The following is a 144,179-nucleotide window of genomic DNA, read 5'->3' on the forward strand; positions in this document are numbered from 1 at the left end:
AGTGTACTGTACTTATATAATATTTTTTGAAAAGTCAATTTGTGTTACAAGTAAGCCTATTCTAAACTCATACGAAAGAAAAAATGACAAAAATTGTCTGGACCATGTACAAAGTGATCTGTTTTTATAATTGAGCATGATGTATACAACTTCTCTCTTAAATCTAACTCGACTGGCAATATTTTTTTTCTTCTAATGCATGATGATAAAATGCAGATTCGGACAAATTAAGACTATAGCACAAATTACAAACTGTGTGGCTTCTCGTGCGCCATCGGGCTTACCGTCATTCCTTAGACGATTTTAACCCTGGATTTTAACATGTTTTAAATGCTTTATAAGTGCATGAAACAAAACAAACATATAAAAAATCAAAACTCAACTGTCATGTTATGATATTTCTCCAACATTTTCTTGAACCATCAGTGTGTAATATCAGCTAATATATTGTGTTAAAATGAAATATACGTACCGCATGAGTGTGCTCATACAGAATGCAAAAAACTGTCATCCCTTTCCAAACTCAAAAGAGATTTCTTTTTGCCAAAATAAGAAAAAATCAATCAAGTTTAGTTATTCAAGTCCATAACAATAACAAGAATAACATGGAAAGAAACATCCGATGTTCATATCCGAAGATACGCTTTAGAGATAAATGAATGATTATTCTTTCTGAAACCATTAATTGATTTCACTTATTAAAAAATTGTAAAAATATGATCATATTACCACTGGTGGGATGAAACACCCTATCAACAAAAGTTGTTTTTCGTCGGGGTCCTTTTAAGTCATGTGTTAAAAAATATCATATACATAAACATTTCATTATTTTTCATCTTGAACCTCCACCCATCTGTTTAAAAGTCCTGGAAAAGAATGTTTTTATTTAATAACAATATACACAAATTGCGAGGGAAACAAACTGATTGATGGCATACTATAATCATCACTATAATCATCATTATCAAACTTTTCATTTTTTCATCATCATTATTATAAATTTTCTACCCTAAATTATTGGGGGGATGATAATACAGGCCATCCCCCCCCCCCACTTGAAATATTGGGGGGATAAAAGGATATATCCCCCCATCCCCCCCCCCCCCCCCCGTGATCGACACCCATGGCTGAGATGATGCTATTGTTGTAGTTGACGTTCAAAATTGCACATAACAATTATAACCCAGCCAAAAGACCCACCCCCCCAAAAAAAAAAAAAAGACGAAGAATAAGAAAGAAAGAAAGAAAGAAAGAAAAAAGAAAAGAAAGAAAGACTGCCAACTGCCAAAGAACATCATCTCTATCTCTTTGTATAAACCGCACATGCAGCATCGGTACGTTGCTTAGCTTTGCGGATTGCGCGCGCTCGATATCATAAGTGAAAGAAGAAAACATGGCGGGTACGTGGAGAATGGAGAAAAGTAGTGGGTTCATACAAATGTGGTTTACACTGTTCCTTGGAGTTCTACAAGTTATTCCAACATATATTGATACCGCCAAAGCACAAACAGAAGGTAATATTAATGTATATGTTGTAATTTTCAAATGATTGTTGTTTTTAGAGCATTTTTTCCAGACCCAAGTTGTCGATTGCATGCATCGTTTGATCGGTATCATAACACACGGTCAAATGCCGTTGGTGAGCATGTTCTGCGAGAGACGTGTTCTGTGTGCCCGATCTCAGATTTAAACCAATTTTTCTTCGAAGAATTCCCCCCAAGAATGCCATTTTATACGTTTATGTCGTAAAATATAATGTAAAGTATTTTGTTTTACGTTCCCGCTGTGTCTGTTTAGAAGTAATTCCTACTGTCGATGAGTTTTATTAACCAAAACATTGCCATACCAACGTTCAGGAAGTCGCTGGCCATGGCATGAATGGCCTGCTTCACACGTCGCTTTGTGGGTGTAAATGCATTGAATAGACCACGCGATAGAAACGGAATGTTTTGTTGTTGTAGGTATTGTGTACATGTATGTAGATGTAGCACATGGCCATGATCACGATGTACTGAATGGCATAACCCTCATACATTTAACTTGTAACTGTATAGATCTATTTGTATTTTGCATCATGATATTTATTCTACAATTCAAGTATAAAGACAATCTAATGTGAAATTGTGAATTCCAAGTCTTCATGACATTTTCTGTCAGGACTAACAAAAAAAGTTAGGGAGTAGGGTCTAAAAGTAAAACTTAAATTAGAATTAGATCTAGATCGATGTGTAAAAGTATTCTATTAGTAGAGGTATCTAGATCTAACTTGCTTGTTGTTGGGAATGTTGGGAATTGGTTTTTATTAAGATTTCTCTAAATTTATCTTGATACTGTAGACTCTTATACGCTCATGACTGTCATGGAGTTTTGACCTTGAGTCCTAACGTTTAGTTGGCTCTAAAAAAAAATTAATGATTTATTAGGGTCCATCAATATTTTTTTTATAAAAAGGCTGTATGAAAAGGTAGATGTTGTAATTTTTCTTTGTTGGGTCAGGTTTATAATTTACTTTATAATTAGATCAATCTAATAATGTATTTCCTTAATATCTCAAAATTTCAGATAGATGCAATATACTCACCTTTCTTATAAAAAAATGCTATGACTTTACTTTGTTTATTGTGTAGATTGCATTGTTCATGTTACATGTGTATAAATTTATATAATTTGTTGTCTTTATTATGTATTTGCACTAAGCTTAATTTGCACGCCATGTAAACAATAAGAATTTCCTTTATAAATGGACAATGAATAAATACTTATACTTACAACCTATACTAATTTTTAATTTTAGAAATTTGTTTGTATTTCTTTATTTTGTCTGAGTAGGCATACAGACAAGAAATCTAGAATTTAATCTCTAAATATACTTTGGAAGTTGTATATTGTTAAAAATAATTGAGATTAATTTTAATGAAGAGATGAAATTATAAGAAGTCTTGTCTTGTCTTTCCGTTGATCAATACCCACAATCAAATTATTGATTATTAATATTATGGCAAAGTTGAAAAAAGTTGATTTGACCTTGTCTGCGATATCCTACTGTACTGTTGACACATTGGATTTTTTTTTGTGCCTATTAAGAAAAAAAAATTGCTTTTGTAATTCACTTGTCACCAAAGTCAGAACACATGCAGTCACGCACAGCAATGTACAGTACATGTAGGGTATAGTCCTTATATCGCATCACAATTATTTGCTCCACATAATATACAAAGTCTTTTGAGTAGCAGATTTTTACACATAGGACTGTTCAGCACTTTATAGTTGAAAGCTTTTTTTTCTCAAAAATAATACAATTTAGGAAGCAAAATTTATTTCTGCACAAAGTAGCATTCCTAGAAGTATGAGAGACAATAAAAGATCTAAGCTAAATTTTACCAAGTTATTTGAATTGGAGGAACCAAGAACTAGAATGAAAAATAAACTTGTAGAATGTTGTATGACGATCATTTTATAATGCAGCTTTATTATGTAAGCTCTACAGTGTATGTAGACCACACTTGTTTAACTATAACCCTGTGCAGACCACGCCACACAGAAACGTTAGCCTAACAGAGTGCTAATCAGGCCCAGTCACATCTTTCGCATTGTGAAGTAAGAACATTAATTTCAATGTGTAAGTGATGCATTGTTTAACATTAGGCATCGCTGCTACATGTACAATACCGGTTGTAACAGGGCCTCTGTTATCACATTGTTAAAGCTTACTCTAACAACGTTTCTGTGCTGTCAGCACTGGAAAATACACAATGTGCATCTATTTGTATTGAGAAACATATTTCTTTCAATTTAAGTTTAAAGGTGATCTTCATGTATGACATGTAAATTATTCCTTTTATTGATTCACAGCATTTGTTCAATCAGACATCAGTGAACTCCGACAGCTAGTAGAAGAAGTTGCATTGAAGGTTAGTACACAACTACACCATCTTTTTAATAATTATTATTACATTAGTTGGTGGGCTACATTTAGTGATTGGGATTTCCATATCTTTTCTGTTAATATAATAATGATTCAATCGATGATAGAGGATGTTCAATTGATGTTGGTGATGATATAATATCATAATGATAGGTGGTGATGATTATCAGTTGATGATGATGATGATGGTGTAGTATGATACATGTAGTACTAATGTAACTAATAAAGTAATAGTAATTCAATAATAAGCAGTGTCATTTACTTGAATATCCCTTAGATATATTGTTGGATCACCTTTATAAAGATACATGTATGCAGTATCGTTCTTTATTTTGTTAAAGTTTGCAAAATTATCAGTATATTTTCAGCTTGATATTCTTATCTACCTGTTGCCAACAATCAATTTTCTTATTAAAAGACAAGATGACCAAACCTACTCCAGAAATTGTAGGACATGAGTACCCTTGTGTGCAAGTTTATTTCAGTGCATCCTTGTCCCGCAAGCGTACATTTCAATTATAAACTAAGTGATTGACTTTTGGCATGGCTTCATGTGCGTATGTGCTGGTAGCTATTAGAATAGAAAGAATTTATGTGGTTGTATTCTGGTATGTCGATAGTCTCTTCAGACGAAAAGTGAATATACATGTAAGCCAATGATTTGCATGCAGATTAATTCACAGGTCTTTTTTTTTTCTAGATATCTCTATGAAAGTGAATTTTCAAAGATGTGACAATGGTAAATTATATAATTGGTGGCCTTGGGTAAACTTTGTAAACAATAGGCCTACAATCCATTCAAGTTACAACTACAATACATGCAGGTATATTTTTCCCCCTAAAAACATCTGTTTCAAGGTAACATCACAATGTCTCAAATTGACAATGACCATTTTCCCTTTCCATAATATTCTCAGAAATTACCAGTAGTGTTAAAATCCCAGATTTTTTTTAGAACTACATGTAGGCCTACATTTGCTATGGGAAGAGTGATATGACTTGTCTTCCAAGAAGAGAGGGGTCATGAAGTTAGATTTTAAATCAGAGATTAAATATAATTTTGTCTTTTGACTGGGGGGGGGGGGATATTTAAATTCTGGCATTCAACCAAGTCTCAATTTTAATGCATAAAGCGGTAGAACTGTCATTTGCTCTTTTTGGAAAGCCTATGATCAATTGCCCCAGCGAAGGTCAAAATTAAATAGTAATTTTTAAATCACATACACTGTACATGGGAAACCATAAGTGGAATGTTTGGTGATCTCAGAATACATAGCGCTATCCTATGCAGGGGTGACTTTGAAGAATTTATTTCATCACTTTCCTGCTAATCTTGTTTTTATTCCAAATGTTCTTATAAGTTGACCTGTGCAGAAGTTAAGTAAAAAATATACAGGCCTACATCATATCTTTTGTCATAGACTTTGAAATAGACAGCTTTTGATACTGTAGAAACTTAGCTGCATACTGAGTGACATGGATGAAGTCTGTAATACAATTATCCATCCTGAAAACATCACAAGTACCTTTCATCTTATCTTTGTTTGCTTTTGTAATCTTCTCCAACATCTTGTTTGCTCTGCCAGAGTATTTCATTGATGTCAACAATGCCCCTTTAATGAGGTACAAGTTACATAATCATTTCCCCCAGGTAGTGTAGCTATTGGAGGAGATGGTGGGATTATTTTAAACCTCATTTGCATATAACAGTAATATTGCCATTGGCATTCATGTTAATGTTTAATGCATAAAGCCCAAACTTGAATATGCTTTCACTAATCACAGTCACCTCTCTGATTTCCAACCTATGATAGACAAATTAGGGACATTATGAAGAATTATCCTCCAAATAACCCCTTTTAGAATATAATTGGCAGAAAGAAAAAAAAATCAGAATGTTATGAAATACTTGTACATGTATGTAATGTGAAATTTTGAGTCTTCCATGTTACTGTTGCAAAATGAATTCATGCCCATGTACATATAACCAAACCTCTTTAGTTTCCTTTTATAACTTTTACAAAATATTTGATATTGCTTTTACACAATAATAAATTTCATATAAAATTAAATCAATCATATGTACCTGCAATTTCTCTGATAGTTGTGTCTTCGATGTTACACCAGATTCTTTCTTCCATAGTCCAGTTTCATTGATGAGAGGGTTTCGATATTTGGTATTATGAATACAGAAATAAGTTCTTGAATTGGTTGAATTTGGTGTTTTTACAATTTTCTGTCATGTATCCTTTTATTTCAATAGTTTACCACTGTTACATTAGGTGGTTTCAATCCTCCTTGATCACAAGAATCCCTGTTAAATTACAAGATTACACATTACTGCCAAAATTACCTAGTATTTTCTGATCTGGGTAAATTTCCTGATCAGAAAATACCGGTAACTGATGAATTTCGAGGCGGTCTGAAACCTCTTAGTGCGTATAAGATGTGGTTGATTTCCGGTGTACATGATGCATTTGATTCATTGAAAATGACAGGTTAATGGATACCTACCATATCTTTGGGGCAAAAAATGCAAAAAATGAGTTTGCAAAGAGGTTATTTCCAATGAAACAGGTTTATGATTAGGATTGGTAGATGAAATGCATGAAAATAATTATTCTGATATCATTTTTAGTCTCAAATTTTTAAGAAATTCTCATGGCCTGAAATTTGTAACTATTTACAATGTGTATAACCGGTACTACCATCCGTCATTCATAACCTCAAATAATCATTTGTAGTTTGAAAATATATTATCCAGACAGATTTCAGAAGCTGTACTGTATTGCATCTTATCTTTGGGAGAAATCTTAAGTGATTTTTGCAATGTGATACATATACGTATATCCTCAGATATTTCAGCTTCTGTATTTCCTTCAATCAGGATGAACAATTTGATATGCTTTTATTAAATTTCAAATCTGTCTACAATCAGATCATTTAAAACCTTTGTCATATATATACATTATTATTCAATGTTGGAGATTAGAAGCCAAGATACAGATGGGAGGTTATATGGGAGAGTTAGTTATCACAATTTGAGAGAATGAAGTCAGTTCAGGCAGAGGACATGGGTAAATGCAAGAAAAAAAAGACAAATGAAATCAGGGAATAATTAATATTTTAGGGCCCTCCTCATGTATGTAGCCCACCTCTTCAAATTGATAGTTTACATTGAATTTTATGGGGAATTCAGGGGACTCGTTTTTTTCTAGTGTTCATCATTGATATGGATATGATTATATAACAAGCATTGTAAATGGAAAATAGATAAGAATTGGAGATGAGTACTATTAATGCAAACGGTAGGGTTATTCTGTTATAACTTCATTGTTATGTGTAGCAGGGAATAATTTTCCAGGTATCGCATCGCAATTTGCTCCACATTTTTGAAAGACTGCTATGCCTAAAGTCTTTTGTATAGCATATTTTTACATACATGTAGGACCTTACATTAGTTGAGAGCTTTTCTCTCATGACCAAATATGCTATTCAAATTTGTAAAGCAAAATTATTCCCTGTGTAGGCAATGCACATGCATATTAAATTGGTTTTGGCTATCATGAGGGAATACAGTGAGTGCTCAATGATGCAAGCATACTATCCCCATGGAGATGAATAATGTCAATTGATTATGTTCAGGCTTAGTATAATCAGCCACCTTGTTGAAAGCACATCAGAAGTGAAAATGCCACTTGTCTTTTCATAACTCATGTCTTGTGAGGAAGAAAAAAAAAACACCTTGCTGTATTAGTACTGAGTTTTGCAGTTATTTTTTTAATTTTTATGTGAGTAGTCAAGACTTTGAAGGCCTACATGCATGTATTGTGGATCATGAACCTTGAGTAAAATGAAGGGTACAACGGATCCTTCTACTCTGTACCTACTTGCATACCTGTTATCCTTCAGTGTAACTAAATTTCAAGTTTCAATACACTTCATGGTAATAATACCCCCACCCCCATACACACAAATCAACCTTGTTCACTTTTCTTTTGACTGTGTTTATTAACCGTATCAAGTTATTGTCATGTCCTAACAATGCACATTTGCATTCCAAAAGGAAAACTATTGGATACAAGGAAAAACTCAATGGCTTTGTTATGGTTTGGGTGATTAGTCTCAAGAACAGACTTTTCTGTGTGAATAGAAGTATAGAATAGAATAGTAGTAGCACTCAACCAAAAAATTATTTGTTTATAAAACGGTTTTATGATTAAGACAGTCTACATAATAGCTTTAATCCTCTCTTCTTTGTCTATTTTCCTATTAATACCTTGGTCACATTTGCTCTACGGCGGCCATACGGCGAGTCAAAAACAGCCGTTTTAACATTTTTTGTTCCAACTATATATAGGTGGTTTGCATTAGAATTAATAAAACGGCTGTTTTCGACTCGCCGTACGGCCGCCGTAGAGCAAATGTGACCAAGGTATTAGCGCATAGAGATGCCTATGGGTAGTCATATGCGCTATACAAGCAATATCGTATTATTATTATCAACCAGGTTTCAAATCCTGTATGGAATGGCCAGATTTTCTTCACACCCATTGTGACTTTACTTTGTCCCACGGATGAGGAATTTAATTTATTATATTCACTAAATAAATTGTTGAAAATCTCATTAATTACATACTTTCATTTGTTTCCCCTTCTCACTATTTTTTTTCTGTTACACAGAGTGATCTGACAAGTCAAACATTTACAATAGGCGAAAATGGGTAAGTATTTCATCTAAAAAAATCTTTTAAAAATCAAGTCATTCCACAAGAATTATTTCCTGAAAAAAGAAGAATTAAAGGGTGAGAACAAGAATGCATGTACTAAGATGTAGGCTTTTATTTTGATGCTGATATTATCCATACTATAACTTAAAGCACATCTTGAAATTATTACCTAATTGTGATAAGTGCTGCACTGATAAGAAAAATGGTGTGGACTGTTTTGGTAACAGTGAATGCAACTTTTATTGATGTGTCCACATTTAATCTTATTTGAACAGGGAATAATTTTCCTGGTATCGCATTGCAATTTGCTTCACATTTTTGAAAGATTGCTATGCATATTAAAGTCTTTTGTATAGCATATTTTTACATAGGACTGTACATTACTTAGTTGAGAGCTTTTCTCTTATGACCAAAAATGCTATTCAAATTTGTAAAGCAAAATTATTCCCTGTTGAATGCGGATAATTTTAGGATAATTTAATAAAAAGTGTATGACATGTACAACCTGTGTAAAAGAAGATTATCACCCTGACAAGATGTTGTCCTTCCACTCTCTAATGAGTTGTGGAAGCCATTTAAAGAATAATGTACAGACTGTAAATGCTGTGGTGAAAAATTATGTATTGAATAAGATAATTGAGATCTTTCTCCATTTCATACAGATCTAATGTACATGTACCACTATAACTTTGTCATTATGGTACTTGTAACTAATAAAAAGGCCTACATGTAGTAACTACCATGGTAACAGGGCTCTGCAGCCAATCACAGTCAATGTTTCCATGGTAGTTACAATTATGTTAATTGAAATAGGTCCCTGATAAGAAAGCTCATCCAATGATATGGTCTCTCTCTACCACACATCGTAAAACCTCCACCATCAATGAAAAAGTTTGAATAACTGACGCGAGGATTGCCAAAAGACAAAATAGAGTAAACCTTACAATACTGCTTGATGCGAGTTATTATTTTGTTGATGGATTTCCTCAAAACTAGGTGATGTTTTTTAAAGAATTTGGATTATGAGGGGGATTTCCCCAAACATACCCCAGGACATTCCTTGTATAGTCATGGTTCACTTTGTAACAATACACACAGATTAGGATTTACCAAACAATGTAATGCACTGAATATCATGTATTTTTACATCATGATTGACCCCCTTAACTTCCTTCCACTTACATGTAGGAAGTTGATTTCAAATGATCATTTTAGTTTTATTGTGATACAAGAAAATAAACATCTGAACTATGCCACTTTTGTAAATGTCAGAGATATCAATGCCCTGTACATGTATATGTACAAGTCTTTAAAAAAAAACATTCATTTATATTAAATGGGTATGAAAAGGAGCCCCTATAGATGTCATTTTATATTGTACACATTATGAATCGAAAGAGCAGTAATAGCAAGGACATAAAAAGTTGCAAAATTTTTGTAACTTGAGACATGATGTCTGCAGTTCATTTGAGTATTTACTTTTCTTTGCTATAGAAATCACAATCTTTCATTATCATCACAGATGTTAATCAGGCTAAAAAGCGATTGCATCTGCTTCTGAACGAAACCAAAACTGAGGAAAGTATAAAGCAATTGCTGCTTGGTCTGGTTAAGGCACTTACCCTTGAGTTCTACATAACTCTTTAATTTTTGTCTCGCCCACCAGAGGTGAAGGCGAGACTTAGCGATCCAAATGTCGTCCGTCCGTCACAAACCTAATGACACATAACTCCACAACCGTAAGTCACTTTTCAACCAAACTTGGATGGTAGATGGACTTGGGGGACCTGCATGTTATACTGCAGTCGAAGGTCACATGGTAAGTTCAAAGGTCATTTTCAGGTCAACGTTAAAGTTTACATGCAAGACTCTTATGACACCTAACTCCGCAACCGTAAGTCACTTTTCAACCGAACTTGGATGGTAGATGGACTTGGGGGACCTGCATATTATGCTGCAGTCGGAGGTCACATGGTTAGGTCAAAGGTCATTTTCAGGTCAACGTTAAAGTTTACATGCAAGACTCTTATGACACCTAACTCCGCAATCGTAAGTCACTTTTCAACCAAACTTGGATGGAAGATGGACTTGGGGGACGTGCATGTTATGCTGCAGTCAGAGGTCACATGGTTAGGTCAAAGGTCATTTTCAGGTCAACGTTAAAGTTTACATGCAAGACTCTTATGACACCTAACTCCGCAACCGTAAGTCACTTTTTAACCGAACTTGGATGGTAGATGGACTTGGGGGACCTGCATGTTATGCTGCAGTCGAAGGTCACATGGTAAGGTCAAAGGTCATTTTCAGGTCAACATTAAAGTTTTTACGTGCAAGGCTCTTATGACAAGTGTTATTCCATCCCAGTCATTTCAAAATGAAGTTTTGATACAATTCTGTTTCGTGCCCTCGCAAATCACGATATTTCTGGTTATTTTCATAAGTGGGCGAGACACAAAATCGCTTTTGCCTTGTCCTTTTCATGTACATATGACAAGCCTACATGTACTTGTACTAGAGGCACTTGATGCATTGTAAGCGATTATCACTAGGATTTTCTCTGTTGGCAGTTTCATGTACTGTTAAAGTAACATTTTGTATATCCTACATTATGTCAGCATGTCTAAACTTAGCTGTTTGGAATCAACTTTTTTAAGTGTAGATGATTATAAAGAAGGAAGTCCCATTATGAAAGTTAGTTCCCACGCTGTACTTGTCCTGCAATCATTATGTTCCTTTTCATCTTGGAAATTATGTTAAATGTTAATAACTTCCTGAAACACAGATATACACTACCATATTAGGGAATCGTAGTAAGTTGTCCTAGATACTGGGCTCATTTCATTTTTTAAAAGGAGGAAGGTTATTAATATAAGAAATATGTCAACTGACCAAAATTTTCAAAGTTTTGCCTACATATTTTTTTCCTGGCAAATGGTGCAGTAGAACATTGTCCATAAAATAGTATTGAACATTTTGCGAGCAGAGGACTCAGAAAAAACAAACAAATAAAACACAAATGACCGAGTGACCTATTTTCTTTAGGGCTCTCTGTTATGGTAAACAATTTTATTAGGCCTAACTCTAGAATAGATGATAAACTCTTTTGAAAAGAACTGAAATTGCAATATGAGAGATTAAACTTTAAGCTTTATATTTAACTGGTATTTGCATCCCTGCATTCATTCTAATGTGCCATCACTCATATTAATTAATTTTCTTGATCCACAAAAAGATAATAGCTTTAATATCATGATTACCGAGGTTACTTTCCTTTTAAAAGGGCACCCAGTAATTGTATAAATACATTTCAAGTACACTGAAAGACAATCCACAGATTCAGGCTTGTTAGAAAGGCCATGTATGTAACAGTATTGCTGCAGGTTTTATGATGTCTGAATTAGACTTATTCTAAAGACGGTAGTTGTCAATGACTTTTATGGATTATTTGAACACAAGTCTCTAACAACGTTGAAAAATCGCTCTTGCAACTGCCTAAAACTGCCAAGTATCGAGCGACTCCTAACATGAAAATCGCTCCCGAATTTAGGATTTTCAGCGGGGATTTCTGGTGAGGAACAGCCAGTGCCTGAGTTTATACATGTATTGGTGCTAATGCAGTTTCACACCCGCCTGTGTTGCGGTGATGATTGACTGAGCAGTGCTGCGTTCAATGACTGCTGGCGTAGGCATCACTTTAGCTTGTGAAATAAGTTGAAATGTTGATGTAAGCTGTCTGGCTGCAATGCATTCAATATTTCATAAAATAATTTTCAAGTGAGTTTTTATCAAATAAGAAATTAGAAATTATGGAAAGGATTCCTCGAAGTACAAATTCTGTTCAAATGTGATAAAATTCATCCTATTCAATTTGATGGACAAAATTTTATAAGTTAAAACATCCAGTTGATTTTAAACACGAGATACAAACAACAAACATGAAAAACAGTAAAGTAAATAATCATTTTACAATGAAGAAAAACAAATGAATTTGTTAACAAGCAGGACAAACTGCGATTCGAAATCATGCGCTGAATCATGAAAAAAAGAATGGCTCTCGAAAACTAAAAATGGCTCTGGTAAAATGAAAAACAAAATATTTTCAAAATGGCTCCCTAAAAATAAAAAATAATTTCAACACAGTCTCTAATATGCTCAAGCAATGTCACCGCATTCAATTGATTTGAGGATCATTTTACAAAAGAAAAAAACCGGTGGACTATAAAACTTTCAATGAAACCCTCTAACCAATTGGTTTGCTACTTTGCTTGATTATAATTTCAGTTATATATAACCCATGCATTCAACTGTAGTACTTGTGTAGGCCTAAGTATTTGTTAACATGGGTAGTGTGTTGAATATCAAAAGGGGTTTTACCGTGATGCCTACTGCTTCCTCAGTCTGTTCATCTATAGATGCATTTCATCGGTAGTCACACTAAATTGACCATGAGCAAAGCGAAGGAAACAAGCAGAGCGAGGGAGGTTCGTTTGATGCCAAGATAAAAGGGGGTTGGTTGTCAAGGCATCCATTCTAAATGGATGCAGATGAGATGGTGTCATCCTATTATCATATCATCATCATATCAACCTATGGGCTAATTCAGTCCAGTCTACAGGCACTTAGGATGTGATAATTCCAGATGATAATAGAGAGATGTCACTCCAGATGAGAAGAAGGAAGGGATGAGGGTTAATTCTGCCTAGCAGGATCTTTAAAGGTGGTTAGGTCTCCAAGTTCTAAAAATTTAAAGGCAGAATTAATTCAAATACGTAAAGCTATTTTAAAAGTATACATAGACATGTAACCTGTGAAAGTTGCTATATAAAATCTGTTCTTTTATGAATATACTACACATAAAGACTATCAATAGTGACACAGTGTAGGAGGTAATTGCAATTGTAATTATTATTATTTTTTACTGTATATTGTTTTTAACTGGTCAGTAGAACAAGATGACAACAAAACTAAACAGTAGGCCTATATTTTCTACCCAGGTTGTGTCGATGCCTTTTGTCAAGTACTGGTTCTCCGCCCCTCGAATGGGTCTGATACAATATTTGTAAACTCATAAAGTCAGACATGTCATACACCTCCCATTTAAACAACCAAACATGTAGGATAACCCATTAAAACTGATAACATTAAACTAAATGAAAAATATATGTTAATTTTATAGTGATAACTGTGTCATTTTATATCTTTAACAAACTATTTCTTTATAGTATTCTGATGATAAAAACCCCACAATGTTGCTGATGTAATTTCTTTAACATTTGTTGTATTTCTTACAAATTAATCCAGGGTGATTGATACACTGCTCAGACATGCAACTGATACACGTAGACTACATGTACATATAGGACGTGCATTCTGAGCCCCATACAATCAAGCATGTACTGTACTATGCATTACTCTGACATGTCTATTGATTATTAGCAGTAGTGACTGGGGTTATCTTGGGAACAAAATGACATCACAGACCTAATGTCAGAACATAACACACATGTACACAGCTGCCATAACTGACCTATCAAGCAAGGTGTCAATGGGTGGGGATAGGTATGATCCATCATTAGCAATGTAGGGTTGGGAGAGAAAAAAAGAATATTTCAATTTTCATATAAGCCTAGATGGGAGTTATTCCCCAAGTGATTTTCATATTGAGGTGAGGGGGGGGGATTCTTTAATGATAAAAATAACATGAAGAATGATGACGTTTATTATAATATCCATATTGGATAGAAGTTATCTATGATTATTGATAATCCTATATGCAGTTTGACGATATATAAGGGCAATATTTATTAGGGGGTACCCCTTATACCCTTGTCCCACTTATTTTTCCTCATTTATATATAGTTGTAGTGATAGTTACATTTACACTGAAGTGTAAAAATGATAAAACTAACACCAAATTTATCTACACAGTGTGTAAAACATGCATGTAGGCCTAAGTTGATTAGTTTTGAAATTAACGAATAGTAATATGCCTGTATTGTATCCCACCATTTAATAGTGCATATATATAGGCCTAGGCTATAGAATGTACAATAGAGAAACCAGAGAACAAGATAGATAGGCTTTTAAAACTAATCTTCTTGACACGTCATGAAACTGAAATAAGGAACAGATAGCCAAGAGGTAAAATGGGACATTTACAATGCTTCAAGTCCTTGCAACAAGGTTTGAAGTCAATGGCTTTATTGCATGTGCCAAGTTCAGGAACTACTGGTTATATTTCTCTCTTCATGATATCAGAAAAGAGTTGGAAAACATTGACAGTACATGTACCTATAAAGAAATTGATGCATGTACAGTAGAGCCTTTGATTTTTTTCCCTAGGAATTACTTGGTGTTACAAACTGTGGGTAAATACAGATAAAAATGCAGAAAACCAGTGGTTACCACATTACAGTGCCATAAGTTTGAAGAAAAAAAATGTACATTTTTAGTTTGCAGTCATAATTGTTGATTTACAGTCATAATTGTTGATTTACAATGGAGAATGAAATCATAAAGGCCCCCTTCTGCTCCTGAATGCAAAATATGAAATTCAGAATTTTCATCTATTTTTTCTTTCCAATTTGACTCATCAGTAATATTGTAAATATTCGCCCCAAAGCAATGAATAAGTTTTCAAATAGAAAATCACATTTGGGCCTTTTCACTACAATTACATGTACTGTATGCCCCAGATGTACATGTAGGGAGGAAAATTCTATTTTCATGGTCCAGTACTACCAGTTCATGTCGACCCTACATGTACATTCATATTTCAGTGTCCATGCATACAGCATAATCAGGACTGTAAGATCATGCATTTTTCAACTTCTATAAAGTTAGAATATGGTACATGTATGTAGATATGTATGAATATTTCATACTCCTCCTGATAACAAAAGGGATTATAATAGATGAAAGTGATAACCTCATATCAATCTACCAATGATGACAACATGCAGCTATCCTCACTGTTGAATACCCGATTCCATACACCTGGCATTTACCTTCTCCAAATCTTATAAACTACATGACATAGGCTATGTTGCAGGTCCGTCCCTTATTTCATTTTCTGTGCATTCAAACACAATCTGTTCCTTGAAAATAATTGCTCGAAGCCGAGGGATCAATGATACCTATGCTATGTCTTTAAAGGAATAATCTATGAGCTATTATTAACCTCGGACAGCATCATTTATTTTGCGTAGGGTCTTGGTTCATGAGACTAGAGTAGTTGACACCAGACATACCAAAAGATATTGAATGTCCTGGGGTCAAATGCCTATAGAGAGCATGGGGTGTAATCATAACCGCCAAACTCTGTGATGTCATGTATCATATTTTTCAACGTCCAAGACATGTAAATAAGAAGTCACTGTGGGGGATGAAATGTGTAGTACACATAGACAAGACTGGTTTAAAAAGTATTTAAACACTGTCATGTAATCTTTCAAGATATTGGTAATTGATTATTGATTGTCTATTGAGATGCATAATTGGTATAAGTGTGCAATATACTGGTAGGCTAATAATTAAAAAAGAGACACACTTGATAAACATTGTATAGAATCATACCTCATTATAATCATTTGGAGAATAACACAATTTGAATTGTCATGCGTACATACATGTATATGTTAAATAACCCAAACATCCCCCGAAAAATGCCCCAAGCAAATGAAAAGTAATATAGATACTGTGGGGGAGTGATTGAAGGTTCCAGCATGTCAGTAATTGTAGCAATAATGCTTAATTCTTCTAATTTCTTGACCATAATTACATTATCTGTCTGACATCACATGTGTTCAGCTGAATTTCTTTCTTTAGAAAATTGTTAAAAAAACAAACACACACAGAATAATGCACACATAAAAACAACAATATTTTGCTGAATATCACCAAAGAAAATATATTAAAATTTTCATGAATTTTGTAACTTAAAGGAGAATGAAACCCTTGAAACCAGCTGAATCCATATCAAAGAGAAAAATCAAAGAAACATATTGTTGAAAGTTTGAGGAATTTCGAATGAATAATAAGAAAGTTATGAGCATTTGAATATTGAGATCACTAATGCCATGTAGATCCTCCCATTGGCAATGCGACCAAGATCTGTGATGTCACACACGTACAACTCCCTCATTACTTTAGTACTTATTTCACTTATATTCTCACTTTTATAGAGTCTATCACAAGGCGAGGTGTTCTCTTTTAATATGAGAGGACAAGTACAGAGGTTTAACAACATTATATCATTGATGAATCGTTTGTCATATGATTAGAAATGAGCAAAAAGAGATGTTTTGGGGTATATTTTCAGTGTTCAAAAGGGTAGAGTTGTTCATCTGTGACATCATAGATCTTGGTCGCATTGCCAATGGGAGGATCTCCATAGCATTAGTGATCTTGAAATTCAAATGCTCATAACTCTTCTATTGCTAGTCCTATTTTACTCAAACTTTTGTTGATCTTATTCTTTGATTTTTCTGCTTTCACAAAAGCTAACTTGCTCCAAGAGTTTCATTCTCCTTTAAAGAATTGAGATTGGGGAATCGGTTGAACTGTGTCAAGATTGGAATGTTAAATGATAATCCAGCAAAAGTAATCACTTTTTTAAAACCTTTTGACTTATAGTGTATGGGCAGTGGGGGTATTCTCTTCATGGGATAGTAGAGAAATACAATACATGTCTATTTTGTCAATATAGTGCCTTCATAGAGAAGTAAAACATCTATACACCTTGTCAATTTACAGTGTAGGCCTATAGAGAAATAAAATGTGTGTGTACATGTATATGGACCTTTTCAGTTTATTCTAGAAAATCGTTTAACCTATAGTCTTCATTATTGTAATGGTTACAACAAAATTTTAATTTGTACTTTAATTACTATTGATTTGATTATTCAATTCAATTCAATGTTTTATTCAATTCCAATAAAAATCAATACAGAGTATAGAATACAGTAATAACAAATACAATGTGCAATAATAAGGCAAGAAAATATAAGGTACATGTAAAACAAGTATTAAACAGATACAAATGACAATAGAGAGATACAATATTGGAATTAGGTGGTCATAAAAACCTATCAAGGTTTGTCGAGATAACCACCCTTACATAAAAAATAAAATAAGCCAAATTGAAATTACAAATTTGATAAAATGCTCATTTATGCAAATTTATGCCCATTGACCAGACCATATGTCAAAAGTGATAATAAGCCAATGTGACAATTGAAATATAAAGATGAAATGTGGAATAATTTTTATATTTGTATGATGTGAAATAAATGTCAGAATATCAGCCCTGGTTTGAATAGGGAATCAATTTTTCAAGGCTAATTGATAAGTAATATTATTAATCGAATTGGTATCTTCACAACGCATATTCTAATGTGTGAATTGGGATAATAAAATGAAAATGTGAGGGTACCAACTTATTGAAATTTAACGTACCTATACTGGTACTTTTGTCGTTCATGTACGTTATTAAACGTAATACATGTATTAGCTAATGAGCTAATGAGAGTTATAGTGCAGATGAACTGTGGAGGATGGTTTGTATCACCATGGCAACAGAGCTGGGGTCTGCTAATTAGCCAATAAAATGGAATGGGTGTTAGAGAATGAATTGAGAGCTGGGGTTATTATTGAAGATACATCATGGGTGTGTATTGGCACTGAGATGATGCCATTTGTAGTTGACTTTAAAACATGTCAATGTTTGCAATACAGTATGTGCCTTTAACATGGAAATCCTAGAGGCCTAGACCTTCTATACCTGTTGCATGCGAAGATATTCCTCTTTTGTGGAAATATAGATCAATTGGTTATTTTTCGTTAATGTGCATGTATTTAGCCAGACATTTGATAAGCTAAGAAAAGGACTAGAATAATCTTTTGGCTAGGCCTATACAGTGAGTCCAAAGAATGACAGATGGCTTGTGGAATTTTTCAAAATGACCAGTCCAAAGGTTGTTTAATTATTACTCAACAAAGTGATAATGGTTGGACATTTCCATTCAATTGGAAATACTGAGTTATTTATATACATAGGCCTACTCATATACACACACACAAAACATTGTAAGAGAAAGGAAAAGTAAATAAAGTCTGATCATGTTGGAGATTCCAATTCATTTGGGTCTTTTCATATGAAAATGAAATCTGATCTAGTTTTGAAATATCAGTATGAGCACTTATGATGATGCTCTCAAATATTACTTAAAATAGTCACTTCATGACTTTAAGTGAACAGGAAGGAGATACATGTACTATTATATTTAAAAAGGATTCTTAAACATTTTATCAAGAGATTTCCATTTAACTTTGTATCAATATATTTTTGCAAGAATTGACCTATTGGCCCATATTCTGAAGTCTTGTTTAAGTAAGACCATTGTCCAAATCTGATACAATTATGGGAAGCCAACAAATGTCAAAATTAATTTTGTATGCTTCTTTTGTTGACTGGTGTTCTTTTAATAGTCCATAATTCTTTTATGGTGAAGTAAAAATACTTTATTCACCTTTTCCCAGATATTCATAAAGATATGTGTATCAAATGAATGGAATCACATAAATGACCCTGTGGTCTATTAAACCAGAGCCCAGAATTTCGGCAGTTTGGTTCAAACCATGGTCGTGTAAATTGGTGACTGCTTTAATACACATGTAACAGTGCATCTATATATCCAAGTAATGTTGTATTACCTGCGACCGTTTATTTTTAATGAGAGGTTTCTTATCTTAATTTGAAGTTTACAAATGATTTTCTTCAAACATTAGTTCAAAGAGTGCTAATATATTCAAACTTCCCAGATACTGACTACTCCCTCAAAATGGGTGACATTTAGTGTATTTACAGATTCACTTTTGAAAATTGATTATTATTCTACATGTACATGTATTTTTTTTTCATTACAGAGCCAGCAAAAATCAGCATATGGGAATTCAATGGAATTCAGCGCTTCGATTTGAACCGGCAATGTTAGATTTTGGTGAACAGTAAGTACCAGTATATACTCAAATAAATTTTGATTTTATTCCAATAATTGTATGTCTCAAATTATGCTAAAATCTTCACTTATACGATTTTTAAAACACTCAAAGACACTTTTTGTAATGAATGTATAAAGTAAAGATAACGGCCTGTTAAAACTATGTTTGAATATTCTGTGATAGTTAAATTTGCATTAATTTTGCAGCTAAACAACTGGAATAATTACTTCCTAATGTACTTGCATACAAAGTGAAAAAAAAAAACAGACTCCATAAAAAATATCTGTGTATTTCCTGACTTGAAGCCAAATTATATTCATAATTAAATATATGGGCGTATACATGTACAGTAGTGTGATATAATTACCCATTCTCTGACAATATAAGAGATTGAACATCTCTTCCTTCATATGAGGATATTGATAATGAAACTTTAATTGACTGCATGCTACCCTGGGTACTGCATCCCTGGGAACTTGGGAGATAAACCATAACTGAGCTCTATGGTTAATCATATTTTATTTTTTTCTACATTTCCGGTTCACAATTTCACAAGAATTTAAAGAAAACAACTTCAGATGTTGTCAGACTCTGTTAAGGGTTGTATTTCATCCAGTAGTTATATCAAATCCTGTCTGAGGTTATGTTACATGTCTATGTCTATCATATTTTTATGATCAGCGTAATTCATTTGGATAAAGAGACAAGATTGAAATGTGATGCATTCGGGCCTACTTTGTACAGTTTTGGTTTGTTTGTATTTGTACATTTATATGGAAATACATGCATAATGCTGAAAATCACAAAGTGGAAAAACTGTTTTTAATAGACTTGCCTTACTGAGAAAAATTATATGAAGAGGAAGTTTCGTGGTTGATATTGTTAATAATGAAAGTGTATTTGAGTTACTATGGTACCTGTATCGCTTTTATACCAATATCCTATGAATAAACCATCATCAGCTCACATAGTGGTCTCATCAGTGCATTAAAGGTAGCCTCGCTACATACTGTACTTCATGTCTGGGGTAGAGTCAGAATGTAGACCTGTATAAAGCCAAAGTGTGAGCCGAACATTGATAATTGCAACGTGTACATGCATATTGTATCCCCTACCAATGAATGGTGCATTTCATTCCAAGGTAAACTCACCATTGTATTACGAAATGCTTACAGTATTATTGCAATGTTGACGGCCACTTATACACAATCATGATATTGTAGATTTCACCTTGATATGGCAATTTTTTTTAATTGCCAGGCATACATGCACTAAATACCAAACAATCTAATACCACTCCTTTTTTGAGTGTCATTAAAGGACAAGTCCACCCCAACAAAAAATTGATTTGAATAAAAAGAGAAAAATCCAACAAGCATAACACTGAAAATTTTATCAAAATCGGATGTAAAATAAGACAGATATGACATTTTAAAGTTTCCCTTAATTTCACAAACATTTATATGCACATGCGAATGAGGAGACTGATGACGTCATCCACTCACTATTTCTTTTGTATTTTATTATATGAAATATGAAATATTCTAATTTTCTCATTGTCAAGTGAAACAGTGATTAATTCCTCCCTGAACATGTGGAATTAGCATTGTTTAATACTATATGATTCAGTCAAGTCGGTCCCTATGGTCAAATCAGTAAAAAATGAAATATTGTATAATTCAAACAATAAAAAACAGAAGAAATAGTGAGTGATGGACATCATCTACTGACTCATTTGCATGTCACCGAGTTGTGCATATCACTGTTTTGTGAAAAATAAACGAAACTTTAAAATGCCACAACTTTCTTATTTTAAATCCGACTTTGATGACATTTTCAGTGTTATGCTAGTTTGATTTTTCTCTATTTATTCAAATCAACATTTTGCTGGGGCGGACTTGACCTTTAAAATTGATGCTATAGTTACACTGTTGAAAGAACAAAAGCTATAATTACATTATTACCAAGGACATACCATCAGCCGGTTTGGAGTTGTTTTCATTGGTGTGAATGGCATATAATTATGTTGTTACTGTGCTCAGGAATCGTATGCACTTCTGTAAATGCTCTTCTGTGGTCCCATCCACACTTCATATTTAAATAAGACATTACAAATTAAAAAGAACATTTGATTTTCAAAATTATACAAACGAAACCTAATATAGAAAACTATTCAAATACTAGTACAGTTCTTATGTGGTTCATTTGTGTGGGTGTGCATTGTATATAGGATACTACTTGAACTCTGGTAATTGCTCTCCAGTATAACAGGCAATCGAGGGATAATGAGCTCTTTACCAATTTTGTTCCCGTTGAATACTGCCCATAATTTATGGTGGAGATAGACCATTGAGGGATAAAGAGAGAAATTATGAGATAAAGTCCATTTTGAAACTATAATTACATGTATACTTTGATAGTATTGTGTTGTGTATGTAGGTTTTCTTTCAAATTATCAGTTTTGCAGATACATGTATCAACCAAGGGTGTTTTAGCTTTATGCAATCCAATGTAGCACTGATTCTTTTCAAGACATATCAGCTATAGACTTATGATATTAAGACACATTCCACAGTACTTGTCTTCCTCAACATGTACTGTACATGTATGCTTATTTGGTATTTAAAAAAATACTATTAAAACTAGTTAACTTTAGAACAAGGAAGCTTCACCAGAAATTGGCAGACTCTGTATCTTGTTTATAAGTGGGTTTCATCAGGAAAGTACTTGGCCCGTGAAAAAGACAGAAAAACCAGTTTCGATGATTGAATATAAAATGAAAGCAGGCGTACTTGGTGATTTTTACAAGAAGTCTGCCTTCCTGCCACCTTCTGTCATACATGTAGTGAGCTCTTTGAGTGTTAATTGATCGCCAAATTAGTTTTAAAACATAAATGAGAAAAACAATTAAAAAATAGTTATTAAGAAAACAGGGCCTACTGCATTCCATGAGAAAAAAATGTTTTCTTGATTGAAGAATGTTGCTGTTGTCCCCCTTCTTGTACCAAGTTTGTATGTCTGTCCTTTATGTTCATCTTCCATGATTAAACAATAAAAATGTAATTACATGTACACTGTACATGTATGTGTACATGTACATGTAGATTTTCTGATGTTTTTGCCAGGACTATTATATCTTCACCCTTTAATTGGAAAGTCTCTTTTGAACCTGTGAATGTGTTATCTTTGTGGGTTGATACATGAGTCAAACGAAAACATGAAAGAAGAGATGAATATTGACAGACCAAACATGCAGTCATGTATGACTAGTCATCTTTTGACTAGAGGAGACTGAATAAACAATGAGGAAATCCCAGGAAATGTCTAGTAAGAACCGAAGAAGAGCTCTAAATGGCTTTGATAGCGCTTCTGTATATGGGTGTGGAAGGGAGGAACTACAAGTACATGTTTTTGTGAATTACTGACACTGATAACTTCAGAAAATGGAAACTTAATTATCAATATTGTGACCATTTAAATATTGTATAGATAATAACAGCATTTTAAATGTATGGATACATATGTATAAAAAACATGATCAGGGAGCTTTTCACAGTAACGAATAGTGATTTTCACTGACTATTTATTGTTGCTTGCATCTGATTTGATGAGAGCAAGCTACATGTAGTCAGTGAAAAGAACTAATGTATACTTTTCTTGAAAAGCTGCCCTGATGTCAACATCCTCTTTTAAAATTTGTATCTTGTATTAAAGAAGAACAAACACAGAAAATAACTAAACTATTCAAACTACCCAAAAGAATGATATTTTACTGTCTGTATGAGCTAATATTGTGATGATATTCATTAACGATTCATATTCTTCATATTAATGAGTTCAGCACATGCATTGCAGTATTGAAAGTGGTTATTTTGAATAAGAGATGCTTGATTCGCAAATGTTCATAATGAAAACCACATCTAAGATTTCAACTATATTTAATATGATCTTCCTGATAATAATTGATGTATATTTTTCTTTTGTTCTTTTATTTTTCAGTGCGGTGGGCATGCCAGAAATAAGAACAGTTAGGGTATTTAACCCACATCATGAAAACATGTTGCGAATGCTTTCCATCTCAGGAACAACACCACACTTTCATTGTTCATTTTTTCAAGAAAAGGTAAGAACAAAGGTTTTGATATCTTAAGTCAAAACTAAACTCATTACCCCAGCTATGCTAGGCTACTGATTCCTGTGCTCACCAGGATTACTTCCTGCTGGTAATCATTTACCTCACCTGGGTTGAGTGTAGCACATAGTGGATCATTTTCTTGCTGTAGGGAATCACGCCATGGCCGGGATTCGAACCCACAACCCTCTTGTGAAGTCCAGAGACAAGAACGTCCACTGGGCCACAACACTCCACAATGAATGTCTATGGCTATCACATACACCTTTCTGTAGAGAGTTCAAGGGAAGCATTTTACGGAACAAATGGTGATTTTCACCGAATATTGTTATAAGCTACCAAAATCCCTGTCTCTGATTGGCTCAGAGCAAAATTGTCAGTGAAAAAATCAGTGTGTCATGAAACACTGCTCAGATGTATGCAAGGACACTTTCCCTGTTTCGTTTGTGTACATCTACATGTATATGATAGATAATTTATCATAATTTCTTTCTTGACTTGGTAGAGGGGGGTGGGGGGGGGGGGAACTAGTCGTAAGTTTACTTTGTCAAAGAGGCTTTAAGACGGTTTGATTTTGAATTGGGGAAAGGTCATAGTTCTTCTGTTGTCTACAAGTCTGAGCTATGATCTGATATGGCTTGTTGCTCTCTTGAATCTAAAAAACACAACATAGCATGATGTCTTGGACACTGTCCTGGATAACTTCCTTATTCTTAGGGTAGGTGCTTCATAGTGATGTAATTTGACCTGGTTGAAGGCTGAGTCTATTCATATCTTATGATCGGGTGAAAACTTCCTAAATGCATTTTCTTGTTTGACTCATGAATGCATCTTAGCTTGACGAGAATGAGAAGTGATACATAGTTAATTCAACCTAGCAGGACTATGCGTGTTGTTTAATTTATGCTATGCTATCTAGGTCTGGGACCATGCCAAGTTACCACTTGATAAACAGACCAGAAAGGTAGTGTTTACATGTAGTTGTAGGATCTCTGTCTAATTTCAGATGCATGTCGCTTGCTATCTGTAATAGGTTGAGGAAGTAGATTTTAATCCGGAAGTTGGCTTCTCTTCCCTTGATTCTCAACCCCCCCCCCTCCGCAGCCATGAACCTGTAAATGATCTTAAGTAGAAGTACATGTATACAGAGGTCGAGAAGAGATGTTTCCTTTTCGAGTCATGTCAAACTCAAATAGGAAATGGGAAACTTGCTGATCATGCAATGCAAATAAACATTCGTAATACTAGTGAATTATGTCCAATAAATTGGAACTTTGAAATTTCTAGGTCCTTTTAATAACACAAAGATTTTCAATCAGTAGCTTAATTGCAATGGCAAATAAGGATCGTTTTTGCATGCGAGTTTTGTTCGAAACACTGACAAGAAACAAAACCATGAATATTATGATTCATCCAGTAGAGTTATTACTGATTACTGACTAGGAACCATTCAGGAGTGTTCTTTCATGGCAAAGCTTTTGTAACAGGGCCGTGGCACAAATTGAACCCCAGACTTTTATAGTCAGGTGCCTTTTATAATGGACCACTTAGCCATGACACTGACACCTTCATCTTCAGTTGGTCACTGATGAGATGGGTTTATTGATTCATATCAAGTTAAGAAAACGTAGTACGTATTGCATGGACTTACATGTACAACAAGACTCTCATCTCTCATTGCTCTTTGTATCATGTGGCTAAAGTTCACTGGAATTCTTTGATAATGTGTTTTTTTATTTCTGTGTCAATATGTCTGTCAAAGTACCTGATCTACATCACCATGCATGGCTGTGCAAAGTCCAGTTCTATAAAAAGATTTTGATTGTTTTATTGTGCAATATAAAGAAAATTTTATTACACTATCTACAAATGTATTTTAAAATTATAAATCATTTGAATCAGCATAAAGCTTGTTTAAGAAACATGATAAACCAAAATTTGATAAAGTTTCATTTTCAAGTGTTTGAGCCACAACACTTCTTATTGATCTCTTGAATTTCTTGAATATTTAATGATCATAGATAACATGCCGAGTGCATTAGAAACATCTGTTATTGGACAGATAATACTTAGTCCTTCATATGTGACCATGTTTGATAATTCTCAATGTTATCAATTGTTGACCTACATGAATAAGCTTAACTACATCTCAAGGTAACAAAGGATGAATCGTTTTCATGATCAGTTCCCTTTTATCTATTTACAAGAGGGGCAGAGGACGAAAATGTTTAAAATCTGAATGGGATTTTACAGTGTGTCTCAGAAAAAAGGAAACTGTTTTAAAATGTTTAAGATCTGAATGGGATTTTATAGTGTGTCTCAGAAAAAGGGAAACTGGGAATTTGGTTATTTTTTTAGCATAGGCAAATGATATATTTTAATTACAGATTACAGTGTATGTTGTCATCAACATTCTTTTTTTCTTCTTTATAGAAGACACATGTACCTAGAAAAAGGAAAAGCTCACTCAGATGACTAAGAACAGATTAAAATTACATTGTCAAAATCAGGTTGTACAGACAAATTGATCAAGATTTGTTTAGGACAGGGCAAACATGCACAAGAAAGGGATGGCTCATCAGTATTTTATTTTTATTTATTTTATTTTCCTCTCTAAAGAGATGATGTTCTGTGCATATCGTTTTTGACAGGCCACAGTTATGTCTTAATTTTTATTGCATTCACCAAGAATAGGGTTGGAAATCAAAGGAAAGAATTCAGTCTCACAGAATATTAATTGGTATTTGATTTGTAATAAAAAATGTTTGATGATTTTGTTAACTATCTCTGAAAATGGGTTTCATTTTTTCTTGGACGCAATGTATATTGATGTTTGAAAACAATCTACTAGTGTTATGGAAGTGCATTTATCCATAAATAAATAAGCTACCAATCTTGGCGGTAGTACATGTAGATCAGCTCAGAGCCAGGGAAGATCGTATGCATATTTCATTAGTGCAGGCAGTTGCGCGTAATATCAGAATGGTATTGAACACCCATTAAATCAGGAGAATTAGCCTGCAATGCCATGAGGGATTGCTTCGTGCAGAGCTCTGCCTATAAAGCAGACTAGAGGGAAAAGAAACTAATAATCTGATTGTTATGTATGATTCATACTAGAGCTCTCCCCTCTTGTTTGTTGTGTGACTACAATTCATAGAGTAGACTTTGTACATTATTGAGAACTATTCGTGCAAATCAAAATATATCTGAATTTGTTTTTTGTTGGTGTGTGTGTGTGTGTGTAACTGTGCATACATGGGGGTGTGTGTCTACAGAGTGTGGGCAAACGTGGGGCAGTGTGTTTTGTTTGCGTGAGCGTGAAAACCGCTTGCTCTATGTTGAAACCACTGTGTGTGTTTACATGTATTATCTATTGTTTGGTGGTATGGAGGAAATTTGGATGGTTTCAGCAATTTTGACAAGGGTATTGTAATGAAGAAACGTTCTCAAAATCCTATAAATCATGGAAATACATGTAGGTTAGCAATAATAAAATATATGATGCAATGGGCCCTTTTATAGCTTTCAATATAATTGACATTTTGCGATTGATTGGTACATTGTATAGTGTATGGAGGTCTGTAAAGGGTATTTTGCTTTCTTCTGGTCTTCAACTTTTCCCCTTTTGGAAATCTTTTCTCAACCAGTCACTTCTGTATCAAATCCATTGTGACACAGGCTTTGTGTTTACTCTAGTCCTTAGTTACACGTTTCTCTTTTAAAGTCATAACCTTGATACTAAGTAGTTTGTCTTCCTAAAAAGGAAGAATGGTTGTTTAGATAATGTGAGTTGATTTGAATTGAATTGTATTGACTGGATGTCAATGGATATATACAGTCTTTGATTCAGAGAAGAGGAGGAAAAGGTGGATATGGTTTGCAGAATCCGTCCAGGATAAATTAGCTTCCACTTCCTCTTCCTTTTCATCCTATTTGCTTTTAATTTCTGTGAATAGTAAATAAATGATAGTTAACCTTTTCTTAGAAAAAGTATTCCAGATCTCCTGCGTGGTTATATATATTTATATTTTTACTATTTTGATGGTATGGTGGAATGATAATTATTAAGATGTGATTTAATGTAGAAAATTAAACATGAGATTTTATCATGGAAATAAATGGGATATAAAATATAAAAGTGATTTACCAAATCAACAATCTGATCAGTGTGCTGATGAAAGAAGCATCCCCCCAAGTACAAAGTTTTAGCTGTTTGTGGTAAACAGAGTGTAAGATGTTTTTCTTTATGGGACAGTTTAAGTCGAGTTGATTATAGTACATGTATGTAGTCATGCCTCATTTCTCAACTCATATTAACATTGACTCAGCATGACTAATGCCTTGCATGGGAAAAATATATGTGACAAAACTGCACATATTGTACATGTTATTAAGATACATGTACTTGTACATACATGTATCTACTCTTTGTTGTAATAGGGAGAGTCCAGATGTTCAATGATGATTATACCTACATCGTTTATAAATGAAAGCTACATGTACTTATATTGTATCATGATCTCTGACACCGTTCTCACTACCTTTCTAAAACTAGTTTAGTGGAAACTAGTTAACGCGTAATGAGAACGGTCAAAGCGGTCTTGGAAGCGAACTTCCAAATCGGTTCAGAAACCACCTCGTGATGTAGTTTTGAAGATGGCTTTGCCTTGTTAAACTGGATTTAGCGTGAGGATACAACCGTTCTTCGGTATTAAAGCGATCTTTGCACTGGGTGTCATTTCGCGCGAAACATGTGACCCCCACTGAGAGCGTTCCCATAGGTTTCCTGAACCGATTTTCCAGTATTAGTTTTAGAAAGTGTAATGAGAACGGTATCTGTCTCTCTCCTTGTTTTTATGATGAAGATACTCTACATGTAGATGTAGACACACATGTGAGCAGGTGGAATGTTTCTTTCTTGAATTACATGTATATTTGATGTTTAGTAGGTCATTTCAGTGTGAGTTCATGGAGACTGATTATTATGATTTCAAGAATACTATTAAAAGCTGTTGTTGGTTTTCTTTGAATTGTACAGCAGCCACACATACAAACACATAAACAATGCATCCATTTTCTTCACAAGTAATATGGACGGTCCTGTGAAATCTCAAATTAAACCATAGTCATTGTTCTTATGTCTTTTTCTTAGGTTTTACCACCAGATGGGAATACTACGTTTGATGTAGTCTTTTTAGCCAGATTGCCTGGAAATGTAGAAAACACAATTTTTATTCGCACAAGTGCTGGTACAACACCGTATCAGGTGAGAAAAGAAAGAAAAATACAGTAAACTATCTCTTTTTTATCATAAAAAGATTCCTAGATAAGATTAGGTCCTCAAAAGATTGAAATATGGAAGAACTGTCTCAGAGTGATTAAAGAAAGTTGATTAATGCTCATAAGAATTTGTCTTTAATACATGCTATTTCAAGAATTGAATTGGTACAACATTTTAAGAATGCTTGTTGTTTTCAATGAAGAGATAGAGTAGATGACTGTTAGATAGTTTCAAATATGCAAAGACATCTTTTTGAAAGCCATTGTTCATGGAATATGTATTTTTAAAACCATTCATTTTTTCCTGGGTGTTTGGCGAAGATGAAGATTGAAATATAGAGGAAACTGTCCCATAGTAATTGTTTATGGTTGATTAATGCTCCTAAGAAGCTACATGTATTACATGAGGTGTTGAATTGCTATAACAGTTGAACAGTGTGAATAAGAGAAGACGTCAGTTTGTTCTATCTATTTTTGAAATCAATCATTAAATAACTATTTTAAAACCTTCATTGTCTTAGGTGTTTGGCACAGGTGTACCCAATCCATATCGATTGCGTCCGTTCTTGGGCGCAAGAGTCCCTCTCAACAGCAGCTTTTCACCTTTAATAAAAATGCACAACCCTTTTAGCTCAGGTCTCATGGTAAGTAATTGATGTTTTTTATGTTTTGGTTAATGCTGGGAATACTTTTGCTAACCAAATTTTATTAGTACTTTGGTTGTAAAGAGAAAATATTTTTTTTGTAAAGCCCTATGTAAAATTTTCTAGACAAAGACTTTGTTGCAGTATGCAAAAATTGTGAAGCAAATCATGATGCAATACAAGGAAAATTATTCCCTGAAATCCATAACAGTATTGGTCATTTTAACTTTATGACTGTGTATGTCCTCAAACTGGTCTGGTGCGGATGATTGCAAATCAAATAAAATGTGCTATAACGGTGAAGTTATTGTTGTTTACATTCATTCTGCCAAACAGACAGGGTCTGATATTAAATTTTTGTTCAATTTCAAATTTGATGTGCTTTGGACATAATATTTAGTGAAGTTAGAATTGATATAACATTGGAAGGCATTTTATTTCATCCATTTAGAATAATCTTTTCTCCCTAACAAATTATTTCCTTGATTACATATAAGGAAATGTTACAAAATATGTCCGTATTGTTTATTAAAGTTTTAAATGAAGTATATCTGTTTTGGATCACTTTTTTCACAGGTTACGGAAATGTACAGTAGCGGAGGAGACTTGCATCTTGAGTTACCATCAGGTTCACAGGAAGCACCCAGAAATCAGTGGGTAGGTTATCCAGGATAGTAGTTCTTTTATCAAGGGTAGTGGGTAAGTCATTTCATCCAGGGTAGTGGGTAAGTCCATAGATCCAGTGTAGTGAGTAAGTCCTTAGATCCAGGGTAGTGAGTAAGTCTTTAGATCCAGGGTAGTAGGTAAGTCCTTAGATCCAGTGTAGTGAGTAAGTCTTTAGATCCAGGATAGTGAGTAAGTCTTTAGATCAAGGATAGTGAGTAAGTCTTTAGATCCAGGGTAGTAGGTAAGTCCTTAGATCCAGGGTAGCGGGTAAGTCCTTAGATCCAGGGTCGTGGGTAAGTCCTTAGATCCAGGGTAGTGGGTAAGTCCTTAAATCCAGGGCAGCAGGTAAGTCCTTAGATCCAGGGTAGCGGGTAAGTCCTTAGATCCAGGATAGTGGGCTAGTCCTTAGATCCAGGGTAGTAGGTAAGTCCTTAGATCCAGGGTAGTGGGTAAGTCCTTAGATCCAGGGTAGTGGGTAAGTCCTTAGATCCAGGGTAGTAGGTAAGTCCTTAGATCCAGGGTAGTAGGTAAGTCCATAGATCCAGGGGAGTGAGTAAGTCCTTAGATCCAGGGTAGTGGGTAAGTCCATAGATCCAGGGTAGTGGATAAGTCCTTAGATCCAGGGTAGTAGTAGGTAAGTCCATAGATCCAGGATAGTGGGTAAGTCCTTAGATCCAGGAGAGTGGGTACATGTAGGTCCATAGATCCAGGGTAGTGGGTAAGTATGATCCAAGGTAGTGGGTAATCCCTTTCATCCATGGTAGTGGGTAAATTCTTCATCTAGGGTTGCAGATAAGTCCTTAGATCCAGTTAAGCTTCCGGTTGTCAAGAATAACTTTTGTTTAAAACATAGTTATGTGGTCTATTGGTACAGATCTAACTTTTTTTACTGAAATAAAGGTATATTAATGAAATCATACTATATCTTTTTTCCAATAGTTCTTCAACATAAGTGATTGCTGGTATCTAATGCTCTGATTTTATTCTTTTGCAGGAGATAGCACCATACCAGACAAAGTCTGTGATGAGGGCTAGTTTTGTGGGTCGGACCGAAAACAACCATACGGCATTCATCCGTATCAGGACCAACCGTACAACACATAAACAAGGCCCTCTAGAGGCAGAAGAGGGAGAGTTTCTCATGCTACCTGTAGAAGTTGAAGTTTCATCAGGTAAGGAAATACATAAAATGTCTTTGTAAGCCCTATTGATCAAATGATTAGTGAATAGTCGTCGTCCTTCATGATCAAGGAAATTTGAACTCAGATGAATTTTATTTGTTGAGGTGGGCTTATCATTCATGATAAAAAAAAATTCCCTGATATAATTTCTTGATTAGTGAACATAAATTGAAGTGAAAGTAGTGCTCTAGACCTTCATTTTTAGGAGCGCGATCGCACCAGCGCTCCTACGACGCTTCTACAAAAAAATAAGAACAAAATATCCCGCTCCTTAAAGGACAAGTCTACCCCAACAAAAAGTTTATTTGAATAAAAAGAGAAAAAAAATCCAACAAGCATAACACTGAAAATTTCATCTAAATCGGATGTAAAATGAAAAAGATATGTCATTTTAAAGTTTCGCTTCATTTCATAAAACAGTTACATGCACATACTGGCTGGTATGCAAATGACGAGACCGATGACGTCATCCACTCACTATTTCCTTTGTATTTTATTATATGAAATATGAAATATTCTAATTTTCTCATTGTCAAGTGAAACGACGATGATTCCTCCCAGAACATGTGGAATCAGCATTGTTTAATACTATATGGTTCAGTCAAGAAGGTCCTTATTGTTAAAGTTGTAACAAAAAATGATTATATAATTCAAACAATAAAAAAACAAAAGAAATAGTGAGTGATGGACATCATCGACTGACTCATTTGCATGTCACTGAGTTGTGCATATCACTGTTTTGTGAAAAATAAGCGAAAATTCAAAATGTCATAACTTTCTGATTTTACACCTGATTTTGATGAAATTTTCAGCAATATGCTGGTTTCATTTTCTCTATTTATTCAAATCAACATTTTCCTGGGGTGGACTTGACCTTTAAAAAAAAAACCTTCACCATAGGTTGCTGAAATTTCTTATTTTGAAGAAAAATTAAGAATATTCACCTCTTTCCTGACTCTGATTTATGATGTTAAACTCGGTAAATATTGCAGTCCAAGTGACCAAGTGTAAAATGATCAATAACGATCAAAACGATTGTTTTCAATTAATGTTGCAACACCATGAAAGTCTACATGTGGGACTACAATATTTACCAATTGTAATATCAATCAGAGTCAAGAAAGAGCTGAATATTCTTCATTTTTTCGGTAGTTTCCAACTAACTCAAAATAATTTCAAGGAATTATGGAAAATAGTTGCCTATTTCATGAATATAAAGATGTAAAATGTGAAATTTCAGCAACTTTTGGTTTTTTTTAATTTTTTTAAAGGAACGCGATATTTTGTTATTTTTTTGTAGTTTCCAACTAAATCAAAATAATTTCAAGGAATTATGGAAAATAGATGGCCATTTCATGGATTTAAAGATGTAAAATGTGAAATGTTAGCAATTTAAAAGGAGCGCGGTATTTTGTAAAAGTAATGACTCAATTGAGCTCCTCGGAAAAATAAGGAGAGCGATTTATTGAACTCCACGAAATTATAAACATGAAGGACTGGTGCTCCCCATAGTCCGTTTACTTTGGCTTGATTTTCTTAAGATAAGCTGGAGATTAAATCTCACTGCTTTGCCAACAGTGCTCTGAGAAATGGCACCTACACATTTTGAGAGATAAAGTAATCTTGAAAATGTTTTAAAATGTGCTATTCTATATTGAGAGTGCCGTTTGTTCTCACCACAGCTTCACCTTTACAGAAATAGTTGGCACACAATGGTGGCTGGCCTTTGATTTTTGCGAAAGTGTTAATTGCCATTCTTTAATGTTCAATTTTGTTGAGTCTTGTTACAATGGCAGGAAACTTAATGGTAAATGTACCAAAGTAGTAACTATTCATGCATCATTGCTCCGGTTTCTTGACTAGCTTTATGACGATCTGTTATTGCCATAATTTAATATGGCTTCTTTCATTTACTTCAAGCCTCCATTTAATTACACTGAAAAAAAAATTAATGAAAAAATTACTACAGTTGAACAATGGTTAATGGAAATACATGTATGTTCCAAGTTTATATTCATATCTCTGCCATGCATACGTACAAATATATGTAACTTTATTTTTCTATTTCATTATATTTTCATCAATAGTTTTAAGTTGATAGAATTCATTGAAAATTCAATGAAAAACGAACATCTATTCAAGAAAAAATAGAGAGGATACAGCAAGAAGGACAAATATAAAATGTCAGCTGAAGTGGAAACCTTCAGAAGTTACCTAGTATTGAAGCTGTTATACAAAATAAAACATTTGAAAAGAAAATAACTCTAAGCCTTACTGTCAGTGATCAAGAGTTTCATTGAGCAAATATTATTAGGCCTGACTTGAAACGGATATTTCAATATTCGGATACCCGACACTGAAAACCGGACGGCGGACGGGTATCCGAAATTTTACCCTGAAATATAAAAAATAATATCCATTTGCACAATATTTGAGTTATATTTGAGTTTTGAACCTATCCAATGATGGCGAGAGTCAGCGTGCGCTAATTAAAATATTTCTGAAAACCATGAAATTACGAGAAGCTGAATATTTTTGGTTGAATCTGTTTTGCAATCGGATTTGACTAATGTGAGTTAGCGTGAGGCTACGGCTACAAATATAGATCGTATGGCTGTAAGCTATTAGTAAATGACTATTATTTGAGATATACAAGTCGGGCCTAGTTATGATCCCATTTCATGGATGCGAGAGTATGTGTGTTTATTTTTTAGTTCCGATCGAATGAAATAAGATGCAATGAATTTGACCAAGGCGAATGTAAGGGCGAGTCTACTATTACTAAAAGTCTAAAACCAGACAGGCCTACATCATTCAGCTCACGCACGTGCTGTCCTGTCTGGACGTGTCTGGAGTGAATCGTCCGATATAAATTTGGTCACATTACACTCGCTACACCTTCAAATGGGATCGTACTTGGAATATTTTCATTTTTATGTCGGGTTTCTCCCCATTCCCCAAATTATAGCCAAGCTTCTCATTTCTCAACTTCTGAAACATAATCACACTTCTAACAAAGATTCAAGACAAGATTTAATCACAGTAACAGTAACTAATCACTTACATTCATCACCAGTAAGTTTGACTGCAAAACACGTCGATTCACAACCGACCACATACTTGGCGGGCGCATATCATAAACCTTTCTGGCACGATACCGCCTTTTAAGTATTGTTGTTTACGTGATGGATATCAAAATTTATAGTGGATATGCCATTTAAACTGAAATAAAGGAAAATGGGTGTTTTGTAATTTATATATTAAATATTCATGAAAGAGATTTTCAATTGACAATTATCATTCTTTCATAATTCTCATCATCATTCATCGCTATCATCTTCACCAATCTTGATAATCATTTAAAATCATTTTCACTAGCCATCACTCATCATCATCGTCATTCATTTCAGTTTCACTCTCATTATCATTCATCACAAAGTCCGCCATTATCATAATCACCAGTAAATCAGTATCATAATAATTGACAGTACACATTAAAACAGAAGTCGAAATGAAATTGTGTTGGTGAGCTGAACAGATGCCTCGATTAACAGGCATGTTTAAATTTATTTCTAGGTCAACTTGCCAGTCAAGGATATTTTGATAGGAGGGAAATACGTTCTCAAGTTTTCCTCCACACTTTTAACTTAAAAATAACGCTGTTTAAATGTTTAATCTACTTTAATGATTTAATCCCTTCATTCTAACAACTATCGTTTAAAGTTTGATATACGATGAGTTACGCATTTGAAATCATCAAAACATAAGACGGGAAAGAAAAACAATCTTAAGCGACACCATAGTAAAATCGCCATCGTTGTCAGAACGGAACTTTACTCCATTCACGGACGGTCATGCTCCAAAACTGATATAAGGTCATGTTTCAAAACTGATATAAAAACGATGGTTTTCGGCGGGAATATATTACCGAAGAAGATTAATTGATATTGGTGATTATATTGGGGACTAAAACTTACAAATTTTGTTGGTGAGTCTTACTAAATTTATTGAGTTTTTGTGACAGGAAAGTGGTGAATCAGTGTCCACGGATACCCGAACCCGAAAAATGAAAACCGTTATCCGTCCACACGGGCGGAAACAGTTCGGATATCCGTTTGGTGGCAGCACTAAATATTATCCTCTAAAATCTCCTATTTTCCCCAGCCAAATATGTTTTCACCATTGTTTCTTAAGTCTACTACTCGGTTTAGTTGTACATTTTGCCAGGGAATGCTACAGGTATACTGCCGTGACACAAGGAAGCAACTCTGTGAAATGAATTTCGTAAAAAGTGAGGAAAATGTGACTTTGTTTTATGTGAAAATATTACATCACACATTATATTAAAGAGTTACTTGCTTTTGAAATGTTTATATTAAAAAAATAAGAATAATACTGCTTTCATATAGCGCTTAATACATTGGAATGACGTCACTAAGCGCTTTACAGATATATTATTAGGTGTTATGTGACTCCATTTAATAGCATGGTGTAGAACATACAGAAAATATCCCAAATAAAAGAAAAAAGTTGGTTTTGAAATGAATGAGAGTTGCTTCCTTTTGTCACTGGAGGGTAGTATAGGATGTATGTATTAGTGCTATCATATCCATTGCCATGCCTACATACCAGGGGAATAGAAAACATGTGCTTCATATTTATGTATGTTTTTAATGATCAAGCCTTTTTATCAGCACCATCAAGCTAGAATACTGGAGCCAATATTCTATCTTCATGCTGGAGTATCTGTATACAGATGAAAGACAACTTCAAATTAAAAAAAGAAAGAAAGGTGTCCAACCCTGGGTTTGATGATGTTTTTCTTTAGTTTTTTTTTTCCTGTCCAAAATTAAAGAGAAAATATTGATTCTGTTTCTGCTATAAATCATTTTTCTAAAAACCCATAATTATGCACAAGCACATAGTGAAGGGAATATATGGATAATAGACTCTCTCCAAGATTGTACATTTATTTCCTTATTATTTTTGTTGTGCATTTACATGTATATGTAGGTCTGTGTAGTCATATGATATGTAGTGAAACTAATGAATAATTTCTTCAGACCAGGAGGGTGTTTCATAAAGCTGTTCGTAAGATACGAATGACTTTAATAATGACTGGTGAGCCTTTCTTATGGGCTAAATAATCACCAATTAACATTTAATGGTGAATGTTATTCTTTTACCACAAGAAAGGATCACCAGTCGTTTCTCAAGTCACTCTTAAACTTACAAACAGCTTTATGAAATAGCCCCCTGGATAAACTTTATTTTCAGGGATTTAATCTGAGTGTACAGTACCTTAGTCAGGTACATTGCATACTGTCATCCTGACTAAGCATTGAAGAGGGCTGTTCTTCATGGTACCTGGGAGATTGTAAAGTAATAGGAGAAGTTTGCTTATGTCATGGTATCCCAGCCATTGATACGTCTGTATAAACATGGACCAACGCTGGTAACACCTGACAAAGCGAAGAGACAGAAGCTTGCTTGGTTTACAACCAGATGTGTTTTACCAGGGTCTAGTAATCACAATGCATAGTAATCGATCTTATGGCTGATTTTTACAATTGATTGAATTGATTTTTATGTGTTGACAATCATGCTTATGAAGTGTACAATCAATTGATATGATTTGTGTATTTTCCAGGGTGTCTCTTTTTCATTACCCACAGTGTGTGGTCTACTGTTTATTACAGACATTATTACTTATTTTGTTGTATTTTAATGGGGGAGGGTGTTGGAAACACAAGGCCGTGCGATATTGATTGGAATTTTAGTGTAAAAGAGAATTGTTTTCAACTTCATTTCTAACATTAAAGAGCAATAATGAAAGGGTATATGAAGAAGTATGTTGTCTTTTCTAGAAATTCAGTAAGAAAACTTGCAAACTTAGGTGAATGATAGTGTTCATAATGCACAGTCACTTCCATATTAATGGTGCATTGATCACGAAGAAATAGTCTCTATTTTAATTTCCTATTTGTTGGCCCAGAAATGACCTTTGGTGATACAAAACAAAATCAAAATATCAACTTGTCTAATTGAAGAGAGCATTGATGAGGACATTGGCTGGTACTTAATGAAATTCATTCTTCAGCTTTAGACAGCCCGAGGCCCTGGGTTATAAGCAGTATCGATGCCTGAAGATGTTATTATACCATACATGCTGCTACTATAGCAACCACTGAAATCAAATATGAAGCTTTTATTAAAATATGAGCAATGAAGAGACCAATAGAAATTGCCTTGCAAATAAGAAGACACAAGAACATGCAATGTAGAGTACATACTGTACATACTGATTTGATTTAAATGTGTTCCATGTTATATGTGTTCTGAATAGAACTAACACTGAATAGAATTAACAATTTTTGAGGAGTGCAATTGCGCTCCTCAAAAATTAGGGTCTGGGTTTTTAGAATATTCCCTGTTAATCATGTTTTATATCATCTTCATGAATATTTGATTATTGTTTAATGAAAATGTAAAAAATCCCATCTGTCCCACTTAAACTTGATATAGAAGATCTTTCAAAGTAAAAGATAAACAAAAGAATAATTGAAATTAATTAAAATTTTTCCAGGAATGATCAAATAAGAAAGGTGCTAGACTTTGAAGTAGATGAAGTACAATTATAAGAGCTCTGTTAATCATTTATCAATACATTTTGCTAGGATGTAGAATACTTTGTCATAGAAAGAATGATTAAGTCTTAATAGACACTTTTCTTGGATTGTGTAGTACCATTATGAGAGCTCTATTAATCATTTATCAATACATATTTCTAGGATGTGGAATGCATTTTCATAGAAAGAATGAATTTAATTAAGTCTTAAAAGACACTTTTCTAGGATTGTTTAGTAGCTGTTTGATGAATCGTGAAGTATATATCAGTATACTATAGGGTTGTGAAGCGGGTCATGCTAATTTCCATCTGTTTCCTTTACTATTTCCACATGTTTTTGTGTTTCTCTGGGTGTTAATCCGAGATAACATTGTTTATATTTTTCAGTTCCTGGTATTTATTCTTCTCTGGAAATGATGGACTTTGGAACTCTACGCACCCAAGATGAACCGAAAACCATTCCCCTCTATTTACTAAATACGGGTCCAAAAGTCGTGCATATATCTGTAAGTTACTGATTAATTATTTCCACGACATGAATAAACCCCAAACCAATCCCATCTTTAGACTTCCTGTAGGTCCAAACTTTATGTATGCATTGATAAGCGACATTTTCATCAAACCAAATTTTTGTGATATAAACTGATAACATTCTTCTTCGAGATAGTAATACATTGTAATACAAACATTAATCATTGTTTTGTTATCATTGATGAATCGCTGTGTTCATGATTGTGGTATTTCATTTTATTTAGAATACTATCCCAACCCTCCTGCATATTACATTTGAATATTTTTATGTAGAAGAGCAGTGGATGATATTCTTTATCATTATCTAGCTTATGTTTTCACCTAGGATATTCTTTGTTTTGCACCACATATGAAATAATTAGAAAAAATTATAAAGTATTCAGCTCTCATATAGAGCTTAATTAACAATACTGAAATCATGGTTGATGTGAAATTAGAGTTAATTAGAAACTATAGTCATATATGAATTCTATTCAGGATAGAACATTTGATTATGGAAACTGTTTTTTATGTTCTTCTCTGATCTATCTTAATAATCTGCAATCTTTTTCTGACTGTCTGTTAGAAGGCCAACAAGAATGGTTGGATTCACCTGAGCAAACTCATGGCAATCACCCTTACCCTCCCTCTGCTTTGTACAATGCAGTGCAGCATCCATCCTACTCTCTTGCATCTTCCATGTCTCCTTTGGCTGTCCACCCCCCCCCCCCCTCCTCGCAATACCCACCTTGACACAAAAACTCTTCTTAAAAACTTGCCTGTAAGGATGTCATCCTAAAAATACAATAATCATAAACGTCCCTTAACTGGTTCCAATCTTTCTTTTTTTTTCCTGTATATTTTCCTTTTAGTCTGTATCGTTAGTTAGAGCAAACCAGGCTATTTCAATAGATTTCAGTCCATTGGGGTTGCGGCCATCAGACACACACATCAGGGTTGCCAATGTGACCTTTCACCCTAGAAGAGCCAATCATACGAGACTGTGGTCAGGAAAGATTATTATCAAGACAAAGGAAAAAGGCTTTAAACTTCTGATTCCATATCAAGCACATGTACTGCAAGGGTGAGTAAGAGTTGATGAATAATACCAGAAATGGAGTCCAGACCGCTTGAGAAATCCTCCCAACTTTGTACAGGTGTCTCGATAAGGCCATGGCCGTGAAATGTATCCCTGAGCCTGTTTTTCACTCCATCCCTGAACAATATAATTTTAAGTTTCATGTTTGAGTATCAGTACAGTGGAATGAAAATATAATTAGGAATGATTTTACATGGGTATTTGGAAGGCCTTTCCGTAGACAAAACAATTATCTTTTTTTATTTCAAACATATTGATTGTAAGCCATTTAATTTCTAAAATTCATTATTGAATTGAATTGTTTATGTTTAGATTCATATAGGATTGGTAACTGTATCATCTGTCATTTTCTTTTGGTGAAATTCCATTAATCTGTATGTGATGGGATGAATTTATGTGGTATTTGTAAACCAACACTTCATTGTAAAAGCTCCATACGTATGTACATTTAGTCTTATTTAGAAGTATCATGGAATGCTTATAATGATTATTAAAATGTGTTCTTGTTCGTTATTTTCTTTTCTTTTTGTCTTTCAGGATTCTTAGATACAGTAGGAACAACACCTTGTTTTATCTGTCAGATCCACCTCCAAAAGATACAGCAGAGAGAAACTTATCACTCACAAATCTATTCAACTTCTCAATAGTTCTACATAGTATGAAACTAGTGGATGATGCTAAAGAGGTTTTTAGTGTGAGTATAATGACCCAATGACACTTTTTAAATTTTTTTTTACCAATCGGCTTCCCCGTCCTTCCTCTGAAAATTGGTATTTGTAATATTCCATATATTGATTTATTAAATATTTCAGAATATGATAGATGTGTCCTGGAATTGAATGAAGTTTCTTGAAGTACACAAAGTTTTTGGATGTAGTCAAGAAATAAAAGAAACATCAAACTTAATTCATAGAAATGGATTTAGAGATATTTGAATTTTCCAATATAGATTTGCTTTGGTCTCGCAAATGTGTAAGACTTCTTAGCAGGATTTAATTTTTTATTATTTATTTATTTTATTATTATTATTTTTTGCTTGGGGGGGGGGGGGGCATTTCAGGGCAAAATTTCTTAGAGGTTTTTGCCATTGGTTGCACTTTAACAAAAAAGTTCCCAGTGACTAATTATACAATTGAAGTCAAACATGCATGCACATGTTCTAAAGGAGATTGGACTTATTAAAATAACTACTTTATTTTTTGTTCATAGGTGATGAATGTCAGTTTACCAGTATCCATAACACCGCAAGAAACCTATAGTGATTTGGTGTTACGCTTCAATCCAGCAAACGCATCTCAACCTGTGTCTGCTACACTGAAACTTAACACCAATGCTTCAGTGTTTACGGTTCCTATCTATGCTTATACAGGCAAGTTAAAAGTAAGTCCACTTTATTTATTTTTTTGCATTTTACACCTGATATCATCAATTGTTTAGTTTTAATAAAAGTCAAGTAGTCTCAGTTTACTCAATGTTTTTATAAAGAGATCAAATATTTCTTGATTTGCATGAACATCAGTATTGATTCATTCTATGTATCACTCTAATCTTGTAAAGTAATGCTTTTGTTCGAAATGTCATTTCAACCGTTCGAAGAGTCTTCTTATAGCATTACTCATCATTTTCTTTTAAAAAGATAATAATGAGAAGTACACCTTTCTTAGAGCTTTAGTCTATCATTAAATATCCAGTGCCCCAAGGCTTTTGATAAAGTAGGATTTCAATATGTGTACATACTTCTTGAAACAATTTTGTTTGTTCCATATTTCTCTTTTATAGTGGACATGAAGTACTTATGTTTGGTTGATTTTTAATTTAGAATTTTAATGATTTTAACATGTAAGTAATTCTTGATACTTTTGTTTTTCTTATAATAAGAAAAGGAATTATATTGTCTCCTTAATTATCCACTGTCTCAAGTAGTATGGATTTACTCTTGTCAATTTAAGAAGGTTATCTACTAATGAGTCATTTTGCATTGCTAGCTAGTATCAATGCATTGCAAGGGGGAATGGAATGTACCTACTCCTTTTAGTAGTATTTCAGGAGTGAGAAAAAGATCAGTTTTATTTTTGTAAAATTCCAAACATGCATCTCCAACTGTTTTTGATGAGGATAATGTTCAGAAATTAGTATTCTGAAATGTACATTACTAATTTTTCATGTATATTTCTCATTCTTTTGTTTTACTGAACAGTTTGCTGTAAGCTCTGATAAGGACAAGGTTGACTTTGGGACGATGAGTGTAACAGATACAAGGACGACAACAATAGAAGTAGTCAACAATAATCCAGTAGAGGTAAGATAAATATTGACTTGGTATTTATTCACTAATCTTGCATTTGATGAAGTTTGATATTTCATACTCAGAGCGAGGTCAAGGAATGTGTAAATCGGTTGTCTCTTGCATTACAAATTGAATGATGATAGCCATTATTTTTTATCACTTTGTGCAGTTTAAATTGCATTAAAATGTATATTTATGTTTCTGATCACTGAATTTCTTGCTTGCTAAAATTTATCAAAGTAAAATGACAGTGACAGCTGTGTGATTATGCTACACATTACTGAACATTTCATATCACTCTTACTTCCTTTATGAAAAGTAAAGATTTGTTATCTTAATCAATGTAAATTTGCAGTAATTGAATTATGAAAGTTGATTCTTAAAATTGCATTGATTTATAAATATCTTGTACATATTGTTCCATTACAGGTTCCATTAGAGATGTTTTCCTGTACGTTAGAGAAGTGTTTTATGTTACTGAGGAGTATTGAAAGATTAGATGATAGCAACATGGATGGAAGTGAAGATACAGTCATACCCTCACCCAAAGCTGTAAGTCAATTCTTTAATATAATTACTAATGAATAATGTAGGTCCTTCATGCTTTGTCGCCTTGCTCTAAAGCCAACAGGTTATATAGTTGGTGAAATAAGTCAATTCCATGACAACCCTTTTAGTTGTTTGATCCTTCATTTTCTTCATTTTTACTTTACTTCACAATGCTGCTGAAGCCTTGATAATCTGAGAGCTTTGCAACCTTTCATATGAACTAGAAAACAGACAAACCATTTCAAGAAGGTCTACATATAGGGAGTTGGATGTATGTATGAAACTGCCTTATAGCATTCGATAAAATCTGGAATAACACAGTAGTTGAAATCATGTTATATTGCACTTGATTTGGCTCAAGGGAATAGTTAATGTGGCCCAAACTAACAGTCCATGTGACATGTTCTTCGCTGTGTGAAATTGACAACTTTGAACTCTTCAGATCATCCCTCAAAACTCACTTATTTCAGCAGATGAGTAGTAATTTACTTAATTAGATGTGCCTGTGCCCATGAATGTTTTTAAAATTATGAATGCTGTTCAATATGAATGTTGTAAATCATCATTATAATAAGATAGTAAAATGGATTTAAACAAGTTTTTGACTGTTGCTGGTAATAAGAAAGCATTAAACTTGTCACCTCCATAATTTGACATCAGAATATTTGTTGTATCTTTCAGGTTGTTATTCCAGCATGTCATGTAGCAAACTTTGTTGTGACGGTGACTGCACCATTGACTGAAGGTCAGTTTGTTGGTGAGGTCATCTTCAAGACGGCGTATGAAGAGAAAAGAATCATGGCCACCTTGAAGACTGTTGAAGGATACCTTAGCGTACGACCAGATTACATCACTATGAAACCATCATTCCCGGTAAATACATCATTTTGTTTAATATGTATATTGCTTCCAATACTGAATTCAGGAGAGCATTTCATCAACATCTGTTATTTGACAAGATGTCAAGTCTGATAAAATTCCCTTAAATTTGAATGGCCAAAAAGCACCGTTACTATGGCAGCTGTCCGATAATTTGTTTAAAAATCTAATCTGACAAGTCCTTTCATGAGTAGCTCCCCGTAAACTTAAAAAAATCTTTTTTCATACATATAGATTATTATTTATTTTGCATGATCAGCTTTATGATCACATAAAGAACAAATAAAAGTCATAGGATAAAGAGAGCCACATGGATGACAGGAAAGGAACTCCAACCCGATGGTCTTCCTTTTCATTGAGAGATGTATTTGTGAGTTAAAGTCTTTAATGTGCCATCAGTTACATGAAGTGACACCTATCCTGTTTGACTGCATGAAATAGAAACAATCTTCTCCTTTTTCTTATTTCTCCAGGGTTACACTCAGTCTCAGAGTATCACAGTATCTAATAGCTTCAGTCACAGGCTTAGAATAGAGAGTATAGCACCAGACCCTCCGGATGATAGGTTCTACTACAAGCCACCTGTCAAAGTAGCCAGCGTTGAAGTAGATGCACACAAGAAACAAAAGGTATGTTGTTTTTCATGGTGATCTAATATTTGATCTTGTAACAGTTGCTCATGACTATAACATTTTAGAAGACACATTAGAATTCACAGCAAATGTCTTTTTTCATAACAATATTCTATTTCTTCTTGTGTACTTTTCATATGTAACAATTCTATGACAAGCGATGTATATATTCTCATTTAAAGATATTCTGGAGTAGTATCCCCCGAAATGAGAATTCTGTTCAGTGCTATTCACACTATTACTAAATTAGTTAAAATGTTAAATGCAGGAATAATGTTGTTCAAGGATATGTATCTCTTGATACATTTCATTGAAAGACATGAATTAAATCTAAGTAATTGTGGAAGAAATGCAGTGACTTAAGCTTTTATAAGTTTCATGGTTGATGTAAATCTTTTTTTTTTACAGATTGGGAGAATAGTATTTGATTCTAGGAAGCAGTGTGCTACAGACTGTTATGTAGGATTACCACCAAACTCACAACGTAAGTTATTTAACAGAGGGATGGCGTGTCTGTACTCTCAATTTATTTATAAATCTTTATTGGGCCTATAAGGATAATTTCTATGGGCAATAAAAAGACCCTTTACCTCATGAAGAAGAATGGTATGAAAACTGTTTTAGTTTTGTAGTAATATCCAATGGGGGTGGTGTTCTCATAAATTAAATTAACACAATAAGAATTTTAGTCCACCCTGTATTATTGAGTGCTTGGTTTACCTGCCCTATTCAATATTCATGACAAAGATTATGATCTACCTCAAATTCTATTGAAATTTAGTTTATACTGATCTCTCATTTCATTGTGAAAGTACCGTCTTGATGCCTATCTGAGCAGGATGTAATGACTAATGCTTTGCAAATAAGTTTTTTGGGGGGTGGGGGTAGAGAAATTTGCAAGAAAATGATAGAAAAGATTGAAGAATATAATTCAAATATAGTACTCAAATTAAAGAGGTTGATGTGTTTGATTGTGTGATACTAAATTTGTCACAGTAGACGCATGCACTTTTCAAGTATTACAGCTTTTATGATTTTGAAGGGAGGTAATGAATAGTCCCTCTGATTGTCTTTGTTGTTTTTTCCCCACAGAATCTGAGATGTGGTTATCATCGCTTGCTTTACCTGAAGAAACTCAGGACATCGACAAGCTTTCTTACAACTATCTACGTAATAAATGGTACAAGATGGTAGAATCAGGGCAAACTAGGTCAGTAAACATGCTGTGAGTTTGCAGCTCAAAATGTATTTTATATGTATGGTAGACCTTTGAATGTCTTTGTTAAAGTTGTAACCTTTTATGTTCATAACTGTTAATTCATGCTTTTGAAAAGAAACAAAAATACAAATTTTGAATTCAATATTACGTTTTTCTGAAATAATTATATATGGCATGGAACAAAATTTCTAAGCAGAATGATTTTAGAATGTGTGTAGTCAATGTTTACATTACAAAAAAAAAAGACTGAGAATAGAAAGTTATGATCATTTGATCTAAAAGCAAAGAACAAACCAGTATTGTCTTTAATATATTAGAAATAAAAATCAGTTCATGTTTATGCGGAGCTCACAAACTAATCACTATTTACAAATGCAGTAATGTTTTTTTTATTGAACACATTTGAGTTAAGTTCTTTTTATTTTCCAATACTTTGCATTGTCTTGAATATAATGTTAATCTTTCATTACAGTGTAAACACCACAATGTATCTGAATAGCAACTTAGTGAAGCAGATACCTATTACAGTACAAGCAGAATTAGAGTGGCCAACGCTAGCAGATAAACAAGAAGCTAGGTTTCCTCTCACCTACATTGGCAATACTTCGGTAAGTTCACCTTTGCCATCTAAGAAAAATTCAAGTTGTATTTTCATTTTTTGTTGTTGCTATTTTATTACTGGTGGAAATTTTTGTTTTGGATTTTAAAGATTTTATGCTGATAATAGATTTATCCTGTCATTTTGTTTTCTAAATTTTTGTAATCTATACTAGTAAATCCTGGATATTGCAGTAGTTTCATTAATACTTTCAAATATTACTTAATCATATTACTTAATAGATGCAGAACTGTGATGCGTGAAGTAATATTGTTGTGTGGTAATGTGAATGTGCAGTAAACACCAATCTGACAGGAGTATTTAGTCCTTGAAATGCTTGTGTTTTATGATAAGAGCCTGGTTAAAGCTATGGTTATGGATATTAGCACATTGGGTACACTACAGAATGAAAAGAACTGCTTAAAGATTGATTTTATAGGTAATGACACAATCATAGAATCAGATCCGATTATTATACACAGGCCAGAAAAGTGACATTCGTGTAGTGTCCCTGAGAAAGTAAGGATAATTGCATGTTTTGCTGAATTAACTAGTATTGTTATTTTACCTTAATGTTTGGTTGTAATTTTTATTTTTACTGCAGTCATCATTCAAATAGGTATTCAAAATTCTGGTAAATGAAATCATATAATTATTCAGTTAGTCCGTAGCACCCTCACAATAAGGGTACAATTGCATACATGTAATCAAGATGAATTATAAGAACCAACTATTTGAAATCAGAAATGCACATCGAAAAATGTGTTAATATTTTTCATCTGACTCACACTCTGTAGCTACCAAACAAGAGTCTGTAGATGTACCAATTACTCTGATGCATCTCGGCTCCAATCCAGATGCTCACAACATGCTAGGAATTACTTCCTGTCAGATTGGATGTGGGATGGGCAGAGTTCAAAGGTCAGATCCTGGTTTTACAAACTATTCCTGTATAGATGTATTGATATTCTCATTTTATTGTTTGTTTCATAGATTGCTGAGGTTACCTTGTTGAATCCTACAGACAGACTGGTAGTAGCTCAATTACTTCCCATCTCAGCTTATCAAGACCCTGGAGGAGCATTAGATCTACTTACAGAAAGGTGATAACATTATCTAGTCGATGAAAATATTACCTTTTACCAAGAAGTGGGATTGACTGTGACTTGATTTTGACAGAAAGCACAATCAAATTGTATATGGAGTTACAAATTGTAAATTCTTACAGAGGTCCAGAATCGTCATCATCTGAATATAAGTTTTGAAATTGCTTTAAATTTTAAGAATTTGATTCAGAGAGAGGACCAAATTGTTCATCATCAGCAGGCCTGCTGTGGTTCGTGTGACGTCACTGATTCTTGGTGTTTTAGTAATTGTCTAGAACTGGACGGGCGATAGCACTCTGCTATCTCTATATTTTTACTCATAAAGAAATTTAGGATATAAATTCACAAGAAATTGCCTAGTTTAGTGTAAATTGTGCCTTTACAATTTAAAAATCGAGTTGCGGTCAATTGCACAGCGTAGGACAAGCTTAACTTGGCTCTCTAATCAGTGGAATAATAGATGTACCTTGTATTGACAACTAATTCAACTGACTCCCAATACGTTTTTTATGCTTGTTTGGTCGTACACTGTCTGGGTTTATGCTGTTTGGAATTAATACCTTTTTTTTTCTGTGAAATGGTCCTAAGTGAACAAAAATAAAAAATACTGAAATAAAATTTCATCTTGATTAGATCAAGTTCTTGATAACTGCATCCCATCCATTTAGGTACACATATGAAAATGATTTGCAATCCTAATTTGATATAATCTTTGTTTTAATTATGAATATTAATGATGTTTATTGTTATCTTGTTTGATTGATGTCGGCAGTGAGCAAATGGATCCAGAGTTCATAGAAATAGATGATCCTGGAGTGTTCTTTTTAGCTGATGTTAAAGATAAGGTAAGATCAATATCACTCCCATCTATCATACAGTCAACCTATCTGTAAAAACCATACAAGGAGACATAAATAAATTAGAGATGTCACTCTTCATGAGAAAGCTTAAATTCAATCCTTGGTAGTTTGATTTCAGGAAGCAGAAAAACAGATGCCATTTTAGGTGGTTTTTAATTTCTCTTATCAGTTAACATGCGTTTCTGAGGATGGCCTTTGTAGACAGTTGATCGCTATATAGTGGGGTGTCGTGGTCTAGTGGTAAGGACTCTCATCTTTCAATCTGAAGGATGTGGGTTCAATTCCAAGACATGGCGTGTTTTCCTTCAGCAAGAAATTTACCCACATTGTGCTGCACTCAACCCAGGTGAGGTAAATTGGTACCGGCAGGAAGTAATTCCTCAAAAAGCTGTGCGCACTGGACGTTTATTTCCAATTCGTCTAATGCCATTTCGTCCCATTGCCAACTCGTCTACTACCATTTGGTCTATCATCAGTTCGTCTACTCGCCACATGGTCTACTTTCATTTAGTCTAATGCCATTCCGTCTTATAACCAGTTGGTCCAATAGCCATTTAGTCCATATACCATTTGGTCTAATTAAACTAAAGTGTTAATTGTGCAAAATGAATGAAAAGAAATGGGTATTAGACCAACTGGTTATTAGACGAGATGGTGATTAGACGAAATGATGATTAGATCAAATGGTTATTGGACCAAATGGTTGAAGGATGGCATTATGAATAAATGAAGGTAGACCATGTGAGTGGACGAGTTGGCAGTGCAGGAATTGGCAATTTACCGCACCGGAATCAGTAGACTAGCTTAGCCAGGGTAATATAGGAGCCCCTTGAGCACCTAGCAAGGTCGATACGTGCGCTATACAAATCCTATATTATTTTCTTTTACTCATAGACAGGTTCCTTTAGGGCATGTTTCAATTGATAGGATTTTATGGAATAAAATCTGTAAAAGACATCTTTATAGATTGGCGGTCTCCATAGACAGGTTTTCACGACATGTGTGCATGCTCTGTAATGAATAATTTTATTCTCTATGAAAACATTTTGAGGGTGTCATGTTGCATTTAGGTACAAAGGTCGAAAATGGTCTTCATATTTTTTGTGCTATTTAATGTAAAAAAGGGTTCAGAGGAATGCTGTTTGTAGTATAATTATCTGATACCAGTTTATGGTAGAAAGACAGGAATTTTTTTCCCAAAGAATCTTTGTTCTTGGCCATAAAAATACTGCACTTCTCACCTTCTGTTTATTACAGGTGAATGACCCTTATGGTACTTTGCTATGATAGCTATTTTGTTGAATTTGTGTGGAGCGTTGTGGCCCAGTGGATAAGTCTTCTGACTTTGAAACAGAGGGTCGTGAGTTCGAATCCCGGCCATGGCTTAATTTCCTTCAGCAAGAAATTTATCCACATTGTGCTGCACTCGACCCAGGTGAGGTGAATGGGTACCCAGCAGGATTAATTCCTTGAATGCATGAGCGCTGAAAGGCAGCTCGAGCTAAAGCCGGGGTAATAATAATAATAACAACGCGCCTCGGAATAGAATATTTCTAGATAGATGGCGCTATATAAATGCCTATTATTATTATTATTATTATTGAATTATTCATTGATTTATCAATGTGAATGAATTTTTTCATCTTTTCTTTTGATTTTGTAGTCATCACCGGGAAAATGCCTGAAATCTCATCGTGAATCAGTAGAGAATATGATAGGAGTAAAGACAAGCAATGATGCTCTCCTTGTTGGTATCAAACCGAGACAGAATGTTACAGTTCAACTTGGGTTTAGACCAACAGATACAAGAGAAAGATATTCACTCATCTTAATCAGGTAGGCAATAATGCTTTTCTTGGTCTCATTTTTATAATAGTATGTGCGTGCTATTAATTTTGTATGATTTGGTTGTATTTGATACATAATTGGTATGGTTGACAGTAAGCCTACCAAGGACTATGGTAGAACAAGGCATATTCTTTAGATGGTATTCATTGATACCTTGTTAGAGGACTTTCATATTTCTATGTGTCTTACAATAAGAAATAAATGAATATTTGATAAAAACTTCTGTATGTTCCTATAAGAGAGGTTTTTTTTAATGAGATCTTCATTCAGAATGAAGCTAAAAAGTATTCTCACTGTATTTATAATGCCAATTAACAACATCTGTTCTGAATTAATGTTTCTTTTGTTTTATCAGGAACAACCTGACAGTGTTAGATGCAGTGGTAGTACAAGGTCAAGGAGGGTCAGGAGAGCTTAGACTCAATAACAAACGACCTGGTGTCAACAGCAATCTACTCTTTGAACTTAAAAGTAGCCATCTCGTCGACTGCAATAGTAAGTATTCTTGTCCATCATCATCCGACCTCTGATATGCTGTATATTGAGAATTATAAAATGGCGATTTGGATTCTTATCAAATGATTGGCTGAAATCTATCATTTGACCAATTATTTATTTTAGCTAACAAGAAGATATGCTAGTGACTGGTACTTATGACATGTTCTATTGACCAGTCTTGGTGTTGAGATGATATGGTTTATTAATATCAAGGACCCACATCACTATCATATACAACATATCATTTGGCATGGGCGTTAGAGTAATTACCTGTACTCGTTACCTGTGAAACTAGTTCTCATGCTTTGCTTTATCTTGGAGCTCGGGCAATATCTGTCTTGAAACAATACATATTTTATGTACTTGTACATTTCTGAACAGAATCAATTAATAATGAAATAATATGAAATGTAGTCAACCATGCTTTTTAAAACCAGGTTCATTCAGAGCAATGGAGCATAAGCATTGAGTAGCACTATATATATCAATCATTTTCCTTGATACTAATTCTTTCATTTTATCTTTCAGAAACATCACCCAAAGCAAGGAGTCCACCCAACTTCACAGTGAAGAGAACATTTAACATGAAGAACACTGGACAGTTACCATTATCCATAGATACCTTCCTCATCAACGGTAGACTGTGTGAGGGATATGGGTTCAGAGTGTTACAATGTAGACCGGTAGAGATACTACCAAATGAAACAAGGCGATTGGATATAGCGTAAGTCATCTCATTTTCATATTTCATTGATAAAAGACGATGGGACTAGAAAAGTTCCGGTAAATGCTGAGGGGGTGATTCGAAAGGCCATGTAAGAAACATGGATAGCATTAAACAGAAAATAGATATATGGAGGAAAAAACAAAGAAGAGGCTGTGTAATTTGTGGAAGGGTTGGGGAGGGTAAAAATTTCAAATATTGTTGGGTTTGTATTTCTCACTTCCTCACTACCAATTGTGTTTGTTATTTGCTATCTTCAATTTTTTTACCATCAAACATTGTACTATTTGTTTCCTTCATTTTTCACTAGAGTATAAACATGATTTTTTTTTTTTCATTTGTACAATGAATAATTTTCCTCTTCAATACAGAGTGTGCATGTTCAACATTCATTCATCCTCATCGTTTTTACCCCACAGGTTCACTCCTGACTTCACTCTAAACCGAGTGACCCGCGAGCTAGAGGTGGTGGCCTTCACTGGTGAGACGCTATCCTTCACACTCATAGCCACTCTACCACCAAACATGTTAGCTCCATGCACAGCTGCCTTACCACGACCTCATTGGGAAATCCCCCTCCATCTCTTATCAGTGTGTCTAATGGCTCTTCTATTCCTGGTCATAGTAGCAGTGTCCTATCTTGAGATGGTTAGGTACCTGGAACCTAGCGTGACCACCAAAGCTAAACTCTCCGAGGCTGATCAAGATGAGATTGATTCTATTAAACCGTTTGATCTGAGGAATATTGCAGGATTGAAACCTCTCCCGCGGGATAGAGGAGGGTCTGTTGGTTTGCAAGGAAATGGTGGTGGAGGAGGAGGTGGAGGGGGTGCAAATACAACAGCAACAAACAAAACAAAATCAAGGTGAGAGATTGGTGTGTTTGGGTTTAAAAAAAGGAAGAAAACGTGAATAGTCATTTAGTGTTATCATGGATATTTTATAAACAAATGCACTACAAGAATCCTGTATACCTACATGACATGATGCTATTTCATGCAAGGCTCTGTCAAGCTTTCAGATTTCAAGAATAACCTTAGTTTGCATTGAGGATTAAATTAGAATAGTTGAAGTTATATTAAATTTATCAAATGATATTTTGCATGAAGTAACCATTGAATTAAGATATATCCATGGCTTGGCGGCATATCTGTTGTGTAAATTTTCATCTTATTTCATGACTTTACCAGGTTCTTGATATTGTTTCACACAAATAGATTCCAGGTTGTTCTCCTTATTATCAAATTTTGTTATTTGAAAATTTATGTGTTTAAGAAGAAAACGGCTAATACTGAATATCCTAATTGTGATTTTGTTCTATTTACAGAGCAACGAGTCTACTGTCTTCGTTAGGTGAAAAACTGAACATATTTTCCGGGAGCAGATCGGGATCAAAGTCTCGTTCTGCTTCTAATTCGGTAGCCAACAATACACGGCAGGCAGAGAGTCGGGGCTCTATTGACCGGGAAAAAATCCAAGTCAACAATTTAAGCAGTACTACGGCCTCGTCGGCTCCAAAAGTTATAAACAGAGCGTCCTCTGGTCAACCAGCATACTCGCTGCAAGATCGCAAGGGTTCTCGGAGCAAGAGAGGTATCCTACCTGATTATGAAAATAACTTAGAATCAGCGTCAGGAGGTAAAAATAGTGATTATAGCAATGGTAGAGTCTTATCTAGCGAAATGATAGATGAGAATCACGTGAACCATGCAGGAGATTACGAATCATCTTACCAACTACATAACTCAAGAATGAGAGGGAAGGTTGGAGGAAGAGGTGATGATACGGAAAGACAAGATGTTAAAGACGACGATATTTCATCAACGACAACAGAAGAATCTAATGCAGAGTCAGAATATTCAGAAAGAAGCAGCAAACAAGTGAGTAACATTAATTTGCTTGTTATCGATGTACAGATGGGCAATTCCTTAAATTATGTACATCCACACACCTATATGTAGGACCTTTCTGAAGTGGTATGTCTCTGTTTTCTAGTTTAGCAATATATGAAAAATGTTATGATGCTCTTGAATCATTGCTGGAGAAATTCGTGAAGTGAAGTAAGAAATGGAAAATAAATGGTGGTCCATCATACAAAATAGTATATTATTTTATGGAGTTGCCCAGACAACAACTGTATCAATAAAAATATAATGGGTGAATGGTAGACCATCTAATCCTAAGTCTTTGTGTAGCTTTTAGAAAAGAGCAGTAAAGTAGAGCAAGTTTTAGTGAAAATTCATTTTAATGACATGTTGAAAGCTATCTTGTAGTAAAGCTGTACATATATTTACCCATTTTCATTTTCAATTATCATGTAGTTTTGGCAATTACTAATTTTCTATCGACCCAAATACTTAGCAAAAGAAATATAATTCATATTTCATTCTCACATCATCTTCCAAATCTTTCAAAATTGTTTTTGGTGTATCTCTGATTACAGTATGTAGATGACGATGCTAGCCTTAGTGAATCAGGAGTGTCTAATATCCCTGCTGACGATCTTGAGGCTGAAGGTCAACGTTTAGCTGCTCAAAGATTCAAGAACGTCAAATCAAAGGGGAAAACCCGCAAGGGATCTTCTAAGGGCAACTCCAAATCAAATTTTCATGGGGATGTCTGCCGACCAAGGTAAGTTGAGTATATTGACCATCGAAATAGCCAGGCATTTTTATTTACATGCTTTCTACCCACAAAAGTGGTTGCCTGAGGCATTTTTTCCTTGTCCTTTGTGTTTTCCATTCTTGCAATGATTTGAAGACTTGAAAGAACATCATTAAACTTGGTTCAAGTATCCATGTAGTAGGGACAATGACAATAGCAGGTCAGTTCTTATATAGCACATATCACATAATGTAATTATGTCACTAAGCGCTTTTGAAAATACAGAAAAGTACATGTGACTGAGTTCACTTTGGAGAATCTGATTGATCTGATTAAGGTGGGGGTATTGAGGCCAAAGGTCTTGGAGGTTATCATGTACTTGAACATTTATTTTGTTCTTGTGATAGTTACAAATTGTTTGATGGATTAGAGTTTAACTTTGGCTTATGTATGCATATTAGAGTGACAGTGATCTGATCAGATTTATGAGTCACAAGTCATAGCAATGATTATGCATTGTCTTAATAACTTATAGATTTATTCTAGTCATATAAGTAGGAGGCTTGGCAATGGGTAATTCTGACTAAACTGTACACTTCATACTGAACCAATGGATCAAGAAATGCAATGAAAATTGAATCTTATAAATGTTGAGCTTTTGATGTTCTCATTAATGAGAGAGTTGTCAGCTACAATTTCACAACTTTGTTAAGTGTACCGTGCTTGCCAGGAATAAGTTTAAGAAGATTGACAGAAGGATCTTCTTTATTAATTTCTGCTCGATTGATTAATTATCTCATGTTTGAAAATCTTGCAATATGAATGTACACTGTTCGATGAGGATTTGAGCATGATACCTGATTGAAGTTTATACATGAATTATAATGTTTCTTGTCATGTCATATTTCAGCACACTTGAACTACCTTACACAACAGCTTTGGAGGCAGGGCGTCGGCAAGATAACTTTGACAAAGAGCCAACCTCGCCGCACTCCATTGCAGCAAAGGTCGCAGCCAAAGCAACCAAGAAAACTATTAAGGTTCCAAAGAGTAAGTGGTTTCTTGGGTTTCTATGAAATTCAGTTTTAAGGAGAGTATCATTTAATGAGAATTTCATTGAATACCAGTAGTGCAGCTGTATTTTAATACACTCTACCTAGTGATATTGTGACAGCTTGTCAGCTTGGTCTGGCAGAAGGCAAGCAGAGGCTTTAAAAAACTTGCGAGCCTCCTATAAACGTTCGAAGACAAGACAGATCGGCTTTGAAAATATTTCAAGGGCACTTTATTCTGTCGTTTTCAAGCTTTCTGGCTGAAGGCACAGGAGTTTCATGTTTTCCGGCAGGTTTGGAAACAGTGTTACTGTGTCTCTATTAGACATTTATATGTGCATATTATTTATTGATACCAATCCGAGTGTATTTGTATGTTTTATATCTACAGGATGTTGACACTTACATTTGAATATATGTGGAAGGAAAATGGTCTTATGTTGGAAAATTCTTCTCTGTAAAACAAGCACTAAATGTGCATTAGTGAGAGTTCTTTTTTCATTGTACGTAGGAGAGCATAATTGATGAAATTATTTATCTTGATCTTTCTTTGATTGGTGACTGCAGCCTCCAAGCCAATGGACAGTGACGCAACGAGTACTACAAGCAGCGAGCCTGACAAAGACTCACCCTTACCTCTGTGGGATCAAGCTAAACCTATCCCATCAGGTCCTGATCATCAACGCCCAACAGCCCAGACGCAGCAACCGATCGGGTCATCATCACGTCCTAACTCTGCTGGTGCTGGTCTGATTGCTAGACCTACCAGCTACAGCAGTGCAGTGTCTGGTGCAGCTCAGGGTGAAGGATCTAAGGGAAGTAAGGGTAGCAGCAAGTCTAAACTCACCAAGCAACTATCAGCACCAGAGGAGAAGTCTGCTTTCAGTACTGTCAATGATAAGAAGAATACTCATCCAGGTAAGCCTAGCTCTTATATATAAATAAATATATGAATGGCCCAAGTCCAAGACTGTTCATTTGTTGTATACCAATGCTTGACATGTATTTGAAATATAAAAATTGATATTTCAACAGCAATTAGCATTCTACCAGCTGTATAAAGTGAGTTAAAGGCAAAAACATTAAAAAACACACACACACATTTAGAGCAAAGTTGATATGCTAATTTGCATAAATAAATTAATTGAAAAATATAAACAATTCATTTTTTTTTTAATATACAGTCTTGTAGTTTACATCTGGCTCTGCACATACAAATTATATGCAATCAGTGGCCGAGATCTGAAGGGAGGTTAAATGACCCCCTCCCTCCAGAATATTCTGCTCTGAAATAGCCCAGTTAAAATAGGGACGTTTTCTTATATTCATACAACATGCAAGACAAATCACAGGTATATGGGATTTACAAGTCTTCTGCTTGCTAAAAGTTGATGCAATTATTCAGGTCACTGCCATTCAGCCAGATAGATGAGGACAGTTTTCAGAAAGAACATTTCAAATTTTGATCTTGAAAGGAGGGGGTATGGATGTGGTGTGACATTATGTTTCAGTGTAAATCTCTGTATGTCATCTAGAAACTTATAAAATTTCACACCATGTATTAGCAATCTGTTAGCAATCAAATCCAAGATTAAATGAAGTAATAATGTCCTGAGAGTCATGTGTATTTAAAACAAGATTCAATAGGTTCTAATTATAATGCGCGATCATACTAAACATTAATACTCTACAGGAACCATCGGAACGAAACAGAGTAAGAGCAGCAAGCCACGTTCTGCTGGAGCCACTGTCAAACAACCACCATCATGGTCACAGACTGGACAGGTAGAAGCAAGTGGTAGCAGTTCGGACACCAGTTCATCAGCTGGCCCTGCAAGGTAAATACTGCTTTATCCTTTGGCCATGAGAATAGGATGATTACTGTGAAAGATTCATTGGAATCACATTATTTAGTGGTTAACATGTTGGAGACTGAGCATGCACATGTTGTATTTTACAAGTCTTGTTTATCATTTATCAATTACCTTAGTAACAGTAATCTCAGCCAATCAAAATCAAGAGAAGTTGTCAGATTTGACATATCAGATGAAAATGTTGATAAAACACTCCCCAGGTTTCTATGGAAAACATGAGTTATAGCAAAGTCATTCAGTCGCCAACAGGTTTGTAGACAGAACATTTCATGCAAGATAAATTCTTGTTGGATTTATGAATCTCCATCAATTCTGGAGGACTTAAATCATCTTCTACAAAGAATGTCAGTGTGTTGCCCCGATATAAAACAACTTGATCTTATCACTTTAGTCCTGTGCTCTTTCCATCTGCGATGTAGATGGCTTGATAAGTGATCCTGAGCTGTATTAACTTCTCTGATTTCTTATAAAGAATTTTATTATGTATATGATTTACTTGACTTGTGGGGAAAACTGGGGGGGGGGGGGGGGGTGTTGATTTGTTACAGACAATGTTTTAGTGAAAAAAATCATAGTTTTAAAAGAAAATGCCATTTCAGCTTGAACAACAACTATGACTATTAATTGAGATGTTTGAAAGTAATACCATGTGTTTCATTATCTCTATTTTCTCCATTCTAGTCCAAGTTTTTTTGGCTCTTCTGCTAACAAACTTGACCAGGGCTCAGGACTTGGTAAGAAGAACAAGAAGATACCGACCTCATCTCAGTTCAACTTTGTAGGAGGTGAGACCATTCATCCTTTGTAATTATTAAAACTGCTATATTCTGTAAGAGTGATATTAATTCATTGTATTGTATCTTGCATTTATATTTGGCTTTCGGGTGTTATTCTCCTTTTTATACTCATTTACAATTAGTTAAAAAATACTCCTGTCATATCACTATCAGTTTAATATGTATGTAATTTCTTGGGGAAATTCTCCCATTGTCAAAAATTTAGGTTAATGTGTTGCATGGATATCATGTAGAAATAAATTAGAAACAATTAGGTCTTTCTTGAAGGGAGTGATGCAGCAGTGCATATCTGAAAATTTCAAAGTAGATTTTCCAGTGCTTTGAAAACAAAAGTAGAATTGATGAAAAGATTGTAATGATGTTGAATATATTTGTGATATATTTTTAGATGCATTGGGTGCAGCATCCATGTGGGATAACCCAACACCATCTCCTCTAAGTGCACCACCTGGACTACCACCACCTACATCAGGTCAAGGTATTCTTCTGTTTCCAAGCCCATTTCTCACATCTTCCATTCTATTATTACATGTGTTCTAATGATAACTGCTCCCATTGAAAACACTGCTCATTAACCCAACCTTACCATGAAGCTGACACTATCATAAAAGGGGTGCTACAGGTTTTTTTTTCATGGATTTGAACATATAAAGTTAATCGGGACAAGTGGATCAAAATATGATAAGGAATAACAAAGTTATGATATTTTAAATTTCTGCATTATTTTGGTGAGACAATTCTATGCTTGACGTTATGACTATGCAATAAGCAAGCTGATAGTGACATTTCCTCACTTATCCTTTTTAGATATACAAACAAAAGATGAAATTGATGTTTTTTACTATGTTGTTAACATCGTATTTTCTGATGCTTTAATTTGTTTAGGATCAGGAGGTTTAGGTGACTGGTTGGGTTTTGGTGTAAGTCGTGCTCCTACTTCTAGTAGCATGTGGGAATCTAGTCCATCAACATCCAACACAGCCACCTGGTCTACCAATACATCTTCACCAGGATTCTCTCAACAGGTATGTACACAAAATATTGCTTTGGGATCAGGATATTCATCTGTTTGTCTTGGTGTGAGTTTGATGCCTCCACCAACCAGAGGCATTATGTTTTCCGATCAATCGTCCATTTATCCCCTTTTCTTTGTGCAAAAAAACTATCCATTTGATCTACTACAACTTGGTTCAAGCATGCATACAGGAGTGACAATATTCTGATATGTTTTTTTTTTTTTTTGGGGGGGGGGCATCATGGTCAAAGGTCCTAGAGGTCATTATATAGATATTATATAAATACAAATATCTTGTTCTCATAACCAAATAACTTTTGGAGGGATCAACTTTAAACCTGATTCATGTATGCATATTGGCGGGACTATGATATTACATTTTAGGGTCACAAGGTCATGGTCGTTAACAGTTAAGAGAGTTCAATAATTAAATAAATGATCTTTATTGTAATTGCATAGAAGTTCTAACAATCAATTCATTTCTCACTCTCTCCATCAATATCTAAATTATTTCTTTCTCTTGTTGTGTCTTCATCACTTTTCTCTCATTGTCATATGCTCTTGTTCATCTTCCTCTATATTTCTCATCTCTTCTTATCCCCCTCCATCTCCTATCTATCTGTCCTCTCAGAACTTCTACCAGTCTCCTGGGTTGTGGTCTAGTCCAAGCCCGTTGGGTGGAGGAGAGAATACCTGGTCTGGAGGGAGTACAAGTCTCTTTGATAACTCTATCTGGAGTAGCTCATCGGACAATAACAGCTCCCTGCTTGATACTAGTGGTCCACACAACGCAACTGACCCTGAGGTAAGTGACCTTCCATTGGGTGGACTTACATTAGTCAGAGTTCTGTGTGATGTAAAGTGATGTGAATTCTTTTCATTTACCAAGACATGTTCAAATAGACTTTGAATCAAGAAACTGGGAATACTAGTAAAAGGGTAGCGGGTAGGCCTGGGAGTAAACATCGATTGATCGAATGGCTTGCCGCCGATCGCTAATCGCTTAGCAAAATTTACACTGTTCAAAAGTTCGGCAGACCCCGATTAGCCACTTTGGATAACTCGAATACTCAAGTTATAGTAACAAAAAGACAAGATGAAAATGTCAACAATTGCTTTTAACTACTTGATACAGATTTTAAAATGATGTTACCGATGTAATTTGTCCAAAATAAACAATGATTGTATCACATTCACTGTTGAACACCAACCTGAAAGAGGTCCGAAAATTTTAATCCCACCCGGCCTTGCATGCCCTCAATACACAATGTATGTTGTATGCATAGGTGTATATAACTCTATGGTTGCATGTCTGTGTGCTTAAAAAACAGAAAGTACACACACGCACACACAACTACATGTAGCTGACTTGAGCCGATATGTGATTGGACAATCGATGGCCAATGAAACTTTTGGGAGACAAAGAAGAAGCCACATAAAGTCGTGACTTCAGAAACAAATTGACCCCTCCCAATCTCTGTGTGTGGGTGTGTGTGTATGTGAGAGAGAAAGATAGGGTGGAAACAAGAATTCTTTTCATGTTTCAAAACAATGCAATCTCCTTTTAGCCCCAGCCCCTCCCCCAGTCACACAATCAAAACAACATTCCAACACTCGCCATCACCTAATTATAGACATGTAAATGTAGCTAGTCTCCCAAAATAGACCCAGTTATAGGTTCAAATGAAAAAAAAATTGTAATTTTGCGAGGTACTTCAAATGGAAAATATTTTTAACATCATGGGCAGTGCCACAGGTGGGGGTTGGGGCATGGTGTGGGCAATGGATGAAATTTTTCAATAAGTAAAAGGTACCACGTGCGTGTCTGTCTCAAAGAATACTTCATGAATTAGTTGTTTACAGAGACTTAAATTGGACCTAAGACTGTAGGCTGATTCATTCATATGCACTTGGAGGGATGCATAATACAAGCATTGATTTAGGAAAGATTTTTCATTGGAACAATAAAATGATAGTTTTTATCTCATTCCATATAGTTTCTTTTGAAATAGAAATCAAAGAGAAGGGGCTTACTTTCATTTATAAGGAACATATAATACTCCACCCTAGATGTTATTGAAACCCTGTTTGGGAGGTCTTCATAATTAGGTCAACTATTGGCTTAGAAGACAATCTTCGCGACGAACAATCGAATGATTCGATTGTTTTTTCAGGAAATAACCGAATGGTAAAATTGACATTCGTTCCAGGCCTAGTGGGGGTAGGAAGTAATTCCTTGAATACTCAAGTGCTGATCAGAGTAACCTTGCTAAAGCTGGTGTAATAGTATGCAGCCCTGAGAAATATTGTATAAAACACTTTATGAATGTTGCATATTATTTCAACTCACTTGTCATTTTTCTTCTCATTTCAAAGCTAAATTATAGTGGTTTTAAAAAAAAATCACTGCAGTTACTAAAATAATCTGTGGGATTAATGACAACTGGCATTCCTGAACAGTGTGGTGTAATACTTCAAGAAAACCACTTAATAATAAATGTTTATAAATGCAGTTAAACAATCAGATTGTATGAACATATTGTGAAAATTTACTGAGAATGTAACAATTAAAATTATGTTTTGTTTTATCTTCTGTCCAGGCAACTCCACGAGCTTTTGACCCATTTCGCAGCAGCATCTGGGGTCCTTCCCATGGTAGCGGAGGTCCCAACCCCTGGGCTAACCCAGATATGGATAACAACAAATAGAGAGAAAGAAATCATTCAACCATCGTTTCATCATAGACAAGCATTTCTCTCATCTCAACTTGTGTTTTCACCCCCCCCCCCCCCCCCCCCGCACAAAAAATTGTGAAGCAAGTACATCTCATAGTGTTTTAAATTATTGTACAGAGTTAGATGATTTATCTTTTTAATCTTATTTATTTGTAGTGAGGAGGTAAGGTGGTTGGATGGGGTTAACATGGGCCCTCTTTCATTAAACTTATCAATGATAAGTGCTCAAAACATGCTCCTAGCCAATGAAAGAGCACAATTTGAGTAGCTTTTAACATGTAATTGATTGTAAGTTTTATGAAACAGGACTCTTGTTTTTGATCATTGATTCTATGCTACCATTCGCGATTAACACAAAGTAAAGAATGGCTTTGATATACATGATAATTTTAAACTTGGGCAAGATATATAATACCGAATTACGGTACTAGTATTAGATAATGTAAAAAAATGGCGGTGACAGCAGTTTGTGAAGTAAATTTGTAATGAAAACTCAGTACTCTGATAACTGGTTTTAATCACTTTATCACTTTTTCAATTGATGCATAACATTGTATACATGGTAAATGACAACGTACAGATCAAGCATCCTAATTTTACACTCGAGAATTGGCGATATGATTCTAATAAATGAATTAAGGAATAACAAAATAGCAAGAACAACATGAATAATTCAGTGTTAATATATTTATTAACCCTAAAAGAGCCAGGGGCAGATCGAATCCCCCCCCCCACAGTTTTGACAAAAATAGGCATGTACATCAACCTTTTTGACAGTTACCTTGAAAACCTTTAAAATCAGACATTCATTCATATAGAAATTGCATAGTTTTATAGTTATAGTCCAATGTTGCATACCTTCAGAAATTCATGCCTGAGAATTTGGTTTTAAAGCATTAAGGACTGAGAGCTGTTGTAATGAAACAGTGTTCACTCTTTGTACGGCAAAGATATCATGTGAAACATCAGGACCCCCACCCCCCTTGGCTTATTAGGGTTGAATATAAATATATACACATAATAAGAATTTAATTCAAACATCCAATATGAGTAAATAGTACATACAACTTTGCAAATAAAAAATTACCGCTGTAACCAAAAAACAACTTTATAAGTATAAACATGAATCTTTTAGATATGGATGGAAAGGAATATTAATGCATAATTGGAACAATGATTATCTGGAGAGGAAGTGAACACCAATATTTGAGTTATTTGTGCTAACAAATCTTACTGTTTATTTAATATGCCAATATGTGGACTATAAGGAAATAGAAGAGACTAATTCGTAAGTTATATATATTGCTTTTTGTAAAATGCAAGATTATTAATTGGAAACATGCAGTACCTATGTGTGTTTTAAGTTCTGTTATGCTAGATAATTATAAGCACTATTCAGTGTTTAACGTACAAGTCTTTTCTTCGATGTATTTATTGGATTTCATCTGACTGGAATCATACCAAACTATATTTCAGATTATTTTCCATTTCTTTGAAGTATTCCAAGTAAATTTCCATGACAATGATTACTAATGGAGATCCTTTTCAATCTAAATTAGATTGTCATATTCACATATATCTTTATATTGAAAGACATTTGATTATTTAAAAAGTGCAGTTGTTTATACTATCCCTATTGTGCTATGGCGAAAGATCAAGTATTATTTTTTTCTATTTTAAAGATGAAACCTGAATGGATAAGAAGAAAATACGGACAATTTCGAGAAATTTCACAATTTAGTGATACACATGTGTAATTAATTAGCATTATAAATGCTTCTGTTTGTTTGATATTATTATCAAGGACTTGTTTTATTGTAGTCCCTTTTTATTTGCATACAATATTTACAAAAGGCATGAGAATATTTTCCCAAGCATACATGGTAATATAATATGAAAATAAATTTGTTCTTGGATGCACTTAAATAGGGACACAAATGCAGACTTTTTGTACCCAAGAAGCTTAATTAAAGCACCCCGAGTCTTTTTGTTTGTTGTTGGTTATTATTGTTGCGTAGAATATATAATATCCCAAGTTTACACAATTTTCAAAAATATGCTTCTTTTTTTTTAGTTTAGTTTAAATTGCATTGCCCAAGGCAAAATATTACGCTGTGATGAAATGTTTAATATTTCAAAGAAATCCATTTATTTTTCAGTGATCCTCTTATTTATATTTTTGTTTTTTGTAAAAGAAGGTTTGGAAATAAGAGAATATACATATGCTGTGACCAGAATGGATTTATCAAATGATGATCAACATCTAAAAGGCTGATAAACTTAAGTTTCATTTTATTTTATTCAGTATTTATTTGCATATCCCCTAATTATGCTGTCATGGGTTATTGATGTATAGTTCAAACAGATATCAACCTTAAACATATTTAGATGGTAGATGTTTAAGATTTGAAGAAAACTTTGTTTAAACATGGTGTAAGAGCTTATTGGACATGACAATAAGTAATAACGTTTGACTGGTGCAATTCTGAGGATAAGAAAGCCTTTGTTAAACAAGCGACTAATTATGGTCAAAAGGCTTGTTATATTTGGTCCATATTTGTATGTACTTGCTGAAATTTTTATTTTTTATTTAAATTTGATAACTGTTATTACTTGCTTTGAGATGTATTTGCTTCCTGCACTGTTCCATAATGCTTGTTCTATGATGACCGAGGTTGAAGATGATGAGGGTGAAGCAATTTTCATGTGATGTTATTGCTTTTAGAAGGTTTTTGAGTTATGGCCATGATGTACCCAAAATCTAGCCTGTGTTTAGTGTTTGTTTGTATACTAAGGAGCATTAATCGGCTTAAAGAAGCATGAGGGAGAATCATCAAGAGAAGTGTGTATTAACCTAATCCATCTCTATGAGACGGATGTAGACGTAGCCAAAATTGATATGACAGATAATGTTTGTGACATCGGATGGAGAAGAATGACACTTTTTTGTAATTTTAGCACTTGAAGTAGTTTGGATTCTCTAAACGAAAGACTTTTAATCTTCCTGCTCTAAAAGTTTCCTCTATAAAGTAAGGTTCGTAATCGTGTATATGACAAATGAGGAAGCGGGGTATTTTTTGCTGTGTATTTAAAAAGTCAAAAGTTGGTGGACTCTGCCTCTATTTTCATGCTGACTCTGAGCAGTTCCCCCCATGAATGAATGGGAGAGGGAATCTCTTAACTCTGCAGTCTTGAATTTGAATACTTGATGTAAAAAGAACATCATCCTATTCATCTATTCGGGAAGGTTTCAAATATTGTATCCTATGCAAACTAGCTTTGCCAAGTCAAAGTAATCACTTCAAATACGTTCAACATCAGGTGGAAAAAAAAAACGATTGAAATGATTATAAAGAATCTTTTGCTGTCAACGAAAAGAAAAAGAAGCTATGTGAGGTATCTAAGTACCTGGTTGGTGGGCTTACGACTTGTGAAGGTTATTTCAAAGTCGTTTCCCATGAGTGAGTTTTTAAGCATCTCTGTTATTGAAAAACGAGATCTCTTTCTATCTTTATCTCTCGTTCAATAAAACTACAAACTTATAAAAAATAGGCTGTTTGTTTCTAATATATTTAGTACATTGAAGAAAAAAATGTATGTAAACAAAATAGAAATTTACCCAGCAACCAATTTATGTAGATCTTTATGACTTAGTAATATTAGCTAAGAAAATTAAGAGAAAATGTATATTTGGGAGAAAGAAAGGAAAATTTGAAGAAACAGAGGTTAGAGAAGGGAGATAAGAGATTATCAAAATGAGATGAGACAAGAGAGTGGAGGAAGGGGGTTAGTTGAAGAGTGATGGGTGATAAAGGGAGGAAAGTGGAAGGGGGAGAGAGATGAAGAGGCGGAGGTGGAAAGAGTATGATGGTGGGGAGTGAGACTTTGAGAAACGAAGAGGTAGAGAAAAAAGGAAGCGGGAGAGAAAGAAGGTGAGATAGACAAAGAGGGATGGGGGAGAATAGGGACAGAAAGGGAGGGTAGAGGAAGAGATGGAAGTGGATAGAGTAAGATGATGGAGAGGGGAGACTGAGAAACGAAGATGAAGAGAGGTAGAGAATGAAAGGAAGTGGGAGAGAGAGAGAAGGTGAGATAGACGAAGAGGGGTGGGGGAGAGAATAGGGACAGAGAGAGGAAGAGATGGAAGTGGATAGAGTAAGATGATGGAGAGGGGAGACTGAGAAACGAAGATGAAGAGAGGTAGAGAAAGAAAGGAAGTGGGAGAGAGAGAGAAGGTGAGATAGACAAAGAGGGATGGGGGAGAATAGGGACAGAAAGGGAGGGTAGAGGAAGAGATGGAAGTGGATAGAGTAAGATGATGGAGAGGGGAGACTGAGAAACGAAGATGAAGAGAGGTAGAGAATGAAAGGAAGCGGGAGAGAGAGAAGGTGAGATAGACAAAGAGGGATGGGGGGAGAATAGGGACAAAAAGGGAGGGTAGAGGAAGAAATGGAAGTGGATAGAGTAAGATGATGGAGAGGGGAGACTGAGAAACGAAGATGAAGAGAGGTAGAGAAAGAAAGGAAGTGGGAGAGAGAGAGAAGGTGAGATAGACGAAGAGGGGTGGGGGAGAGAATAGGGACAGAGAGAGGAAGAGATGGACGTGGATAGAGTAAGATGATGGAGAGGGGAGACTGAGAAACGAAGATGAAGAGAGGTAGAGAAAAAAGGAAGCGGGAGAGAGAGAAGGTGAGATAGACAAAGAGGGATGGGGGGAGAATAGGGACAAAAAGGGAGGGTAGAGGAAGAGATGGAAGTGGATAGAGTAAGATGATGGAGAGGGGAGACTGAGAAACGAAGATGAAGAGAGAGAGAGAGAAAGAAAGAAAGTGAGAGAGAGAGAGAAGGTGAGATAGACGAAGAGGGGTGGGGGAGAATAGGGACAGAAAGGGAGGACAGAGAGAGGAAGAGATGGAAGTGGATAGAGTAAGATGATGGAGAGGGGAGACTGAGAAACGAAGATGAAGAGAGGTAGAGAAAGAAAGGAAGTGGGAGAGAGAGAGAAGGTGAGATAGACAAAGAGGGGTGGGGGAGAATAGGGACAGAAAGGGAGGACAGAGAGAGGAAGAGATGGAAGTGGATAGAGTAAGATGATGGAGAGGTGAGACTGAGAAACGAAGATGAAGAGAGAGAGAGAGAAAGAAAGGAAGTGAGAGAGAGAGAGAAGGTGAGATAGACGAAGAGGGGTGGGGGAGAATAGGGACAGAAAGGGAGGACAGAGAGAGGAAGAGATGGAAGTGGATAGAGTAAGATGATGGAGAGGGGAGACTGAGAAACGAAGATGAAGAGAGAGAGAGAAAGAAAGGAAGTGGGAGAGAGAGAGAAGGTGAGATAGACAAAGAGGGGTAGGGGAGAATAGGGACAGAAAGGGAGGTGAGAGGTAGGCAGTGGGCTGAATGAGGGATTAGCTAGAGGGCGGGTTTGAGGAGATATAGAAACGGTGTGGAAAAAACAGAGGTAGAGAGAGACAGACGGGTATGGAAGAGGTAGGGAGGTAGTCGATTGGAGAGAAGATGAAAGAGAGGAACAGAAAAGTTCAAGTTTATTTATTAAAAAACATCACATCATAATAAAAATAGATATACATACAACGTAAATGAGTACATAAACATTCATCAATTAGATTATAGCATAGACGAATTGGTTTTAGGACCCCTTTAAAAGCAAAGCTTGTGAAGTAGGGCCCTGGAATACTTATGATTATTAATAGAAAACATAGGATATACTAAATCTACAAGATACAAAAGGAGAGAAAAAATATATAATAAGGTTAAGATGCAAAAAATAGAATGGAAAACTATTACAAACACACATCTATACACACAAACACAACCACATCCACTCACATATGCACATACTAAATGAGTAGGTCATCAACTTAAATGCAAATACATCAACTAAAAATAGATATTGAAGGAAAATAATCATAATCTGTCAAGATAGCAAGTTTTGGATAATCTTTTGAACATGAAAAGAGTTTTACTATTATCAACAGGTAAATTGTTCCACTCTTTAATACAGGATATATGAAAGGAGGTTAGAGTGACATTTGTTCTCGCAAATGGCTGACGAATAAGATCCTTTTGACGTGTGTTATAATTATGTATTTGTGAATTCTGAAGAAATATTTTGTAAGGTACATTCTTGAGGCATGAATTGAACGACACAAGTTCACTTAGTGGTAGCATTTTCAGACGAAGAAATAACGGAGTACTTGGATGTCTATAATTATAATTTGTTATAAGTCGTATTGCCCTTTTCTGAAATACTCTCAGTTTATCAAGATAAGACTTGAAAGTGTTTCCCCAAGCAACATTACAACATGTCAAATAAGGTAGAACAATACTTTTATATTGTTATCAGTATCATTTCAGGTAAAATTGATTTTAACCTATGAATAACTTCACCTACACTGCGAGACACCACCAAGAGCATTAGGCCAAAAAAGGCTTAAGAAAGGAAATTTCTTGTAACAAGCTGATTTTTTCAGGATAGGTCAAGAAAAATGACTAGAATAACATACTAAAAGTCCTCATAAATCCTCCGCGGGGTTTTCCGTAATCCAAGATAGCGTCCAAAATGGCCGCCATTCACAGAAAATGGACATAACTCACTCATTATTCACACTAAACATCAAATTTCGGTGCATATTTCATGGTTTAAAGGCGTAAAAGATCTTATGATACAGGTTAGAGTGAAAATAAGCAGACTAGGGTACCTAAAAATCCAAGATGGCGTCCAAAATGGCTGCTTAAGTCTAAAATCCACTATTAATCTATTACTTACTTTAATGTCTTTAATTTTTGTTTTTATTCAATGGTTTAAATGGTCAAGTAATAAATTGTGACAAGTTCAAAGGCCAGTCAGTGGTCAAGTATGTCTGAAAATCCAGGAAGGCTTCCAAAAATTGAGTCTAAAATGGCTGTTTTTACTTACAATTGGACATAGTTCATTTGATATCTGCCTGATATATATGATTTTGGTGTCTAAACCATGGTTTGAAAGGTCAAATCATTCATTTGGATGAGTTAAAAGGACATTCAGTGGTCAGGTATGTCCAAAAATCCAAGATGGCTTCCAAAAATGGAGTCTAAATTTACCGATGTTACTGAAAAATTGACAAACTTCATTAAAAAATCCACCTGAGAGATATAATTGTGTTGTCTAAACAATGGTATAAAATGTCGAATAATATTAGCACAAGTAAAAGGGACAGTCAGAGGTTCAGTTTGTCCAAAATTTGAAGACGGCTTCTAAAAATGGAGTCTAAATTGGCCGCAGTTACATACGAATTGACAAAGTTCATTTAGTATCTGCATGGGAGATAAGATTTTGGTGTCTAAACCATGGTTTATAGCAGGGGTTCTCAAACTACGGCCCACGGGCCGGATCCGGCCCGCGGAGCTTCTCAATCCGGCCCGCGAGACGATGCTGTTTTTTTTTATCACTTTTAAGTCACAATATGAAACATAGCTCAATAATTATGATTACATTGTGTATCAATGTAGACCTAACCGTAATAAAAGTAATGGCAGCCAAATTAATTTGACTTTTAAACAAAGTTCAGTAGAGTCTTTTCTGTCTGTTCGATTGACTTTCTTATTAGATGACCAGCGCTGTTCTCACCATGTTTGGATCTACATACAGGTGTGAAAATGCATATTCCACAATGAACATTTTAAAGAACTAACTCACACCGAAGTACCTTGACAGGGGCCGCGGAACGGTTTTCAAAGTGGGGGGGGGGGGGGGGGGGTTGGCCATGCAAAAAATCACAATCATAATATGGTAATTTTTACGTTTTTGTACATGGTTATGGAAAAAAGTGGGGGGGGGGGGCCTCGCTTCCGCGGCCCCTGCTTGACCAGTGAACATTTGCACCAGTGCCTTCGTCTGGCAACTTGTTGCTGACAGACAGTGTCACTTTTCCCATTGAGAGTGACTAGGATATGACACCCTTATTAGAGTCTACAACAGACATTTTAGACTCCATTTTTGGAAGCCATCTTGGATTTTTGGACATACTTGACCACTAAACGCCCTTGTAACTTGTCCCAATTTATTACTTGACCATTAAAACCATTAAATAGAAACAAAATTAAAGACATTTCGGTAAGTATAATAGATGAATAGTGGATTTTTAGGATTTGGCAACCATTTTGGTCGCCATCTTGGATTTTTAGGTACATTGGTCTGCTTATTTTCACTCTAACATATATCACTAGATCTGTTTACCCTTTAAACCATGAAATATGCACCGAAATTTGATGTCTAGTGTGAATAATGAGTGAGTTATGCCCATTTTCTGTGAATGGCGGCCATTTTGGACGCCATCTTGGATTACGGAAAACACCCACTGAGGATTTATGAGGACTTTTAGTATGTTATTTTGGACACATTCCAGGACCTATCCTGAAAAAATCAGCTTGTTACCAGAAATTTCCATGATAAACCTAATGCTCTTCATGCTCTTGGCCCATTTGTTCAGACAGCATCTAGATGATTTTTTTCCAGGATAGGTGCTCATTGATATATAACCCAAGAAACAAAATATTTGCACTTGGTTCAACATCATGACCCCCTATATGAAGACAAGTTATACGCCCTGGAAGCTTTTTACCCGTTGAGCGGAAAATTGTGCACTTTTTGAATATTCAACAATAGCTTATTGCAACAAAACCATGAATACAGCTTCTTAATTTCTTCATTTGGAACCAGTAACAAATTTTCTACTGACTTATCAGATAGCATCAGACTGGCATCATCAGCAAACAGAGAGTATGAGAATAATGTTGATGAATGTATTATATCGTTTATATAGATTAGAAACAACAGGGGACCAAGAACAGAACCCTGAGGTACACCATACTGAATCGTAGCATGTTTGGATCTAGATATATCTATCATAACAAATTGTGTCCTATCACACATATAGCTTCGGGATCATGACAATGCTCCACCACGAATTCCATAATGTTCAAGTTTCTTGAGAAGGATATCATGGTCAATGGTATCAAATGACTTTGACAGATCTAAAAATATTCCCAGACAATATTTGTTTTCATCAATAGCCTTATGATATTACTCAATAATTTTTTTTTTAAAGAGGAAGGGAGAGAGAGGGAGTTAATATGATAATCAGCAAAACGTCCACAACTAACTAGAAAAAATACATAGCAATTGTTAATATTTCCTATAAAATTTCCTTTATGCATCGATATATTGGATGTATTTTAGACCATGATCGTTGTCCATGTCAGCGCTCGGTAGCGCATATTTGATAGGCTTGAGGAGGCATTGACATCCCAGCCTGACCTTGAAGACTAGGGATAGGTTCATCTGATGGAAGCTTGAATTCAAACTGCTGGAAAAGATTGGTGAACAAAAGAAATGCCTCCATTCTAGCCAGCTGAATACCCAGACATTCACGACGACCTGTTAAACGGAGAAATCGAGGAAAAACACAAAAAAACAAACAAATAAGTGAGTGAAAGGGCAGTAAGGGGGGAAGGGGTCACACTTGGATTGTATGGTATGCATGAAAATCTATTTGTGAAAAGCATTCTAGCAAGTTGGCATGGGTATCACTATACACTCGTTGACTAACTTCTGAATAAAACTATAATTCAACCTTCATGCCATGCATGAACCGTACTACACGTAGTATCAAAAGCAAAAGGCAAAATAACTGTCAGTAAAAAATATATTTCAGTTTGATACATATGGTTACTCATGCATGACTGTACGAATCAATCCCATTTTCTCACCGAAGTTAATAAATGACTGTGAAAATATAAATAGTTATTCTTAAATAATGAAAATAGTAATGATTATAATAACAATATCTCAAATTTACTCAGGGTAGCCACTTCAGATATGAGCTGTTCTTTCAAAGGGCACAGCGTATATGTTATTATTATCCATTCTATAATATGCCTGAAATGACACACCTATTTCATTAAAATATATATAAAGTTGTGCTCAAAAGTAAGTGAATCCAACCATAAAATGCACTCCTTCATGCTGAATGTTGAATGTAGACAGTAACACTACAATGTTCGGCAAGCCCAGAGCTGCACACTCTATTGAATGTAATATTTTATAATATAACTTCACAATTAAATATCTAAATTTTCTTGTGGGGTTCACTAACTTTTGAGCAACACTGTACATTGACAGATACTTGACCTACCCAATCCAAATAGCATAAATGCCTCATTCTGTTTCATTTTTTGGTCTTCTGAAGTTAGGAATCGATCTGGGTTGAAAACATGAGGGTCAGACCATACTTTAGGATCATGATGAACAGCCCATATGTTCGCGACGATGAAGGTACCCTTGGGATAAGAGAACCCTTCAAATGTAAAATTAGTAGGAGCCAAACGAAATATGACAGGAAAAACCGGCCTGATACGCATCACTTCCATCAAGGTAGCATCACAGTACGGTAGATATTGACGATCCTCTGTTGTGGGTTGTCGACCACGCCCTACAACTCTATCCAACTCCATTTGCACCTAGTATGAAATAATAAAGGTAAACATCAGCTGCTCTTGAGCAGTACTTAAGTCGGAAATGTCATTACCAATTCATGTATAATCATGTATTTTTGAGTTGTATACACGTCACACTTGATTTGATCTAATTTGGGTTGATCATGTTAATAATTATTTTAGCATCACACTTTATATTTTATTTCTCTTTACCTCTTTTATTCAAACCAAGCCATTGTTGGGATATCAAGTAAAATAGGCCTACGTTCTTACCTTTCTTTGCACTTCTGGGTGTGAAGCTAAGTAGAGAATGGCCCATGAAGTAACAAGTGATGTGGTTTCTGTGCCGGCAGCAAACAAGTCAAACACAATTCTCCAGAACTCTTCCAACGTGTATTCCTTGGAGATATCATCAGCTAAGAATGCGTCGACATAGTCACGGATGTTATCTTCCTGAAATGTATCTCGATGCATGTTGAGCTGGGACATAATGAATTCTCTCGCCGTGGAATAGGCATCGCGATATTTCTTATACCATGGAGTATGAATGAGGAACTCAAAGACCACAACAGGATCAGCTTCAGAGATACTGAAGACATCTTCCATTGCTTGTAACACCCCAAGGTATTGCGCATCGTCGTATTCATATCGCCTACCAAAGACTAGTTGGGAAATAACGTTTGCTGTTGCTTTGCTCAATGTTGACGTGAGATCTGTTGGTTTACCTCGAAGACTCTTGATTTCCTCAGCAAGGTAACGAGCTTCCAGGTTGATCTGAGGCACTAAGCTCTTCTTACCAAAGCCAACGGATCGAAGGGCATGTAGAGAGAATCTACGTTGATCTTCCCAAGGTTTGCCATTACTCCAAACAACAGAAGCTGTAAGAAAAAAAAGAATAAGAAGAACTATTGACAAAAACAAAAAACAAAAGCAATGTCAGATGAAGAAGTAGGCATTGTTACAACCGATAATGTCGCAATTGCGTTAGATGATTTTGGCATAATGTCACAGTCAACGCATTATGTCGTAGCTTACATTACTAATGCATAACGTCGAAGGTCTTAACGTATGATGTCGCATCGGTACTTTATTCAGGAATCGAGTTGCAGATAAGATATAAGATATGTTTTCACTCAGTAATTTGTTCAAGCTCTGTCATCTGAACGTTTTTAAAGTGTGTTTGGTGGGACAGGCGCGAATGCAGAGGGGGGGGGGGGGCAGTATTGGATTCATTATGATGAAGAGTGGTAACTTAAAAAAAGTAACATTTTATCGTTGTTCATTAAATTTCAAGAAAGAAATTATATTTCGTATTGTAACCCGGAATACACCGTATGAACAATAATTTTAAAGCGACAGGTCCAATACAAACTCCCGTGGGGGAAAGGGGAGCACGTGATAAATTTATAACATGTTAGTACGTAGCGGGAGTGGGCAGAATCAATGCCCCCCCCGGAAAAAAAGGTTGAAACCTTCCTTTCTGACTGAAGAGTTTCACAAACGTCACTAAAATGTGCAGGAAATCATTAAATATCACTTAAGATTCGTTTTTCACATCCCCTCCTCACAGAAAAAAAAGAAAAATCTGTGTATGTATTTCTTTAAAAAATAAATAACCGGGCATTACAATGTTTTACATGCATTGACAACCTGTTTTCGTTTCTCTTCTAAATAACGAGAGCCCCCGAACAGTGGCGGCACCAGGATTTAAAAACTGGTGGGTGGCAAAGGAAAAGGGATAGAGGGGGACTAAAATTTATTTTGCATGTTTAAAAAAATGAAGTGTGAAGCGCCACTAGGGCGCTGGATCCAACTTTTGGGTCCCTGCTGGAGTCCAGGGTCAGAGCACGCATGTACTTGTTTCTAATACAGTATATAAAGCGGGATAGGGGGTGGGGCGCAAAATGCTTTGATTCATGTTTCCCCAATCGGCCACTTTATAGAGGGAGCAGTCCCAACTAAAGACTGAAGTTTCAAGTGCATTCAATTAGCTCTATTCTTACAAACAAGATAGGCTATCTCACATTGCCTAAATAGATAATGAGAGCGCGAAGCGCGAGCTCAACCTTTTGGATATTTGATGCATTTAGACCAAGCAATGAACGTTCTGAGCAGTTTTTGGCAATATAAGATATACAAGCGTGAATCGCGCGCTAAATTTTTATTATATTGATGGCACCAAGCCAGCAATAAAGCAATATTGACAGGCATCCTGAGCGGGCAATAAATTGTGTCCGTGGATAAACAATTGGAATCTTATTGACCGACCATTTGATCACAGCATATAAGCAAGCAATAATGTATTAAAGTTGCCCTGCTCAGATGTCTGATACGGTTAATAATACGAAATATGATTTATTTATTAAAATGTCATGTACAGCAGTGAAATGTAATTAAATTTGTATTTAATTTTCAGCTAGATGACTTTACTCTCCTGCAAAATAAGTCGAATTGCATGTATAGCGATATACACAGATGAATGGTGGTATGTGTGTACTTGCGTTTTACTAGTCCACACATTACAATTTTTCAAAGTCCACCCCCCCCCCCTTCTCCTGACAATGAATTCGATACTGACACTCCCCTGCCTCCGCACCTGCCCCGCCAAACACGCTCTTTAAAACGTTCAGATGACAGAGCTTGTACAAATTAATCAGTGAAAACATATTTTATGTCCTATATTTAACTCGAGTCCTGAAGCGAATACCGCTGCAACATTTTGCGTTAAGACATGCGACGTTATGCGTTAGTAGAAAAGCTACATTGTGCGTTGACTGTGACATTGTGCGTTGGACGCTCTTGGCATTATGGCGAGTTTTCGCAAACCTCGGGGACGCGACATTAGGGTCCGGTAACAAAAAAGTTAACGATTAATCATAGACGGGGTAATAATAATAGCAGGGCCCGCTGGGAGAACAGTTTTCGGAACTGAAGCGGCTTCCCTGGGTAAATATACCTGTATTATTATTATTATTATTATAGACTCGATTTTTAAGATTGATTGTACATTATAGTCAATAGAATCGAACGTAGAAAACTGTTCTACAATCATTGCTAAGCTTTGTATTACAGGCCCTATAGATCTGCTTTTCGTGTGCAAAATTCTTTCATGCGATACCAGCATGCCATTCCAAATTGTTAAAATCCCGCTAGCGGTGGGGCTGTACTATCATGACTATCATGACTCCAGCTGGCTGGAGTCATGCGAAACGTAGATTATGACATTGGTTTTCAAACAAATCGAGTACATATTGAGTGAGAAAAAACTTACTGAATTCAGACTTAGATATAAATCATTACAGTCCATCGAATCGATGTTGCATCTAATGTGGATTATTGGTGGATCTATTGCAATTGATTCCATGGGTCAGATCACCTCTTCAGCTAAACCATTTTGCATGCATTGATATTTACACAGCATATGCAATAGGCCTATCCGTCTGAAAACCAACCGAATTTGCAGTATTTTTTTCTTTTGCTTGCTCCTCCTAAACAAACGATATTGGGTTTCGAAAAGCACCCTAAACAAGATTATGAAAATGAATCCCTTAACAAGTATTGGCTTGTGAAACCCTACAAGTATTGGAAATATATCCCCCTTTTCAGTATTTTAGACATCGGTTTTGACACCCTTATAACGTTACATATAGGCCTATACGTAACGTACTTGCCCACTCTTTCCCTTTTTACGCGTGGTCGCGCCTGGTATCCACTCGTCAATGGAAGTGGGCCCCCCGGACGGCATCTCGAGCTCTGGGATGAACCAAATGTGGCTCTGGAAAGTCGTCCTAAATCAGATATATCGCTGTTACCATAGTAGCAACCAGAATTTTGCACAGGAAACGTGTGAGGGTGTGTGTGCGTGTATACATATATATTCAAAACAAAAAAATATATATATGTATGGACCATAGATATGTATGTATAAACCATTCATATATGTATGTTTATATACAATATATATATATATATATATATATATATATATATATATATATATATATATACATATATATACATATATATACATATATGAATGTTTTTTTTGTTTCAAAATTGAAAAAAAAAGCCTTACCGTTCTTATTAGTTTCGGGAATACCCCATTTAACATATCCAGGTACGTAACGATGAGAGAAGAATTCTGGCGATTTTAGCAGTGCCCGTCTGATGGTGTCTTTGTCATTCAATATAACGACAAGAATATGACCCCTTCGTAAGCAGAATGTTGGACCGTACTTCTTAGACAACTCCATATAAGCTTCGTGGATTAGGCTTGAGCCGAACTGGTATCCTATGATTGGCAAAGACCATGGTCCCGGAGGAAGGTTTCTAGGACGTCTTACAAACCAGATGACAACTAGGAACATCAAAGCTCCAAGCAAGGCAGAGGATACTGATAGTGATAACCCAAACATGGTGTTTGTTGTATATATGAAACAAGCGGTGCATTAGCTTTCCTACTTAGGAGAAACTTCGAAAACGAGGCGGGGTTTCTTTACTCTATGTAGACCGACCTCGTAAACAACATACAGACAACACCTGTTTGCGCGCTCTTGATACACCCACCTTGTGAGGGATATTCCAACTGAACTCCTAAGCCCAAACCGAACTTGAATGTGATCACTGAATGAAGAAATCTGACAATGAATGATCCCAGATAATACTGGCATAAAGCCTTGAAATATGACCTGACCTAACAAACAAGTCTGGAAACATTGATTTTGACTTGCCCCCAACAGAGAGTTCAACACTAGGCAAAATATTTCCTTTTTATGAGGGGGGGGGGGGGGGGGGGGCTGGAAGTGCAAGGGGTCTGTGAAAGCTGCAGAAAGGGGAGTCAGAAAGGAATTAAAGGACAAAAATATTGTTTAGTGGATAATCTCGTTAGGAAGTATAATAATGAATCAGAAGTACAACCGGTTGAACCTGTTTCACAAATCTCTTTTTTAACCAGACGAATAATTAGGGGTGGATCCAAATTTTTTTGGGTCTATATCTTTAGAATTGTTTTATATAGAACAGAGAGAAAGGGGAAATAAGAGAGAGAGAGTGGGGGGGGGCGGTAGGCTGTCGAACTCCGCTCATGCGGTGTGGACTTTGGCCATCACGTGATCAAAATGAAATCATATTGAATGGATTACTATGTTTCGAGGTAGATATATTGCAATTATATTACGTACAGATTTGAGGCTTCAATAATGTTTGTATTTTTCTTCGTATGTGTAGAATAATAAGTGATTGTAACACAAATTTACATCATTATGTTTTTAATTCGGATTGAATAAAGCATTTGCCCCCCCCCCCCCCGTTTGAAGGTGTTCAAATTTGAGCATTGCATTATATTACGATCATGACAACTATGACATGAAACAAAAGAAATGGCATTGGAAAATCAAGGGTTTCATAATGTATCTTAATGATGGATAAAAAAGAGCAAAATTTTGAAATTACCTTATTTCAATCAACACTTTTTCGGGTGAGATCACAAACTGAAATATAAGAATAACTTGGTGATATATTTCTATTTATCCATGAGTTGACAATGAAGAAATAAATTATGCATTCCTAAAACGGAGACATACGATATTCATGTTTGATCTTAAGTATAGAAGTTTTTTATGCGATTTTGTATCTTTCCTTTAAGCTATGCAGTAAATGAATATTATCATAAGGTAAAATAGTTGCAAGTTACGTAATTCAAACGTCTTTAAGAAAACAAAATAATATACTTCACACTATCTTTTTTTAATCTCTGTCTCAAACACACTCTCACACCCACCCACCCCCCACACATACACACACCCTCACCCACTCTTTCATATAGCTAAAGTTCAAATTAACAGATTCTTGGTAATTCTGTGATAAATACGAGTCTATTGAATTCTCTAGAAAGGTTTTCTAAATATAGATGACATCCTCCCGATGAACCCCCATTTCGTTTAATGCATGGAGTGATATAGTGTGTATGTTTGAACGTAATGAATGGTTGACAATGTTCAGACAGTGAGTTTGTCAGAATATTTGGATTGACAGTAATGGCTAAACGAACGGTCGCCAAATTAGAGAAACGGAAGCGAAAAACACTTTGAAATCAGAGAGATGTTAATTAAATTTATATACATGTACATTTAATTCGGTGATGTGGTACAAGAACAAATTAGGTAATAATTTCGCTCGCTTGCTCTCATCGTAACCATATAACTGAGTGTTTCTATCAGGTAATGGATGGCATGACTACAACCATGGACCTTCTACATTCATGCTATTGCTATAACATTGACTAGTAGAATGATATTAAGCCCCTGACCTCCAAACTACAGCCCCAAGAATCAGTTAGATGACCATTAGAAACACTTAGACATGTTAGATAAGCCTCCGAGTAGAATGATTGTTATATTTTGCTGTATTCACGATCTTTAAATACATGTCGGTATTTCTGAAACTAAATTTATCCTCAATTCCTATAGGAGTGGTGTTTGTGTTTTATATACCTATAAATACATGTATACAATATTTCATTTTTGATAGATTTGACAATAAGGACCAACTTGACTGAATCATATAGTATTTAACAATGCTCATTCCACATGTTCAGGGAGGAATTAATCGTTGTTTCACCTGACGATGACGAGAAAAATTGAATAATTCATATTTCATTCGATAAAATACAAAAGAAATAGTGAGTGGATGACGTCATCAGTCTCCTCATTTACATACCCACCAGGATGTGCATATAACTGTTTTGTGAAATTAAGCAAAAATTCAAAATGTCATAACTTTCTTATTTTACATCCGATTTTGATGAAATTTTCAGTGTTATGCTTGTTGGATTTTTCTCTTTTTTATCCAAATCAACTTTTTGTTGGGGTGGACTTGTCCTTTAAAAAAGGTCTCCTTTCTCAGCTGGCATGTTCGGTGTGATATCCGAAACGCACCAGGGGCTTATTGCGTCCTAACCAGATAAGATACATTTTTACTTTTTTTGTTTTTTGTTTTGTTTTTTAAGAGTGTGAAGAGCGATATAGTTAAGGGTGCTGTAAAATTAACAATTTATTTTGAGAGTGTCAATTAAACCCACCCATATACTAACAACATGAATAAATGATATAATTTCTTAGTTGTTGAACAACTTATTGAGTGGAATTCTGAATGAAGTGGTAAAACGAATGACTACACAATAGGCGTAAAAGGGGGTATCATTGTTTAGATTTAGTATTTGAGGTGAGGGAGAGGTATATCTATTTTATTTTTAATTCAAACTTTGTCAAGTGTAGAAAAGAACCTAGCTGGCGATCAATTATTTCAACTAAACCAAGTAAGCAAGCAATCGAAATATACTGAACTGGCCCCAGCACTTGTACTCACAAATAATTCAACATTTATCTAGCTCTTAAGTAATACAAATGTTATAATGCTTCGGGGTGACCATCTTTTCTAGAGCCACCTGAAGTTCACTGCGAATTCAGTCAGTCAGTAGTAACAATCTTGACATCCCCTGCATCAGGTTCGGAATGACAATAACGTAGGCTATCCACTAAGGGGTTATTTACAAAGCATCAACATTTAATAAATGACGAAGTAATGTGACACCTTTACGCCTCGGCTTCTCTCTCTTTTGCCTTCCATCGAGATTATGAATGTTCAAGCATGGACCTACTAGCATGGTTCAAGTGACAGTTATTTGCCATTCGTTTTTATTCCTCGGAGGAACGATGTTGTTCGTAAACACCTTCAAATTATCAAAGTGCCTCCCTAAACCGAGATGATACATAAGGAAAACTCATCGACCAAACATGTATAAAACATTTGTACGTGTCCTCATTATGCTTACCGAAGGATGAGAGATGACTTTTTAAATAAAACATTAAATCATATCGTCCATGTTTGCTTTCTAGATTCCAATGGATATGTCTCTATGGATCTATATTAGCTAAAATTGTTATATTTCAAGGCGATATATGCAGATGTTCAAAATAATTTGGACGAGCTTTGGTAAAGATCTAGCATATTGTCCAAATAAAGCTAATCGACTAAGGGCCTTTTCACACGTGAAACTTGAATCATCATTGTAATATTGATTGCAATTTGTTTTTAGAATCATCGGACCTTCACACGCTCGCTCGAAAAATGTGATTTGAATTCGAATTCCCGAGCGAAGGCGGTATGTGTCCTTGGTGACTTGTCAATCAAAGCACTGCTTCGCAAAAAGACGCAAATACAAACTACGATCATGACAAAATTATTATCTACGGAAGTGCATGAAAGGTAACATAAGCTCCGCCCCCCCCCCCAAAAAAAAAACCCGATGTTTTGTAGTTCAAGCCTTCTACACGCAAAATTCGTACCGTAATTTGAGTGAAACTTAACTGGAATTCACCTCCGGAGTAGAATTTGAATTCGTGATTGTGATTAGCGTTCGTGATTCTAATCATGTTCTAGTTTGGTTTAACACGTGCTAAAAACTCGTCATTGGCCTTATTTTTCACTAAAATCTTCACTCGAATTCCGATTTTTTTTTTACCGTGTGAAAGGGCAGAATATGAGCTAGCAACGAAAACAACAATGCTTAATCAAGCAAACTGGATTTATATATTATAGTATCACGAAATTCGATTCATTTAGATTACCCGCATAAATTCAATGTCTTCTACTTCAAGCAATTTTACAATCTATCATTTATATTTATTTTTATCAATATTATTTGAAGAATGCAAACTCTGGATTGGGTATTTATCAGTAAACTGACATAAAGCCAATGGTTTCATCATGCTCATGGATACGTGTGCTTAATTAAATTTATTTTCATAATTGCAATACTCTATGGATGAAAACAAAATTTGTCATATTGACATACAGAAAGGAAGGCGTAGAGATTCATACCTCCCCCAAAATTTATAATACTAATAATTAAAATAAAATGTAGAAAAGGTAAAGAAATGAAAAGGGAAGGGGAAAGATATGATGCCGTTTTAAAAATATATCAAAATCTATCACTCAATTCGATTTACATTTTGAAAAATTAAAACTTTTTCCTCACTTTGCTTTTTAGGGACTTTCAAGATATTTTTGACACGCTCGTTTTCTCTCCCCTTTATTTTTTGCTCATTAGGCCAATGCATGTCCCGTGAATTAAATAAACTAAATATAGTTATATTTCTACTATAATTATTTGGTTCATTGTTCATGTTGTTTTTAGTATCAGACATAGCCTGCATACGTCAATGTTCCGTCTTACGAAGAATTTCTTATATTCAAATCAAACCTAAACTGAGATTGATCGAAATGGGAATTTGAAATCGATCGCAATTTGAGTGTGTCAATCACAACCTCTTGTACGACGGAGCCCATATTTTGCAGCTAACTTACTACCCCCGGAGTGTTTTTCATATGCTGTTCATTAGTTATGTAGGACTTTACGCACGACTGGCGATCTTTCCCGGGGGCTAATCCACGTCAATTAAAATTTAAATGAATACCAATGGAAATTTCATTTACCGCATGAAAGTGTCCTCTGTCGTGTGTAGAGTTTGTCGTAACTTACCTCGGCCTACAGCTTTATGAAACGACTCCCTGGTGTAGCTCTGTACGCGAATGGCCCATTGCAGTGATTAGGTTGCATGGAATATACGACAGATCGAAGTTGATTGGTGGTGAGTAGTTAAAAGCTTCCATCGAGTTTAATGGAGCAAAGGTTGATGAGTTTGTGAAGGTCCAACTTCCAACTCTATGATGTTAATGGTATTAGCAATAGACCAACCATAGGACTGCCAAGCTATATTTATCTGAAACCTGAGAATGCTTCTACGTTTACTTTCAACAATCAGGTAGCATATATCGCTAGCCTATGCCATCTTTATTCATTGACTAATTTTGTGCCTGTTTTCATCATTAAATATAAGAGAGGATCAGCAGGCTTCCGAACGAAACGTGAGCAGAATTCACACTAGGTCGGCCTCAAACGTGCTTGGTCAAAAGGGCCCTGGGACGAATTTTGAATAAGGGGTGCTAGTTAAAGAAAACAATTTAAAAAAAAATGGTTTTCGCTCCAAAATGAACGCGATTTACTAAGTCAGACAAAAAAATTGAAAAGCAAAAAAAAAATAAGGTTTTCGCTACAAAATTAACATCATTTTCATCGAATCCTATACATTTAAGCATGCAATCTGATTTCCAGGGGCGGTGCTGATTAAGGTGTTTAATATACGCAGAACCTCAAGCAAAAATCTTATTGAGTGCTTCAGCAACCCCTAATCCCCGTCCCCCCAACATCCCCACTTCCCATGGCCATGTTGGTCGAGTATATTAAATATTGATGTTACTTTGCCATCTGACCTCCAGGAACATATTATACCTCACTTACTCATTACTAAGAATAATATAGACCTCGATATTCATGATATTTCATCCATCTTTTCACATTTCTCTTGCGTTTTTATGACCAATCAGGTGAACAAATTAAACACCATATTACACTCCAGGGAATCCAACATGTAAAGGTGATTCTTCTAATGAGAGGGTACTATATTAATAGCAAAAATCCAATCAAACGTGCACTCAGGATTCAGTTATTAAACTCATTTTGGTCACAACACCTGTATCAGCGAGATCATTTTCACCCTCTCACATAAAAATACAATTATTTTCCAACTGTTCTATTGAGATTGCATTTACATCTATCGCATGTGATGTTTTCAAGTTATAGGCTATGTATATTTGTCCGCAAAACTAAAAAAAAAATGACATTTTTATTAGGATACACAAGGGATTTCGAATGAAGAAATGGACTGAACGTCAGAGCGTCATTTACATTGTCGACTGGGCTATAATGCAGAATATCAACTTTTCAACGTCATGAGCGAAATATTGCTATTAATGTTTTGCGACCTTTTACAGAAAAAATCGAGATGATGAATGCTGTCATATTAATTACAAGCAATTACACTTTTACGGATTCAATGGGTCAATAAATTTAACAAACTAACTGCAATATTCGGTAGTGATTGAAGTTATGATTGAACATGTCATTATAACAATAAGGGTAATATTATATAGCGTGAAAAGTGGCTATTCTGCTTTCGTTCTTGTCTCTTTATTATTTACAGGCAGCTAAGTATTTGCGTCATCACGTTAAATTAATATCTCTGAGTAGAATCGTGTTCATCCTTTCATCTTAGCGGATAATATTTGCTAGGTTGGTACATGACAATAAAGGGATATGGTTGAAGATGAACTGGTCAAGCAAAAAAAAAAGCGAAACTGAGAAAAAAAAGCAATGATGGAGGAAAGAAAAAAATATAAGAAGATTGTGGAGGGGAAATGTCATCGAAATTGTCATTTATTATATTTGTATACTTATATACAATAACGTAACGTTAATACAATAAATATAAATTGTATCAATCGATCTCTCTAGTAGCTAACCGTATAATTAGTTAATTTTGGCAAGTCAATCGGTGTGATTCTCAAGTATAGTGAATCCAACCTCAGATCACTGCAACTAATGGCAGCTATAACCGGGGATGGGGGGTGGGCTTTCAAACAAAAATAAAAGCACGTTCAGTGGGTTATAATACATAGTACATTATTTTTGTTATCTTTTGATAAACTTAAACTGCATCGAAACCCAATTTGTCTATAATGTCAAATATTGTTGAAATATTTTGATCATAATCCCAAACTTTGGCTTTTTTATCCGGTTGAGTGAAGGAATTGGTCTAGATAAAGAGAGAGGTAACCTGTTCTCTTTTTAAAGGGCAAGTCTACTCCAAGTAAAAGTTGATTTGAATAAAAAGAGAAAAATCACTGCTGTTGGAGATAAACTTCATTATAATTCATTGGAGAGCTTGGATAGTGTTGATTTATTACAAGTATCCATGGAAATCCATCAGTCAGGATGCGAGTACGCCTTACAATTGAAAAATAAACTTAATTATAATTTATTGGAGAGCTTGGATAGTGTTGATTTATTACAAGTATCCATGGAAATCCATCAGTCAGGATGCGAGTACGCCTTACAATTGCAACAACAACAAAAAAAAAATGTGCTAAAACTCCAGCGCATGCAGTCGATGTTCTGAGAGGACCACATCAATAACCATTTCACACCAGTATAAAATTCACGGTACGGATTCAACAACCATTGCTGTTACACATTCTGTTTCTTATTTCAATAGTCTTTAGTGTTTCAGTTCCGTTTGGTTTATTTTTTCATATCTCATATCGTCCATCAAAAGACATTAAAATCACTAATGGGCAATTTCATAAAATATGTATTTACGACCCCCTATGCGTGGGACCTTCATGAAATTTTCTGTCTTTGATTTCTTGTTCTTTTGACAGTCTGTAATGTTTCAAAGGACCATGACTTGGTCAGTTTATGAAGTGAAGTAATACTTGAGAAAAACGGGGGTCGGACGTACAAAAAAGGTTGATAATTTTCTGGACTTGCCCTAATGATAAAATACAATACGTCACAATATTTCATTATAAATAAGACAAAGATTTTAAATTGAAGGTTCAGATTAGAGACAGATATATCAATAATATGAGGATATGAAGGGTAAACTATTAAAAAGCAGAGCTTGTAATTTAGGTTCCCTATTGATAAAATTAGAAGTAATTGTCAACTTGTTTTAATATCAATATGTTACAAGGAAAAAAATAATTGACGAAATAGAAAGAGATAAAGTAGAAAAGAAAAAAAAAAGAAGATGGACTGACATTGGTTAAGAGGAACATTAGGGAGCCGAGGAATTGTCATTAAGATATTTGTTTAAAATATAACTTTTCAATTTACGTTTAAAAGTATATATATAACTGGAATTAGCAGATCATTCCAAATAATGGACATGTGACAATAATTGTATTATGTGGAAAAGCTGTACGAGTACGTGAAAGATGATAATAATTACTTTGATGAGTAGGGTAGCTGTGAATCTCGTCATTCCTTCTTTATAAGGAAGATACAGTGGTGGGTAATTCATTTCTTCAGAAATGAAACATAAATAGTCCAAGGTTAAATGCATATGTTATGTACAAAGTCCGTGGTATATTTTAACATCAGAGGGTGTGTTACTACCAGAACACTGACTGGTATAACACCCTTTTCTTAAAATGTATCACCCATGATACAGAGTGTAGACTGGATCTATATATATATATATATATATATATATATATTCTTATCTCTAATGTTGTCAACGATTTTTTATAGTTTACCTCCAAGTTTGAGGGTATTTGATAAAATTGAATCCTGAATTTTAAAAAAAAATCCCCTCTCTGCTTTGTGATTCGGGGTAATGATACTATAATAATATATTTTATATAAGCCTGTTCAATTTTCCCAAAATGTTCAATTTGATTAGGATGGTGAAAATAGTGGCTCTGTGACAGAGCACTCGCCTCATAAACAGGGGTGGGGGGCACTGTGGGTTCAATCCCTGTCCAATAAATTTCTTTCAGTGAATTGGAAAATGAATGGATTACTTTATAAATTATTATATTTGTTCGTGAAGTACTTATTTATTGGTACCTGGATGTATTATTCATGAAGTTATTATGATTCATCATTTATGAAGTTATGAAATTCATGAAGTCAGTTTATGTTTGTATCTACTGGAAGAAGCAATAAAAGAATACTTTAAAAGCAAAAAATACCAAATCGATTAAAAATCAAACATTCTACCTTTCTTACCAGCCATTCGGATTATTAAGGGGATAATGCCGAAGGATGATTATTAGGTGAAGTGGCTATATACCCTGGTTGAAAACAGGTTGTCATCAATATGAAGAATATAATTGATTAAACGGGGGGCGTTATAGAGCCATTTGATGGTTATAGATGAAGAGCCCCTACTGCGTGGGGTCCGGGGCAAAGCCCCGGTAGCTTTTTGCATAAAATTTAGCAAGCTTATAGCACAATGTTGCATGCAGTCCATCTTTCTTCCCGCTCTTTATTTTCAATCCTCGGCAGCCCGGTCGTGTTATTATTATTTTTTTCTTGTTCCTTTTCTTTGTTTTCTAATTTAGCTTTTGAGTTATTCCATTCTACCTTCGTTTCCCGCTATTGTTTGCTATTTTGTCATCTTTTAATTTATTTCCCATCATGCTATTGCATTACACAAGCCTATTTCGGAATGATTTGTTCTTTGTCAAATGTTCTCCTTTCGTACCTTTTCCCGCTTTTTTTCCTTTTCCATTAAAAAAATCTTCGTTTTCTTTTCACTTTTCCCTTTCCATTTCCTCCTTTCCTTTTCCCCTTTCCTCCCCCTTTCCCTTTCTTTCTCCCTCCTTTTTTTTTCTTTTTCCCGTTTTTTTTATTTTCCCGGTGAAATCCGCCAGGGGGAAACAGCTTGCCACCCTGCCCCCCCTGTTACGCCACTGATAAATGCATGTTATTTGTAAAAGAAATATATGCGATTCATATTTTTCGTACGGCAGATGTGATGAATGTATGGAATTACGGTTTTCAGCCGAGGCACTTCATAAAGACTTATATACGACCTAAATGGCACTTGCTTCTTCTAGGACTTAGAATACAATTGGATCCCGAGTAATTAGGTCTTGGAGAATGATATCGTACTGATCAATCACTTAAGAATTCGTATTGGATATATTTGTATGATGTTTTCGTCCTTATTCATAATGATACGACTATAATGAAAGAAATATGATAGCTATTTCGGTGTTTTCCTCGGATTCATCAGATTCTGTCACAATTACAAGAATCCAGAGCAAGAGAGAGTGGGGAAGAGAGGATGACAGAGAAAGAGAGAGAGAGAGCGGGTGAATAGGGGAGGGAAGGCTAGGGGAGGGAGGGGCAGAGAGGGGCCGAGATGGGAGCGAGGGTATATACTGTAGGCAAATTTGATTCAAAATGTATTAAATCTACGACCCCACATGGGATAAGGAAATACATGTATATTAATAATACTAATAATAGGCATTTATATAGCGCCATCTATCTAGAAATATTCTATTCCGAGGCGCGTTATTATCATTATTATTACCCCGGCTTTAGATCGAGCTGCCTTTCAGCGCTCATGCATTCAAGGAATTAATCCTGCCGGGTACCCATTCACCTCACCTGGGTTGAGTGCAGCACAATGTGGATATTTCTTGCTGAAGGAAATTACGCCATGGCTGGGATTCGAACCCACGACCCTCTGTTTCAAAGTCAGAAGACTTATCCACTGTCTATTACACAGTATAACCGTTGTAATATAATTGGAAGATACTATGTGTGCGTGCATGTGAGTTACTCGAAGGCGAATACACCCCCCCCAAAAAAAAAAAAAAAAATCCTGTTTATAGTATAGAGCGAAATATCTCGAACATGCATTTTTCACGATTAATAAGGATCCCTCCCTGAGAGGAGTCTTTGTTTCTGGAATTCTGAGAAAATTATTTTGAACCACGTAGTCAGTGGCGTAACTGCGGGGGCATGGGGGTACGCGCTTCGCGCTCGCAATATTTGATTAAGGAGATACGTATTATGTTTCTGATTACAAAAAGTGCTTCATGTGTTTAGGTGTAATTCTAAAAAAAATTCAGCAAGCGCTTGGCGCTCGCATTAGATGACTTTGATGAGATATGTATGCTCTTCATGAATTTCTTGAAAATAGTCCTTAAACATGTTAAAATGCCCGTTAGGGGTCAATATATACAAAAATGTCAGGTCGCGCTTCGCGCTCGCATTTTTGTTCAGTGAGACAGGTACGTATCATGATAACAAATGTTGCTTATAATGCCTCTTTTTTAGGTCTGAATATAAAAAAAATTCAGCTCGCGCTTCGCGGTCGCGTTATTTGAAGAATGAGATACATATCCGTATATTGGCACCGACATTAAAATGTCTCTATTGAGTGTGCTTTGCGCGCCCACTAAATGACTCAAAACTTTTGCCGGTGCCCCCCCCCCCCCCCATGCCGTGACCCACGGTAATACATTGAGTATACTATCGTATATTATAATGGTTCTATTTATTTATTTATTTATTTCAATATATTTAACCAGGGTAGCCCACTCAGCAATAAACTGGTCTCCCGTGGGGCCCTGGAATACATGATAAAAACAAGTATAAAAACATTTAAATACATATGAAATATACACAGAAATATTCTAAATAACTTAACTCATATCATAACAGAAAACAGAGTAGCAAGCATACGGCATCCTTAAAAACATGATACTAATTAACAAATTACATACAAAGCAATACATATAGATAAAATAAATTAGATAGACATAGAAAAGTTGATTTCAAATTAAAAGGCAATAATAAAATTTAAAATTTAAAAAGATGCACTTTCAGTTTCTGTTTAAAGATTGAAAGAGATTTTGACTGTTTCAAATTAAATGGCAAGTTGTTCCAAAGTAAAATCGCTGAGTAAGATAAAGAGTGTTTAAACATTTCGGTATGAGTTTTTGGTGATCAAATTATCTTTTGCTGCATATCTAGAGTTAAAAAAATGAGAATCACTTGCAAAAGTAAACACATTACGATAGAATTCCGATGACAGACCATTGATACATCTATACATAAAAACACACTTGAAATAGGTAACGCGATCGTTGAAGGGGAGCCATTGGAATTCACGAAACATTTCTTTTGAGGGGGTATAAAAATTACATTTTAGGATTAATCTAACCGCTCTTTTTTTAGTTTGATTATACGATCTGTGTGCATATTGAACGCAACCCCCAGATTTCACAGCAATAATCGAGGTATGATTGGACTAAACATAGGTATAGAGTCTTGAGGGTATTTTGGTCAACATAAGGCCTAACCCTTCTTAGCATACCTAGGCTGGCATACACCTTTTTACATACATTATCAACTTGGTATGACCAAGATAGGTGTTGATCAATTATGACTCCAAGACATTTTATCGTTGTACACCGTTCTATAACATCTCCATTAAATTTGATAATTACATTTTCCATAGAAATATTAGATAGCTTTTGGGGTGTCCCTATTAACATAAACTTTGTTTTATCCGTGTTAAGTTTTAGTTTATTTACGTTTAACCATTCTTTTAAGGAACTCATATCATCTTAAAGCTTATATTGAATATCTTGTGCAGACGTACTGTGAACATATAATGTGGTGTCGTCTGCGTACATGGTAATACTACAATATTTCAGGGTATGAACCAAATCGTCGATGTATATTAAGAAAAGGAGCGGCCCAAGGACTGACCATTGTGGTACTCCTAGCGAAACAGATTGCTCATCTGAGAGAGTGCCTCGAACAACTACTCTTTGGGTTCTATCATTGAGATAAGAATTAAACCACGTAATAACTTTGTCTGAACATCCTATACGACGTAATTTGACTAACATTACCTGAGTGTCGACAGTGTCAAACGCACGTTTTAGATCAACGTAAATCGCACCTATTGTTTCCCCAATGTCAATGAAGCGTAACCATTGGTCTGTAAGCGACCCCAGTGCTGCAGAGGTCGAATGACCGGGTCTAAAACCGAACTGTGATTTACTTAAGATATCATGTGTGGTCAAAAAGGAATATAATTGTTTGTGAACAACCTTTTCTATCAGTTTACTTACAACAGGCATAATTGCAATTGGTCTGGAATTGCATATCAAATTAATTTCCCCTTTCTTAAACAATGGACAAATTTTAGAACTTTTCCATTCATCTGGATAAACTCCCTCGTTAAATGACATATTTATCAATTTTGTTATTCGAGGGATTATTTCTGTTTTAGCATTTTTTAGTTGTGAACTACTAATGTCATCAACGCCAGTTGATTTATTGGTGTCTAATTTCGATAAAAGATCAGCTATGATATCTTCTTTAACTCTTCAAAATCAAATTCATAAAGAGGAACATGCTTTCTTACATTATCTGTTTCATTGCATTCGAGTGTGAAAAGACTTTCTTTCTGGAGTTCAGGATATCTTACAGATTCAACGAAATAATCATTGAATGCGTTACTTATGATTTTGTCATCACGGCAGAAAACATTTTCTATTTCAAAAATATTAGGAATAAGTAAATGTTTTTGTGGTAATAAGACCTTTAGATATTTCTACATTTGTTTAACATTGTTGGCAGATTCACGAATTTTAGAAGTGAAATAATTTCTTTTAGATGTTTACATCATTACGCAGTTTTTTGTAATTCTTCCAAATACACAAAGTCTGGCTTTCATCGTGATCTTTTGAATTTTTTCCCTTTAAAAAATTTTGATGCACCGAATCCCGATTTCTCATTAACTTTCTTATATCTGGCGTTATCCATGGGAGAGTCTCTTCACGTACTCGTAAATATTTTAGTGTTGCTATTTCCTCAATGGTTGAAACAAAAATGTCTTTCCATTTATTCCAATACATGTTGACGTCAGAGATAACTTCAAGATCAGACCAGGGTGAATCCCGGACTTTCTGAAGAAAATCATCAGATCCCAATTGTTCGTTAGAACGAAATTTGATTACCCTATTAGAATGTGTTTTGTTTTGATTACACCTTCGAATAGCATACACGAGATAATGATAATTCACACTTCCCCTTCCAGTCTTAACTTAAGGTAAGGTGAATAATTGTATTGCGCTGGTTATACCACTTTTCCGACGAATAATAAGGATTTATTTCTTTGTGAAAATAAAGTGTGAAATCCATATCAGGCCAATGTCATTTTTCAAATTTTGCACGAGGACAACAATGTGTAAAAGGGTGTGGGGGCGAATATCAACATGCATAAGCGCTTGATATCAATTAAAAATACTTATAAAACTGATAAATCATTTTGAATATCTTTATTTCTACTTTCACAACAAACACCAATCGAACCAAAGGAGTACAGCACTATTAATTCACGTTCCATGTATAACTTTCATTACAAAAATTGGATAGTGGTCGTAATGGACACCATTTAGCGCCATTTTGAATACGTTTCCATGTTTACCCATATTTGTACAAACCAGTAAAAATGGGCATTTAACGAGCACATAATTTTGGACTTGATAATTAAATATTTGAATGGAAATTAAAGAATTGAATTGAATTAAATAAGTATACACTTGCTTAATCACCCCCATTTCCCATTTTCAGAGAGGAATTAACTAATTTAAGACTATGAAAAAACTCCGACCCTTTTTCGACCCTTTCTAAGTTCGGGAAGAAGCTCCATAACACACACATTTGACGACAAAAATTGGTCAAAGGAACCAATATGAATTAGCTATGATATCGTGACATATAGCTGAGAATGAAATAAGTATATTAGTCTAGGATAGAAGGGGTCGAACCTTGTTTTTTTATATATACAATGTTTTTTTATGGTTTCTTGTCAATTCGAGGGTGCTGATTCCGAATCTGAATGATGCCACTCGTGTAACCTTGAGCATTTTCTGCAAATTGGCAAAATCCAATATGGCCGCCAAAATATTCAAATTACCCATGAAAATCATAAATTTGTCCACACATTGGCTATAAAGTACATGCAATTGTGCTGCCGGAGTGAAATAATATCTAAAAAAATGATTTTTGTCAAAATATTTATTTTCTTGATATCAAAATGGCCGCCATCATAGACCCCTGTACAATATGAATGGGGAAAATTAATTTTTACAAAATTGAGCACTGAAATGCAAGTAATTATGATCTATGAGTGAAGCAATGTCTGAAAACATGATTGCTAACGATATATATCATTTGTTATGTCAGTTATGTGATAAACCCTGTATTTTGATATTCAAAATGGCCTCCAAAAGCCCTAACACTATTATGTACAATGTGAATGGTGACACAAAAAAAACACAAGAGAGCACTAAAATGCATTTTGTTAAGATAAACGAGTGGAATACTGACTAAAAACATTATTGTAAACGAAATTTATTATTTAACATGCCATGTATGTGATAAACCCTGTATTTTGATATTCAAAATGGCCTCCAAAAGCCCTAACACTATTATGTACAATGTGAATGGTGACACAAAAAAATCACAAGAGTGAGCACTAAAATGCATTTTGTTAAGATAAACGAGTGGAATACTGACTAAAAACATTATTGTAAACGAAATTTATTATTTAACATGTCATGTATGTGATAAACCCTGTATTTTGATATTCAAAATGGCCTCCAAAAGCCCTAACACTATTATGTACAATGTGAATGGTGACACAAAAAATCACAAGAGTGAGCACTAAAATGCATTTTGTTAAGATAAACGAGTGGAATACTGACTAAAAACATTATTGTAAACGAAATTTATTATTTAACATGCCATGTATGTGATAAACCCTGTATTTTGATATTTAATATGGCCGCCAAAGGCCCTAAAATTATGATCTACGATGTGAGAGAGGACAAAAACAATCACAAGGTGAGCACTAAAACGAATTTTTTGTGGTAAATTAGTGGAATACTGTCTCCAAATATAATTTGCAACGAAATATATTATTCGGGTTTCATATTTGTGTTAAATATTGTATTTTGACTTTCAAAATGGCCGCCAAAAGACATTGACTGTATTATGTACAATCGATATGGGAAACCAATTTTCACAGGAGTCAGCACCATAACATGCATATAATTGTGATTTAAGAGTAAAATATTGTCTGAAAACATAATTTATAACAAGATATATCATTCATTCTGCCAGGTAGGTGATAAATAATGTATTTTGAAAGTCAAAATGGCCGCTACAGGCCCTAACGGTAGGCCTATTATGTACTTTGTGAATGGGAACATATAATTTTAACATAATTTGGCTTTGCTTGACTAAATGATGTTGCATGTATGAGTGAAATATCGTCTGAAAATATGATTTCTAACCAAATAGATAATTTCTTATGTTATTTAGGTGATAAATGCTACATTTAAATTTCAAAATGGCTGCAATATGTTTCTTTGTGGAAATTATCTTTCCCCATTCAAATTTTACATATTAAGATAAGGGACTATGGCGGCCATTTTTCATTTTTAAAAGGCAGCATTCATCACCTTTATGACACAAGCTATGATATATTTCGTTAGAAAACATTGGGTTTAGACAATACTTAACACTTACATCAAAATTAAGCCATTTTCATAGTAAAAATTTTGTCAAAATTATCTGTCCCCAGTTACAATGTACATACTACTTTGGGCTATGGCAGCAATTTTGAATTTAAAAGTAATCCTTTATTACCTTCTCAACCATTATGTGATGTATTTAGTCAGAAATCATGTTCAAGACCAAATTTTACCTATACATCAAATAGTTACGTGCGTTTTTGGTTCTCATTCTGGTGATTATTAGTTTCCCTATACGCATGTTACAGAATTTGTAGGGGCTTGTGCGGCCGTTTTGAAAGTCAAAATACAGTATTTATCACCTACATGGGAGAGGAAATGTTATATTTAATTTAAAAAATCACGTTTTCAAACAACATTTTCCTTATACAACAGAATTATATGGATTTCATAGTCACGAGAATCCTAATTCTTTCAAAAGTATTTATCCCCATTTACATTGTAGATAATACTGTAAGGGCCCATAGGGGCCGTTTTGAATTTTACAATACAGCATTTATCTCATGCATGAAAAAGGAAATGATATGTTTCGCCAGAAAACATGTTTTTAGACAATATTTGACTCGTAGATTACAATTACATTCATTTTATTGTTTTTACTCTTGTGAAAATTAGTTTCTTCATTCGCTTTGTTCATAATACAGATAGGGCCTATGGCAGCTATTTTGAATGTCAACATGCAACATAATTACCGAAATTGCAAGGGAAATGATATGTTTCGTTAGAAATCCTTGTTGTCAGACAGTGTTACACCAATATTTCGCAGTTATTGCCATTTTAAAGTCAAACAAATTCAAAGGTTGTGAAAATTATTTGTCCCCTTTTATATATTGTACACAGTATAAGGAGTCTATGACAGCCATTTTGAATATCATAATACAGTATTTATCACATTAGATAGTATACAAATGACATAGTTTTGTTAATAGTCATGTTTTCAGACAGTAGTCCACTCGCAGGTCACAATCACATGCAATAATAGTGCTCTCGTTTGAAAAAAATATTTTCCCCATTCATATTCTACATAATAAAGTATACAGGGGTTATGGCGGCCATTTTGAATATCAATAAAATAAATATTTTGTCAAATATCGCTTTTCCAATTGGTATTTCACTTCTGCACAACAACTACATGCATTTTATAGCTAATGTGTTGGCAAGTTTATGATTTTCATGGGCAATTTGCATATTTTGGCGGCCATTTTGGATTTTGCCAATTTGCGGAAAATGCTCAAGGATACAAGAGTGGCATCATTCAGATTCGGAATCAGCACCCTCGAATTGACAAGAAACCATAAAAAAACATTGTATATCTAAAAAAACAAGGTTCGACCCCTTGTCTATGGGGCCTATCCTGGACTATATGTATCCTTCTTGTATCCCGGTACGTATCTCGATAGCAAATGTATTCACAAAATATTCTTCTTTATTAGAAATCAAAGTTATCATTCAACAAATAGATGCTACAATGCCCAAACTAGACATTCCTTATTCCTGAGGTCTGGTCTATGTATTCTCTTGGGATTTTTTTTCCAAAGGAATGTATAACTTAGACTAATTGCAAGCCAACTCTAAGTCAACGAAATACTGTTTTTTTTTTACAATGGGAGCTCTTCTTTTTTCAACAACGGGCTTCGGCATGCTCAGTGGTTCTTTCATTGCTCCTGTATTGTAATGATATACGTCGAGCGCTTGAGATCACCCACGATCTTGGTTTATGATGGATAATATCTTTGAACGACTGGCGAAATTCAGGATTAGAAATAGAATAGACACAAGGGTTCATACTTGAATTAATATATCCTAACCATGTTAATACTTCATCTCTCTTCGAGGAAAAAGAAACACACTGTCGAAATGAACATATAAAAAGGTTAAGGAAGAATGGTGTCCAGCAGACCAAGAACAGACCAATGATGGTACCGAGCATGAGGGCGGCTTTGTGATGAGAATGATGCTGATTGTTGACCCGAAAATCGGTTGATTTTGCGTTGTTCTCATCACCCGATTTACCTTCTGCTAAAAAACCTTGACGCAGGTTCTTGTTGCGGGTTTGAATAAGATGATATATCCTCGCGTAAACGAAGAGAAGAATCCAACTTGGGATGAAGAAATCGACGAGTGTTGTAATAATGATGTAGGTTTGATTGAAAGCATTATCACAGAAGATGGATCCTGAGAGATGCCATCCCGCAGCACTCTCCAATCCGTCACCGTACGCATCTGTAGCATTCGAGGCATCCTCAACAGATTCTTCACCGTGGAATAGACCTAAGAATATTGGTAGGAATGCAGAAAGAGATTTGATGATCCAGACCATGATACTGATCAACAGAGCTCGTTTGTTGGTCATCCATCGCTTGTATTTGAACGGTTCCTTGATATGAAAGTATCTATCAACACTAATCATACAGAGGTGGATCACAGATGTCGAACAAAATGTGACGTCGAAAGATATCCATGCCTTGCAAAAGACGGGAGTGAAGATATCCTTGTGGACAAAGTTAGTGGAGAGGGAGAAAGGCATGACTAGAACGGCAACCAACAGATCAGCTACTGCTAATGACGCTACAAATACATTACTCGGTTTACGTAATACAGGATCCAATCCAACAGATAAACATACTAATAGATTCCCGGCAATGGATGCGACGATGATGACCATGAGTACGACATCGATGATCACCACAATGTATCTACTAGTAGCACTTTCCTCATCCGAATTAACTTTAAGCTGTGATGGTACGGTCACATCCATTATCAAACACAATGCTTTGTTAGCAAACAGAGAAATACAGTCTCAGAAATATTCTTATGGTTTAATACATAATGAAATATAATTTCCCTTAAATATCAGTCTGAAGCAAATAATGTACAGAGAAGAGCGTAGTGCGATATTCAACTTCCCTCCATACCAGTCATTATCAACCTCACCGTGAAAAGAATACCACTTGCTTAGTTTCATCCAATTTATCACCTTCTGGAATACATCAATAGCGAATATGATCCGAGTAGTAGGGTCATAGAGTCACCAATCAAAGAGCATATCGAAACCCGTAATATATACCTGATACGGTAAGTATAGAATATATATTCCGGCCAATATTTCTCCAAGTTGACGATATCGAGCTATCACCTTTGATGCACCCACGCCGATCACATAGTGTGTACGCGCGTCCCGAGTGCCATCATCAGTCTACCTTTATGCGAAGGCTTTCACCAGCACTGTTATATGGGATGCTCGTAATGAACATGGGAGTGATGCAGACTATATAGTGGACTGAGGAACCCGCCCAATTTTCACTTGATTGGCTGGGAGATCCGATAACTCAATGTTGGAGAGGTTTTATCTTCTGTTATTTATATAATGTTATTGCATTGCCCGAAAAATACGAGCGGTATATATAGAAATGAAATGAAACGGTAAAATGAAAATACCAAATGGGGCAGACGATGAATATCGACTTTACTCATTAACGATTGCTTGCGAATCGCAGTCATACGATCTTGTAGAAAAAATATATGGCGTTGAATTTTATAGCTATACTATAATGATAATATTCTTTAAAAATGTCCTGGGAAAAAAGTTATATTTTGAGAAAGAAAGGTAGATAGAAGGTGAATCTTCGAAGTATTATGCAAATAGTTCATCTTAGCACAAATTTAGTCTCATAGTATGCAAAAGATCACGTATATCCAATTAGATATGATATTGAGACAAAAGAATATGATTTAGTTTCTTGACAGAACATATGTACAGGCTACACGTATCGTTATAAAAAATAAATTAGCTTTTATATAAATATTTCATGTAATAATTATCTAAAATTTTGACTTATTTCATTGCAGTAGATTTGTCGTAAATAATAGAAATATTAAATCGAAAAATGTAGATCGACGTTTTCGATGACATCCAATCACTTTAAATATGTATATCTGGTCTTAGTTACGAGATACACCTGATTGAACTCCAATACAAACAATCATTATTCATCATACTTTTCATTGCATGAAGATTGCATATGATTATTCTTTTGTACCAACTGTTATTTTTTAAGTTTTTCTCTTTAATAAATAATAACTTGTGTAGAATCATTCAATCGCGAGAAGTTTGGGAATGTAAAATGAAAATCTTGGTACTAATGACACTCTGATCATGTTAATGGGGAAAATGAGGTCTGTCACTTATTATTCCTTTTAAAACCAAAATAACATTATACACACGACTCACATAAAGCAAACATCTTCTTTGATAACATTAATGACCGTGCAATTTATCATACCCGACAAACATAGTGTTGCTCACATGCATGTTTGGGGAACGAGAATGATAATTAATTGATGACTCCCTAAAGCATGTAAAGAGAAAAACATGCATGTAATTTTCGATATTTAGATACCATAATTCAATTCATTTAGTTTGATCAATGTCAACTGGAAGGGTTTGATTAAAATTGGTTTGTTTGCAGAATGTTACATGGCGCATTTTATATTCTGTTTGCATGCATGCTTATTAGTTTCACCTGTCAGAAAAATGAGAGTAAACGTTTCAGACGGAAATGAAAGTGCCTCTTTTAGTTGCAACTTAGTCGAATGTCATTTGCCGAGTTTAACCACTCTCATATTTGCAAAGGAAAAGTTGCCATCTCAAAATTATCCATTCCTTACTGTGAAATTAATATTAGGTAAGCGCATTGTCTTCCTAATGGTATTAATGTTGGACAAAGAAATTAAAACGTGGAAATCATTTATGATGAGCCATCACGTCGCTGAATCCATCAGTTGATTGCAGACTACCTAATATACAGTGCGTATCAAAAAAAAAGTTTGCACTTTGATAAAGCCCTGGGAATTATACAATATACTACATGTGGGTAATTTTTTCACATATAATCTTTGGTTTGGGTCTCTTCTATCCAATGAAAGTAAAAGTTTTGACAAAATGTTACACTTGAGTGAGCACTGTCCATTTTTGTAAAGCTCGCAGAAATCTGTTTGCGCAGAAATGCTCGTTTTCACACTGTGTCAAGGGGAAAGGGCGAAATCAAACTTACCCTGCGAAACATTTCTCATACCCCTTGCTATTTTTGTCAATTGAAATGAAACGGATACCTTTAAGTATCGTGTAATAATTTTGACACCAAATTGAAATTTCAACACTTAGTAAGCACAACCTTTACCCTTTTTGTGCCAGCTGGATCTGAGGACATAACTGAATATGAACAAAAGTTTATCTCCAGCATTTTTTTCACTAAGTTTTTTATCATTTAAAGGGGGTTTATATTTCATTTTTCATTTAATACTTGCTTTTCCACACTTTTCCCAAGCTTGACAATGATTAACAAATGAAAATCAAGCCTAAGCCATTTTATGTAAAACAAATATCGTCACGATGGCCTCGGTGTGTGGGGGAGTGGGGTGGGGCGCAATGCACTCTTCAAGTGTTTTTGGCAAGGAAACAAGTTTAAAAAGGTAAAAGATATCTTCAAATCAATTTTACTAGCTAAATTCTACATGTTCTTCATGATTAAGGTCTACTTTTATTCGCATCACTATTTCAAAGTTCTGCGCAAATCATTTTTCACTAACTTTTCAAAAGTAAGTGGTGCTCATTCAAGCGGAAATATTTTTCGACATTTATATCGTCATTAATTTTGCTGAAATGGATCTGTAATTTTACAGGATTTTTTCTAAGTGTAAACTTTTTTTGATACGCACTGTATAGCGTTAACCAGCATGTTATTTTCAGCCACAAATATTTAATGATCCATATTAAGTTTCAAATGTATAATTTAGATAAATATATATATTGTGTTACATGTTTCTTTATACATTTCAATTGTTATAAATGTATTTATGATGGATTTTGTATACTGTTTTGTTGGAAATGAGAAAAAATAAAACTGAAACTGAAACTGAAAACCTATTTGCTTGATCATGTACTTGGAGAGATGGATGTTTAAGAACAGTATATTTAACCCTAACAAAATATATTTTTATCTTTCGTGTTTATTCATTACACAAATGTTCATATCAAATAGTCAACCTAATCAGTGAAGATTTGTTTTTGTTTCCTTCAAAACAAACACGAATATTAAATTGAAAAAAAAGTGACTGTTGATTTTTAATAAAAGAGATAAAAGAAATGTACAACAAGTTTATAAATGCACAGATTTTAGCATGAACATCAATAAATTGAAAAAGATTAACGTTTCAAAGTCATTGAAAATATTAAACATGTATGAAAAGAGATAAAACATTGTAAAATATGTCCGAAATGAGGAGAAAGAACGTTTGTTCCACTAAATTCCAGATGTATGTATTGCAATTTTGCTATACCCCTGCTAAATTGATTGATATTTTCTATGAATCGGAGGCGTTTGGGTGATTTGTTTCAGTGTTAGCCCAAAGGGCCTCTAACCGAAAGTCATTTTCTGGTACAGAAACTCATGCAAGCCTCTGACACCCTGATTGTGATTCGTGTTGTTCGAGCGGACAGTTCTTCTATATGAATGAATTCATCATCTAGTATACCTGGTGGTACTAATTTATTGGACCTAATGCATAAAAAGGCAATTGTCTTTTCTATCCTTCAGCTAGCGCTTGGCAATCTCTACATCACGGCGCATGCATCCCCCAATTGTTATCATAGTGATCAGGTGATCGTGTCATCTCTGCCATTAAACCCGCTCTCTAGAACAAACTCGTAACATATATTCATATGAAAGACTTAAAACACTGCTACCTCTGTAGACACACACTTCTTAGTTTACTTTTTTCAATTAGTCTTTACTGTGAATAGAATTTTCGCTGTTACACACCATTAGTAATCACCCGCATTGCGTGCTATTTTCTTTCACCTAATTATTATATATCATGCAAAGCTTGTCAGGCGGAATTGAACCAAGGAAGCCGGAGGGGGGGGGGGGGGTTAAACATCATTAACTCATAATTATTGAGATTATTATACACATGTTAAATATTCACAGTTCCTCAAGCTATTTTACTTGTTCGATGCGCTCTCTTGTATTATTACAGAAATGTTGTTTTCGGGATCAAACAAGTGGACACTAATCTGACCCCTTCTTTCCCCCACTGATTCGCACTTCTCTTTTCTTCAGTCGAGGGATATCAAGTCAGGATACAGTATTCCTTATATTTATGACCATGTGAAGTCAGCTATAAGTTAAGTTGCATTCTTCACGTCTTGTTTTTGTTTTTTTAATGGGAGCTCCTGCGCTAAGCGCATAGAGCAGTAAAAATTCATTCCTGTATAATGGCCAACTTGAATACTTTCCCCGATGAAATACCTTCATCATAAAAGAGTGGTATTTGATAAAAAGTCAATTTAAGTTGTTTTAAAATTCCAAATAATTTTGAGGGTAGTTCTAAGCATCGGCGCTTTGCGCTGACGAGGAATATTCCATGCTCCTACGTCTCATGCCACATAGCGTAGCAAGGGGACACGAGAAGTGCGTTAAATGCGTGACTCAAAAGTAATTTCTCTTGGTATATACCAACCCACACCCCTGCCATGACCCATGATGCGTCACTGGTTTATATATATATATATATATATATATATATATATATATATATATATATATATATGTATATATATATATGCACTTTCATGATTGTGGTTGCGTCATTAGCTAGTGTTTATGACATAACAATGATGTCCTCACTTACTCAATGATATTTACAGCCTGCGCGCGCCTCAAGTATGCTTTCATTTTGATGGTGATGCTTTTTTATGCTGTAACTCAATATCGATTACAAGATTGCAGCTCGGGTTTTAGCGATGTGTTTACAGAACATTTTATCATCAATTATTTCAACTGATCAATGTGAATTTATTAAAGGTAGATCGGCATCCGAAAATGTTAGATGTTAAAAATAGGGAAATTTAACTTAGAAAGAAGCAAGTTTGATTTTACAGATGATCCTGTTAAGTATTTAGGAATATTTGTGGGAAAAATGAAGAGCATATACGAAAGCTAAATTGGGAAGGGAAAATCGAAAAGGTCAATAACATATCAAAAACATGGAAAATGAGATAGCTTACATGTTATGGCAAAATAATTATCATAAAATGTTTTATTGTGCCTCAAATCGATTACGTTAGTACGGATATTCCAATGCCAGACTATATATGCAAGGGTTTACATAAGATAATATATTGCTTTTTATGGAATTCAAAGCGTGAGAAAGTTAAACGTAATATTTGTGTCATACCGATAGTTGAAGGTGGTCTTGGTATGATCGATCTATACACAACAAAAAAAGTAAGTCCCCCCTAAATCAAAATGCTGTAACACTTGAACGGAATGATTTTTAGATGTAATATTTTGTAGGTGGTTTTCTACATTCATTACGCAACTCCTGGAAAAGAAACTGGAGTGATCGGTTGAGTCATGCATGAGTAATCAAAGATTGAATTAAAGATGACCATTTTTGGAAGTCACAAGAGTCGTTTTTCAGATTGTGTAAATACGAAGTTTGGCGAAAGGATGTTTTTGGTGAATTTTATGGTGCTAATGCTATTTTTATTATCCATCATTTAGACACTCCACACAAAATGATGAAAACGTATTTTCATGGTTGAGTGAGCACAATTTTTTTGTGACGTATCATCATAGGGGTTTATGGTAGTATCCTCTATAACTTAAAAAAAGCACGTTAAAATTGGAGAATGTCAGTGGTTCCCCTCCTCCAATTGCTCGGCCCCTTCCCCATTTCCAAATTGTGGATTCACCTCTCATTAGTCCATAAATTCAACTGATCCTTAATTGTTAGGAAAAGAATGCATTATGCAATATAAAGAGCATTCATTCCTAAGTTTTCAAGTATGCTCGCACAACCATGAAAGTGTATAAAATTCGGAAAGTGTCTGGTGAAAAAAAATGATGGATGATAAAAACAACAGCAATTAATTCACATTTGAAACTCAATTTGCCCCCTCTATTCACTTTATAGCCCCTCAAAATGAGTCTGTGACATTGAAAAATGCCACCCCCCCCCCCTTTGATGCGTGCTCACTCATCCATAAATAAACAAATCGATTTCATTTTTGCACAGAATTCTGCCCATCGGTTGATCAACATTTAATGACATTGCTAAAGACAGTTTTGAAAAAAAAGTTTGACCATTTTGAATAAGGGTTTACTTATTCTTAAACATATGCACCAGTAGTGTACACAATGTCTATGGGAGAGGAAGTCAAACTTTTAACAAAAGTGAAAAAAGGGTTTGTTTCACGGACGTTTTTGTTACTTCTGTTATCAGTTTTTTCATAAAATTTCGCACATGGCTTCAGAGTGACACTATCCAAACGGTGCGCACACCAAAATAATCATTCGATACGGCACAAAGTGGGGCCAAGGCCTTGAACTTTCTTATTTGCGTAATTTTCGAATATTCTGTGCTCACTGAAGCATTAGACATCGGGATTTTCATAAAAATCAAATCAAATGAACTATGCAAGGTTTGTGATAGATATCCATAGTTAGCAATTGCATTTTTCCACATATTCATTAAAGCGTGAATGTTTAATTAAACGCCTTTGAATCATTGAAGCATGTTAATTGGTCATGAATATAACGAAAAAAGTTGGTAAGATAATTTCAGTTCCCAAAATGAAACACTACTTTGCCTATGATATTTGAAAATCGTATTTTTTATTTTCATTGAATGTTCATTGAACCGTAAAATGATGAATTCTATTGAAGATACTTTTCCCAAAAATAAATGTCATCATATTCGATCATTTTATCAACAGAAATGTGTAAAAAAATCAAATTATAGCAAATTTTGACTTGTGTTTATTCAACCGTGAAATTTATCCAAAAAGTTGTATCGTCTTTTAGAAAGCAGCTTTCACAAGCCTTCTGTCGATTTTTCATGATGAGAATATGGAATTCGTTCCAACAAAATCATGGAATCAAAGTCATGATATTGGGCTTGTGACTTTTAAAAAGTGACAATTTTGCCTTCTGACGGTGCTCACTGAAGCATGACATAAAATACGTCCGTAACATTCACTCAAATGATTATAAAATTACCTACACGCTCATGTAAAAATAAATATATTCAAAACCCCTAGTGGTTCATAAATTAGGGATGTTTGTTTAAGGGGGGACTTACTTTTTTTGTTGTGTATATATTCGAAATCAAAATCACTTATATTGTCTTGGATAAATTCATTTTTTAATCATTATATGATACAGTCTGGAAAACACTTTTCTCGTTTTGGTTAAGTTACATAGGAGAAATTCCTATTATTTTCGAATAAATTGTCATCCAAAACACATGCTAAATCTTTGTCGAAAAAGTGGTTTAGCAATGTTTTATATTGAATTTCTATATACATGGGCTCAATTACGTTATCTAGATGAGCAGAATGTTGAAAACGTATATCGTGAAATATTATGAAATTACAATAAATGGACAACCTTAACATTTTCAGGAATGGAAAAAAGCTGGTATTTTATATGTTAAACAAATTGTATATAAAGTTGAATGGAAAGATATATCATTATCTTTATGTTGATAATTAAGTATTTAGTTTTAGGTTTTTTAAATTAAAAAAAAAACATTTCCTGCTCATTTGTTTGAAAAAATAAGTACGATGAAAGGAGAGCAAAATGACTCTCCAGAACGAGAAGAAATCGATACATCTGTTGATGAACGTATTAATATAACTTGTGCCAGAGCGAAAAAAATATATTTGTATTTTTTACAAAACAAGAAGGTTGATTTTTATATTTTGGACATCAGGAGAAAACAGCTAAAATCGCCAGAAAATTTAGTTTGGAAAGATGTCCTTCATTTTAAATTCAAAAAGATAAAAGATAACAGAATCAAGCAATTCAATTTTAGACTGTTACATAAAATATTACCTTCTAAAGACAATTTGTACAAGTGGAAAGTTGTAAATACAAATCAATGCGAAATCTGTAATGAAATCGAGACCATTGGTCTTTTTTCTGTTTTTTGCAAAAAGATTAAAGTTTATTGGAAAATTGTATCGAGGATGATTTATTTTATTTTCAAAAGAAGAAATGGTGATAACTATGAAAACATTGTTAATTGGATATAAAATAGACAACCCAAAATGTAATCTTATTAATTTGACGATCAATGTTGCACAGTTTGTAGTTTATAATCATTATGTAAAATGCAACCTTCAAAATCCAAATCATAGCAATAAAAGAGTGATCACGGAATATGTTTCATATTTGAAGTTTTATTTAAATCATTACGGATCTAAACAATTTTGTGTATTAGAGGTCAAAAAAAATTATTGTTATCATTTGACTCTTAAAAAAAAGGAATCCCTATGTAAATATGTATGTAAATATTTTGTAACAATAAATCCTCAAGGAATAGGCAAAGAGAGAAAAAATATATACATGGCTTTGGCATCGGGCCAATCGTCTTATAGCCCATATAATGCAAGAGTTGCAACTTTAAACTTGGCTGTTTCGCATTGTAAACATGGCTGAGGAATTGTTTTGAGACATGGCATAACATTTACTTGGTAGTGCAGTTTTCACTGCATTATCTGCGTTTATACTGTGTTGCTTCATCTATCATTTGATCAGCAGTCGTCACCATGTTCGCTACCCACCAGGACCAGTCGGGTTACCTTTTCTTGGGAGTATTTTAGATCTGATTTTCACCAAGAAACAACAATATGAGGTATTAACAATATTCGGCTATATTACGACGTTGTTACACTGCGAAAACTCGGCAGATCGTTTTCTCTTCCATCTTTGCTTCACTTGTTTTGGTTTGTTTAGTTTAAAAAACTTTTCAAGGAGGCATGATTGCGTTAAGCCACCATTAATAATCAATTCGGATAGTCATTAATAATAAATGATAATAATATAAAATTCAGACGGATAAAGAGAGTTATCATAGTCATTAAACCCGGGTACGTAACCATTTCAGAGCACTACTTGGATATTATATCCTAGTTAAGAAGACTGCTTTCCTATGAGCATTCAAACTTGGCAATCAAGAAAAATAAATAAGAAGTTGAAACCGGTCGGATCAAGTGGTGAACACGATTCGTACTGAATCAGGCTTGGTCAATACATAACACAACTTTTGAATATCCCATACAAAAGAGATACAAGAGAAAATGGTGAGTGGGCGACCTCATTGGCCCTCTTGTTTGAATTCTGATTTTAGGCCAAGATACTTATTTTTGGAAAAATAACCGAAACTTCTTACTTTCTCATTTACATCAGTTTGACGAAGTTTATAATGTCATGCTTGTTTTATTTTTCAGGATGTACTTGGCCTATATTCGTAATTAACTTCCACCTTAATATTATTTTTTATTTGTTCTCGAATCTCGACTGTACCAATGTAAATTATTTTAATCCCAAAACCTACCCTTTATCTTTACTTAGGATGTTAGCATGTCCGTAAATGATTTAACTTTATTGTTTCTTTATTGTAGGTTAAAATTATCGGCATAATAAAATGACATTAATGTCATGAATTATTAACTCTATCTGGTTGATGTATAAAACAATTATTGATTGAATAACATTTTTCGAGTGATCCATATTTTTTTTGGTTACTATATTTTCATCGGTTTGAAGAACTCGTTGAGAACCAAGTACAACATATCTTGCAGGAAATGGAGAGGACAGACGGGAAAAGCTTTGATCCAAAATACATGATCCAGGCAGCGCTAACCAATGTGATATTAAGAATCGTGACTGGTGTGAACTATGATCATGGAGACCCAGATTTCCTCCTATTCATGAGACTTTCCACTCGTCTGTTAGATCATTTGGTCCAGAAGGATTATTGACACTGCTTCCTATAGTTCATGCTATCCCTTCTAAAACGGGTCGAGAATTAAGAGAAACATGGAACGAAACCCTGACCTTCCTCAAGAAACAAGTTGCAGAACACAGAACAAACTTCGATCCGAATCAGCAGGCAACTGATTTCATGCACTTGTATCTCCAAGACGTTGCAAGAAGAAAGTCGAAGGTAAATTGTTTTGCTGTATCCACACTAAAAAAATTTGAACCCTAAATTATGCTTCTTAACATGGCCCTGGGAATTTTATTGATTGGAATGGTTGAAACCAGTTTCGATAACTTTCTCTAGACAGCGACTGATGCACTTTCTGAAATCAATAGCATCATAATGTTCATGTTGGCCATGTATAATTTATATCTCTGAAGGAGAAAATGTTGCAGAACTTATCTACATGATCTACAAAGGCAATATGCCTTCTGCGGCAAACACAATGTTTGGTCTCCTTCATGGCAGTAACAGGTCGGTTATGACACCCAATTATACTGTAGAGGAAAAATTGTAAAATGTGAAACCAATTAATAGAACGTCATAGTGATATCAAAATTACACTGTAGGCCTAAACATTGATAACATACTGATTGTAATTAACCCATTTAATTTTGTTCACTGTACAGAATGACCAACGATCGTTCAATGACGCCAACCTGCTCGAGAGCTGTTTTTATGTGCTTGTAGCTGGAGTTGACCCAACTATCTAGAATATCCTATATCTTGCATACCTTAGCCTGTTATTCTGATCGTCTCCGAATGCCCCTCACAATGTCAGCCATCGCAGAATGTCGCCGTTTTCGATCTATCTTTGATATTCTCGTTCCCCACGTGGCCTCAAAGGATTGTAAGATTGGCGAGTATGATGTCACAAAGGGAAGCGTGGTTTCTATTGATTTATTTCACCTTGCAAGAAGTCCTGATCTTTGGGAAAAGCCTGAGGAGTTCCGGCCAGACCGATTCTTGACAGAGACTGGGGAGTTTGATATCAAGAACCGATTTTCTTCGGAATAGGTATATAGGCCGATCAAGACTATAATTGGTCATAAAACTATATCATACGATAATATGCAGATTTTAATGTTTTAACACTCAGGTTTCCATACAATAATAACATACAATAATAAGTACCATCACAATCGCAAAGTCTAGAACAAAAACAGTCAAGGTTTGTTAGTGTTATATCTTCTTAACCCGTTATCTGGTTATGTTTGATTGTCGATGTCCAATTTGCTCATGTCATCTTAGTACGTTTGTATGTTCATAAGTTCGTATTTCGTATGCTGTAAGCACTATCCTGACCCTCTTATAACCAGGGAATTCTCACTAACAATTCCCTGTTTGAACCTTTCTACAATTATTCTTTTTAATGTAGGTCGAAGAGTTTGCCCGGGAGAGCAACTTGCTCGAATGGAGATCTTTCTTTTCGTCACTTACATCCTGAAGAGGTTTACCATCAGTCTTGCAGAAGGAGTCCCGATAGACCTACCTTGTATTCATGGTTTTACGACCCATCCAGCTCCTTACCAAATTCACGCTGCTGAGGTTGTTGAATAGGTCCTGGGGTAGTCACCCTGGTGAGGAGGGTAGATGAGTGAATTGGCGCTGATCAGAGAGTGGGAGTCATGTGCCCTCTATGTTAGCTTTGGGAAAGAGAACTTCCAAACACCAAGGTCCAATCTGGACTAGTCCTATAGGGTGGATAGGTCGTCAGCTCAAACTTTTTATCGTTTTTTCATGTATAAAATCATTGGTTTGGTTTGTAGGCGCGGTATATTATAATTTAAGCCTTTGCTTCATTTATAAACAGTATCTAATGTTTAGTTTTAATTTTATAATTCATTCCATGTTCATTTAATGTTCATAATTTTGTAGTTAATTTTTTTTATGTTTTATACTCCCCATTTCTGTTTCTGTTATTCTTCCTATCTTTAATGCGCTTTGTATCTAATGAAAAGGCGCTATATAAATGAAGTGTATAATTATTATTACTATGTTATCTAATACTTTAATTGCCCTGAGGCAAATGACTGTATAGAGGCGGTCTCGCAGTCCCATGCATATATCGTACAATACACTTGCATAAAGATGGGGTTGGGGCCATGGCCCCCGAAATTTCTACGACCAAGAAAAGAAAAAAAAAGGAGAAGAAAGAAAAGGAAAGAGAAAAAGGTTGAGATATCATGATGCTATTTTCTAGTGGCGTATAGATGGGGGCGCTTGCCCCCCCCCCCCCAAGAAAAAAATAAAAATTAGTTTATTAGTTTTGCTCGATACGCACTATGTCCATATCTACCCCCTCCAAAATTTTGGGTCACTATGCCACTGTTATTTTTTGAGAAATTTATGTTGAAATACCGACGCCAGTTATGTATACTTATGCGAAATTGAGCAAAGCCCCTTTTACACCTTCACGGAGGCAACACGGATCATCCCGGATTGTCAATCCTGGATGATCCGTGTATAGTCCGGAATTACTGTGCACACACCGACTACTCATCCGGCGGCATCCTTGGTGTACCGGCATCCCGGATTACACGGACGAATAATCATCCGTGTAGCCACCTTGTACATTCGTGTAGCTACCGAATGTGTACGCTTCAGACGTCGCAAAAAGGAAATAAAACTTAATTCTTGCCCATTGCTCTAGAGATACCCCAGTAGAGACCGTACGCCTCCGTGAAGGTCCGTGTAAGGATCCAGTAACATCCGTGTATTCCATGTTGACTCCCGGAAGTTAATCAAGCAGATCCCTAGTGCTACCTTGTCTATCCTTGAAGAAACCTTACTTTCCGTATGTTTTCGTGTAAAATACCCAGTTAAATCCGTATTCACTCCGGCAATGCTAGAAAAATATCAGTTTTGCACCCCGGATTAACAAGGACTGAGATCCGTGATGATCCGTATTGCGCCCTTGAAGGTGTAAAAGAGGTTTTAGCTTTTGATATAATAATGAGCGCGAAAACAGATAAAGATGCATGATTCCTGAATGAAAGTCCAATTATTCAACTTTAGCTATGTCACATTGTTATAATTCATTAAATTTTTTGAGAAAATTCAATTCAATTTCGGTTCATTACATTTGATAATCAATACAGGACAATAATAATAATAATATTGTGACTTATAAAGCGCCTAATACACTCTGAAGAGTGCTCAAGGCGCATAAAGAACTACGAGCTAGGAGTTTTGAGAAGACAGACTGAGGTACATTCTTTTAATGCCTTCAGGATCGAATGCTATATTCCACAAGGTGGGGCATGCATAAGCAAATGATGGGGTGAACAAAAGGGACACTGTATTTTTTTTGGGGGGGAGGGCAGCTTTTGGCCAATAAAGGGAGTGTTCTGCTCTATTAGCCAGTCTACCTGTATGCTTTGTAAGAGCGCTCTATAAATGTTATCACATGTATCATTCTTCCTATCATCATTAACATTATTGTTATTATTGTCGTTAGCATCATCATCATTTTTATCGTTTTTGTACTATGCAGGCTATTGCGTCTCTGCGATTCTGTAAATAATATCGCTGCCTTGTGCCCCTTGTGCCCGCACTGATAGCGAATGCTTGAAAGCAATTGCAAGTTTTGCCAAGATTGGAAAGGGTATTGCTTGTGTTACCAAGGCAATAAATAGTAATCAATTTGTCACATTCCCGCGGAAATTGAAAAGAAATTGTGTTTCATCCCAGACGGTAATGGAACACGTTGCTACGAGCATGGAGCTCCATGATGTAACTTTATATTGTACGTCGTCCGTTTCAATAAAATTGAGCTTTGTCCCCAGGCTTTGTCCTCCTAATACAGATGGTGTTGGGTCTGATATCAAAATATAATTGGATCTATATTTGGACACCTGTCTAAAGAGTGTGACCTTTATAGAAGATAAATGACCAGAATAAAATCATCTTTGCGAGGAGGACAAGACACGGTTCAATATGATATTGACCAGTACTTATAATAACCCACTCATCTTTCCTAGTTGTGCGAATTAATCATCCTGTATGATGAGATTGCATGGTTTTCAAATTATTGTCTTGCTTGGTCGCTCATGTTCAACGAGGTCACCTTCCATTGGAAGGGCATCTGAAGGTGATTGCGAATTAATTTCAAATCTGACCTACAATTATGATTATGACACCACTTCTAAACGTTTTTGTAGGGGCTGCCGATGGACAAGATGGATGAACAAATTTCTACAAGGTTACAATTAAAGAAACAATATCCCAACTCTATGGCTGAAATCGCATATCAAAGTTGAAAAAAGAAATTTGTACAAAAACTGTTCTCAAGCTGGTATGCGATATGTCAAAGATATTTGGTCTGATGAACAAATATGTGGTGAATTTGTTAATTAATCACTTTAATATTTTTCTTATTAACATTTTATATCGTTAGAATGGAAGAATTTAATCATAATACTATGATAATGCGATCGATCACGACGATCAACTTATCGTGGAGGTGCCGTGGCCGAGTGGTCTAAAGCGCCTGGCTATACATGGAAAGTCCGGGGTTCGATCCCGGCTGCGGCACTTAGTATGCCCGTGAGCAAGGCATTTAATCTACAATGCTCTTTTATCCTGCTTTCAAATTAATAGAAATGCTTTATGCATTATTGGTAACTAGGTGTGCACTTGTAAAAAAAAAATAATAAATAGATGAACGACTATGTTTCAATATGTACAAAGGTTACAAACTTAGGCTATAATGTACTTTTGAAAGAAATCTTCCTTCAACTGCACATCAGCAATCCAAGTGTGAAGCTGATCCAAGTGAAAAGAGATTCTCATATTTGAAATACCCACTTTCCTTATTTAGTTGCTCAATTCACGATAAACTACCGAATTTCCAATTCATTAACAGAAGAATTTCAATACTTTTATTCAAAATTAGAATTAAAAATCATCGACTTGTAATTTCTTTGAAACTCACAGTCATCTATTTCATCTATTTTTAAGATGTGAATATACAATTATTTTTTAAAGATGTTTACAAAAGGTTAAAGACTAATCATACCAGAAATACAACATGTAGTGAGATGGAAATCTATTTGCGGATAACAACCCTAGGTTATTTATTATTGTAATTATGCTGACATTGAAGGAATAAAGTATATTTGCTTTGAAAACAATGAAACTTGCAAAGAAAAAAATGTATAAAAAATAATTTATTCATGCATATTTGTTATGCATCTATTGAAACATGTTTTTTTTATTATAATTCTGGTTTTATTATACAAATTGAAATAAATCACAAAATTTACAAATGATTGATAGGTGATTGCAAATCACATAAACACAATTTAGTTACACAAAAAATAACAACCATAATAATAATTAAAAAAACCCCACTTATCCTCCCCCACCCCCCCCCAAAAAAAAAGGAATGTGGCAATGTGATGACTTAATATCAGTGTTATCTAAACAAAGATAGGTGATTTGGTAAATAAAGTAGACAAAGCAAAATATACAAGCTATGATTATATGAAGTGGTTTCCAAACAACTATTCATAGGATTAAAAAGCACAACTGGTTATCCAAGACGACATAATTATGGAGGTTTTTAAACGAATACTAGTAAGTATATCAAGGTGACTGAGATACAAGTTGCATGAAAAAATGGGATCTGATGTCTACAACCATATAACCAATACAGTGCAGTATTATTAAAAAATGGGACACTAAACCTGTTATACAAAATATACAGTGTTAGTTATCATGTAACCTGCTGACATTTTTGACAACCAAATTATAAGGTGAATCGCCACTTCTTAAAGTGAGCGGGCAACTTATTTTTTTTTCTTAGCTATCAAATATTCCAAGTCTTGTTGTTTTTTAACAAATGTTTTAAAAAGAGCAAAACTTGGAGGATTATTCTGAAATTTACATGTATGAATATAATACTTCAAAAGTAAAAAAAGGTATGAAATGAACTTATCAGTTGAGAGAACGAACATTTTTTCAAAATTAGAACCATTTATTTGAACATTATTTTGGGAAATTTTCGTTAAAAGGGATTGCCAAATAGGAATTACCCTTTCACATTCGCAAAACAGGTGGATAATTGTTTCCTCACTTTTATCACAGAAAACACAATTGGGTGAATCCTTAGATTTAATCTTATACAAAAAATCATTTAATGCTATGGCTTTATGAAAAATCTTAAAATAGAATGATCTTAATTTAGTATCAATGGTACAAAAAAAATTTGTGTAGTGTACCTTTTCCCAATCGATAGATACTGGTATTGGTAAACGTTCATCCCAATAAGAGTATCTTTTGTCAGGTGTGTGTGATCCCCTAAATAAAATGTATGAATGTCTAGGGACTTTTTTATAACTCAACAATTTATGTACAATTGTGTCATGAACACCAATAATATCAGGGTCAAAACTCACCAACCATTCTTCCGGGATGCACTTAATTAAAAAATTATATTTCCTTCTGTCTGTTTGAGGGATTCCAAAATCTAACACAAGCTCTTCAAAGAGTTTGTGACCTAAAAGAGGAGGATTAAATAAGTCAGATAACATTAATACATTTCTCTCATGCCACATTGGATAATTAAGATACTGTTTAGATTTTGAACGAATTAATTTGTTATACCACAGGAGTTGACAACCACTCAAATCTGAAAATTTGTTACCATAAAATTCGACAGCAGCTTCCTCCCTAAATGAATACCACATTCTCAATGCTTCAGCTAATTGTATATTACCAAGACTGTTTAAAATGCTCTCAGGAGCATGAGATTTCCACAAAATTTGAATATCATGATTACATTTTTCTAAAAAGGCTACTTCAATCTTTTTCCATGGAGCATCAAAATTCTCATCCAATAGGTGTTTTACCCAGACCATTTTTTTAGCACATGCAAAAGAAAAAGGGTCAATCATTTTAAGTCCAGCCTGAGTATAATCATTACACATTATCTTACGTTGAACTCTATCCTTGCCTCCATTCCAAATAAATTTAAAAAATAATTTATTTAATTCTTTAAAAAAGGCTCTGGGTAATTTAACAGAAAGAACAGAAAAAAGATAGATTAACTGTGGCAAAATAAGAGTTTTGACAACACAGATTCTACCAATTAGAGAAAGGTTTCTAGTTCGCCAGCAGTTTAAAGTTTGCTCCATTCTTTTTAGTTTCTCTTTATAATTTAACTCATAAATTTGTGCAACATTGAGAGATAAAACTACCCCTAAACATTTAAATTGTGAAGCCTTCCAAGAAACACCACGGTTTATGTAAGGGAAATGTTGATTACCCTTCTTAGAACCTATCCATATTGCTTCAGTTTTGCTAAAATTAATTTTGCAACCAGAAAAACGACCAAATATCTGCAAGGTTTCAAAAAGCTCAAAAAAAGAATTATCAGAACCATTTAAAAAGCATACCGAATCATCAGCAACAAGAGATATTTTAACATCTTTTGAAACATGTTTTTACTTTCATTCGATAAGTCTCTTTGCATGTGCTACCTATGTATTGAATAAGTTGGGTTAAAAACAAATCTTGAAAAAGAAAAAAGAAAATCAATATTTCACAGACACATATGCATCCAAATTGCTAAGATTATCATTTTCTTTGATGAAATATTTCTATTCCACCTTTGAAATTTCTGCCGATTTTTTAAATATAGAGTTGGACAAATTGTCATAAAACATGATAAAAGATACAACATAATTTCATTGGTCCATGAATACATGTATGATATATTTCTTTTAATTATTATTTCAATGACTTTCAAATAATAATAATAAGATGCAGTAGATAGAATATACAATGTATGTATAAATATTATACATCATGCACTGGCAAAATAACCTTCTACAATATTTATACCCTTGATCAGTAAGATGGCTGTCTGTCAAATTTATGTACCCCTTAAATCTGGGGTAGGCAGTCATCAATTCAACATCTTGAACTAAGCTTCTCCCTGAAGATCCCCTCCCATGATTATTATTCTTTGCTTAAAAGCTGGACAAGTTGAGAGTTTATTTTGATTTTTTATCTCTAAATTGCGGCCCTCATTGTGATATTTACCTATCACATCTATACCGAACTAATACCAAACTTTGAAACTTATCTAAATATTTATATATGTGTGACTGGAATCTTTATTTTTATTAATTCGTTCCTTTGTTAATCTTCTTCACTAATTAATCTTGTCTTGTACTAGTACAATTTACTTATAACATGTATACGTTTATCAATTCATTTATTATTTTGCATACTTTCATATATTATCTAATTAATTAGCTCATTGATCGTAAATAGTTTACGTAGCAGCACAGCGGGTGAATTAAGTATAGGCCTGATCTACTTATCAATAGAAATATAAATTAAGATAGAATTTAAATGAAACTATGTGTAAGTTAAAATGTACATTTACAACGAAACAAATCATTGAATACGCCATATTAATCAAAGTAATGTAATAACATGAACAATAAACATGCTGAATAAAATATAACAATAATCTATAACCGAGCGCCTATATCGTATTAATGCGAGTTAACTTTATCTGATGCAGTTTAGGTTTTGCCTTACGTTTCCCCCACAAACCCGAAATAGAACATGGTAATAACTTTTAAAAATATTCGTCCATTAGTCTAATGAGGGTGCAAGAACGGCTCATAAATGAAAATTGAAATTGAGATTCACTCGAGTAAACCGTAATATCTTTTAAATGACGTCATGCTTATTAGCTTGGGAGATAATAAGCCCTTTCCCTGATTAATATAATTACGAGAGATGATCAAAAGCGGATCGAGTAATTCAGCTAAAAGAGGATTGATGACCCCCGCCTACTTCTGTTAAATCAGTAAATTGCTTAACCCTAAAAAGAATTGGCTATTTTGATAACTAAAAAGACGGGGGGGGGGGGGCAGCTGAGTCAACCCCTTATGATCTCGGCCAATGACCGCGCCATCGTTTTGCCTAAAAACACAATTTGCATTGGCTTTGTACACGAATTCACGTTTTTGAACAATTTTGGGTCTGATTGATCTCATCTATATGGCTGCATAGGTAAATTTCACTAATTTTTTAAATATGTTATTCAAATTTATTCATAAAGCCTTTTTTTCGCTCTAATTCGCCAAATAATGCTCTGAGAAATTCAACTTTTGGTGTAAATATTCTTACAACATTCCTGTTAGTTGTATTTGAATACGTTTCCGGTACCAATGTTGATTTCTTATGTGTTTGCCTTGTTTACTGTTTTTACCTTTCAATTTCATTGGTTTTTCGTCAATTTTTTTTGGCAACTTGATTCACAGTCATAAATTACATCAAATTGAATAAATGTTATCAATAAAAGGAAAAATAATCACTCATTCATGAAATGTAGCTAAAAATATATTGTGTATTACTCAGGGCCGTAGCCAGAAGCATTTTGTTGGGGGGGGGGGGGTGTACCAGCTAACTTTGCCAACTAAATTTGGCGTGACAGCGCCAACGTGAGCACAGGGGGAGTCTGATGGGGGATGTGCCCCCCTCTACAATAATCACATGCTAAAAGATTTTGAATTTTTAGAATTGAATTAGTGGCATTTGGTGAATACTTTAAGGTAAATTATACAAAGATATACAAAGATATTTGCACTGTAAAAATAAACATTTTGGATCAAAATAGAACATTGGCACTAATACGGGTAGATTTCCTTTTAACAGCTTCAAATTGTTTTTTTGGTGCATTTGCAACTTGATATCCAATGTGTTTCTTGTTTTCTACCATTTTAGGGTGCTGTAAGCGATTATGTTTGTTTCTATAGTCGTCGGAAAATATGGCTCAACAAACTTTACATTGAAGTTTGATCCGCTTCCGTTTCTGAGGTTGCTCAGGTTGATCCATTGTTGACAATGTTCAAATCTGTTTCAATTTCCAGGATCACAATCAAACAATATTAACAGTAATGAATCAGGGCAGATAATTAGCAGCATGTAGGCTAGCTAATTACTCACATGTACTGGCATTTGACAGAAGTCGTTTTTATGTAGTACCAGACTCTTTTGATGATTGGAAAAGCATGTTTAAACATGTTTAAACATGATTTTAACATGCATGATTTTGTAAAGTGGATTTAACAGTTCTTGGGATAAAAGGGATTAGACAGCTTTTAAACTGCATGTTTGAAGCCTGGAATTGATTGCACCAATGAAATTGACTTGATTGACTGCAACCCCAACCTGCCACAACTCCCACCCATCCCCACCCCAAGCACATTCTGACACCATAAATAAATAAAAATCTTCGGCGACAGAATTTAGTAAAATAACTTAGACCAATTTTGTGTTTTTTGCCAACTGCAAACTTGTAGACAAGTCTACAGGTTGTAGACTTGTCTTCATGAATTTGCCAACTGCAGAGTTACCAGTTTTTTTAAGTCTTTTGTTCTGTTCTTTTCAGATCTGAAACGGGGCAGTACTTGTACATCACTTTGCTGACTGATAGAGCGTATAGTGTTCTGCGACTTTAATAGGCCCACTTTATAATTTGCCAACTATACTTTGGCTTTGATTATTCAATTTAAACCTTGGAAATTAATCCCACCCCATATTTCTTTACCTAGTCTTGCCTCTAATTTTACAAAACTAATGTGTTTGTTAAAATCGTCAATAATTGTGGTATAATTTGCAAACTCACAAGCTTGTTTATATTGGGGGAGGACCGGGTGCTTACTTTGTGTGTTATTATAGCGCCATCTGTTTTGTCCTTTGTATTTTGCTGACTAGTAGGGCTCTAAGCCTGGCTACATGGACTTTACATTTACTCTACAAGTCGTAACCTTCTTCAAAGTTAGTACCCCTATTTTTCTTTCCTTTTTTTTTCTTTCTTACTTTCTTTCTTTCTCTCCCCCTCTCTCCTTCTTTCTTTTTTCTCTTCCTTTCTTTCCCTCTTTCTTTTTCTCCCCTATCCTCCATTTTGCCAACTGGTACATGATTTTGCCGACTGCCATGAATGTTGGGGGGGGGTGTCACACGGCCCTGGTATTACTTTGTATAAGAAATCACACTAAAAAAAGCAATTTTGTGTCTGACACGCACTTCCATAATGCTTAAAACGTGAAGAGTCAGCGAGTGGCGCGTGCAAAAAACTTCGCGCGGCGGATTTATCGTTGAAAAATGTCGAAGGGTCCAGTATAAGAGTTAAATTTCCTCTCAAACGAATCTCATGTAAAATAATAGAGAATGGTGAAGAAAGCTTTACAAGTTTAACTTATGTATATAAGTCAATGTTTCAAAACAGCGATATTGATGGCGTGACCGTTCACCTAATTTAAAGGGTAAGACCTCGTAGGCTCATAATTCACAGGTCACCATCTCCCAACCAAGAAGATAGAGAGAGAGAGGGGGAGAGAGAGAGAGAAAGAAAAGATGATTATACTAGGCGTGACCGTTCACCTACAATTTAAAGGATAAGACCTCGTAGGCTCATAATTCACAGGTCACCATTTCCCAGCAAAGAATGAAAGAAAGATAATTATACTGGGTATGGCCGTTTACTCACAATTTAAAGGATAGGACCACGTAGATTTTTCTCTGCCTTAAAGTATTTTCTATATATTCATTCACAAAATGGTCTTTATATTACATTTATGCTAATTAGCTCATTATGCTAATTACTCAGATTACAATCACTGTTAGAAAAAAAAAACTAAGGTCATGAATGAATTCCTCGTCACAGGAACCCTTAGAAAAGACCTTGTAGGCTCATAATTCATAGGTCACCATCTCTCAGCTAAGAAGACAGAGAGAGAGAGAGAGAGAAGATAATTATACTGGGCGTGACCGTTCACCTACAATTTAAAGGATAAGACCTCGTAGGCACATAATACACAGGTCACCATCTCCCAGCCAAGAAGACAGAGAGGGAGAGAAAGAAAAGATAATTATACTGGGCGTGACCGTTCACCTACAATTTAAAGGATAAGACCTCGTAGGCACATAATACACAGGTCACCATCTCCCAGCCAAGATGAGAGAGTGAGGGGGAGGGACAGAGAGGGAGAAAAAGAAAAGATAATTATACTGGGCGTGACCGTTTACCTACAATTTAAAGGATAAGACCTCGTAGGCACATAATTCACAGGTCACCATTTCCCAGCCAAGATGAGAGAGTGAGGGGGAGGGACAGAGGGGGAGAGAAAGAAAAGATAATTATACTGGGCGTGACCGTTTACCTACAATTTAAAGGATAAGACCTCGTAGGCACATAATACACAGGTCACCATCTCCCAGCCAAGATGAGAGAGTGAGGGGGAGGGACAGAGAGGGAGAGAAAGAAAAGATAATTATACTGGGCGTGACCGTTCACCTACAATTTAAAGGATAAGACCTCGTAGGCTCATAATTCACAGGTCACCATCTCCCAGCCAAGAAGAGAGAGAGAGAGAGAGAGAGAGAAGATAATTATACTGGGCGTGACCGTTCACCTACAATTTAAAGGATAACACCTCGTAGGCACATAATACACAGGTCACCATCTCCCAGCCAAGATGAGAGAGTGAGGGGGAGGGACAGAGAGGGAGAAAAAGAAAAGATAATTATACTGGGCGTGACCGTTTACCTACAATTTAAAGGATAAGACCTCGTAGGCACATAATTAGCAGGTCACCATTTCCCAGCCAAGATGAGAGAGTGAGGGGGAGGGACAGAGAGGGAGAAAAAGAAAAGATAATTATACTGGGCGTGACCATTCACCTACAATTTAAAGGATAAGACCTCGTAGGCACATAATACACAGGTCACCATCTCCCAGCCAAGATGAGAGAGTGAGGGGGAGGGACAGAGGGGGAGAGAAAGAAAAGATAATTATACTGGGCGTGACCGTTTACCTACAATTTAAAGGATAAGACCTCGTAGGCACATAATACACAGGTCACCATCTCCCAGCCAAGATGAGAGAGTGAGGGGGAGGGACAGAGAGGGAGAGAAAGAGAAGATGATTATACTAGGCGTGACCGTTCACCTACAATTTAAAGGATAAGACCTCGTAGGCACATAATTCACAGGTCACCATTTCCCAGCCAAGAATGAGAGAGTGAGGGGGAGGGACAGAGAGAGGGAGAAAGAAAAGATAATTATACTGGGCGTGACCGTTTACCTACAATTTAAAGGATAAGACCTCGTAAGTTCATAATTCACAGGTCACCATCTCCCAGCCAAGAAGAGAGAGAGAGAAGATAATTATACTGGGCGTGACCGTTTACCTACAATTTAAAGGATAAGACTTCGTAAGTTCATAATTCACAGGTCACCATCTCCCAGCCAAGAAGAGAGAGAGAGAAGATAATTATACTGGGCGTGACCGTTCACCTACAATTTAAAGAAGAAGACTTCGTAAGTTCATAATTCACAGGTCACCATCTCCCAGCCAAGAAGAGAAAGAGAAAAGATTATTATACTGGGCGTGACCGTTCACCTACAATTTAAAGAAGAAGACCTCGTAGGCTCATAATTCACAGGTCACCATTTCCCAGCCAAGAATGAGAGAGTGAGGGGGAGGGACATAGAGAGGGAGAAAGAAAAGATAATTATACTGGGCGTGACCGTTCACCTACAATTTAAAGGATAAGACCTCGAAGGCTCATAATTCACAGGTCACCATTTCCCAGCCAAGAAGAGAAAGAGAGAGAGAGAAAAGATCATTATACTGGGCGTGACCGTTCACCTACAATTTAAAGGATAAGACCTCGAAGGCTCATAATTCACAGGTCACCATTTCCCAGCCAAGAATGAGAGAGTGAGGGGGAGGGACATAGAGAGGGAGAAAGAAAAGATAATTATACTGGGCGTGACCGTTCACCTACAATTTAAAGGATAAGACCTCGAAGGCTCATAATTCACAGGTCACCATCTCCCAGCCAAGAATGAGAGAGTGAGGGGGGGGGGGGACAGAGAGAGGGACAAAGAAAAGATAATTATACTGGGCGTGACCGTTCACCTACAATTTAAAGGATAAGACCTCGTAGGCTCATAATTCACAGGTCACAATTTCCCAGCCAAGAATGAGAGAGTGAGGGGGAGGGACAGAGAGAGGGAGAAAGAAAAGATAATTATACTGGGCGTGACCGTTCACCTACAATTTAAAGGATAAGACCTCGTATGCTCATAATTCACAGGTCACCATTTCCCAGCAAAGAATGAAAGAGAGATAATTATACTGGGTATGGCCGTTTACTCACAAGTTAAAGGATAAGGCCACGTAGATCTGTTTTATCTCTGCCTTAAAGTATTTTATGTACATACATTCACAAAATGGTATTTATATTACACTTATGCTAATTAGCTCTTTATGCTAATTACTCAGATTACAATCACTGTTAGAAAAAAAAACTAAGGTCATGAATGAATTCCTCGTCACAGGAACTCTTAGAAAAGACCTCGTAGGCTCATAATTCATAGGTCACCATCTCTCAGCTAAGAAGACAGAGAGAGAAGAGAGAGAAGATAATTATACTGGGCGTGACCTTTCACCTACAATTTAAAAGATGATACCTCGTAGGCTCATAATTCAAAAGTCACCATCTCCCAGCCAAGATGAGAGATAGAAAGAGAGACGGAGAGAGAGAGAGAAAAGATAATTATACTGGGCGTGACCGTTCACCTATAATTTAAAGGATAAGACCTCGTAGGCTCATAATTCACAGGTCACCATCTTTTAGCCAAGAATAAGAGAGATAAATATACTTGGCGTGACCGTTCACCTATAATTTAAAGGATAAAACCTCGTAGGCTCATAATAAACAGGTCACCATCTCCCAGCCAAGAAAAGAGAACGAGAGAAAAGATGATTATACTGGGCGTGACCGTTCACCTACAATTTAAAGGATAAGACCTCGTAGGCTCATAATTAACAGGTCACCATCTCCCAGCCAAGAAAAGAGAAAGAGAGAAAAGATAATTATACTTGGAGTGACCGTTCACCTACAAGTTAAAGGATAAGACCACGTAGATCTGTTTTTCTCTGCCTTAAGTATTTTCTGTATATACATTCACAAAATGGTATTTATATTACGCTTATGATAATTAGCTCATTATGCTAATTACTCAGATTACAATCACTGTTAAAAAAAACTAAGGTCATGAATGAATTCCTCGTCACAGGAACCCTTAAAAAAGACCTCGTATGCTCATAATTCACAGGTCACCATCTCCCAGCCAAGAAGACAGAGAGGGAGAGAGAGAGAAGATGATTATACTAGGCGTGACCGTTCACCTACAATTTAAAAGATAAGACCTCGAAGGCTCATACTTCACAGGTCACCATCTTCCAGCCAAGAATGAGAGAGTGAGGGGGAGGGACAGAGAGAGGGAGAAAGAAAAGATTATTATACTGGGCGTGACCGTTCACCTACAATTTAAAGGATAAGACCTCGTATGCTCATAATTCACAGGTCACCATTTCCCAGCAAAGAATGAAAGAGAGATAATTATACTGGGTATGGCCGTTTACTCACAAGTTAAAGGATAAGGCCACGTAGATCTGTTTTATCTCTGCCTTAAAGTATTTTATGTACATACATTCACAAAATGGTATTTATATTACACTTATGCTAATTAGCTCTTTATGCTAATTACTCAGATTACAATCACTGTTAGAAAAAAAAACTAAGGTCATGAATGAATTCCTCGTCACAGGAACTCTTAGAAAAGACCTCGTAGGCTCATAATTCATAGGTCACCATCTCTCAGCTAAGAAGACAGAGAGAGAAGAGAGAGAAGATAATTATACTGGGCGTGACCTTTCACCTACAATTTAAAAGATGATACCTCGTAGGCTCATAATTCAAAAGTCACCATCTCCCAGCCAAGATGAGAGATAGAAAGAGAGACGGAGAGAGAGAGAGAAAAGATAATTATACTGGGCGTGACCGTTCACCTATAATTTAAAGGATAAGACCTCGTAGGCTCATAATTCACAGGTCACCATCTTTTAGCCAAGAATAAGAGAGATAAATATACTTGGCGTGACCGTTCACCTATAATTTAAAGGATAAAACCTCGTAGGCTCATAATAAACAGGTCACCATCTCCCAGCCAAGAAAAGAGAACGAGAGAAAAGATGATTATACTGGGCGTGACCGTTCACCTACAATTTAAAGGATAAGACCTCGTAGGCTCATAATTAACAGGTCACCATCTCCCAGCCAAGAAAAGAGAAAGAGAGAAAAGATAATTATACTTGGAGTGACCGTTCACCTACAAGTTAAAGGATAAGACCACGTAGATCTGTTTTTCTCTGCCTTAAGTATTTTCTGTATATACATTCACAAAATGGTATTTATATTACGCTTATGATAATTAGCTCATTATGCTAATTACTCAGATTACAATCACTGTTAAAAAAAACTAAGGTCATGAATGAATTCCTCGTCACAGGAACCCTTAAAAAAGACCTCGTATGCTCATAATTCACAGGTCACCATCTCCCAGCCAAGAAGACAGAGAGGGAGAGAGAGAGAAGATGATTATACTAGGCGTGACCGTTCACCTACAATTTAAAAGATAAGACCTCGAAGGCTCATACTTCACAGGTCACCATCTTCCAGCCAAGAATGAGAGAGTGAGGGGGAGGGACAGAGAGAGGGAGAAAGAAAAGATTATTATACTGGGCGTGACCGTTCACCTACAATTTAAAGGATAAGACCTCGTAGGCTCATAATTTACAGGTCACCATTTCCCAGCCAAAAATGAGAGAGTGAGGGGGAGGGACAGAGAGAGGGAGAAAGAAAAGATAATTATACTGGGCGTGACCGTTCACCTACAATTTAAAGGATAAGACCTCGAAGGCTCATAATTCACAGGTCACCATTTCCCAGCCAAGAATGAGAGAGTGAGGGGGAGGGACAGAGAGAGGGAGAAAGAAAAGATAATTATACTGGGCGTGACCGTTCACCTACAATTTAAAGGATAAGACCACGTATGCTCATAATTCACAGGTCACCATCTTCCAGCCAAGAATGAGAGAGTGAGGGGGAGGGACAGAGAGAGGGAGAAAGAAAAGATTATTATACTGGGCGTGACCGTTCACCTACAATTTAAAGGATAAGACCTCGTAGGCTCATAATTTACAGGTCACCATTTCCCAGCCAAAAATGAGAGAGTGAGGGGGAGGGACAGAGAGAGGGAGAAAGAAAAGATAATTATACTGGGCGTGACCGTTCACCTACAATTTAAAGGATAAGACCACGTATGCTCATAATTCACAGGTCACCATTTCCCAGCAAAGAATTAAAGAGAGATAATTATACTGGGTATGGCCGTTTACTCACAAGTTAAACGATAAGGCCACGTAGATCTGTTTTATCTCTGCCTTAAAGTATTTTATGTACATACATTCACAAAATGGTATTTATATTACACTTATGCTAATTAGCTCATTATGCTAATTACTCAGATTACAATCACTGTTAGAAAAAAAAACTAAGGTCATGAATGAATTCCTCGTCACAGGAACCCTTAGAAAAGACCTTGTAGGCTCATAATTCATAGGTCACCATCTCTCAGCTAAGAAGACAGAGAGAGAGAGAGAGAGAAGATAATTATACTGGGCGTGACCTTTCAACTACAATTTAAAAGATGATACCTCGTAGGCTCATAATTCAAAAGTCACCATCTCCCAGCCAAGATGAGAGATAGAAAGAGAGACGGAGAGAGAGAGAGAAAAGATAATTATACTGGGCGTGACCGTTCACCTATAATTTAAAGGGTTAGACCTCGTAGGCTCATAAATCACAGGTCACCATCTTTTAACCAAGAATAAGAGAGATAAATATACTTGACGTGACCGTTCACCTATAATTTAAAGGATAAGACCTCGTAGGCTCATAATAAACAGGTCACCATCTCCCAGCCAAGAAAAGAGAAAGAGAGAAAAGATGATTATACTGGGCGTGACCGTTCACCTACAATTTAAAGGATAAGACCTCGTAGGCTCATAATTAACAGGTCACCATCTCCCAGCCAAGAAAAGAGAAAGAGAGAAAAGATAATTATACTTGGAGTGACCGTTCACCTACAAGTTAAAGGATAAGACCACGTAGATCTGTTTTTTCTCTGCCTTAAGTATTTTCTGTATATACATTCACAAAATGGTATTTATATTACGCTTATGCTAATGAGCTCATTATGCTAATTACTCAGATTACAATCACTGTTAAAAAAAACTAAGGTCATGAATGAATTCCTCGTCACAGGAACCCTTAGAAAAGACCTCGTATGCTCATAATTCACAGGTCACCATCTCCCAGCCAAGAAGACAGAGAGGGAGAGAGAGAGAAGATGATTATACTGGGCGTGACCTATCACCTACAATTTAAAGGATAAGACCTCGTAGGCTCATAATTCACAGGTCACCATTTCCCAGCCAAGAATGAGAGAGTGAGGGGGAGGGACATAGAGAGGGAGAAAGAAAAGATAATTATACTGGGCGTGACCGTTCACCTACAATTTAAAGGATAAGACCTCGTAAGTTCATAATTCACAAGTCACCATCTCCCAGCCAAGAAGAGAGAGAGAGAAGATAATTATACTGGGCGTGACCGTTCACCTACAATTTAAAGGATAAGACCTCGTAGGCACATAATTCACAGGTCACCATTTCCCAGCCAAGAATGAGAGAGTGAGGGGGAGGGACAGAGAGAGGGAGAAAGAAAAGATAATTATACTGGGCGTGACCGTTCACCTACAATTTAAAGGATAATACCTCGTAGGCACATAATTCACAGGTCACAATTTCCCAGCCAAAAATGAGAGAGTGAGGGGGAGGGACAGAGAGAGGGAAAAATAAAAGATAATTATACTGGGCGTGACCGTTCACCTACAATTTAAAGGATAAGACCTCGAAGGCTCATAATTCACAGGTCATCATCTCCCAGCCAAGAATGAGAGAGTGAGGGGGAGGGACAGAGAGAGGGAGAAAGAAAAGATAATTATACTGGGCGTGACCGTTCACCTACAATTTAAAGGATAATACCTCGTAGGCACATAATTCACAGGTCACAATTTCCCAGCCAAAAATGAGAGAGTGAGGGGGAGGGACAGAGAGGGAGAGAAAGAAAAGATAATTATACCGGGCGTGACTGTTCACCTAAATTTAAAGGATAACACCTCGTAGGCTCATAATTTACAGGTCACCATTTCCCAGCCAAGAATGAGAGAGTGAGGGGGAGGGACAGAGAGAGGGAGAAAGAAAAGATAATTATACTGGGCGTGACCGTTCACCTACACTTTAAATGATAAGACCACGTATGCTCATAATTCACAGGTCACCATTTCCCAGCAAAGAATTAAAGAGAGATAATTATACTGGGTATGGCCGTTTACTCACAAGTTAAACGATAAGGCCACGTAGATCTGTTTTATCTCTGCCTTAAAGTATTTTATGTACATACATTCACAAAATGGTATTTATATTACACTTATGCTATTTAGCTCATTATGCTAATTACTCAGATTACAATCACTGTTAGAAAAAAAAACTAAGGTCATGAATGAATTCCTCGTCTCAGGAACCCTTAGAAAAGACCTTGTAGGCTCATAATTCATAGGTCACCATCTCTCAGCTAAGAAGACAGAGAGAGAGAGAGAGAGAAGATAATTATACTGGGCGTGACCTTTCAACTACAATTTAAAAGATGATACCTCGTAGGCTCATAATTCAAAAGTCACCATCTCCCAGCCAAGATGAGAGATAGAAAGAGAGACGGAGAGAGAGAGAGAAAAGATAATTATACTGGGCGTGACCGTTCACCTATAATTTAAAGGGTTAGACCTCGTAGGCTCATAAATCACAGGTCACCATCTTTTAACCAAGAATAAGAGAGATAAATATACTTGACGTGACCGTTCACCTATAATTTAAAGGATAAGACCTCGTAGGCTCATAATAAACAGGTCACCATCTCCCAGCCAAGAAAAGAGAAAGAGAGAAAAGATGATTATACTGGGCGTGACCGTTCACCTACAATTTAAAGGATAAGACCTCGTAGGCTCATAATTAACAGGTCACCATCTCCCAGCCAAGAAAAGAGAAAGAGAGAAAAGATAATTATACTTGGAGTGACCGTTCACCTACAAGTTAAAGGATAAGACCACGTAGATCTGTTTTTTCTCTGCCTTAAGTATTTTCTGTATATACATTCACAAAATGGTATTTATATTACGCTTATGCTAATGAGCTCATTATGCTAATTACTCAGATTACAATCACTGTTAAAAAAAACTAAGGTCATGAATGAATTCCTCGTCACAGGAACCCTTAGAAAAGACCTCGTATGCTCATAATTCACAGGTCACCATCTCCCAGCCAAGAAGACAGAGAGGGAGAGAGAGAGAAGATGATTATACTGGGCGTGACCTATCACCTACAATTTAAAGGATAAGACCTCGTAGGCACATAATTCACAGGTCACCATTTCCCAGCCAAGAATGAGAGAGTGAGGGGGAGGGACAGAGAGAGGGAGAAAGAAAAGATAATTATACCGGGCGTGACCGTTTACCTACAATTTAAAGGATAATACCTCGTAAGTTCATAATTCACAAGTCACCATCTCCCAGCCAAAAAGAGAGAGAGAGAAGATAATTATAATGGGCGTGACCGTTCACCTACAATTTAAAGGATAAGACCTCGAAGTCTCATAATTCACAGGTCATCATCTCCCAGCCAAGAATGAGAGAGTGAGGGGGAGGGACAGAGAGAGGGAGAAAGAAAAGATAATTATACTGGGCGTGACCGTTCACCTAAATTTAAAGGATAAGACCTCGTAGGCTCATAATTTACAGGTCACAATTTCCCAGCCAAGAATGAGAGAGTGAGGGGGAGGGACAGAGAGAGGGAGAAAGAAAAGATAATTATACTGGGCGTGACCGTTCACCTACAATTTAAAGGATAAGACCACGTATGCTCATAATTCACAGGTCACCATTTCCCAGCAAAGAATTAAAGAGAGATAATTATACTGGGTATGGCCGTTTACTCACAAGTTAAACGATAAGGCCACGTAGATCTGTTTTATCTCTGCCTTAAAGTATTTTATGTACATACATTCACAAAATGGTATTTATATTACACTTATGCTAATTAGCTCATTATGCTAATTACTCAGATTACAATCACTGTTAGAAAAAAAAACTAAGGTCATGAATGAATTCCTCGTCACAGGAACCCTTAGAAAAGACCTTGTAGGCTCATAATTCATAGGTCACCATCTCTCAGCTAAGAAGACAGAGAGAGAGAGAGAGAGAGAGAAGATAATTATACTGGGCGTGACCTTTCAACTACAATTTAAAAGATGATACCTCGTAGGCTCATAATTCAAAAGTCACCATCTCCCAGCCAAGATGAGAGATAGAAAGAGAGACGGAGAGAGAGAGAGAAAAGATAATTATACTGGGCGTGACCGTTCACCTATAATTTAAAGGGTTAGACCTCGTAGGCTCATAAATCACAGGTCACCATCTCCCAGCCAAGAAAAGAGAAAGAGAGAAAAGATGATTATACTGGGCGTGACCGTTCACCTACAATTTAAAGGATAAGACCTCGTAGGCTCATAATTAACAGGTCACCATCTCCCAGCCAAGAAAAGAGAAAGAGAGAAAAGATAATTATACTTGGAGTGACCGTTCACCTACAAGTTAAAGGATAAGACCACGTAGATCTGTTTTTTCTCTGCCTTAAGTATTTTCTGTATATACATTCACAAAATGGTATTTATATTACGCTTATGCTAATGAGCTCATTATGCTAATTACTCAGATTACAATCACTGTTAAAAAAAACTAAGGTCATGAATGAATTCCTCGTCACAGGAACCCTTAGAAAAGACCTTGTAGGCTCATAATTCATAGGTCACCATCTCTCAGCTAAGAAGACAGAGAGAGAGAGAGAGAGAAGATAATTATACTGGGCGTGACCTTTCAACTACAATTTAAAAGATGATACCTCGTAGGCTCATAATTCAAAAGTCACCATCTCCCAGCCAAGATGAGAGATAGAAAGAGAGACGGAGAGAGAGAGAGAAAAGATAATTATACTGGGCGTGACCGTTCACCTATAATTTAAAGGGTTAGACCTCGTAGGCTCATAATTCAATGGTCAATATCTTTTAGCCAAGAATAAGAGAGATAAATATACTTGGCGTGACCGTTCACCTATAATTTAAAGGATAAGACCTCGTAGGCTCATAATAAACAGGTCACCATCTCCCAGCCAAGAAAAGAGAAAGAGAGAAAAGATGATTATACTGGGCGTGACCGTTCACCTACAATTTAAAGGATAAGACCTCGTAGGCTCATAATTAACAGGTCACCATCTCCCAGCCAAGAAAAGAGAAAGAGAGAAAAGATAATTATACTTGGAGTGACCGTTCACCTACAAGTTAAAGGATAAGACCTCGTAGGCTCATAATTAACAGGTCACCATCTCCCAGCCAAGAAAAGAGAAAGAGAGAAAAGATAATTATACTTGGAGTGACCGTTCACCTACAAGTTAAAGGATAAGACCACGTATATCTGTTTTTCTCTGCCTTAAGTATTTTCTGTATATTCATTCACAAAATGGTATTTATATTACGCTTATGCTGATTAGCTCATTATGCTAATTACTCAGATTACAATCACTGTTAAAAAAAACTAAGGTCATGAATGAATTCCTCGTCACAGGAACCCTTAGAAAAGACCTCGTAGGCTCATAATTCACAGGTCACCATCTCCCAGCCAAGAAGACAGAGAGGGAGAGAGAGAGAAGATGATTATACTAGGCGTGACCGTTCACCTACAATTTAAAGGATAAGACCTCGTAGGCACATAATTCACAGGTCACCATTTCCCAGCAAAGAATGAGAGAGTGAGGGGGAGGGACAGAGAGAGGGAGAAAGAAAAGATAATTATACTGGGCGTGACCGTTTACCTACAATTTAAAGGATAAGACCTCGTAAGTTCATAATTCACAAGTCACCATCTCCCAGCCAAAAAGAGAGAGAGAGAAGATAATTATACTGGGCGTGACCGTTCACCTACAATTTAAAGGATAAGACTTCGTAAGTTCATAATTCACAGGTCACCATCTCCCAGCCAAGAAGAGAGAGAGAGAAGATAATTATACTGGGCGTGACCGTTCACCTACAATTTAAAGGATAAGACTTCGTAAGTTCATAATTCACAGGTCACCATCTCCCAGCCAAGAAGAGAGAGAGAGAGAGAAGATAATTATACTGGGCGTGACCGTTCACCTACAATTTAAAGAAGAAGACCTCGTATGCTCATAATTCACAGGTCACCATCTCCCAGCCCAAAATGAAAGAGAAAAGATTATTATACTGGGCGTGACTGTTCACCTACAATTTAAAGGATAAGACCTCGTATGCTCATAATTCACAGGTCACCATTTCCCAGCAAAGAATGAAAGAGAGATAATTATACTGGGTATGGCCGTTTACTCACAAGTTAAAGGATAAGACCACGTAGATCTGTTTTATCTCTGCCTTAAAGTATTTTATGTACATACATTCACAAAATGGTATTTATATTACACTTATGCTAATTAACTCTTTATGCTAATTACTCAGATTACAATCACTGTTAGAAAAAAAAACTAAGGTCATGAATGAATTCCTCGTCACAGGAACCCTTAGAAAAGACCTCGTAGGCTCATAATTCATAGGTCACCATCTCCCAGCTAAGAAGACAGAGAGAGAGAGAGAGAGAGAGAGAAGATAATTATACTGGGCGTGACCTTTCACCTACAATTTAAAAGATGATACCTTGTAGGCTCATAATTCAAAAGTCACCATCTCCCAGCCAAGATGAGAGATAGAAAGAGAGACGGAGAGAGAGAGAGAAAAGATAATTATACTGGGCGTGACCGTTCACCTATAATTTAAAGGGTTAGACCTCGTAGGCTCATAATTCAAAGGTCACCATCTTTTAGCCAAGAATAAGAGAGATAAATATACTTGGCGTGACCGTTCACCTATAATTTAAAGGATAAGACCTCGTAGGCTCATAATAAACAGGTCACCATCTCCCAGCCAAGAAAAGAGAAAGAGAGAAAAGATGATTATACTGGGCGTGACCGTTCACCTACAATTTAAAGGATAAGACCTCGTAGGCTCATAATTAACAGGTCACCATCTCCCAGCCAAGAAAAGAGAAAGAGAGAAAAGATAATTATACTTGGAGTGACCGTTCACCTACAAGTTAAAGGATAAGACCACGTAGATCTGTTTTTTCTCTGCCTTAAGTATTTTCTGTATATACATTCACAAAATGGTATTTATATTACGCTTATGCTAATGAGCTCATTATGCTAATTACTCAGATTACAATCACTGTTAAAAAAAACTAAGGTCATGAATGAATTCCTCGTCACAGGAACCCTTAGAAAAGACCTCGTATGCTCATAATTCACAGGTCACCATCTCCCAGCCAAGAAGACAGAGAGGGAGAGAGAGAGAAGATGATTATACTGGGCGTGACCGTTCACCTACAATTTAAAGGATAAGACCTAGTAGGCACATAATTCACAGGTCACCATTTCCCAGCCAAGAATGAGAGAGTGAGGGGGAGGGACAGAGAGAGGGAGAAAGAAAAGATAATTATACCGGGCGTGACCGTTTACCTACAATTTAAAGGATAAGACCTCGTAAGTTCATAAATCACAAGTCACCATCTCCCAGCCAAGAAGAGAGAGAGAGAAGATAATTATACTGGGCGTGACCGTTCACCTACAATTTAAAGGATTAGACTTCGTAAGTTCATAATTCACAGGTCACCATCTCCCAGCCAAGAAGAGAGAGAGAGAAGATAATTATACTGGGCGTGACCGTTCACCTACAATTTAAAGAAGAAGACCTCGTATGCTCATAATTCACAGGTCACCATCTCCCAGCCCAAAATGAAAGAGAAAAGATTATTATACTGGGCGTGACTGTTCACCTACAAGTTAAAGGATAAGACCTCGTAGGCTCATAATACACAGGTCACCATCTCCCAGCCAAGAAGAGAAAGAGAAAGAGAGAAAAGATAATTATACTGGGCGTGACCGTTCACCTACAATTTAAAGGATAAGACCTCGAAGGCTCATAATTCACAGGTCACCATTTCCCAGCCAAGAATGAGAGAGTGAGGGGGGGGGGGGGACAGAGAGAGGGAGAAAGAAAAGATAATTATACTGGGCGTGACCGTTCACCTACAATTTAAAGGATAACACCTCGTAGGCTCATAATTTACAGGTCACCATTTCCCAGCCAAGAATGAGAGAGTGAGGGGGAGGGACATAGAGAGGGAGAGAGAAAAGATAATTATACTGGGCGTGACCGTTCACCTACAATTTAAAGGATAAGACCTCGTATGCTCATAATTCACAGGTCACCATTTCCCAGCAAAGAATGAAAGAGAGATAATTATACTGGGTATGGCCGTTTACTCACAAGTTAAAGGATAAGACCACGTAGATCTGTTTTATCTCTGCCTTAAAGTATTTTATGTACATACATTCACAAAATGGTATTTATATTACACTTATGCTAATTAACTCTTTATGCTAATTACTCAGATTACAATCACTGTTAGAAAAAAAAACTAAGGTCATGAATGAATTCCTCGTCACAGGAACCCTTAGAAAAGACCTCGTAGGCTCATAAATAATTCATAGGTCACCATCTCCCAGCTAAGAAGACAGAGAGAGAGAGAGAGAGAGAGAAGATAATTATACTGGGCGTGACCTTTCACCTACAATTTAAAAGATGATACCTTGTAGGCTCATAATTCAAAAGTCACCATCTCCCAGCCAAGATGAGAGATAGAAAGAGAGACGGAGAGAGAGAGAGAAAAGATAATTATACTGGGCGTGACCTTTCACCTACAATTTAAAAGATGATACCTTGTAGGCTCATAATTCAAAAGTCACCATCTCCCAGCCAAGATGAGAGATAGAAAGAGAGACGGAGAGAGAGAGAGAAAAGATAATTATACTGGGCGTGACCGTTCACCTATAATTTAAAGGGTTAGACCTCGTAGGCTCATAATTCAAAGGTCACCATCTTTTAGCCAAGAATAAGAGAGATAAATATACTTGGCGTGACCGTTCACCTATAATTTAAAGGATAAGACCTCGTAGGCTCATAATAAACAGGTCACCATCTCCCAGCCAAGAAAAGAGAAAGAGAGAAAAGATGATTATACTGGGCGTGACCGTTCACCTACAATTTAAAGGATAAGACCTCGTAGGCTCATAATTAACAGGTCACCATCTCCCAGCCAAGAAAAGAGAAAGAGAGAAAAGATAATTATACTTGGAGTGACCGTTCACCTACAAGTTAAAGGATAAGACCTCGTAGGCTCATAATTAACAGGTCACCATCTCCCAGCCAAGAAAAGAGAAAGAGAGAAAAGATAATTATACTTGGAGTGACCGTTCACCTACAAGTTAAAGGATAAGACCACGTATATCTGTTTTTCTCTGCCTTAAGTATTTTCTGTATATACATTCACAAAATGGTATTATATTACGCTTATGCTGATTAGCTCATTATGCTAATTACTCAGATTACAATCACTGTTAAAAAAAACTAAGGTCATGAATGAATTCCTCGTCACAGGAACCCTTAGAAAAGACCTCGTAGGCTCATAATTCACAGGTCACCATCTCCCAGCCAAGAAGACAGAGAGGGAGGGGGAGAGAGAAGATGATTATACTAGGCGTGACCGTTCACCTACAATTTAAAGGATAAGACCTCGTAGGCACATAATTCACAGGTCACCATTTCCCAGCCAAGAATGAGAGAGTGAGGGGGAGGGACAGAGAGAGGGAGAAAGAAAAGATAATTATACTGGGCGTGACCGTTCACCTACAATTTAAAGGATAAAACCTCGTAGGCTCATAATTTACAGGTCACCATTTCCCAGCCAAGAATGAGAGAGTGAGGGGGAGGGACAGAGAGAGGGAGAAAGAAAAGATAATTATACTGGGCGTGACCGTTCACCTACAATTTAAAGGATAAGACCTCGTAGGCACATAATTTACAGGTCACAATTTCCCAGCCAAGAATGAGAGAGTGAGGCGGAGGGACAGAGAGAGGGAGAAAGAAAAGATAATTATACCGGGCGTGACCGTTTACCTACAATTTAAAGGATAAGACCTCGTAGGCTCATAATTTACAGGTCACCATTTCCCAGCCAAGAATGAGAGAGTGAGGGGGAGGGACAGAGAGAGGGAGAAAGAAAAGATAATTATACTGGGCGTGACCGTTCACCTACAATTTAAAGGATAAGACCTCGTATGCTCATAATTCACAGGTCACCATTTCCCAGCAAAGAATGAAAGAGAGATAATTATACTTGGAGTGACCGTTCACCTACAAGTTAAAGGATAAGACCTCGTAGGCTCATAATTAACAGGTCACCATCTCCCAGCCAAGAAAAGAGAAAGAGAGAAAAGATAATTATACTTGGAGTGACCGTTCACCTACAAGTTAAAGGATAAGACCACGTATATCTGTTTTTCTCTGCCTTAAGTATTTTCTGTATATACATTCACAAAATGGTATTTATATTACGCTTATGCTGATTAGCTCATTATGCTAATTACTCAGATTACAATCACTGTTAAAAAAAACTAAGGTCATGAATGAATTCCTCGTCACAGGAACCCTTAGAAAAGACCTCGTAGGCTCATAATTCACAGGTCACCATCTCCCAGCCAAGAAGACAGAGAGGGAGAGAGAGAGAAGATGATTATACTAGGCGTGACCGTTCACCTACAATTTAAAGGATAAGACCTCGTAGGCACATAATTCACAGGTCACCATTTCCCAGCCAAGAATGAGAGAGTGAGGGGGAGGGACAGAGAGAGGGAGAAAGAAAAGATAATTATACCGGGCGTGACCGTTTACCTACAATTTAAAGGATAAGACCTCGTAAGTACATAATTCACAAGTCACCATCTCCCAGCCAAAAAGAGAGAGAGAGAGAAGATAATTATACTGGGCGTGACCGTTCACCTACAATTTAAAGGATAAGACCTCGTAGGCTCGTAATACACAGGTCACCATCTCCCAGCCAAGAAGAGAAAGAGAAAGAGAGAAAAGATAATTATACTGGGCGTGACCGTTCACCTACAATTTAAAGGATAAGACCTCGTAGGAACATAATTCACAGGTCACCATTTCCCAGCCAAGAATGAGAGGGTGAGGGGGAGGGACAGAGAGAGGGAGAAAGAAAAGATAATTATACTGGGCGTGACCGTTCACCTACAATTTAAAGGATAAGACCTCGTAGGCACATAATTCACAGGTCACCATTTCCCAGCCAAGAATGAGAGAGTGAGGGGGAGGGACAGAGAGAGGGAGAAAGAAAAGATAATTATACTGGGCGTGACCGTTCACCTACAATTTAAAGGATAAGACCTCGTAGGCACATAATTCACAGGTCACCATTTCCCAGCCAAGAATGAGAGGGTGAGGGGGAGGGACAGAGAGAGGGAGAAAGAAAAGATAATTATACAGGGCGTGACCGTTCACCTACAATTTAAAGGATAAGACCTCGTAGGCACATAATTCACAGGTCACAATTTCCCAGCCAAAAATGAGAGAGTGAGGGGGAGGGACAGAGAGAGGGAAAAATAAAAGATAATTATACTGGGCGTGACCGTTCACCTACAATTTAAAGGATAAGACCTCGTAGGCACATAATTCACAGGTCACAATTTCCCAGCCAAAAATGAGAGAGTGAGGGGGAGGGACAGAGAGAGGGAAAAATAAAAGATAATTATACTGGGCGTGACCGTTCACCTACAATTTAAAGGATAAGACCTCGTATGCTCATAATTCACAGGTCACCAATTCCCAGCAAAGAATGAAAGAGAGATAATTATACTGGGTATGGCCGTTTACTCACAAGTTAAACGATAAGGCCACGTAGATCTGTTTTATCTCTGCCTTAAAGTATTTTATGTACATACATTCACAAAATGGTATTTATATTACACTTATGCTAATTAACTCTTTATGCTAATTACTCAGATTACAATCACTGTTAGAAAAAAAAACTAAGGTCATGAATGAATTCCTCGTCACAGGAACCCTTAGAAAAGACCTCGTAGGCTCATAATTCATAGGTCACCATCTCCCAGCTAAGAAGACAGAGAGAGAGAGAGAGAGAGAGAGAGAAGATAATTATACTGGGCGTGACCTTTCACCTACAATTTAAAAGATGATACCTTGTAGGCTCATAATTCAAAAGTCACCATCTCCCAGCCAAGATGAGAGATAGAAAGAGAGACGGAGAGAGAGAGAGAAAAGATAATTATACTGGGCGTGACCGTTCACCTATAATTTAAAGGGTTAGACCTCGTAGGCTCATAATTCAAAGGTCACCATCTTTTAGCCAAGAATAAGAGAGATAAATATACTTGGCGTGACCGTTCACCTATAATTTAAAGGATAAGACCTCGTAGGCTCATAATAAACAGGTCACCATCTCCCAGCCAAGAAAAGAGAAAGAGAGAAAAGATGATTATACTGGGCGTGACCGTTCACCTACAATTTAAAGGATAAGACCTCGTAGGCTCATAATTAACAGGTCACCATCTCCCAGCCAAGAAAAGAGAAAGAGAGAAAAGATAATTATACTTGGAGTGACCGTTCACCTACAAGTTAAAGGATAAGACCTCGTAGGCTCATAATTAACAGGTCACCATCTCCCAGCCAAGAAAAGAGAAAGAGAGAAAAGATAATTATACTTGGAGTGACCGTTCACCTACAAGTTAAAGGATAAGACCACGTATATCTGTTTTTCTCTGCCTTAAGTATTTTCTGTATATACATTCACAAAATGGTATTATATTACGCTTATGCTGATTAGCTCATTATGCTAATTACTCAGATTACAATCACTGTTAAAAAAAACTAAGGTCATGAATGAATTCCTCGTCACAGGAACCCTTAGAAAAGACCTCGTAGGCTCATAATTCACAGGTCACCATCTCCCAGCCAAGAAGACAGAGAGGGAGAGAGAGAGAGAAGATGATTATACTAGGCGTGACCGTTCACCTACAATTTAAAGGATAAGACCTCGTAGGCACATAATTCACAGGTCACCATTTCCCAGCCAAGAATGAGAGAGTGAGGGGGAGGGACAGAGAGAGGGAGAAAGAAAAGATAATTATACTGGGCGTGACCGTTCACCTACAATTTAAAGGATAAAACCTCGTAGGCTCATAATTTACAGGTCACCATTTCCCAGCCAAGAATGAGAGAGTGAGGGGGAGGGACAGAGAGAGGGAGAAAGAAAAGATAATTATACTGGGCGTGACCGTTCACCTACAATTTAAAGGATAAGACCTCGTAGGCACATAATTTACAGGTCACAATTTCCCAGCCAAGAATGAGAGAGTGAGGCGGAGGGACAGAGAGAGGGAGAAAGAAAAGATAATTATACCGGGCGTGACCGTTTACCTACAATTTAAAGGATAAGACCTCGTAGGCTCATAATTTACAGGTCACCATTTCCCAGCCAAGAATGAGAGAGTGAGGGGGAGGGACAGAGAGAGGGAGAAAGAAAAGATAATTATACTGGGCGTGACCGTTCACCTACAATTTAAAGGATAAGACCTCGTATGCTCATAATTCACAGGTCACCATTTCCCAGCAAAGAATGAAAGAGAGATAATTATACTTGGAGTGACCGTTCACCTACAAGTTAAAGGATAAGACCTCGTAGGCTCATAATTAACAGGTCACCATCTCCCAGCCAAGAAAAGAGAAAGAGAGAAAAGATAATTATACTTGGAGTGACCGTTCACCTACAAGTTAAAGGATAAGACCACGTATATCTGTTTTTCTCTGCCTTAAGTATTTTCTGTATATACATTCACAAAATGGTATTTATATTACGCTTATGCTGATTAGCTCATTATGCTAATTACTCAGATTACAATCACTGTTAAAAAAAACTAAGGTCATGAATGAATTCCTCGTCACAGGAACCCTTAGAAAAGACCTCGTAGGCTCATAATTCACAGGTCACCATCTCCCAGCCAAGAAGACAGAGAGGGAGAGAGAGAGAAGATGATTATACTAGGCGTGACCGTTCACCTACAATTTAAAGGATAAGACCTCGTAGGCACATAATTCACAGGTCACCATTTCCCAGCCAAGAATGAGAGAGTGAGGGGGAGGGACAGAGAGAGGGAGAAAGAAAAGATAATTATACCGGGCGTGACCGTTTACCTACAATTTAAAGGATAAGACCTCGTAAGTACATAATTCACAAGTCACCATCTCCCAGCCAAAAAGAGAGAGAGAGAGAAGATAATTATACTGGGCGTGACCGTTCACCTACAATTTAAAGGATAAGACCTCGTAGGCTCGTAATACACAGGTCACCATCTCCCAGCCAAGAAGAGAAAGAGAAAGAGAGAAAAGATAATTATACTGGGCGTGACCGTTCACCTACAATTTAAAGGATAAGACCTCGTAGGAACATAATTCACAGGTCACCATTTCCCAGCCAAGAATGAGAGAGTGAGGGGGAGGGACAGAGAGAGGGAGAAAGAAAAGATAATTATACTGGGCGTGACCGTTCACCTACAATTTAAAGGATAAGACCTCGTAGGCACATAATTCACAGGTCACCATTTCCCAGCCAAGAATGAGAGGGTGAGGGGGAGGGACAGAGAGAGGGAGAAAGAAAAGATAATTATACTGGGCGTGACCGTTCACCTACAATTTAAAGGATAAGACCTCGTAGGCACATAATTCACAGGTCACAATTTCCCAGCCAAAAATGAGAGAGTGAGGGGGAGGGACAGAGAGAGGGAAAAATAAAAGATAATTATACTGGGCGTGACCGTTCACCTACAATTTAAAGGATAAGACCTCGTAGGCACATAATTCACAGGTCACCATTTCCCAGCCAAGAATGAGAGAGTGAGGGGGAGGGACAGAGAGAGGGAGAAAGAAAAGATAATTATACCGGGCGTGACCGTTTACCTACAATTTAAAGGATAAGACCTCGTAAGTACATAATTCACAAGTCACCATCTCCCAGCCAAAAAGAGAGAGAGAGAGAAGATAATTATACTGGGCGTGACCGTTCACCTACAATTTAAAGGATAAGACCTCGTAGGCTCGTAATACACAGGTCACCATCTCCCAGCCAAGAAGAGAAAGAGAAAGAGAGAAAAGATAATTATACTGGGCGTGACCGTTCACCTACAATTTAAAGGATAAGACCTCGTAGGAACATAATTCACAGGTCACCATTTCCCAGCCAAGAATGAGAGAGTGAGGGGGAGGGACAGAGAGAGGGAGAAAGAAAAGATAATTATACTGGGCGTGACCGTTCACCTACAATTTAAAGGATAAGACCTCGTAGGCACATAATTCACAGGTCACCATTTCCCAGCCAAGAATGAGAGGGTGAGGGGGAGGGACAGAGAGAGGGAGAAAGAAAAGATAATTATACTGGGCGTGACCGTTCACCTACAATTTAAAGGATAAGACCTCGTAGGCACATAATTCACAGGTCACAATTTCCCAGCCAAAAATGAGAGAGTGAGGGGGAGGGACAGAGAGAGGGAAAAATAAAAGATAATTATACTGGGCGTGACCGTTCACCTACAATTTAAAGGATAAGACCTCGTAGGCACATAATTCACAGGTCACCATTTCCCAGCCAAGAATGAGAGAGTGAGGGGGAGGGACAGAGAGAGGGAGAAAGAAAAGATAATTATACTGGGCGTGACCGTTCACCTACAATTTAAAGGATAAGACCTCGTAGGCACATAATTCACAGGTCACCATTTCCCAGCCAAGAATGAGAGGGTGAGGGGGAGGGACAGAGAGAGGGAGAAAGAAAAGATAATTATACTGGGCGTGACCGTTCACCTACAATTTAAAGGATAAGACCTCGTAGGCACATAATTCACAGGTCACAATTTCCCAGCCAAAAATGAGAGAGTGAGGGGGAGGGACAGAGAGAGGGAAAAATAAAAGATAATTATACTGGGCGTGACCGTTCACCTACAATTTAAAGGATAAGACCTCGTAGGCACATAATTCACAGGTCACAATTTCCCAGCCAAAAATGAGAGAGTGAGGGGGAGGGACAGAGAGAGGGAAAAATAAAAGATAATTATACTGGGCGTGACCGTTCACCTACAATTTAAAGGATAAGACCTCGTATGCTAATAATTCACAGGTCACCAATTCCCAGCAAAGAATGAAAGAGAGATAATTATACTGGGTATGGCCGTTTACTCACAAGTTAAACGATAAGGCCACGTAGATCTGTTTTATCTCTGCCTTAAAGTATTTTATGTACATACATTCACAAAATGGTATTTATATTACACTTATGCTAATTAGCTCATTATGCTAATTACTCAGATTACAATCACTGTTAGAAAAAAAAAACTAAGGTCATGAATGAATTCCTCGTCACAGGAACCCTTAGAAAAGACCTTGTAGGCTCATAATTCATAGGTCACCATCTCTCAGCTAAGAAGACAGAGAGAGAGAGAGAGAGAAGATAATTATACTGGGCGTGACCTTTCAACTACAATTTAAAAGATGATACCTCGTAGGCTCATAATTCAAAAGTCACCATCTCCCAGCCAAGATGAGAGAAAGAAAGAGAGACGGAGAGAGAGAGAGAAAAGATAATTATACTGGGCGTGACCGTTCACCTATAATTTAAAGGGTTAGACCTCGTAGGCTCATAAATCACAGGTCACCATCTTTTAACCAAGAATAAGAGAGATAAATATACTTGACGTGACCGTTCACCTATAATTTAAAGGATAAGACCTCGTAGGCTCATAATAAACAGGTAAACCATCTCCCAGCCAAGAAAAGAGAAAGAGAGAAAAGATGATTATACTGGGCGTGACCGTTCACCTACAATTTAAAGGATAAGACCTCGTAGGCTCATAATTAACTGGTCACCATCTCCCAGCCAAGAAAAGAGAAAGAGAGAAAAGATAATTATACTTGGAGTGACCGTTCACCTACAAGTTAAAGGATAAGACCACGTAGATCTGTTTTTTCTCTGCCTTAAGTATTTTCTGTATATACATTCACAAAATGGTATTTATATTACGCTTATGCTAATGAGCTCATTATGCTAATTACTCAGATTACAATCACTGTTAAAAAAAACTAAGGTCATGAATGAATTCCTCGTCACAGGAACCCTTAGAAAAGACCTCGTATGCTCATAATTCACAGGTCACCATCTCCCAGCCAAGAAGACAGAGAGGGGGGGAGAGAGAAGATGATTATACTGGGCGTGACCGTTCACCTACAATTTAAAGGATAAGACCTCGTAGGCACATAATTCACAGGTCACCATTTCCCAGCCAAGAATGAGAGAGTGAGGGGGAGGGACAGAGAGAGGGAGAAAGAAAAGATAATTATACCGGTCGTGACCGTTTACCTACAATTTAAAGGATAAGACCTCGTAAGTACATAATTCACAAGTCACCATCTCCCAGCCAAGAAGAGAGAGAGAGAAGATAATTATACTGGGCGTGACCGTTCACCTACAATTTAAAGGATAAGACTTCGTAAGTTCATAATTCACAGGTCACCATCTCCCAGCCAAGAAGAGAGAGAGAGAAGATAATTATACTGGGCGTGACCGTTCACCTACAATTTAAAGGATAACACCTCGTAGGCTCATAATTCACAGGTCACCATTTCCCAGCCAAGAATGAGAGAGTGAGGGGGAGGGACATAGAGAGGGAGAAAGAAAAGATTATTATACTGGGCGTGACCGTTCACCTACAATTTAAAGGATAAGACCTCGTATGCTCATAATTCACAGGTCACCATTTCCCAGCAAAGAATGAAAGAGAGATAATTATACTGGGTATGGCCGTTTACTCACAAGTTAAAGGATAAGACCACGTAGATCTGTTTTATCTCTGCCTTAAAGTATTTTATGTACATACATTCACAAAATGGTATTTATATTACACTTATGCTAATTAACTCTTTATGCTAATTACTCAGATTACAATCACTGTTAGAAAAAAAAACTAAGGTCATGAATGAATTCCTCGTCACAGGAACCCTTAGAAAAGACCTCGTATGCTCATAATTCATAGGTCACCATCTCCCAGCTAAGAAGACAGAGAGAGAGAGAGAGAGAGAGAGAGAGAGAGAGAAGATAATTATACTGGGCGTGACCTTTCACCTACAATTTAAAAGATGATACCTTGTAGGCTCATAATTCAAAAGTCACCATCTCCCAGCCAAGATGAGAGATAGAAAGAGAGACGGAGAGAGAGAGAGAAAAGATAATTATACTGGGCGTGACCGTTCACCTATAATTTAAAGGGTTAGACCTCGTAGGCTCATAATTCAAAGGTCACCATCTTTTAGCCAAGAATAAGAGAGATAAATATACTTGGCGTGACCGTTCACCTATAATTTAAAGGATAAGACCTCGTAGGCTCATAATAAACAGGTCACCATCTCCCAGCCAAGAAAAGAGAAAGAGAGAAAAGATGATTATACTGGGCGTGACCGTTCACCTACAATTTAAAGGATAAGACCTCGTAGGCTCATAATTAACAGGTCACCATCTCCCAGCCAAGAAAAGAGAAAGAGAGAAAAGATAATTATACTTGGAGTGACCGTTCACCTACAAGTTAAAGGATAAGACCTCGTAGGCTCATAATTAACAGGTCACCATCTCCCAGCCAAGAAAAGAGAAAGAGAGAAAAGATAATTATGCTTGGAGTGACCGTTCTTCTACAAGTTAAAGGATAAGACCACGTATATCTGTTTTTCTCTGCCTTAAGTATTTTCTGTATATACATTCACAAAATGGTATTTATATTACGCTTATGCTGATTAGCTCATTATGCTAATTACTCAGATTACAATCACTGTTAAAAAAAAACTAAGGTCATGAATTAATTCCTCGTCACAGGAACCCTTAGAAAAGACCTCGTAGGCTCATAATTCACAGGTCACCATCTCCCAGCCAAGAAGACAGAGAGGGAGAGAGAGAGAAAATGATTATACTGGGCGTGACAGTTCACCTACAATTTAAAGGATAAGACCTCGTAGGCACATAATTCACAGGTCACCATTTCCCAGCCAAGAATGAGAGAGTGAGGGGGAGGGACAGAGAGAGGGAGAAAGAAAAGATAATTATACCGGGCGTGACCGTTTACCTACAATTTAAAGGATAAGACCTCGTAAGTTCATAATTCACAAGTCACCATCTCCCAGCCAAAAAGAGAGAGAGAGAAGATAATTATACTGGGCGTGACCGTTCACCTACAATTTAAAGGATAAGACCTCGTAGGCTCATAATACACAGGTCACCATCTCCCAGCCAAGAAGAGAAAGAGAAAGAGAGAAAAGATAATTATACTGGGCGTGACCGTTCACCTACAATTTAAAGGATAAGACCTCGTAGGCACATAATTCACAGGTCACCATTTCCCAGCCAAGAATGAGAGAGTGAGGGGGAGGGACAGAGAGGGGGAGAAAGAAAAGATAATTATACCGGGCGTGACTGTTCACCTACAATTTAAAGGATAAGACCTCGTAGGCACATAAACACAGGTCACAATTTCCCAGCCAAGAATGAGAGAGTGAGGGGGAGGGACAGAGAGAGGGAGAAAGAAAAGATAATTATACTGGGCGTGACCGTTCACCTACAATTTAAAGGATAAGACCTCGTAGGCACATAATTCACAGGTCACCATTTCCCAGCCAAGAATGAGAGAGTGAGGGGGAGGGACAGAGAGAGGGAGAAAGAAAAGATAATTATACTGGGCGTGACCGTTCACCTACAATTTAAAGGAAAAGACCTCGTAGGCACAAAATTCACAGGTCACCATTTCCCAGCCAAGAATGAGAGAGTGAGGGGGAGGGACAGAGAGAGGGAGAAAGAAAAGATAATTATACTGGGCGTGACCGTTCACCTACAATTTAAAGGATAAGACCTAGTAGGCACATAATTCACAGGTCACAATTTCCCAGCCAAGAATGAGAGAGTGAGGGGGAGGGACAGAGAGGGGGAGAAAGAAAAGATAATTATACCGGGCGTGACTGTTCACCTACAATTTAAAGGATAAGACCTCGTAGGCACATAAACACAGGTCACAATTTCCCAGCCAAGAATGAGAGAGTGAGGGGGAGGGACAGAGAGAGGGAGAAAGAAAAGATGATTATACTGGGCGTGACCGTTCACCTACAATTTAAAGGATAAGACCTCGTAGGCACAAAATTCACAGGTCACCATTTCCCAGCCAAGAATGAGAGAGTGAGGGGGAGGGACAGAGAGGGGGAGAAAGAAAAGATAATTATACTGGGCGTGACTGTTCACCTACAATTTAAAGGATAAGACCTCGTAGGCTCATAATACACAGGTCACCATCTCCCAGCCAAGAAGAGAAAGAGAAAGAGAGAAAAGATAATTATACTGGGCGTGACCGTTCACCTACAATTTAAAGGATAAGACCTCGTAGGCTCATAATTCACAGGTCACCATTTCCCAGCCAAGAATGAGAGAGTGAGGGGGAGGGACAGAGAGGGGGAGAAAGAAAAGATAATTATACCGGGCGTGACTGTTCACCTACAATTTAAAGGATAAGACCTCGTAGGCACATAATTCACAGGTCACCATTTCCCAGCCAAGAATGAGAGAGTGAGGGGGAGGGACAGAGAGAGGGAGAAAGAAAAGATGATTATACTGGGCGTGACCGTTCACCTACAATTTAACTGATAAGATCTCGTAGGCTCATAATTCACAGGTCACCATCTCCCAGCCAAGATTGAAAGAGAGATATTTATACTGGGTATGGCCGTTTACTCACAAGTTAAAGGATAAGACCACGTAGATCTGTTTTATCTCTGCCTTAAAATATTTTATGTACATACATTCACAAAATGGTCTTTATATTACACTTATGCTAATTAGCTCATTATGCTAATTACTCAGATTACAATCACTGTTAAAAAAACTATGGTCATGAATGAATTCCTCGTCACAGGAACCCTTAGAAAAAAACCTCGTAGGCTCATAATTCACAGGTCACCATCTCCCAGCCAAGAAGACAAGAGAGAGAGAGAGAGAAGATAATTATACTGGGCGTGACCGTTCACCTACAATTTAAAGGATAAGACCTCGTAGGCACATAATTCACAGGTCACCATTTCCCAGCCAAGAATGAGAGAGTGAGGGGGAGGGACAGAGAGAGGGAGAAAGAAAAGATAATTATACCGGGCGTGACCGTTTACCTACAATTTAAAGGATAAGACCTCGTAAGTTCATAATTCACAAGTCACCATCTCCCAGCCAAGAAGAGAGAGAGAGAAGATAATTATACTGGGCGTGACCGTTCACCTACAATTTAAAGAAGAAGACCTCGTATGCTCATAATTCACAGGTCACCATCTCCCAGCCCAAAATGAAAGAGAAAAGATTATTATACTGGGCGTGACCGTTCACCTACAATTTAAAGGATAAGACCTCGTAGGCTCATAATTCACAGGTCACCATCTCCCAGCCAAGAAGACAGAGAGAGAGAAGATAATTATACTGGGCATGACCGTTCACCTACAATTTAAAGGATTAGACCTCGTAGGCTGATAATTCACAGGTCACCATCTCCCAGCCAAGAAGACAGAGAGAGAGAAGATAATTATACTGGGCGTGACCGTTCACCTACAATTTAAAGGATAAGACCTCGTAGCCT

At 36.0% G+C, this 144,179-nt stretch overlaps 3 protein-coding genes across 3 annotated transcripts; 1 reads left to right on the top strand and 2 right to left on the bottom strand.

Annotated features, from left to right (window-relative positions):
• Window positions 1-19,585: 19,585 nt before the first annotated feature.
• On the top strand, window positions 19,586-64,610 carry LOC129260775 (transmembrane protein 131-like). Its single transcript, XM_054898742.2, has 33 exons — window positions 19,586-19,662; window positions 23,656-23,779; window positions 28,944-29,057; window positions 29,593-29,715; window positions 30,292-30,372; window positions 31,376-31,553; window positions 38,578-38,696; window positions 39,573-39,784; window positions 40,337-40,493; window positions 41,009-41,179; window positions 41,997-42,098; window positions 42,516-42,638; window positions 43,317-43,508; window positions 43,988-44,143; window positions 44,555-44,630; window positions 45,239-45,356; window positions 45,838-45,973; window positions 46,957-47,066; window positions 47,842-47,914; window positions 49,593-49,765; window positions 50,133-50,272; window positions 50,804-50,999; window positions 51,419-51,865; window positions 52,327-52,879; window positions 53,443-53,630; window positions 54,514-54,653; window positions 55,223-55,573; window positions 56,349-56,493; window positions 57,211-57,314; window positions 57,715-57,804; window positions 58,212-58,351; window positions 58,973-59,146; window positions 60,942-64,610. Exons 1-33 carry the CDS (start codon window positions 19,601-19,603, stop codon window positions 61,047-61,049), a joined length of 5,376 nt encoding a protein of 1,791 aa, XP_054754717.2. The 5' UTR covers window positions 19,586-19,600; the 3' UTR covers window positions 61,050-64,610.
• Window positions 64,611-69,724: 5,114 nt separating this feature from the next.
• Window positions 69,725-76,103, bottom strand: LOC129259914 (cytochrome P450 2J4-like). Its single transcript, XM_054898038.2, has 4 exons — window positions 75,645-76,103; window positions 71,843-72,447; window positions 71,269-71,593; window positions 69,725-70,511 (listed from the first exon to the last, which is right to left on the bottom strand). Exons 1-4 carry the CDS (start codon window positions 75,982-75,984, stop codon window positions 70,333-70,335), a joined length of 1,449 nt encoding a protein of 482 aa, XP_054754013.2. The 5' UTR covers window positions 75,985-76,103; the 3' UTR covers window positions 69,725-70,332.
• Window positions 76,104-93,014: 16,911 nt separating this feature from the next.
• Window positions 93,015-95,761, bottom strand: LOC129260304 (dopamine receptor 1-like). Its single transcript, XM_054898309.2, has one exon. It carries the CDS (start codon window positions 95,367-95,369, stop codon window positions 94,233-94,235), a length of 1,137 nt encoding a protein of 378 aa, XP_054754284.2. The 5' UTR covers window positions 95,370-95,761; the 3' UTR covers window positions 93,015-94,232.
• Window positions 95,762-144,179: the final 48,418 nt, after the last annotated feature.

Source organism: Lytechinus pictus, unplaced genomic scaffold (assembly GCF_037042905.1).
Source record: "Lytechinus pictus isolate F3 Inbred unplaced genomic scaffold, Lp3.0 scaffold_19, whole genome shotgun sequence".
In the NCBI taxonomy this organism is placed as follows: Eukaryota; Metazoa; Echinodermata; class Echinoidea; order Temnopleuroida; family Toxopneustidae; genus Lytechinus; species Lytechinus pictus.

What these genes read in the sequence shown, in the direction of transcription:
- LOC129260775 (XM_054898742.2), top strand. Translation starts at nt 19,601, where the DNA reads ATGGGAATTCAATGGAATTCAGCGCTTCGATTTGAACCGGCAATGTTA. An exon ending in CTTTTAGCTCAGGTCTCATG is followed by an intron (nt 29,716 to 30,291) that starts GTAAGTAATTGA and finishes CTTTTTTCACAG; the next exon opens with GTTACGGAAATGTACAGTAG. An exon ending in GTAGAATCAGGGCAAACTAG is followed by an intron (nt 45,357 to 45,837) that starts GTCAGTAAACAT and finishes CTTTCATTACAG; the next exon opens with TGTAAACACCACAATGTATC.
- LOC129259914 (XM_054898038.2), bottom strand. Translation starts at nt 75,984, where the DNA reads ATGTTTGGGTTATCACTATCAGTATCCTCTGCCTTGCTTGGAGCTTTG. An exon ending in ACCCAGAAGTGCAAAGAAAG is followed by an intron (nt 71,594 to 71,842) that starts GTAAGAACGTAG and finishes ATTTCATACTAG; the next exon opens with GTGCAAATGGAGTTGGATAG. An exon ending in ATTTATGCTATTTGGATTGG is followed by an intron (nt 70,512 to 71,268) that starts GTAGGTCAAGTA and finishes TCCGTTTAACAG; the next exon opens with GTCGTCGTGAATGTCTGGGT.
- LOC129260304 (XM_054898309.2), bottom strand. Translation starts at nt 95,369, where the DNA reads ATGGATGTGACCGTACCATCACAGCTTAAAGTTAATTCGGATGAGGAA.